At 38.1% G+C, this 144,179-nt stretch overlaps 1 long non-coding RNA gene across 1 annotated transcript; it reads left to right on the top strand.

Moving 5' to 3' along the window:
* Positions 1-77,936: 77,936 nt before the first annotated feature.
* On the top strand, positions 77,937-136,073 carry LOC124100589 (uncharacterized). Its single transcript, XR_006854356.2, has 3 exons — positions 77,937-78,095; positions 94,315-94,461; positions 135,624-136,073. It is a non-coding gene; the product is annotated as an uncharacterized LOC124100589 (long non-coding RNA).
* Positions 136,074-144,179: the final 8,106 nt, after the last annotated feature.

The raw sequence follows: 144,179 nt of genomic DNA, 5'->3' as shown, positions 1-144,179 counted from the left end.
TTGATGTTATTTTCTGCCATTTCTAATTTCTATAAACAGCACAGATCTTTGCTTCTTAATAATTGAAAATGACTTCTACTTAATGGATTCATGCATTCATATGGAATTTCAATCTTTGGCTTTGACATGAAGGGTTGGTACATGTTATCGGCTCCTTTTAAAATTATATTGTTTTCTAAACCCAGTAAGGCTGAATCTATATGATCTAATAGTCTGATGTTGTTCATCAGAGGAAAATTAGTCAATTAGGGATGCACAAAAAAGCTAAATAAACATTTTTATATGCAAAAATAAGAATACTACTGAAGGGTCTGAGGATCTGTTGTTGGCTTTTAGTAAGGGTTTCCTTTTCCCATTTGCAGTAGGGAATCTCTGTAGATAATGGGTAAGATGTGTGTTTTGCTTTGTATCAGGCACACTTTTTAAAATTTTTATTAAAAAATTTTTTTTGGTTGTTGATGGACACAATACCTCTATTTTTTTATGTGGTGCTAAGGATCAAACCCAATGACTCACATGTGCTAGGCAAGCACTCTACTACTGAGCCACAACTCCATCCCCAGCCCCAGGCACACTTTTAGGTCCTAAAGAGTTAAAAAATATTCAGCCCACCCTTATTAAACAGACTGTTATATTAGGAAGACTTGTATAAATACTCAGGAAAGAACTTGCGAGGGAATAACCTGCTGCACCCTATTTGTGTTATGGTCACCGTATGCATAAGCTAATTTTAAATGTTAAAACTCTAATTATAAAAGACCACTTCCCTGGGCAAGGCAGAAGGGTGAGGACCTTTGGGGTGAGTCACAGGGTCAGAGAGTAGGTGGGTGAAGGTGGTAAATAACCAGCCTGTGTAGGTTCATTTCTTGGGGTGCTCCTGGATCCTGAGGTAAATCTCAAATTGGGTTTGTTCTTTCTGTTGTAATTTAGAAGACAGTGCCAGGAAGAAGTGCTTCAATACACATCCCTCAAATTCTGAGAAATAGAAATAAGTTGTAATTTTGGCGCAGTGGTAGGGAAGGCAGAGAGTAGAACCCTAAATAATACGGGTGTGCATTGCACCAAAGAGTCTGTGGCTCAAGAGCAATTACTGGAGAGAAGATTTGGGGTTCAGTTCATTCTTTTACTGAAGTTATTGGGATCAGATTCCACTGTCGCTGTCTGGTCCTGAGCCTTTTTTATACTGTCTCCCTGCTGCCAGCCCCTAGCATTTTGGTTTTTAATAAATGCCACTTAAGCCAGCTGAACTATGGGGAAACAAAGACAGACTATTGGTTCTGGACTTGGACTCATGAAGGGACACATCAGGAGCCCAGGCATAAAGATGTGGGTCAGTGAGGCCAGGTCCAATTGGTCCATACCTGCCTTGTGTTCTGGAGACTCAGGGGCAAGGTTTTTTGTTTTTATTTTTAAAGAGAGCATATCACCAAGTTGCCCAGGCACTCACCCATATGGAGAGAGAATGGATGCTGAGAGAAGTCTCAGGATGGTTTGTAATACCAAGTGATGGCAAATCCTGGCTTTACTGAGACTGAGATTTTTGCCAGTACCTTAGGATGCACGCTCAGGCTTAGGTTTAAATAAAATGAAGATATTGGTATATTAGTACACCTGATTGTTTTTGAAATTCATACTTATAGGATGACTATTCCTTATCCCAAATGCTTGGGACCAGATGTATCTCATATTTTGAATATTTTCAGAATTGAGAATATTTGTATATATAATGAGATATTTAGGGACACATAAACATGGGATTTATTAATGTTTTATGTATACCTATACACATTGCACAAAAATAATTTTTTAAATTTTTTAGATGTTGATAGAAATTTAATTAATTAATTAATTAATTTTTTAAATTATTTTTTTATTATTAGTTGTTCAAAACATTACAAAGTTCTTGACATATCATACTTCATACATTTGATTCAAGTGGATTATGAACTCCCATTTTTACCCTATATACATATTGCAGATTCACATCGGTTACACATCTACTTTTTTACCTACTGCCATACTAGTGTCTGTTGTATTCTGCTGCCTTTCCTATCCTCTACTATCCCCCCTCCCCTCCCCTTCCCTCTCCTCCCCTCCCCTCCCCTCCCATCTTCTCTCCCTACCGCATCTACTGTAATTCATTTCTCTCTCTTGTTTTTTTCCCCTTTCCTCTCACTTCCTCTTATATGTAATTTTGTATAACAATGAGGGTCTCCTTCCTTTACCATGCAATTTCCCTTCTATCTCTCTTTCCCTCCCCCCTCTTGTTCTGTTTAGTGGTGATCTTCTTCTCATGCTCTTCCTCTCTATTCTGATCTTAGTTGTTCTCCTTATATCAAAGATGACATTTGGCATTTGTTTTTTAGGGATTGGCTAGCTTCACTTAGCATAATATGCTCTAGTGCCATCCATTTCCCTGCAAATTCCATGATTTTGTCATTTTTTAGTGCAGAGTAATACTCCATTGTGTATAAATGTCACATTTTTTTTTTATCCATTCATCTACTGAAGGGCATCTAGGTTGGTTCCACAGTCTAGCTATTGTGAATTGTGCTGCTATGAACATTGTTGTAGCAGTGTCCCTATAGTATGCTCTTTTAAGGTCTTTAGGGAATAGTCCAAGAAGGGGAATAGCTGGGTCAAATGGTGGTTCCATTCCCAGCTTTCTAAGGAATCTCCATACTGCTTTCCAGATTGGCTGCACCAATTTGCAGTCCCACCAGCAATGTACAAGTGTACTCTTTTCCCCACATCCTTGCCAGCACTTGTTGTTGTTTGACTTCATAATGGCTGCCAATCTTACTGGAGTGAGATGGTATCTTAGGGTGGTTTTGATTTGCATTTCTCTGACTGCTAGAGATGGTGAGCATTTTTTCATGTACTTGTTGATTGATTGTATGTCCTCCTCTGAGAAGTGTCTGTTCAGGTCCTTGGCCCATTTGTTGATTGGGTTATTTGTTATCTTATTGTTTAATTTTTTGAGTTCTTTGTATACTCTGGATATTAGGGCTCTATCTGAAGTGTGAGGAGTAAAAATTTGTTCCCAGGATGTAGGCTCCCTATTTACCTCTCTTATTGTTTCTCTTGCTGAGAAAAAACTTTTTAGTTTAAGTAAGTCCCATTTGTTTATTCTTGTATTTAACTCTTGGGCTATGGGCGTCCTATTAAGGAATTTGGAGCCCGACCCCACAATATGTAGATTGGAGCCAACTTTTTCTTCTATCAGGCGCAGAGTCTCTGATTTGATACCAAGCTCTTTGATCCATTTTGAATTAACTTTTGTGCATGGTGAGAGAAAGGGGTTCAGCTTCATTTTGTTGCATATGGATTTTCAGTTTTCCCAGCACCATTTGTTGAAGATGCTATCCTTCCTCCATTGCATGCTTTTATCCCCTTTATCAAATATAAGATAGTTGTAACTTTGTGGATTAGTCTCTGTGTCCTCTATTCTGTACCATTGGTCCACCTGCCTGTTTTGGTACCAGTACCATGCTTTTTTTGTTACTATTGCTCTGTAGTATAGTTTGAAATCTGGTATCGCTATACTGCCTGATTCACACTTCCTGCTTAGAGTTGCTTTTGCTATTCTGGGTCTTTTATTTTTCCATATGAATTTCATGATTGCTTTATCTATTTCTACAAGAAATGTCATTGGGATTTTGATTGGCATTGCATTGAACCTATAGAGAACTTTTGGAAAAAAAATTGCCATTTTGATGATGTTAGTTCTGCCTATCCATGAACAGGGTACATTTTTCCATCTTCTAAGATCTTCTTCTATTTCTCTCTTTAGGGTTCTGTAGTTTTCATTGTATAAATCTTTCACCTCTTTTGTTAGGTTGATTCCCAAGTATTTTATTTTTTTTGAGGATATTGTGAATGGGGTGTTTTTCCTCATTTCCATTTCAGAAGTTAATTTTTATGTGGTGCTGAGGATCGAACCCAAGGCCTCACATTTGCTTGGCAAGCGCTCTACCACTGAGCCACAACCATAGCCTGCACAACAATAGTTTTATACAATATTTTTAGTGTGCTAATTTTTGAATGTGACTTGTCACATTCGATCAGATGTAGAATTTTCCACTTGTGACATCATGGTACTCAAAAAGTTCTAGATTTTGGATTTTGAATTTTTGGGTTAAGGATGCTCAACCTGTATTACAGAGCTACACATAGATTTCAAGAGAACAGAAAAGCCAAACCCTTCCTGAGCAGGGTATAGTGAAAGGGTTCCTTAAGGAGCTGACAATGGAATGAATATTAAAAGATGACTGGGGGAGCTGGGTGTGGTGGTACACTCCTGTAATCCCAGAGGCTCGGGAGGCTGAGACAGGAGAATCATGAGTTCAAAGCCAGCCTTAGCAATGGTGACCCTGTCTCTAAATCAAATACAAAATAGGGCTGGGGATGTGGCTCAGTGGTCAAGTGCCCCTGAGTTCAATCCTTGGTACCAAAGTGGGGAAAAGAAAAGGATGACTAGGGGATATCAAAAGAAAGCAGTCGTGGAGAGACCCAGGCAGAAGGGAACAACATGAGATTGTTCAGTCTGTGTGGAGAATGGCAGGTACTTTAGAGTTGCTGCAGCAAGGGTATCCAGAGATTCTTCTAGAATAGATCTATCCCAATAGAGGTTTCTACACAATGGCATATTTATTTCCTATTACTGCAGTAACAGATTGCCACACAATTAGTGACCTACAAGAATAAAATTTATTATCTTATAATTTTGGAGGTCAGAAGTCCAAAATGGATCTCACTAAATGAGCTCAAATAAAGGTGCCAGGAGGGCTGCATTCCTTGTTGCAGGATCTATAGGAAAACCCATTTTATAAATTTTTTTCCAGGTTTCAAGAGGCTGGTAGTTCTTTGGCTTGTGTCCTTTTCTTCTACCTTCAAAGCCAGCAATGGCTGCCTGAGCCTCACATTTGTGTCACTTGGACACAGATTCTTTTGCCTCCCTCCTCCCATTTAAGGACCTAATTGGAATCCGGGATAATTGCCCTATTTTAAGGTCATCCATGTAACATGACATATTCCCATGTTGCAGAAATTAGGACATGCACATCTTTGGAAGGCCATTATCTTGCCTACCACAGATAGAAATGTTCTATATCTAACACTTCTCAAAAGAAGAAATATGAATGATTAACAAATATATGAAAAAATGTTCAACATCACTAGCAATTAGAGAAACGCAAATTAAAACTACATTGAGATTTCATCTCACTCCAGACAGAATGGCAACAATCAAGAATATAAGTAATAATAAATGTTTGTGATGTGGAGAAAAGGCTATGCTCATACATTTCTTATGGGACTGCAAAATTGGTACAACCACTCTGGAAATCAGTATGGAGATTCTCCAGGAAACTTAGACCCAGTTATCCCACTCCTCAGCATATACCCAAAGGACTTGATATCAGCATACTATAGTAATGCAGCCACATCAATGTTTATGGCAGCTCAATTTACCATAGCTAAGCTATGGAACCAACCTAGGTGCCCTTCAACAGAAGAATTAACAAAGAAAGTGTAGTGTGTATATACACAATGGAATATTACTCAACCATTAAGAAAATCACTTTATGATGTATACCAGTAAATGCATGGATCTGGAGACTCTCATGCTAAATGAAATAAGCCAATGACTCTCGAAACCAAAGGTCAAATGTTTTTTTTCTAATATGTGGAAGCTAATTCACAATAAGTGTGTGTGTGTGTGTGTGTGTGTGTGTGTGTGTGTGTGTGGGAGAGGGCAAGAATAGAAGTTCAGTAGATTAGACAAAGGGGAATGAAAGGAAGGGAGGGGAGATAGGAAAAGGAAAGACAGTGGAATGAGTCTGACATAATTTTCCTATGCACATATATGAATACACCATAGTGAGTCTCACCATATGTACATCCATAAGAATGGGATCCTAATTAGAATCAGATAAATTCCATGCTTGTATAATTATATCAAAATGGATTCTACTGTCATGTATAATTAAGAAGTATCAATAAAAAATGTTCTGAAAAAAATATTGTTTCTGTCCTGTTTCATCTATTAGCCACTAACCACATGTGGCTATTTAAATTTAAGCCAATTAAAATAAAAGAAATTAAACTATCTTAGTCACATTAGCTGCATTTCAAGAGCACAATAGCCATATGTGGTTGTTGGTGACCACACTGGACAGTTCTGCTCTGGACAGGTAGTGCTGGTTAGGTAGGCTTGGATACTTCTTAGTGTCTTTCATAAGGGTATCCTTATGAGCAGATTAGCCTGCAGCCATGGCATCAGGAGACGTGGGACAGCCAGCCCACTGAAACTCAATTCAAACACCAACTATCTTTAGAGACTTTACTAGTTTTTATTTTGTCCAAGAATACGTTCAAATTTATTTTATTAAAAATATATATTTCCCTAAATTTTCAAGGAAAAACTAGTATTCTGGAAAAGTTACCTGTTTATTCCAGGAATTTTCTGGCCCACTGCCACAGACTTCACTGGTGATGTGTGTAGGAACAGAAATCCTCTCAGGGAAATTTCTGGGTAGAGGAGGAATATGGCTAGATTTGAACAGGAACCCCAGAGAGTAATGGGAGGTGGGGAGGAAGCAGATTTGGATAAGGAGACCAGCTGGAGGCTGTAGGAGGATGATCACCTATACTTGCTCTCTTGAATTCAGGTGGTGTGTGACTTGATCTGACCAGTGAAATGTGAGCCAAAGCAACTCATGTCATTTTGGGGCAGAAACATTAAAAGTCAGTTTCTGCTTTGTGATTCTCCCTTTGTCATCTCTCTGCCCGCCCCCCATCATGTTTCAAATATGGGTTGCTCTGTTAACCTTGATCATGAATAAAGACTGTGTGAAATAGAGCTGTAACTGCCCAAGATAAGCCTGTAACCTGAGCAATAAATTGATTAAGTTTTTGTAAGCCACTGAGATTTTGGGGATCATTTGTCAACACAGCAGAACTGAGTCTATCCTGACTGATATAGAGATGGTGTAGGGTACTTGGGCAGAGGCCTTGACTTTGTATAAAATGTCTCTAAAGAGAAATGTTGACGTTTAAAAATGGTTACAGCTTATAGGTAATCCTAAATTTTAAGCTATATTTATACCGTTTGTTTGTCTTTATACCACAAAAATTCTTTCTTTCTCTCTTTTTCAAGTTAATGTTCTATTATTTAGTTTATGCTTTTAGACAAATCAAGTTATATAGTGCCATGAACATTTCATGAGAATACTCTGATTGGATTTGCATTGCAAGAATAGAGCACGGAAACATAATTTAACAGAGACAAGATTTTTTTCTGCTTGCTAGAATTATTAGAAATTGAGGAGATGAGTTTGGATGACTTTCCTCCCTGGTTTATTCCATTGAGTTGCCATTAGTTTGAGATTGCTCTTTCAGTCCCAAATGATAGAATTTTAGTAGCAATTTTCAGAAGGGGTTGAGTGCTACAAGTAAGTTAATGGTTGACTTGGATATTTTTCCCTTTCTCTATGCAGTAATAAGTGATACTATTTCTCAGAGCAATAAATAATAGTTTTATTGCATCTAAGACACAAAATATATCATATTCCAGGACCCAAAATGAGAATGTATATTCCAAATGTAATAGGTCTTCTGAAGATGGGGATTTTAATCATCAGAGAGACCCAATAACAGTATTGGCAATAAACTATGAATCACTCCTGTATTTGGGTCATTTTTTTGGGTTCAGTTTTGAGGGGTATATGTTATTATTCCTTGACCTGTTTGTGTGCATAAATGAAAGTTTGGAAAGAGGAGAGTTACTAGTGGAGAGGAGAGCAAGGGTGTTAAAATAGCTGGCACAAGCCAGAAGGTCCTATAATGACTTGACTGAAGTCCACTGTTCATGTGGATGGGCTCTGTTTCCTTTTTTTGTTTCTAGTAGTACAAAAATATCCTTTGTTGTTCTTTCTTGACCAAAAGTATGAGCCTTAAAAAACAGAGGAGCCACAACCCATGTGATTTCTATGGCCCCTTAAGTGGTGGTGGTGAGAGGAAGGTAAGGCCAAATAGGGTTGGTGTGTTACCTCACCAGGACTCAAAATGCTGTGGACTGCTTTTATGGACAGAATTCTTCTCTTGTCAAAGGAAAAATGTCAGGGAGGAAGATGTATCAGGTGATACTTTTATTCTCTTTTGACATTTGCAGGCTGTTTTTAGAAGGAATCAGGAGCTTGTTTATGTATTTCCTGATGCTATGTATATTCATGGTTGTATATCATATACATGTTTTTGGGGTGCATTATTATATAGCCCCTCTATGCTCAGCACCTAGATCAGAGCTGGTAATCCCCCCCGCCTCATGAAAAATAAAGAATTTTATCCATAGAAGCTTTTCTATGCAAGGAACAAAAACTATACACTAAAGCTGAACATCTTAAAGTAAATTATAAAGTGACTCACATTTCCTCCCAGGAGTGATACAAAAATGAAAGATTATTTTTTCTGATGGAAGAGTTGACAGTAGATAAATCACAGAAATACCAATATATCATAAAAGAGAGATACAAGTGTAATAATTTAGATGGTAAATTAATAGAGTAATAAAATTGGCATAAATCCATAAGGGGAAGCCCATGTAAGGTACATGTAGGAAACAAGAAAACTCATGCATCATGAAATTTGACCCAAAATTAATGATAGCTATAACAAACATTGATTAAACATTAAATTACCCGCAGTTTCACTTACCTCCTTAGGAGTGATTTAAATGCTCTGGGCCTTTAAAAGAGGCAATCCAATGAAGTTTCAGCCAATACTTTATTTTTCTCTTGCAGTAAATTTCCATGTAGAAGACAGGCACTATTGACCTTTATCACTGGTCTTAAAATAGCAGGTGTTTCATAAACGAATGTTACTGTTGATTATGGGCTTCTTCTTCCAAAAAGTATTTTCTAAAATGAGGTTGATTATTTTATCCATAATAGTACAAAAATATGAAATATCTGGGGATAATCTTAGCAAAAAATGTTTTGGTCTAATATGAAGAATCAGAGAGTTTACTAAGAGAAATGGGAAAGTATTTCATGTCCTTTGGTGAATATCTTAAAGATATGAATTATGTCATTTTTTTCAAAATAAATAATAGAACTCTAATTATTGTTTGTATAAGTATCTGGGGGTCCTACAATAATGACAAAATTGTTCTGCAAGAAAAAAATGGAGAGTGGCCAAAACAATTTTTTTTTTCAAATTTAAGAAAAATTTAATTGAAAAGCTATTAATATGTACATTTTGTAGATTTTTTTCCATAAAGAACTACACCATATTCTTGTTTTAATCACATTTTCTTTTCTTTTTTTTTATTGTTGGTTGTTCAAAACATTACATAGTTCTTGATATATCATCTTTCACACTTTGCTTCAAGTGGGTTATGAACTCCCATTTTTAGCCCATATACAAATTGCAGAATCACATCAATTACACATCCATTGATTTACATATTGCCATACTAGTGACTGTCGTGTTCTGCTACCTTTCCTATCCTCTACTATCCCCCCTCCCCTCCCCTCCCCTCCCCTCTTCTCTCTCTACCCCCTCTACTGACCTTCATTTCTCCCCCTTGTATTATTTTTCCCTTTCCCCTCATTTCCTCTTGTATGTTCTTTTGTATAACCCTGAGGGTCTCCTTCCATTTCCATGCATTTTCCCTTCTCTCTCCCTTTCCCTCCCACCTCTCATCCCTGTTTAATGTTAATCTTCTTCTCATGCTCTTCGTCCCTACTCTGTTCTTAGTTGCTCTCCTTATATCAAAGAAGACATTTGGCATTTGTTTTTTAGGGATTGGCTAGCTTCACTTAGCATAATCTGCTCTAGTGCCATCCATTTCCCTGCAAATTCCATGATTTTGTCATTTTTTAATGCAGAGTAATACTCCATTGTGTATAAATGCCACATTTTTTTAATCCATTCTTCTATTGAAGGGCATCTAGGTTGGTTCCACAGTCTTGCTATTGTGAATTGAGCTGCTATGAACATCGATGTAGCAGTGTCCCTGTAGCATGCTCTTTTGAGGTCTTTAGGGAATAGACCAAGAAGGGGAATAGCTGGGTCAAATGGTGGCTCCATTCCTAATGACAGAGCACTTGTACTATCATTTATTAAAATGTATCATGCCACACCTGGTAGTGTGGCTATTATATATATATATATATATATAAACCCAGACAACAACAAGTGTTGGAAAGGATCTGGAGAAAAATAAAACTCTTGTACACTGTTGGTGGGAATGTCAGGTGGTATAGCTGCTGAGGGAAACAGTATGGCAGTTCCTCCAAAAGAGTTTCTTTCCTTTACTTATTTATTCTAAATTTGCAACATAAATATTGTCATTTTTTGATAGTAGGAAGTTGAAGGTTAGATTGATGAAAAATAGTGTAGTGCTCAAAGAGAAAAACATTTTGCCAGAGATTTTCTTCCTCTCTTTATAAAAAATTGAACATAGAATACCATTTAATCTAGCAAGTCCACTACCCAAGTCTGGGTATACATACTAATTGAAAGCAGGGACTTTAACAGGTATGTGTACATCCACATTCATAGCAGAATTATGTATAATAACTCACAAAGGTATAAACAATCCAAATGTCCTTCTGCAGAGGAATAGGTTAATAAAAGGTGGTATATCCATATGATGAAATATTATTCAGCCTTCAAAAGGAAAGACATCTGGCACATGGTACAACATGGATGAACCCACACAAATATTTCATTATTACTCTTATATAAGGTACCTAGAAAAGTCAAACTCACAGCAACAGAGAGTAGAATGATAGTTTCTAGGGACTAAGGAGAGAATGGAGAATTAGTGTTTAATGACCACAGAATCTCAGTTTGGGAAGATAAAAACGTTAGAGATGGATATTTTTGATTGTTGCACAACAATGTGAATATACCCAATGCCACTGTGTACACATAAAAGTTGTTAAAATGGTAAATTTTGTGATGTTATATGTGTTTTAGTACAATTAAAAAAACAAACAACAACAACAACAACAAAAAAAAAACGTTATAGAGTTCTAGTAGATAGAGTAATTACTCAGGATTGGTGCTTAGTTCAACACAATCACATAGTCAAGAAAGAGACTCTATTATGTTAATGAGTGAAAAACTGGGAAAAATATTCATAGACAAAAGGTTAATTAATATTATTCTACAGATAGTTCATTAAAAACAGACAATTTAAAGAAGGAGAACAATAGGGTTAATGCTAATAATCAACCTATATAGAAATCTAACATCTGCAATATTTTGACCTATCTTTGAACAAAATTATTATTAAAAGTTAATTCTCAGGGGCATTGAAGTTTCAGGGAGGTGGTCTGTCAATCATAGCTGGTGGAGGAACAAGTCTGAACCATTCTTCTGGGAAGCTGTAGCAGGGCTTTGTAACAAAAACTGAGTTTAAAGTAGCTTAAGCAAGAAAGAGATTTTTTTCTTGTTTGTTTATGCAACTGACATTCAAGGACTGAGGGGCTTCATGCAAAGTTAGATCCAGTAGTTCAGATGATTCATTCTGTTTCTCTCTCTCTCTCTCTCTCTCTCTCTCTCTCTCTGCTTGCCTCTGTGTGACTTAATTCTCAAGTGGACTTTCTACAAAGTGAGGATAGCTCTTGGAAGACCCAGTTTACATTATCCCTATCTCTTATTGTCCTAGAGAAAGACAGAAAGTGAGAGCAAGTGGTTTTTTTTTTTTTTTTTGTAAACTAGTTGTTTGAGATGTGATTTGCAAACCATCAAGTTTCCCCACCCAAGGCCACACAATTAAGTGGTTTTTAGTATATTCACAGAGTTGTGCAACCATCACCACAATCAACTTTAGAACATCTTCATCACCCAAAAAGGAAACCTCATACCAATTAGCAGTGCTCTTTTTTCCCCCCCTGAACATCTCAACCATAAGCAAGCACTAGTCTACTTTCTGTCTCTATAAATTCGCCAACTTGCAAGCATCTTTTATGGCATCTCCGGCAAAAGTCCTGTAGACTCTACTTGGCCCGACTTGGGTTATGTGTTCACTTTGGCCCAGTTATTGGGTCAAGCAAATGGGTACTTTTACCTGCCATACCAGGCCACCATCTCAGCTCTGGGCCCAGGAAGTTGGACCTTCTATGCTATATGTTCTGGGTAGGATGATTACGTACATGTTTCCTTTTTCTTTGAAAGTCAATCAGGGGGTGGATACTTTGTTCAGGAGACACCTGTTTTGAGAGAGAGGAAGGGAGAAAGAGATAGATAGATAGATAGATAGATAGATAGATAGATATATTATATTTCTAAGAGTAAAACTAAGTCTATAAGTTTCAAGCCTAGTTTGAGTGCATAAAAAAAGCAAATGCAGAGTGAACCAACACCAGTTGCTGGTATCATCAGACCAGTCTGTATGTGTTTGGGGTTCAGGTTATTAGTCTGAATTGGATTGTTAATTGTTGGAGGTTGGGGCCTGGATGGGATTTCAGAAATACAATGGGAGTTGAAGGCAATTTTGGCATCATGAGGCCATCTTTTGTGATTAGAATGGGAAAGGTCGAGGTAAGCATGCCTGGCTCAGCGATGGCCTCTTAGCAGGAGTTCAGGAATTTGTTTCTACTACACTTCTCTGTGACTTTCCTGCTTGCTATGTGGCCCCTCGAAGCCTGCAGAAGGCTGGGGAGTCAGCATTTCTAGAAACCACCGTCAATCTTAGTTGGGCCACATAATTTAATTTTTTTCCCCCTAGGGATTGAACCCAGGAGTGCTTTACCACTGGGACACATGCCAGACCTTTTCTAAATTTTTTATTTTGAGACAGGTTCTCACTAAGTTACTTAGGGCCTTGCTAAATTGCTGAGGCTGGTCTTGAACTTGCAATCCCCCCTGTCCCAGCCTCCTGAGCTGCTGGGATTACAGGTTGTGCCACTGTGCCTTCCTAATTTGACTTTTTAAAATGAAGGAATTAGTAAAAGTTATATTTATTTGATTCCAGTTCCAGTTGGCACTGGTATAACATCCATGAATACTTAGAAATCAAATGAAGGGTGGAATGATAAAGTCAGGACAGATAAGAGTGGGATGTCGAAGGAATAGAATTTGGATTGGTAGAGAGATTTTCATGGGTGGGGGTGGGAATAAGCCCTCTTTGTAAGTCTCATGATTTTGTGATTTTATACTGAGAGAGAAATATCATTTGACAACATTTACATTCTCAGCTATGTAGTGGAAGATGATGGAGAGCAGTTGTATTTTTGCTTAACTGTTTGGCAAAGTTGTGGGATAAACATTACATGACATTGGGCCACAGTTTCTTCAGCATCACTTCCTAGGTCCTGTGCCGCAGTTGAGCATACCTTTGTGGTGTCATAGGAAGGTGAATAGCATTTGAATTTAGAGCATTGAAATTTTTGTTTTAGCTCAGCTATTTACCAGCATTGTGAAAATCCCCTACTCACTCTGAATCTGTAAAATGGGAAGAGAAAGGATGAGGATTGTCAGTGGTTAAAAGGATAAAGGTAACTCTACCTATTGCTAGTCTGCTCTGGGCTAGGTGAGGATGGGGCTGGGGGAGGTAGTGAGGGGTGGGGTGGGCAGAAATCTGGGGGTCTTTCCTGGGGCAAAAGCACTTGAAAAGTGCTTGTCCTGAAAAGCGCTTTTCCCTAGTCTGGTGATGGCTGTGAATGGTTCTCTTTGCTACCCAGGAGCATCACAATAGTATGCTGATTGTGAGTCCTTTGGGTATATGCCGAGGAGTGGGATATCTAGATTTAATTTGCATTTCTCTAATTGATAGAGATGTTGAACATTTTTTCATTTATTTGTTCACCATTCGTATTTCTTCTTCTGTAAGTTCCTTTTTCCATTTGTTGATTGAGTTAATTGTTTTTTTAGTGTCGGGTTTTTTGAGTTCTTTATCATTAATGCTTTATCTGAAGTGCTGGTAGCAAAGATTTTCTCCCATTCTGTAGGTTCTCTCTTCACATTCTTGATTGTTTCTGTTGCTGTGAAGAAGCTTTTTGGTTTGATACCATCCCATTTATTTATTCTTGATTTTACTTCTTGCGCTTTAGGGGTATTTTGAGAAAGTTGGTTCCTAAGCTGACATAATAGAAAGTTGGGCTTACATTTTCTTCTAGTAGGTGCAGGGTCTCTGGTCTTATGCTTAAGTCCTTGATCCACTTTGAATTGAGTGTTGTGTAGGGTGAGAGATAATTTCATTCTTCTATATATGGATTTCCAGTTTTCCCAGCACCATTTGTTGAAGAGGCTATCTTTTCTCCAATGTATGTTTATGGCACCTTTGTCTAGTACAAGAAAACTGTACTTATGTGGGTTTGTCTTCTATTCTCTACCATTGGTCTTCATGTCTATTTTGGTGCCAATACCATGCCATTTTTGTTAGTATAGTTCTATAGTATAACTATTTCCTTTTAGGACATATTTCTATTTACTTTTTCTATTTTCTATTAAATTAGTAAGGATTTCCTTTTTTTTCTATTTTTAAAAACATCCTAGAATTTTAATGAAAATTACATTAAATCTGTATAGTGCTTTTGGTGGTATGGCCATTTTGACAATATTAATTCTACTTAACCAAGAACATGGGAGATCTTTCCATTTTCTAATGTTAAAGAATGTTCTGTAGTTTTCATTGTAGAGGTCTTTCATCTCTTTTGTTAGATTGATTTCCAAATATTTTATTTTTTTAGGCTATTGTAAGTGGAATAGTTTTCCTAATTTCTTTCTGTTAAGAATACAATGGATTTATGAGTGTTAATTTAATTTAATTTTTGTTAATTTTATATCCCGCTTCTTTGCTGAATTTATTTATGAGTTCTAGAAATTTTCTGGTGGAGTTTTTTGGGTCTTCTAAATATAGAATCATGTCATGGACAAATAGGGATAATTTAAACTCTTCTTTTCATGTCCATTTAATTTCTTTCTTTCACCTACTTGCTCTGACTAGAGTTTCAAGAACTCTGTTAAGTAGAAGTGGTGAAACAGGGCATCCCTGTCTTGTTCCAGTGTTTAGAGGGAATGCTTTTAGTTTCTACATTTAGAATGATGTTGCCCTTGGGTTTAATCTATATAGCTTTTACAATGTTGAGGTGTATTCCTAATATCCCTACTTTTTGTAGTGTTTTTAACATGAATGAATGCTGTATTTTGTCAAATGCTTTTTCTGCTTCTATTGAGATAATCATGCGATTCTTGTCTTTAAGTGTATTGATGCAATGAGTTATGTTTATTGATTTTCTTATGTTGAACCAACCTGGCATCTCTGGTATGAACCCTACTTGATCTTGGTTCACTATCTTTTAAATTTGTTTTTGTATGCCATTAGCCAAGATTTTATTAAGAATTTTTGGGGGCTGGGGATGTGGCTCAAGCAGTACCGCACTCGCCTGGCATGCGTGCGGCCCGGGTTCGATCCTCAGCACCACATACAGACAAAGATGTTGTGTCCGCCGAAAACTAAAATAAATAAATAAATATTAAAAAGAATTTTTGCATCCTTGTTCATCAGGGATATTGATCTGAAGTTTTCTTTCCTTGATGTATCTGAGTTTGGAAGAATTCCCTCCTTTCCTATTTCATGGAATAATTTGAGGAGAATTAGTGTTAGTTCTTCTTTGAAGGTCTGGTCTAACTTGGCTGAGAATCTGTCTGGTCCTGGGCTTTTCTTTGTTGGTAGGGATTTGATGGCATCTTCAATTTCATTGCTTGCAATTTTGCAATGTCTTCAAGATCTTTTTTTTTTTTTTTACATTTCTGCATAGCCTCCATGCCTAGGAGAGGGCTTCTCCCAGTACGGGTGTGCAGTGGGAGAATGAATAGCGGCAGGCAAGTAGCTGCCTTGGACTTTCCTTAAACTCAGTCTCATGGACTTACGTGTGTCTCCTAGAAAGAGGGGTGTTTGAGTAAGTTTATAATTAGGAGAAAAGTTTATATGTCATGAAAGACTATCTTCATAAAATTAGGCCAAACCTGAGACCCATGGAGCACCTTGACAGAGCCTGGCTAACTCAAAGGCAGCCTTTTCTCCTTAGCTCTTTGGAACCTCCAAATTGCCCAGCTCGAGTCATCATTTGAGCTCCTGGCAATGTGTCCAGCTGTGGGAGACTGAGGCATTAAGGTCTGTTTATTCCTTTGAGGGGCATCAGAAATCTCTGACCAGGAGGTACTTAGGTCATGTGTAGGGCCTCAGGGGCCCTCTTCGCAATTCAGATTTTGACCAGAGAGTGTGATGTCATCTCCCTGTTGTTGTCTGTGGAATCTAATAGGGCAAAAGGATTATATCTCATGAGTCCATCCATGAGACCTATAAGGAGGTGGTAGGGAGTAGGGAAGACATTTGGCTTTGATGTTAGGTGGGTGGTGATTTGAGCCATTTCTTTCATTTGATAGTTTTGGAATGTACTCAAGGTATTTAGCTTTCTAAGCCCAATTTTATCTGCCTTTCCAATGGGGCTAATAGTACCTGTGGTAAATTTTGGATAATCCCTACCACTATGGTTTTGTCCATGGTCTTGCTCCCCCTGCTGTTACAGGGAATAGCAACTAGATAATAACTCCGGTAGCTCCCGCCTGGGAGGAGTGGCTCTGCCAGCTGGTGCAAATGAGGGCTAGAGTCCTCCAAGGGCCCCTCTGTTACCCTTTACTTTTTCTTTTTCTCCTTTAAATGTCATCTTCAGGATTATTCCATGTCAGAAGGGGGATGGAGTTTTAGTCACCTCTTTATCCTCAGCATATAGATAGTATGGGGCTTGATGTGAGGGGACACTGATGGTGAATTGATGGTCCTTGGCCCTCCCCAGCTCACCTTGAGGGCTGGGTCCTCATCCCATTGCCTGGTAGCCTGTCCTAGCCTCCTAGGTCTGACCTTGTGTGCCATCTAAATAAAGCGAAAGGTCTAGATGTCTTGATTCCATCTGCCCTCAGTGCCTTGCTAGCATTATTAGACACTTTGCTCTCCTTCTGACACATTTTATATAAGAAATGCATCTGAAATTTGAAAGCATTTTAAAGTAACCCCTCACCTTCTTTATTCATGCACCACATAGATTCCTTTTTAGAAGCTTCATAAGTTGATTGTCTACAAAGAAGAACTGAGTCTAGTCTTGTTTCCCCATTTGTAAACACTGGCTTGGGTCTTTAGTGTTTTGGGAGATTTATGCCTAAACTCTGTTTCAACATTTACTTGTGTTTAAGACTACAGGTAGTTTGCCTACTTTGAATCAATAGCAGTTAATTTCATGGAGGGGGATTCTGGCAAAATGAGGATAAGCCAGGTGTGGATTCAGTTGTGAGTTACAAGATTGCTTAAAAGGCATTATGCTACTGTGGGGTTGTGGGTAACCTGCCTCAGTGCACTGCTTTCAGACCAACAGTCTCAGGCAACAGGGTTGGACTGTTGGTTCATAGCTAAGCCAAATAATAATGATGTTTAACCTAAAGAGAAAATAAATGAATGAATGAAACGTTTTCTCAATTTCAAAATTTCTTGCATTTGAATACATTTTTTTTGTAGTGGGGGATAGCTGCAGAGTATTTGTAGTGGGGGCTAGCTGAAGAGTAAAGTATGCATTAAATGAAATAGAAAACACATCTCCAACAAGCGATTTCTGAAATTTTTAGTGTTTTAAAGAATTACTGAGCTATTTCTTGGATGAGAAATATACATCCTATGTCCATATTTTATTGCTGGAAGAATTATTATTTCTATGATGGAATTCAATATACATAGAATTACATATTCAACAATAAATAATATGAATTCACTATATCAATGTATTTTGTTATTTATTTATAAGTATGTGCATTTATAAATAGTTATGTATTTTGCTGTTACTCTACTAAAGTTCTCTCCCATGAATAAATTTGAGAGTCAGTGCAATCATAGTTGAGTGTTCAAGTTTAAACAAATTGACTGAAACAATGATCTGACTGCATACTGTATGGTGCACACTGACCTAGGTCTGGTGTATGTGCTGTGGTGTGACCGAGAAGTTCTTTAACAGCCTCATTGTATTGATTAGGTTTTCCTCAAAGCAGGTGACAAGAGTTAATCTACATTTCATGCTGTCTGTATCGGTGGGTGAAAGATCAAACAGTTCAAACCAATCAATTGCCACAAATATATTTAAAGACACCCATAGATGCTTCCAGGGGTGGGGTTTGGAGAACAGTGGTGAACTCAGCTGTCCTTGCCTCCTCTCCCCTAGCAGCCTGGTTCACTGGCCTGTACCCTCATTCTAAGTCCAGAACCTTAGGTTCAGTGAAGAGCTTACTCTCAGTGATGTGACGTTAGGAGAATTTGTTTCACTGCTACTGTAGTTTGGATTGGAAATATCTGAAGGTCTGTGTGTTAAGGCTTGATCTCCAGCCAGTGGTGCTGCTAAGGTGGTGGAAGTTCTAAGAGCCGTGGCCTAGTGGAGGTCACTGGGTGAGGGTGTGTGTGCCCTTGAAGTACATATTGGGACCTGGCCCTTACTGTCCCTCACTTTGCTTCCTGAATGCTAGGAGGTGAACAGCTTCTTTCATACTTCCTGCCTGATGTGCAGCCTCATGTGGGCCCCAAATCAAAAACCAACTGACCATGAACTGAAACCTGTAAAACTGTAAGCAAAAAGAAAACTTATATTTATAAATTTATTATCTTAGGTATTTGTTTCAGTGTCAGAAAGCTAACACAATGCCTTAATCTGTAACCAAGTGATAGATCTCAAATTCCTCTTCCATCTCTTAAGCCATATAGAATGACTTTTACGTCTGTCTAGAAGGCTGTGGAATAGTTTTAGGAAGTTAGATGTGCAGTTTTGGTTGATTATTTATAGTTGTCAGGCCTGAGAACCCAGGAATATCTACATCCTCTTACCAATCTCTCCTCAGTTTTCAGCTGAGGGAGCTCTTGTAAGAACAATAACTTAATGGACATTAGAGCCCTGCTGTATTAATAATTGGCTAACGAATAGTGACCTCCAAAGACATGGTTTTGGTAGAAGCTGAGGAGGAGTCCAGCTAAGCCCTGAGGATTTACATAATCCTTTTTGAATTTAAGATGGCTATCATCTATGTGGAGCAGGCCCTGCCCTAACTTCATTGCAGATTAAAAGTAGGCCAAACAGAAAATTTGGTAAGGCTGATATCCTCAGACAGGCCTAGCTCAGCAACAGAGAGAGAGTTTAGATGCCCTGGGAATAGGACACAGGTTTGAGTGATTTATTAAGAAGAGCCCCCAGAAACCTGTGAGGGAGTAGAGGAGGAGAATAGGCAAGGTGAGGAAGCAAGGCAAGGGTACAGTTCAGGTGAACTCAACAGGCTTGATGTCGTTTTTGAGCTGGGGTTATGATTGACATCTCAGAACTGGTTTCATCTGAGGTGAGGGTGTTGGGCTTTTGTGCTTCTGCACATTCTGTTACCAGTTAAGGGCCACCTGGGGCACTCATGGCTCTAAGTACATCTGGGTGCCGCGTCTTCAGGCTAATCCTCTGAAGAAGCTGACTGCTCAATCATTAGGAGCAAAGCACAGAGAAGGTAGAAGGTGGGGCACAGAACTGGTACAAGGGGTGCCCAGAAACCTGGAGGAGAGGATACACATGAGAGAAGGGGATGCATTAGATGGGTTTGTCACACAGGGCCAGCAGGTGGGGAGAATTCCCATATGGCACTCACCTATAACCAGCTCTGATTATGATTGCTTCTCCTCTTTTAGGTGAGAGAGTTAGGCAGAGAGTGGAAGAACAGGGAAGAAGGAGGGAAATGTCTCTCTGTCCAATAACCATCTCTACCTTCCTCAGAGAATCATTGTTGGGGCCTAAAAACCATGAATGTGAGCATGCTCTGGAAAGTATAAAATCCTAGCTAATGTAAGCTATTGTTAAGTGATTTGCCCAAGTTACATGACTTTGGCAGAGCGGAGGTCAGATACTGTGAGTGGAAGTTTAAAGATGTTTTTCTTGGATTATGCGGTCTCCTAGTACTTAGCACAGTTCTTTGTAATCCAGGATAAGGAAAATAAACTTTGTAGTGGTTATTTTATGACTTAATTCTATGCCTACCCCACTCCTCTGAAGACTAAGTAGTCTCTAAAAAGGTTTAGTTTCATGGCTGATGGTGTAATAGCTCTGGCAGGATATAAATGACTTTTATTAGCCTTGACACCATGGGGCTTGGGCCCATTGTACATAAGAAGTGGCACTGCTGCAGGGACAGGTGACCAAGGCAGAAGATCTCTCTGGTTTACAGTTGGCAGCAAGGGTGGTATCATTAGTGATACTGCAATATTTAACACAGGAACTCCATTTTCTGAACCTCATATGACCTTATATGGCTAGAAGACGTAGGGACCACTGTATAGAATATTTGAAATTGGAACTAATCTAGGATATACAGCATATGCAATCCCCTTAAATTAGTATTTCTCTTTTTTAAAAAACTAAAACCTACAGCAAGAAAGATATTTAGGAGACAGTGGTGAAGTGCATAATCTACCTCAGATTGCCTGGGTCTGAATCCTGGCTCTGCCATTTGCTAGCTGGATGATCTTGGGTACATAAATTCCCTGTTCCTCAGCTTATTCAGCTGTGGAACTGGGTGAGAATAATTCCATCTCATGGGATGCTCTTGAATATTAAATGAGTTAATGTATATAAACACACTTGGCACAGTCCCTAGAGCTTATTAAGCATTGACTGTTTGCTAATAATATTTTTACATTTGATTCTGTACACATTTACTTCCACACACATAATTGAAATAGAAATTTATTATATATAATACATGCTAATATTTTCTATTTCATTATAAACAAATCATTTACCATTCTCTACTATTTTTAAAATTTTTTATCCTCTACAGGGTTTTGAACTACACTTTCAAAAACGACATTAGTGTCCTCTGAGCAGTAATGCTATGGACTAAGTACTTTGTTGGAGTGTTCATGGTGTCATTTACCAGCTCCTTGGTAAGTTACCTATTAATCAAATCCAGGTAGGAAAGGGGTAAAGCTCAAGGGCGTGGTTAGGGACATCAGGTATTTGAAAGCAGCAAAATGAAGGGATTTGGTTATTAGAACTTTGGGTTGGGGGAATTCAGAGGGACTGGAATGGAGAGAAAGAAAGGGAAACTTTCCAAGATTCCTGCTGTGTCCCTTGAACTGGGGATCTCAGAAAGTACAACCAACATTCTCACTTTCTAGCCCCTCTGTCTCATGTCTTTTCCTGAGGACATACGCTGCTGGCTGGACCTCAGCAAGTTGAAATGGCAGATATATGAAGACCTTGTTCCCACCCCCACCAGGTAAATAGTGTGTGTAAATAAATGCCTTTGTTTTTGTTAGGATTGGGTCATTTTTTTCCAAATGGGAAAGAGGTTATGCCGTCATTGTGGAATGCCTCTCTTCTTCCGATGATTGTGAGTGTAGAGATAAGGTGAGGCCTATAAATCTGTTTCATAAACAGTGTAAATCCACAATAAAATTATGTGCATCTTTAAAGTGATCTCCCTTTATGTGATTGCCCTGATACAATCCTAAAAATTTTTGAGATATTAAATGGGTGAGAGGGAAGCCACATCACACTCACTCAAATGTGTTAGACTGATTAAAAGTGAATTTCCAATGAGGCATGTCAGTAAAGATCATAATTGAAAATTGTGCTTCAAGTGATCAAGACTTGCTTTTATTTTATGTTTTGTGGCACAGTATTTCCCAGAAGGTTATGACAGCATATGGCAGAGATGGAAAATGGAGACATGAAAATGAGGTCATGTCCACGTGGGTAAGAGGCCATCGCTATGGGCAGCCAAGCCAAATCTGCTTCCTATGCAAATAATGGCCCTGGGGCTGGCAGAAGAGCCATTAAGGTCTTTGTTAAATCCTGACTCACCGCCATCTGTTCTCTCAAGTAATACTGTACTAAATGGGCAATGTTGTAACATCTGGGGTAAAATTTTCTTCACCTTCTGATTTGAGATGGTAAAACAGGTTTAGTCTGATTAAATATTGGTTTAAAGCTTTCTCATCCCTTGAACACTTTCCTCCTCTCATGCCTAATCTTTTTTTAAAAAAATTGCTTAAAACTTCTGTTTATTTGTCAGTGGAAAAGGAAGGTGGTTTAGATGATTGATGCTGTTCAGAACTGAGGTAGGATGAATATGCAGTTTATCTTCCTTTTTCTATCCTGAATTTAGAGAGTCCTGGGATTCCTTGTGCATTCATTCTTATTCAACAAATATTTATTGAGCAGCTCCTTATGTGCCAGAGATTGTGATAGGGCTGTGGAATCTCCTATGCAATGGAGAACAGGACTGAAGTGGCCCTGGTCCTCATATGGATACTCTAAGTGGTGATAATAGACAATAATAACCAAATATTTTTCATTTTCATTAAACTATGGAAGAAATAGACAAATCTTTTGGTAGAAATTTGGGTGGGGTTGAGGCCATGGGTACAATATTGGCTGACTTACCTTAAATGGGCTGGTCAGGAAGGCTGTAGGTCAGGTTGCTAAAAGTCAATTAATTGAAAGCCAATTTGCTGAAAGCTAAATTGTTGCATGGCCCAATCTAGTCAAGGACTAATTCACCAAACTTGTTTATATCATCTATGCTATTTAGTTCTGACTTTCATTTTGATTTTCTGATAGCATTCTGAGAAATTTTCATGAGTTTTTCCCCAGTCAGGCTCAAGAACTGAGTCACAGAAGCAGGAAAAATTGAGAGGTAAAGAGAGGGGCCCTGAGGCCAATGATAACAGGGAGCTGAAAGCTGCTTTTGCTAAGACCACTGACTCTTTGGGCCCACAGATGCCCAATGGGTAACTAAGAGCAGGATTAGTCTTGGCATCTCTGCCTTCATTTTGTGTCTGTCTTCAGATTCCTGCTCAGCTCTGCATATAGTCATGTTAATTATTTAAGAAGTGTTCATCTAAAATCTGTTAAGGTTTATTAGCATTAAACGTACCTATTTTGTCCTCCTTTAAGATGGGGGACACCAAGATAAGATTAACTATTTTCAAAATGTGTGGGGACATTCAACTGTCTGTTCTTGATCCCTGGAGTAGTATCTAGAGGTCTTCACTCATTGCCCTAAACCTACGGTCACTTTGAATTCCAGACCCTCACAGACAGATTCCTCCATGATGAAATCACCCCGCTAAAGAGCAGCAACTGCCCTGGGATAGGAACTGAGGCTGTCTCCATTAAGCAGGAGCATTCATCTCATGGGAACCAAATTGCCCCCTTCCAGGATCATAGATCAGATAAACATCCTGCATAGCAAACTGAGATAGCCCCCTCAAGTGATAAAGACTCCTTCAGAGCCATCTTGCAGAACCAGAACTGAGATAATGGTCAACCAGACCACTGTTTCACCCAAACCACTTAATCATGTATACCTCTCACCCCATGCCCTCATTCTTCCTTTATTTAATCCTAAAGCTCCTGTTAGTGCCCTGAAGATGGAGCTGAGATGCTTGATCTTACTTTATCTTCTTAATATAGCCATATGGATTCATGTTCCTTTCCTGCTGTTCAGTGTTACTTTTTCCATTTGTTTTTTGGGGTGAGTGGCTCTACCTGATTTGTTGGGACTCCTGGAGTCTGGCCTCTGGCCCAGGAATTCAATGAAACCATGATAAAAATACATTCATAAGGATATGTTCATGAGTAGGGAGAATGGTTAGAAATATATTTTTCATAAGGATAATACATTCATATGAACTCTTCACATTTAAGAATATATGTAAGAAGGCACTATTTATAAAGAATATATTCATAAAAAGAATATTATCATTGAATATATTCATAAAACAATCTATTCATGAGGAGAATATATTCATAAGAAGAACATGTTCAATTTTTCTCTGCTCCAGCTCCCTGCTGTGGCTACTGGAGGATGAGGAATAGAATCAAATTTGGAGGGGGGAAACTGAGGCACATATAGACCAAAAGCCTTCAGTTTCTAGCTCAAGTGTTATAGACCTGGAGAGAGGCTGTTTAAATGTTTCTCGGTGATGTTATGAAAGCAAAATGAAGCCAATTAACTAAACTAGAAAGTTAAAGGATGTAATGAAATTAAGCAAATTGGTCACTTGGGGAATGGGTCATTCAAGAAATTGGTTATTTGGGCAATTTGTCATTTGGGGGAATTAGTACATTGATTTGATGATTTATTATCTAAACTGGGATGATTTTGAGAGTGAAAGGGGTGCCATTATGCAGGGACAGTAAATATAAATGAGAACTGTCTGGGGCAAACTGAGATATAAGGTCATCTGTTTCCTGGACTTCTGGTCAAACTCACCTCTAGTGTCTGTGTTTGTGTGGGGTTGGATGTGCACAAACCTGAAGAACTGGCTGGATCTGCTTGCTTTGCAATATGGCTACTCAGCTAGATTTGAGAGTGAATGTATGGAATGTTTCTCAGCGTGAATACCATCTTCTGTCTGAAAGATCTGAAGCTGTAGGGTATTAGGCTAAGTTTTAAGGAGAACTGTGATTTCTTGGATGGCATCCATAACAGTTCTTTTATGTGGATGAATTCCAATTCTAGATCTCTAGGCCAAGATCCAAACTCAGATTTCCAAAGGCATGCTAGACATCTGCAGGCACCTGAAACCCAATGCGTCCCCAATCCAACTGTGTGGACAGAGTGAATCTCTGGGACAGGCTTCTGATTGCTTTATGCTTAATAGCCTCAGAGTACTCTTCTTCTTTCTTATTTAAACCTACTTGTCCTTTAGAGCCCAGCTCAAACCTCATCTTTTTGGAATGTCATCTTTCTGATGTAGATATGTTTCTCTCTCTCTTATCTAAATCATCAATTGTTTATTAATAACAACATAGATTAGATGTAAATAATGCTGGTGACCTGTACCATTGAGTTTGGAATTGCATTGTTTTCTAAACATTTGTAAATATTTTACCATAGCACTTAACACATTGCTAAGCAGATGACAGGGGTTCATCTGTGCATTAATTTATTTGATAAGTACATATTATGCACAAGGTACTATTCTAGGTTCCAAGATAGAGCAATTAATGAAAAGGTCTCAATATGCAGGAGCTTACATTTTAGTGGAGAACGGACTGAATATGGACTGAACAAATAAGAAGTAGACATAAAATATACACACTGATAAATGCCATGAAGAAAAGTAAATGAGTTCAGGTGTCATCTTGGGATAATTATTTAATAGCATTTCTTTTTACTTACCAAAGTGTCTGAGTTTGGAAATTATTTCATAAGCAGCCAGAGAGCCTTAGGAATGCAGTTTCACTAGTATAGCGAGGAAGGCCTCTGTTGCACAGGAATAGTCATTTGGCTGTTTGGAAGAAGTGTGTCCCAGGCAGCAGGAACAATATGTGCAAAGGTCTTGAGGCAGGAGTCATTCACTAAATGACAATGGCTGCTTGCAGAGTTTAGTCCAGAGTCTAGTGTGGCCAGAGCATGGCTATGTGTGTGGGAGAAAGTGGTAGGACAGCAGAAGATGAGGTAGAAGAGACATCTAAGGGTCAGATCAGACAAGGCATTTAGCTATTAGAAAGATTGGAAATCAGGACTGATGTAATTGATGTTTTAAAAGGATCACTCTGGCTTCTGTGTGGAGAAATGCTATAGGGAGAAAAAGGGCCACAGCAGGGAGACCAACAAGGAGCTTATTGCCATGGTCCACATGAAGGATGAGGGCTTAGTAAAGACCTGTATCTTTTTGTGGGCTTGTGGATAATTTTGAAGTCTCTGGAGAAAAAGAAAAGGAAAGAAAATCGATATGATAAAGTTACTTAACTTCTCCAAAACTTTATCTTATAAAATTGGGAAAGCACCAACTGTTTAGCCTCTCAGAGTCCTTATAAAGATGCCGTTTGGGAAACATATTGCTACTATCCTAGTTAGTGGCCATGCTGGATTCTCTCCTTCCCTGCTGGACAGCTCCCATTTTTGCTCTAGACTTGAGAGCTCCTTTCCCCCCCAGGGAAGGCATGAAACCAATGCTCTGGAACTTGATCAAGGGGAATGATGGAAGAAGTAATTTATTTGAAATTATCCCAAGTCTGTTGTCCTGGTCTTCCTCTAGTAAGAAACTTTTAATATCTGTGGCTGACGCATTTTCCAGGAGTTCAGGGGAGTGCCTGACCGCATTCCCATGTGTGTGAGAATACTGATGTGGGTGTATATCTGGTGGGTGGAAGGGCCTGCCCTGCACTGCCAGGCCTGGTGCTGCTGTGAATCTGATCCAACTGGGAGGAGGAGCTGAGCTGGGCCCAGCTAGCAGGGTGCTGGGAGGGGGTTTGTGCCTCAGTGTGCTGGTGTGCGCTCTTCACGGAATGGGCTGCACCGCGTTTTCCAAGGAGCAGATACAAGGAGACCTGCCCCTTGGCAGTGATGCTGAGTGCTTCTTTTATGAAACTAAAACTGGGCTCCCTGTTGGAGGGTATACCAGAGTACCTCCTTCCCTCCCCATTTAAGCAGGTTTCTGGTGCTTTCTTAGGCTTGAAGGAGAGGGTTCTACCTAACTCATTTTAGAGGAAAATTAGGTCTTGCAAAGTGAAGAGATGTGTCCAAGGATGCACAGGAATCTAGGGAAGGAGCCAGGACTTGAATCCTGATGTGCTTCCTAGGCCAGCAGTATTTCTAGCACAATACTCTGAGCCTTCCGTAGAACATTCTGATGGATGTTTCAGGTGCTGACACTGTGGGAATGTTTTCCTGCCCTGTAACAGCTGTATTTCCAGGTAGGCAGGAGGGACTGACTCCAGGAGAGAAGATGCTTCCTTGGCTTTCCAGGGCTCCCTTAGCAGGAGCAGAGAGCAAGCCCAAGAGCTGGAAGTGTTGAGAGCCACAGCCGAAAGGGCCCCAGCAAACTTCCAGCTGCCAGCAAACTTCCAGCTGCCGGCTGATGATTGGCTCACAGCCGCCCCAGCAACATCTAGCTGATTGGCTCCTCTGCGGTGATGCTCATTGGGCTGTTTCCCTGCCCTTTCAGACCACAGAGCTGCTCATTGGGGGACTTTTTTGGCTCCGCCCACGTGACCTAGCCAATCGGCCTCAAGAGCAGGAGGATTGTGGGAGATGGAGAGAAGCTTGTGTGGGAGAGAGAGGCTTGTGGAAAGCTGGTGGTGGCAGTTGAGGCTCTGAGGGTTTTTCCTGAGAGGCTGTTTTGTTTGGCGTGTGTGGTTCTAAAAATAAAGTTAGTTTCTTTTGACAAGTGGCTCCTGATTGTGCCCAGCCAGACTGCGGCATGGAAGGGCATCCCACACAGCAGGAGCAAGGGGTCCTGGAATTATGTTCCTTCCTAGAAACCTCCCTGCCAACTTTCCAATTTCTTTCCTGACACTCAGAGCCTCACTACTTTTTTACCTTGAGACTCTCAGGACTTAATCTCATTATGACTTGATCATAGTTTCCAGTAGTCACAAGAAGCTCAGAACCCAGCAAATTCTGATCCCACTTCTGTGAGGGCCTCAGAGCATTCAGATTCGTAGAGACAGGAGGTCAAATGGTGGTTGCCAGGGGCTGGGTGGAGATAGAGATGGGGAGTTGTGTAACTGGTACAGAACTTCAATGTTGCAAGGCAAAGAGTTTAGGACAGTGGTGTTGCACAGCCATGCGATTGTACTTGACACTACTGTGACTGCAGTGTGACTGTACTTGTATACTTAAAAATGCTTACAATGATAATTTTTGTGTTATATGTATTTTATTACAATTAAAAAATAAAAAAAGCCCAGGACCCTATATCATCTGTTAGCCCCCCAGTTGCTCAACCCCATTCATATGTAACTACAAGGCAAATCTTCACTACAACAATCTGACTCCTCCTGACCTGGCTCTGCCTTTCTCTTTAGCATTTAAGACCATCTGACCCCTTACATATATAATTTGTTTATTTGCTTCTGTCTTTTCAGCTAGTACATTCATCCCATAAGAACAGAGGGTTTTGCTTTGCTTTGCTTGTAGTAATCCCAGCACCTAGGAGTGCCTGCCACATAGCAAGTGTTCACTATGTGTGTGTTGATTGACTGCTGGATAGCAATTTTGTGTGGATCTATGTAGGGGAACTTGCAGTGAACTAAGGACACAGCAAAAGAAAGCAAAAAATAGTTCTAGTCCCACCAGAGTCTCCTGAGCTTACACATCAGAAAATATCTTTGCGTAAATCGTCTCATTTTTTAAAAAGTGGAATTAATAATTTTAAAGTGTTTGCTCTGAAACATAGCTGGGAAGGAGTGGGGGAGGGCTTTTCTTAGGAACCAGCCTCTTTTTGCTGTCTGGATGTGTTTCCTTTTGGGCTGCAGGGTGCTCCTTCTGCTACCCCATTTTTTATTTAGTGACGTTCTCATGGCTGGCTTCTGCCTTCATTTTTCATTAAAAATATCTTATAAACTCTTTTTCTTCATTCACCCTCTTGAACCCATCATTCGCTTGTCTTTTGTACATTCTAATGCTTTGAAAATTGCTGCAATCATAGATAATCCGAAAAATTCTACCTTATTAGCAGCACAGCTGGGAACTAATCAGAAGTCTTCATTTGTCCAATATAATTTATAGCCTTCAAGGAGTGATCGCCCCAACATTTGCTGTCTTCTTTTTTTCTCTGCATTTTTTTTTCAGCCTGAATTAATTTGATTTTGTGCTACCTTAAGTATCTGTTTCTTATGAGACAACTTCTGTATCTACACACATCTGCTTGGACTATTTTGTCGCGCTGAGCTATCCATTCAATTAATTATCAGGTCGGTTCCATCAAACACATTAAGTTTTGTTTTGTTCAGATGACATTGAGCTGTGGGATCAATTTGATTAATGAAGCCATCAGTGTTGACTTGCCCTGCATTCTGCCTCAAGGAGGTTTACCTTTTCTTCTACCTTCCCTCATTTCCTTCCCCTTTCTTTTGTGTCAAACTGATTTCTTCATAGGTAGCCAGGCCCTTTGAAGTGGGTACTTTTAATACTGGAACCATTTAGATGCCCCAGATTATATTATAAACTCCTGGGCTGGTGGGGGCAGTTAGGGTTTTCTTGTTTCTAGCCCTTTTGCCTAGTAAAATTAATTGAACATGATAAGATGAAAAATATTATGCATGTGTAAATATGTATGCTATGCACACATAATTTCATAAAAAAGTATTTTACCCTTGAATACCAGTTGTTTTGGCTTAATCAAGTTGAGGTTGATGGTCCAGTTAGTCTTATATAATTTATTGTGGGTAAACATTTTTTTTTCGCTCTTTTAAAAACTGAACATGAATTGTGTTATGGTTTGCATGGGAGGTGTCCCCCAAAAGCTCACATGTGAGAAAATGTGACAGGGTTCAGAGGGGGAAATGATTGGGTTGTGAGAATCTTAACCCAAACAGTGAATTAATCCCCTGATGGGGTTAGCTGAGTGGCAAGTGGAGGCAGGTGGGGTGTTGCTGGAGGGGGTGGGTCACTGGGGGCATGGCTTTGGCAATTGGAGATCTTTCTCTGCTTCCTGATCATCATGTGAGTTGCTTCCCTCCAACATGCTCTTTGTATGTTCTGCTTCACTTTGAGCCCCAAGGAATGGAGCTTGCTGTCTGTGGATTGTGAGCCACAAAATAAAGTTTTCCTCTTCTACAATTGTGCTGGTTGGGTCCTTGAGTCACAGAAGCAAAAAAGCTGAGTAAAACAGGTTGTAATAAGATATTCCATAATCTTTCTCTCAACCCCACCCGACTTTGTCTCTTAAATTAATTGCTAGTAATTACAAATTATTATATGCTATCATATTCCAGCCCTTTACAGGGCTGGAAACACCCAATCTTGAGGCTAAGCTTTCAGGAAAAAAGTACCACTACTGGAGTCACTGAGTACGGGATAGTACAGTTTTAAAAACTTTAATTTTCCCCAGTTATGTTAAAATATAATGGACAAATTAAAATTGCATATATTTATAGTATACAACATATTTTATATTTATGTGCATATATTATACATTGTGAAATAATTAAATCAAGTTATTTAACATATCCATCACTTCAGATACTTAATTTTTTTTTGCTGTGAGAACATTTAAGGTCTACTCTCCTAGCAATCTATTCTATACAGTTATTAACTTTAGCTGTTGTATTGTATAACAGATCTCCAGAACTTATTTACCCTCTGTGTCTAAACCTTTGTTCCTTTTGACCAACATCTCTTCATTCCTCCCTCAATCAACCCCTTGTGACCCCAGTGCCATGGCAACCATCATTCTACTCTGCTTTTATGAGTCTTTTAGATTCCACATATTACTGAGATCATGCAGTATCTATCTTTCTGTGCCTGGTTTATTTCACTTAGCATAATATCTTCCAGATTCAGGCATATTGTTGCAAATGACATAATTTCCTTCTTTTTGAAGGCTGAATAGTATTTCATTGTGTATATGTAAGTATCATATTTTGTCCACTCATTCATTGATTGTCATGGGGTTGTTTCCTTATCTTGGCTATTGTGAATAGTGCTACAGTAAACATGGAAGTGCAGATGTCTCATCAACATACTGATTTAATTTCTTTGGACATATCCAGAGGTAGGATTGCTAGATCATACCGTAGTTCTATTTTTAAATTTTGAAGAACTTCCGTAGATTTCCCATAATGGCTGTACTAATTTGCATTCCCACCAGCAGTGTACAAGGGCTCCCTTTCCTCTATATGTGTGCCAATGCTTGTTATCTTTCATCTGTTTGATAATAGCTATTCTAACAGATGTGAGGCAATAGCTCATGGTTTTGATTAGCATTTCCCTGATGATTAGCAATGGTAATAATTTTTTTCATATACCTTTTGGTCATTCATATGTCTGCTTTTGAGAAATATCTAATAAGGCCCTTTGCCATTTTTTTAATTGAAAGTTTGAGTTCCTTGTTTTGGATATTAATCCTTACCAGATATATAGTTTGCAAATATTTTCTTCTTGGTGGGGGATACAGTTTTAAATGTAGCTTCTGTCAGGAGCTTTGTAGCTACTACTGCTCCCTCTAGTATGAAAGGGAGAGGAAGAGAATGAGGAAAAGTAAGATTAAGAGCACTCAGGGGCAAGGGAGCTTTCTGTACCAAGTCTGGTGTGGTTTCCTGCTTGCCAGAATTTGCATCATGGATATATCCTCATGGCAAGGGAATATCCTAGTGTTTTCAGCTTCTTCAGGGAGAGATTGCCTGTATTTTCTCTTCACCAAAACTCAAGTTTTGAATTCCCCAAAGAAAGGAATTTATGTTGAAAAGTCAAGGTGAACATCAGATGACCACTTTAGGTTAAATATGTAAAATCCCAGGTCAAATGATGGCACTTATATTTTTGCACATGTCCTCATCTGTGCAAAAACTTTGGCTCTAAAACCAACTGTGTGAACTTGGGGAAGGTGATCAGATCCTCTGAACTCCAGTATCTTTCTTCATAAAGTGGGATAGTCATGCTTGTTTTGTATAGCCTTTGAAGAGGAAATTAAATAAATAAACTGCCAGTTAAATAAAACATTTTAATGAATGTCAGATCCAATCTCCTATGGAGATACACCAACCCTGTCCCCCTTGTGGTGACTTTAATATCTTTTAGTGTTGCTTTTGGAGGATGCCGTCAATCCACAGCTTGACAGCCTTTCACTCCGATGTAAGTCAAAAGCCATTTTTGAAATCATAATGAGCTTATCAACTTTGCTTTTTTTTGCATAACTTGATGGCGTTAGGGAATTATAACTCTTTTGGAAACATTCCAACATAGAAGCTATATACCAGAACAGATGAGATTCTGGCAAATTACCTCCTGCAAGGAATTAATTCTGCTTTTGGAGGGCTAGTACATATATTTTGCTTTATATTATTGTCCTAAATTGTATTTTTTCTTTATTTTGAAGTAATGCAATAATTTAAGAGAAAGCACCATCTTGGCTTTCTTTTTGTCCCAAAGGCCATAGCTTTCTTCATCAGGATGTCTCATTTAAAAAGTAGTGTTTGTGCATTCTCTGCCAACCTTCCAGAAAATTCACTACTGGGCAGAGGAAGAGGTTGATAAATAAAAAGTAATTTGTTCATAAAATTTAAAAGCTGCTGGAGACGAGGGCCCAGGAAGAAAGTGTCAAGTCAGCTTTAAGTAGGAGATAGTAATCAAAACAGCAAATGTACAAGTGCATTATAGTAAGAATAAATCAAATGGCACAGCTCGATGTGAACAATATGGAAAAACAACGAAGTGAAGAAATGTCAAATGAAGGATTATCTTTACTCTTGAAGTATCTACTCAAATCATAAATTCAGTTCAGGATTTCAGCTTCCCAAGACCTAAAGGTTTCTACTGAATAAAAATAATAGAAGCAACAACAAAAACAACAAACCTGTTTTGTTTCTCTACCATCTTCTACCAACCGTGTGTATAAAGGCCAGAATTTTTCAGTGGACTGTGTCTTTTATTACAGACTTACCCTGCAAGAAAGGGTCTGGCAAGTTCTGTTTAGGGCTGATGCTATACATTGCCAATTACATATGCACTTCTTCAAGCAGCCTTCTCATAGGGGGAGCATTTGCTGGCCATTGTAGTTTTGATTGCCTAAAGTAAATGTTTGATTGGACAAAAATAACTGTATTATATAAAGATAACTTTAATTTTTTTCTTCCATTGTCCCTTTATATTTATTCTATGGATCTACTTTCTTTCCTGCCTCTGAATGAAAGATGAAGTTTAGGGCAAATTGATACCTTTCTGCCCACTTTTAGTTAATGCTAGTCATCTTGTTAGCATGTCTAGGCTGGCATAATAATGGAATCCATATATTTCATTCAATATTGGTGGTTTTCTTTTTTCCCCAGCTTTGGCCTACTGAAGGCTGGCCATTTGCATTGGACAAAACAAGGCTTGGTTGGCTTCCAGTTTGTTTTTCTGATTTGCATCATCCCCCCTCCCTTATCTCAAAATGAGGCCATTATTTTGGATCATCGCCAAGGTGGCAGGTGGGAGGGGCAAGGTGGGAGAGAGGTGGCAGGTTGGAGAGAGGAATCAGCCAGGAGGGATCTCACATTGACTAGTGCTGTGGGCAGACCGCCACTCAAACTAGGTGGGGAGGCTTTTGAAGCTGACACTCTAGTGGGACACTTTTATGGATTCTCTGGGTACTCCCACCTCTGGGGAGCTCTCATTTGCAGTTTGTCACTGAATTTACTAATTCTTCCTCCCCCAAAACACCCTATATCTAACCATTTTGTATCTCTTCCATTACCCTCTATGCTCCAAGTCATTACCAGCTGCTTCCTAGATTCCTGCGAGGCCCTTTCCCAGCTGGCTTCCCTCTGCCCCTTCCCCGGGGTCTTTGCACATAGGGTAGAGGCATCCCTTCAGCACACAGTTCACAACATGCTATTCCTTTGTTCGGCCTGGTGATTTCTCACCTCTTCCAGTGCAGAACTCGTCTCTTGCTGGACTGCAGGCCGTGTACTCCACCTTTCCTAATCTTGCTGCTTGGACCTCATCTTTGGCTACTCACTGGACTTCGAACACCATGATGTGCCCCTTCCTCAAGCTCCACATTTGTTGTCCCTCTTCCTGGGGTGCTGTACTGCAGATGTCCACATGGCTCATTCCTTCACCTCCTTCAAGTTTTTGTGCAAATGTCTCTTTCTTGGTAAGCTTTCCCCTGGGATCATCCCGTTGAAAGAGCAAACCCACCTCTTCCCCAGGACTCCCCCTATTTTTTTATGCTTTTTCTCCATAATGTGTGTTATTTTTGACATACTATGTATTTTATACATGTTTTTAAATTTTTTTCTCCTTCTCTCTTTTTTCTTTCCTTCCTTCCTTCCTCCTTCCTTCCTTCCTTTCTTTCTTTCTTTCTTTCTTTTATTTTGAGTCAGGGTCTTGCTAAGTTGCTTAGGACCTTGCTAAGTTGCTGAGCTGGCTTTGAGCTTGCCATCCTTCTGCCTCAGCCTCCTGAGCCATTGGGATTTTAGGCATGCATCACCATACCCAACCATGTTTTTTTTTCTTTAGATTACATTTTTATAAATGTAGAATTATTAGTTTTGATCATTATTTTATCTTTAGCCCTTAGAATGTGCTTGACCTATAGTTGGTGCTCAAAAATCTTTCTGAATCAATGAATGATAACATTAATCATGTTTTCTTATAGCTCCCCTGTGCTCATCTCTCTCTTGACAGTGAGGTCTTGATCACTCTGTGTTCTCTGCATTTCTAGCTCAGTGATTGGCACAAAATAAGTTCTCAGTAAACATTTATTGAATACATTAAAGAATTAAGGAATCAAGATTGATTGTTGGAGAGGTAGAAAAAAGAAATGGAGTAAATGCTCATAGAAGATAGGGGAAGAGAGAATTTCAAGGCAAAACAAAGAAGTCAGATATTACAGGGAGAGGAAATCATGAGGTCTGGGATGGGGAAGGGGGCTCAGTGGAATAAAGGGTGGGACCCAAGTTGCAGTGGTGACTGCTGAGGTGGAGGTAACTGGAGATGGTGGGGTGTGGAGGACTCTGCTCAAAAGATGCTTTTGAATGAACAAAGTGGAATTTTGCCCAAGGGGAAGTTGATTGAAGAAATATTTATGTGTATATTAAGTGTATGGGAGAACTGAAGATGTGTGCAGCCTGGACATCTAATGGAAAAAGAAATTAAGGACTCAAGAGGTAGATGATAGAGCAGGATTTGGGAGAGGACAGTAAGAGGTAGATCAAGAGGACAAGAGAAGAGCCAGTCCTGGGATGAAGTATAGTTACCTCTTCTCTGAGGTGGGTGACAATCCTCGGTTCCTGTTTAGATGTACAGAAATGGAGAGAGGGAGTGAGGGAGGAATTACCCACCTACCTACCTTTTTGTTCATTTGTCTATGTCTTTCTACCTTGTTACTCATTCGTCTATTAATCCATACATCTTTTCACCCATGTATTTATTCAATATTCCATTTTTCTTACAACTCAGCCTCATTTTCTTGGTTCTTCTGATTGATGAGGAAGCACATGGCATTCTGAGGTAAGGCTGAAGTACAGTGAACTTTTTTTCAAGGCACTTGCAGCCCTCTATGCCAAGCTGGGAGTTTTGTGCCTTTTGAATTGCCCTGAACAGTGATTTCTCTAGCCCGATATTGCTTTGAGGTTAGTTATAAATGATGCAAGATGAAAAACAACAGCTTACAAATATTTAGAACTTTATATTATTTTCAGCGTACTTTAAAATCCAAAATCTCTCAGGTGATTGGTTACTTCTACATAGTTCGCTTGCAGATTGAGCAAGGTTTATTGTAGGTAAATAATTTCTACCTTTCTCTTGATATCCAGTAAAACTGAGGTATGCTTCACCCCCATCCTCCCCACGATTACCACTTCTATATGTGAACAGTGGATGGGAACAAAATAAAGAGTAAATGGAAGAAATGAAAATATAAATTCACCCTGATTTGACACTCTGTCCAGTTAATGAACCCTACAGAGGAACTGCATTAACACTGCCACTGTTTTTTATGATAGAATAACTCAATGTGTTCACTCACTTGGGACATTTATAGATTGTTAATTACCCCCATGTGGTATTCAAGCTATGAATGTAATTACCCAGAATCTGTCTTTTCCAGCTAGCCTAGCATCTTAGACCTGCATCCTGATTCACCCTGGGGTAGGCAAAGCCCTTGGGTATATAGCTCTGCACCACTTGGAATCATTTGGGCCAAGTCTCTGGCTGGGGTAGCCTGTGCTGAATGCCTGATTTTAGGTATCATACTCAGGGCAATGGTGATGGTTATGACACCCTAATCATGCTTGTGGTCACAGAGGGGACATGGGAAGCAGAATACAAGAACCGATTCATTTTGGAAACTTAGCATTCTTGCTGCCTTTGCCTCTGAATCTGTGCTTAGAGACAACGAAAAATTGAAGGCCAATGGTGAGAGACCTGCTGAGCAGATGGGTTGTCAGAGGCTAAGCTGATGGTAAACCAGGGTGCAGATTTGGAAACAAGGACTTCTTTGGGGGAAATGTACTCTTGTTCCCAGATGTGGCATAGTTACTGCAGTAGCAATAAGGGTGGCCTTGAAGGGGAGACAGTCTCTGACATGACTCAAGGCTTGGATGTGTGGCCCTTTACAAAACAAGATTTCCACAATGCTGATTGAGTATTTGTCCCTAGACCATTATTGGCTTTACCTGGAGGATACCTTGACATGGAACATGAACTTGGTTTTTACTAGCGGGGAAGAGAGTACAGAATATACCTTTTCTCCATAAGGTACTCTTATTATTTTTTTCTGACTTTTTTTTTACTGATTATAAAATACAAAAAAAATTAGACAAAATAAAGTAAAAGTCCCCTTAATTCTATCTCATAGTTGAGATAGATAATTTGTCATATGCTTTTCCAGAAGTTTTTCTATACATCTATAAACATGAGTAATGGACATAATGTATCTTTTAGATAAAGTCATGCCATACTTACTTGTCTATAAAAATTTTCTAACTTAAAATTTTCCCCAGATATCTTTCTGTGTCATATATATAAAGTTTTTTTCCAAATGCTTAAGAGTATGTATGGCTATGGCACAATTTATTAAACTAATCATTTACTTCAAAAAATTATAAATAATTCTGCAATAAGAAATGTACATTAATTATTGCCCACTTGCTTAATATTTTCCTTTGCATAGATTCTGGATATCTGATAGTTAGGATGAAAGAAATATTAACATAAAATTAAAATGTTTTGGAATATATTATCTAATTCATTATCTCTAAAAAAGCTGAACTAATTTTTAATTCACTAGTATTTATACCTTCACCAACTTTGCATGCTATTATTCTGTTCAATCTTTGCTAATCTGAAAGTGGAAAATAATATTATTCTATTTTATTTTATTGTATTTTATAAGAGTCTACCCATTGTTTTTTGCGATTGTCTTTCTTTTTAATATAGAATGGTTCCTCAAAAAATTTTTTTTTCTCCAGATAGTATTGATCTTTTAAAGAAATTATTAGTGATTTTTTTGGGGTAGAAAAAAGGTTCTGTTTTATATTAGAGAACTTTCATTATGTTCCTACTTTACCCCTGAAAACTTAGAAAGGATTTATAATATTATCAACTGTGTTTATTAAAAATTGTCATGTTGTATTTTATTTTAATCTTTGAATCTAGGGTTTTACAGTAATAGTTTTCCCTAATGTTGATCCACCCTTGAATTCCTGAATTAAATCTTAGTTATAGATGCCATGTTGTTCTTTTACTGTGTTGTTCTATTTGTTAATATTTTATTTAGTATATTTGCATATATACATTTATAAGCAAAGTGGATTATAGGTTACTCTTTTCATTGTCTTGGTCAGTTTCTGATACTAGGGTTATATGCTAGCACTATGAAACAATTCTTGAGAGCTTTATAAAGCTTTCTTATAAAGCCAACAACTGGAATTTTTTAAAAGTGTTGATTTCATTAACTTAATTTCTTTTTAAAATTCAAGTAGTTTATTTGAAAAATTGCTTTTCTTGTAGACTTCCCATTATTGGTATAAACTTATAAGTTATTAAAATAGTGTCTTCCCTATCTGTAGTTAAAATTTTCATTGCTGATGTTCTCAATCTTTCCCTCTTTTGTCAGATTTGTTAAACATCTCTTAATCTGTTTTCAAAGAACTAGCTCTTGGTTTCACTCAACAGTTCTAGATATTTTAAATTACATAATTCATTGCTTTCTTTTACTTCTTTAATTGTTCTTTTTCTAGATCCTGAGTCTAATATTCCCAAAATATTTCTTTTAGACATTTCTTGATTTAGGAAAAACTTATTTGAGCATATGATTTTATTTTTCTGAGTTAAACTTCTACTATATCCTGTAGAACTTTCCACTTAGTATTTCAGTATACAACATATGTACTCCACATAATTTGTAAATTAAGTTTTTATTTTATCTCTGACACAAGAGTTATTTAGAAGAGTGAGGTTTTAGATTTAATTCCATTTTAACCAGTGAGTAGATCCTGTAAGAGTTCTACTTTTAGAAACTTACTAAAACTTTTTTTGTGGCCTATTAAATAATTTTTCTCTATATAAATTTTTTTTTTAAATTTTTTATTGTTGGCTGTTCAAAACATTACATAGTTCTTGATATATCATATTTCACAATTTGATTCAAGTGGGTTATGAGCTCCCATTTTTACCCCATATACAGATTGCAGAATCACATCAGTTACACATCCATTGATTTACATATTGCCATACTAGTGTCTGTTGTATTCTGCTGCCTTTCCTATCTTCTACTATCCCCCCTCCCCTCCCCTCCCCTCCCCTCCCCTCTTCTCTCTCTGCTCCCTCTACTGACATTCGTTTGTCCCCCTTATATTATTTTTCCCCTTCCCCTCACTTCCTCTTGTATGTACTTTTGTATAACTCTGAGGGTCTCCTTCCATTTCCATGCATTTTCCCTTCTCTCTCCCTTTCCCTCCCACCTCTCATCCCTGTTTAATGTTAATCTTCTTCTCATGCTCTTCGACCCTACTCTGTTCTTAGTTACTCTCCTTATATCAAAGAAGACATTTGGCATTTGTTTTTTAGGGATTGGCTAGCTTCACTTAGCATAATCTGCTCTAATGCCATCCATTTCCCTGCAAATTCCATGATTTCGTCATTTTTTAATGCAGAGTAATACTCCATTGTGTATAAATGCCACATTTTTTTTATCCATTCATCCATTGAAGGGCATCTAGGTTGGTTCCACAGTCTAGCTATTGTGAATTGTGCTGCTATGAACATCGATGTAGCAGTGTCCCTGTAGCATGCTCTTTTTAGGTCTTTAGGGAATAGACCGAGAAGGGGAATAGCTGGGTCAAATGGTGGCTACCTTGCAGGCGCGGGGGGGGTGCGGCTCTACCCTTCCTCAGGCCACTGGGCCTGTTCTGTCTCTCGGTTGCAGGTCTGGCCTGTTCTGATGGTGGTCACAGTTCCGTCTACCTTGCAGGCGCGGGGGGTGGGGGGCGGCTCTGCCCCCCAGCAGGCCGCTGGGCCTGCTCTGTGCGTGGTCACAGTTCCCTCTACCTTGCCGGTGCAGGGGGAGGGGGCGGCTCAGCCTCTCAGCAGGCCGATGCTCCTCTTCTGCCGGTGGGTCGCAGGCCCGCCTACCTTGCAGGAGTGATTGGAAGCTCTGTCCCGCTGCGGGCCACTGGGCCTTTTCTGTCCGTGGTCACAGTTCCACCTACCTGGGAGGCGCGGGGGGGGGGGGGGCGGCTCTGCTCTGTGCGTGGTCACAGTTCCCTCTACCTTGCTGGTGCAGGGGGAGGGGGCGGCTCTGCCTCTCAGCAGGCCGCTGCTCCTCTTCTGTTGGAGGGTCGCAGGCCCGCGTACCTTGCAGGAGTGATTGGAAGGTCTGTCCCGCCGCGGGCCACTGGGCCTTTTCTGTCGGTGGTCACCTCTCTATATAAATTTTAAATAAATGTTCTACAGACATTTGAGAAGAATATGACCTCTCTCCTTTTTAGAGAGATCATGATTTGCTATGAAGTCAAGTTTATAATGTTTGTTAATTACATATTTTATATGTTTATTTTTTGTCACCTTGACATAGTGCATTTTGGAAATTATTTGTTAACCTATTTCCCTACACCTATTGATTTGACAATTGTTTTTTCTTCTACTTCTAATACTTGTCTTTACTTTTTGGAGAGAGGACAGCAAAAAAGTTAAGAGCACTGATACTGGCCCCATTCTGCTTGGTTTGAATATGGGCTCCACCCTTGGAGCTGACAGACCTTGGATAAGTTTCTCCCACTGTAAAATCACATCATCTACTTTATGGGGTTCTTGGGAGGATTACATGAGTTAATGCAGAACTGTGTCTGACACATGGTGAGTACTTTATTACTCTTTATGTATCTGCTGCCATGATATGCAAAGTGAAAGGGCTCATGGTTGCCATATATTTTGATGAAATCTACTGTTTGTGAATATAAAACATCTTTCTTTGTTCCATTTAGAGCTTTTTTCCCCTTAGTTTTTTATTTGTTCTTTTTAGTTATACAGGACAGTAGAATGTATCCATATAGAGCTTTTTGCCTTGAATTCTTTATATTAATATGGCTACATTGCTTTCTTTTTATTTGTATTTGCCATGTCTTAGTCCATTTGGGCTGCTATAATAAAATATATTCAACCCTCGATATCTATGGGGAATTGGTTCCAAGACCCTACAGGGTATAAAAAGCTGTGGATGCTCAAATCTCTTACATAAAAAGATATAGTATTTACATGTAATCTACATTCATTCTTCCATAAACTTTAAATCATTTTATAAGAAATTACCTATAAAAATAAATACTCTGTAAATAATTGTTATATTGTATTGTTTAAGAAATAATGACAAGAAAAAGCCATACATGTTCACTATAGATACAATTTTTTTCCAAGAAATTTCAGTTCTTGTTTGAGCTGTGAGAGTGTCCTCTGTGGGTGGTGTGCTTAACTCTTATGAGAAAAATCTAGTCTTCTCTTACTTTTTCTTACAGATGAGGAACTCATGAATATGGAGGCCCAATTATACTATAAACTGGGTGGCTTATATTTGATTTTTATTATAATTTGATAAGGAAATTCTTATGTATTGTGTACAATGAGGTTTTGAAATATGAATACACTATGGAATGGCTAAATTGAGATAATTGACAGATTTATCACTTCACATACTTATCATTTTTGTGTGTGCTGAGGATACTGGGTGGTTTATAAACAATGGAAATTTGTTTTCATGGTTTTGGAGGTTAGGAAGTCCACGATCAAGATATTGGTAGACTTGGTGTCTGGCAAGCGCCTATTAACTATTCATGGACAATTATATTTTTATTGGGTCCTCACATGACAGAAGGGGCAAAATGAGCTCCTGCAGGCCTCTTATAAGGCACTCATCCCATTCATGAGAGCTTCATCATCAAGCTCCAATCATCTCCCCATAGCCCTTCCTATTACTGTTATCACCTTGGAAGGGATGCAGACTCTTAGACCTGGTCTATCTTTAGACATTTGGCAGTTTCCAACCTTTCTGTATTATCTCTTGTAAATAATATATCTCTTATAAATAGCATATAAGATAGTTCACTTTATAAAAAATTAGTCAAAAAATTCTAATCTTTTAGTGAGGTAACATAGCCTGTTCATAGTTGTTGGGATTACTGATATTCCTATCCTTTGTGTGCTTTTTTTTTGTTAGATAGGTTTCTAGATCTCTTGTCAAATTTGTTCCAGTATCTTCTAGTATTAGTAGCTAAGCTTAGATCTTTATTGGCTGATTCTTCTGCATTAGGGCAAGAAAAACCAAAAATTAGCCAGGGACATGCATGATGTCTGTGGTCATACACTTTTCAGTATCCTAGAACTGAGTATTCTTAAAGGTGTTGTTCAGTGTGGGCCTAATATAAGCCAGGTGTTTAAATTTTTAAAAATAAAAAACCCATATGTCTTTCTAGACACTTTTAAAATATATTACTTCCTTTAACCCTCACAACACCTCTAGGAGGGAGGTAGCATACTTACAGATAGATAGGGAGACTAACTAAAGGCATGGTGGGGGTCACTGCATGGAGTTGAAGACAGTTTGTGATGTGTAAACTCATCTCCTTTTTCACATACATGGGTATGGAATAGTCTTAGAATTGAGTTTCTAATTGTGAATACATTACCAGTGCTGCTGGGAACAGTGAATCTTCTTAATCTTGTTCACCCAATTTTTCATACTAGTTTGAATTTTTACTCTAGGTTGATTGTTGTGGACTGGATAATCTAGAGTCTAGTAGATTTTTTTTTTCTCCCCACTGCTAGAGGCAAAAAAAGAGTTTGCTCAGTGGTGTGTGCTACATCCTGTTTCATCCTATTAATCTATCTTCAGGGATTGAGTTAGGAGTTGGGGGCATCTGTGCTTGCTGGTGGCCCAAATGCTACAGAAGGGTAGGCTCACACCTTACCCATCCTTGTATCTCTAGGCTGACCCATTGTAGGTGCTATTTCTTAAATGAACTGAGTTCAGAGAGGAAAAATTGCCTTGCATTAACATTTGAGTTATGAGGCTTTAGAAAAAGGCTTATAGATGAGAAAGGCATTATCTTAAAATTAAGCTCTCTCTAACCCCTACAGTTCTATGTATAAGCAATAAAAATAAAATGTGTTTATTACTCTTTGAAGAGCTTACTCTGGACTAAGAGCATGTGCTTTCAGTGAGAGAAGGTCCTCATCTCCATAGGAGGGTAGAATAACACTGATGTATGAATGACTCTTAGCACTGGTAATGCCAGTGTAGGCCATCCAGCCAATAAAAGTGCTCCTAAGCCAACTGCTGGGGAGACATATAGCCCTGATCTCACTGGGATTCCATATTTGAAAAAAGAGGAAGAAGGAGGGGGGTTAAAAAAAAAAACAACCAAATGAAAACTCCCAGCTTACATCAGGGAAATACTGTTGCAGCACTTTAATGAGGTCCCTAGGTGAATCAGTTTTTTTTTATATGGGCCTGTTTGACTTCCACGAATATCTGACTAGACCTTGATTGATTGTCAGGCTTTTTAAGTAGCATTGATTTTTCACAACTGCAACTTTGGGATGATGAGGTCATTGTATTTTGCCATGTTATTGAAATTCTTGTTAAAGCACCCTGAAGGTTGCAAGCACATGTAGGCACTGGCTTCTTGTTTGTGCTAAGTTTGAGGGTTTAAGAGGCAGGAAAGTTGAGAGGAGTAAGATGATAAAGGTAAAAAAAAAAACCCAAACAAAACCCAACTTTGGTCATGAGGGGGTATTTCTAAGTTTTAAAAATTATAATAATAATTGGTGGCTTCTAATTATAGCTTATCTCTTTTCATTAATAGCTATTATTAATTAGCACGTGGATAGGTCCATATTGATCAGGACTATCATAAGCCTATACACACATGAACACTCTTTATCCTCATTACAACTGTATGAGGTTGTTGGTGTTTATCCCCACTTTATAAGTGAGGAAACTGAATCTGAGAGATGGGTAGCTTGTTTAAGATTGTTTAACTAGGCAATGAAAGAGCCAAGCTGTACATCAGGCTGTGCCAGACTCCAAAGCCCACCATCATAACTGCTAGTTACCATGTGATGGTTATGTGAGCAGTTTGAAGTTCCATTGGGGAAAGATCAGAGAGCAATATTTGAGGCTGCAGTATAAGTGATGATCCTTCTCTCCCATGTGGATCCAAGACCTGCAGAGAGTAACAAATAATAGTGCCTTTGGGACACATCTTGACTTCCCCACCTGCAGAAAGTGGCCACCTGAGTGGTGGGCCACTTGAGTGAGGCTATGTCCATCTAGGGACAGAGAGGGATGTGAGCATTTTGGGATTCCTCCAGCTACCACCTATTGATCAGTGTCTGCCAGAAGCTTTAATCTGATTAGAGTCTGCAAAACTGGTTTCCATCTCTGGCGCCTGACTCAGGTTTCAGAGCAAGGGGAAAAAGTATGACATCACTCCTCTTGCATCTGTGCTGGGTGGCTAATGAAATTACGTGATGGGTTTAAAGACCATTAAAGTCAATGTTGATCCTTATTATTATTAAGAGTACTTTCAAATTTACTGCACCATGAGGCAGTTTCGAAAGCATCATTTTTCATAGGTGTGTTCATTGCTCTGGATTTTAAGCACACCACTCCGTGGGATAAAGGGAATACTAGCAGCACAGATAATTCTGAAATCTGCAGGGTAAAAGTGTCTATAGCTTTTTGGCTGCAAGGAGGAAGTTCAAAGTTTTCCATAATGAAGCATCACGATGACCTCGGACTGAAAAAGCCTAAAATGAAACAAAACAAATTTATCAAAGACGCATGAAGCACCACTGTGGCCATGAACAGCAGCAATAGTCTTTTTTTTTTTAAAGTTTAAATGGTGACTGTGAAAAAGGAGGGCTCAATTCAGGTCACCAGATACAGATACAGATACAGAGCTGGCACTGGGAACTTGCTGACCTGCAGGGAAGGACCATGCTCATCTTTTTCATCAATATATCTCCAGGGCCTGTATAGAGGTCAAGTAGACAGACATGATTCTCTCTTTAAATATATGTATAAATGTACACTTAATATACTGTTAAGTGCATGAAACCTAACTGTGCAGCCCAATGGGTGTAGATACAAACACACAGTAACATATATGTGCATGGGTGAACTGCCATCCAAATCAAAGATTGAGACCATTTCCCACAACTCAAGAGGCCACTTCAGGCCCCCTCACATTCTCCCAACAAAGGGAACCATTATTTTGACTGTTATATCTGGAAATTAATTTTTTCTATAACTAATAGATTTCATAGAAATTCACATAAGTTGAATATTCATATAAATAGAATCATATACTATTACCTTTTATATTTGCTGCCTTTTGCTCAACATCCATGTTATTTCAAGTAAAACCATACAAAAAGAGTTTCCCAGTGCTGCAAAAAAGTAGTTCTTTTTCACTGCTGTGTTAATAGTTCCTTCAATAAGCTGTCATTTATTTATTCTTATGATGGATATTTGGGTTCTTTCTAATTTTTAGCTAAAATAAATAAGCTGTTATGATTATTCTTCTTTTGGCTTATTACTTTGGTTAAATGAACTATTTTTTATTAGTGCATTATAGTTATTGGGGTTCATTTTGACATGATTTTACAAGCGTGGACTATAATTTGCTCCAATTCAGTCCTCAGTACTTCCCTTTTTCCCTCTCCTTCTCCCTCTCATTCCCTTTCCTTTACTCTACTGGTCTTCCTTCTATTATCTTTTTTTTTTTAAATTAGTGATGAACATTCTTGTATATGCCTTTTGATGGACTTTTCTCCTTATTCCTTTTGGGTATATTATGCAGAACTCAAACTGCTGGGTCATTTCAAATACTTTTGAATTTTCAATTATTTGCTAATACTGAGTTACTTTCTACTGAGAACATAGTGTCTCTACTATTTTTGAATAGAGCAGTAGAAAATCATGACCAACTGAAGAAAGCATCAATGATATACTATTTAGAAGTTTTCTTTCCCGAAAGCAATATTACCATTGTTTGTGATTCAGCTGGCAGTGGGGAACTCTGTGCTGAGACAGACACATGCACCCAGGCACAGGCAGGTCTCCCAGTGTGGTGGAGTGTGGCCCTTACAGCATGGTAGAACAGGAGGGAAATGTGTTCTGTGTGGGCAGTTTGCTGCAATGATGAGAGAAGGAGCTAGCCTATTCCAGGTTGCTCTTTCTCCCATGGGGAGGAGTAAGTGGCTGTGGAGAAAGGCCAGTGGTTATGATTGCAAAATGATATCCACGTGGAATGAGACACAAGGCTTTGGGGAGAAGCCTTTCCCACCTCTACAAATTATATCTCATATCTGTGATATGGGATAACAAAGAAAGGGTGCCTTTACCTAGGGATGAGAGTGAACCCCCTTGAGAAGAGAAAGGCTGAGTCTTATAGGAAACTGGGGGAGCCAGCTAGAGATTGGAAGGGAGGATGCTTTGGACCAGGGGTTGGCAAATGATGGCCCATGGGCCAATTCTGGTCTGTGGCCTGTTTTTGGAAATAAAGCTTTATTGGAAAACAGCCATATTCATTTATTTATGTATCATTTATGGTTGTGATTGTGTTACAGTAGTGGAATTGGGTAGTTGGGATACATGGCCCATGAAGCCTGGAACATTGTTATCTAGTCTTTAACAGAAAGTCTGCTGATCTCTGCTTTATGTGGAGGGTAACACAGGAACATGAAAGAGGGTGGTATGCTGGTAATGTGAGGGTGTGGACTGTAAGTGGTTTGATCATATTGAAGCATGAAGCTGGTATGTGCAGAGAACATGTGGGAGGAGTGAGTAGAGCAGTGAAAAGTCATGGCATGTCCAGCAAGCCTGGCCACCATGCTAAGGGGTCTGGAACATGTGATGGAACAGCTGGATCCCTGCCATCTAGGACTTCATAGTTGTCAGGCAAACAGGTTTATTATATTAATTTTCTGCAGGCAAATGGATGAACATTTAACAAATAGATTATAAATTCATGAAGCATTTGCCTCATCTGTAAGCCAAAAAGATACTTGTGAAAGAGAGTTACTTAAAAGGACAAAATTGACCATTTCTCTTCTGGTGGCTTGGGATAGGGGTTCAGAGAGGAGGCACAGTGACAGGGAAAGCAAAGGGTGAATTAGGAAGGAGATATATTTCAGGCACAGGGATGCATTTAGAGTCAAAATCGAAAAATTGGAGTAGACGCAAGTCTCCATCTAAGAGAAAGAATGAGGAGAAATGTGAGGAGAGAGGGGAGAGGAACTCTAGAGGGACCAGGCTCTGGGATCAGTCTGTCTTTTAAAAATAAGACATTTGTCTCTACTACCCAGCTGTTAGAGTTAAAAACTATCTAGAGTTAAAAAATTAAATGTCTGAGCATTCCTCACTACCCCTATTCATTGTGCTTGCTAGGAAGATTAATTTTACATTTTTGGTTTCTGGGGTTTCTGTTATGCTGCTTAAGATAATGGATGGGAAAATGCTGAGTTAGGGGTAGAAGATTGAAATTGAGAAGAAATGGGAGTACTAGGCTAGTGGGGGCGGCAGAGTGGCTGGAGAAGACATCCAGAAAGGCTGGGGAAGAGGGGAACAGGACCACAGTTTCTTGGGTAGGGCTGAGGAAGAGAGGACTTGGGGAAATTTAGAAGAGAGTCCTTGGGGCAGCTCTGGGCATCTGTGGAAGGTAAGTAAAAAGGGGATGGCTCCTTGCTATGGTAATGAATTAGGTTGTGTTTGATGTTATTCGACAGCCTCACTAAAGATTATTGTCATTTAATTCTTGGTTGTCAAATAGTTGCCTCCTGTGCAAATACTAGACAAAATATGACAAACTCTCCTCAAATACTTATGTTTACCTTTGTTGTATTTGAGCAGCTTTATCAAAGTATAACTTGATGTACAACATACTGCACACATTTAAAGTGTACTCTTTGATGCATTTTGACAAATACACATCTGTGAAGCCATCATCCCAGAGAAGATGGGCAGTGGATCTAGCATTCTCAAAGGCTGACTCTTTTTTTCAATCCCTTCATTTCACTGTCCCCAGGAAGCTACCAATCTGCTCTGTCATTATAGATTAGTTAATATTTTCTAGCTTTTTATGTAAATGGAATCACATGGCATATACTCTTCTTTTTTTGGGAGGGATCTCTCTCCTTTTATTCAGAATAATTGTGGAATTGTCATGTACTTTTGTGTATCAATAGTTTATCCATTTTTTACTGCTAAGTAGTATTCCACTTTACAGACATTCCACAGAGTGTTTATTTATCTGTTGGTATTTGAATTGTTTACAGTTTTTGACTGTTACAAAAAGGTATATGAACGTTCATTATCATGGTTTTAGTTATGTTGAATAAATATTGGGGAATCTAATGAATGGATCATATGTAGGTATATGTTTAACTATTTAAGAATTGCCAAACTATTTTCCAAAGTGATTGTACCATTTCACACTCACACTTGAAGTATGTAAATGTTATATTCACTCCATATCCTCACCAGTTTGTTATGCTCAGTGTTTTAGTATTAAATATTTGAATAGGTAGGTAGTAGCATCTCATTTTTATTTCCATAATAATTAGTGATATTAAATATGTGCTTATTAGCCACTCGTATGTTTTCTTTGGTGAAGTGTCTGATTTTTCTGTCCACATTTTGTTGAGGAACTTATATTTTTATTGGGTTTGAGCTCTTTATGTATTTGGAATACAAGTCCTTTAACAAAAAATTGTAATATATTTTTTTAGTTGTAGTTTGACACAATACCTTTATTTTGTTTATTTATTTTTGTGTGGTGCTGAGGACTGAACCCATTGCCTCACACATGCGAGGCAAGTGCTATGCCTCTGAGACACAACCCCAACACCCCCGTAACAAATTTTAAAATATTTTTTCCAGTCTATGGTTTGTTCTTTTTTTTTTTCTGTAGTTGTATTAGTAAGGAACTGACTTTATTTTATTTTATTTTTTTTTTATTGGTTGTTCAAAACATTATAAAGCTATTGACAGTCTTTCAAAGAGTAGATGTTTTTAATGTTAATGGTGTACAATTTATTGACTTTTATCTTTTATGGATTGTGCTTTTGGTGTCATATCCAAGTCTTTGTATAACCCAACATTGTGTGATTTTTGTCATATACTATAAGTTTTTTTTAACTTTATTTTCTTGGAGTTTTAGGTGTATGGACCATTTTGAATTATTGTCTATAGCATGAAGTATGATTAAAGATCTTCGATTCTCACTCCTCCTTGTATATGGTTATTAATTTGTTCCAGCATCATTTATTGAAAAGATTCCTTTTTCCACTGAATTGCTTTCTCACATTTGGAAAAAATCCATATGTTTATGAGTCCATTCCTGGAATCTTTATTATGTTCCATTGATCCGTTTGTCTTTCTTTACACCAATACTACAATGCTTGATTATCATAGCTTTATAATAAGTCCTTAAATTAGGTGCTGTTTCCAACTTTTCTTTTTGTCAGATTGTTTTGGCTGTTCTGTTCCTGAAATGTTCATGTACACTTTAGAACCAGTTTGCTAATTACTGGTCTTTTGATTGGCATTGCATTGACTTGCTAGATCAATCTGGAGAGCATTAGCATCTTAACATTATTGACTCCTCCAGCTCATGAATATGGTTTTTATTTAGGTCTTTTAAAATTGGTCTCAGTAGTGTTTTATCGTTTTCTGTGCAGGTCTTGCATAATGTTTTGTCAGAATTATCCTTAAGTATTTTGTTTTGAATGGCATTCCATGTGGTACTTTATTTTTCAATTTGTGATTCTTTGTGCTAGTATATATAAATGCAATTGATTTTTGCATATTGATCTTGAATCCTGTGACCTTCCTAAACTCACTTATTAGTTTTAGTAGAATAACTCTTCTTTTAGAGGTGGGATTGTACCCAGGGTCTTGGGCATGCTGACTAAGCATGTGCTGTAATTACTGAGCTACGTTCCTAGCCCACCATGAATAACTTTTCATGAGCAAATTGAACAGGATCATGATCATAGGTGAAAGATAGTCTTCCATTGCAGTGGTCTAAAGTTTTTTTTTTTTTTTTTAAGCTGGTCAAGATGCCCTCCATATGCTCTGGGAATTAGTCTATGGTGCCTCTTCCAAAATAAAAGTTCTTTCATGGAGAACTTGTTAGGGCAAAATCATAGTGATGATTCCCAGACAAGAGCCATGGAGAAGCATGTTAAAGATACCCTATGGTGGACAAGAAGTACAAGGATTTGAGTTAACGTATAAATTATGTCCAAGGACACCTCACATGCCAGATGGAGTTATGACAGCAGGAGATGGCAAGGTTGTCCTTACAAACAGTCATTGAAATGGGGCGAGAAAAAAATACTCTTGTGTCACAGCATTCATTCTTGTCCCCAGTGGTGAGAACATCTTCTGAACCGCCAGAGAGAAAAGGCTGAAGGGGGAAGTATTTACTCTCACATGGTGATATCCAGATGATATATCTAGATCTCACATATCTAGATGATAACTGAAAAATTTAGACAAAGAATCTGGAAGTTTATTTCAATTCTTGGATTATTGTGCTTTTGTAGGTGAGCAGTTGGGGTGACTTTGTCTGCTTATTTTACCTCACAGAGACACAGTGGTAAAATAAAATATAGCAGGCTGTGGCGGGAGATTGGGAACAGTAAAAGAAGAACTGAAATGAGTCAAAGAGACCTCCATGGTTTCTTTCATGGGAGTTGGATGATATTGTGTGCAGTGAGAAGAAAGCCTGGTGTGGATAAGGAGAAGAATGGAACACATCACATTGATCTGGGAAGCCAGTTTTAGGGAAGAATTGGTGTGGGTGATTAATGATTTATGTCTTTCTGTAGAATCCTTTTGTTCCAAGTAGATCCTCTGGGAGCACTACCAAGGGCAAAAATGATAGAAAAACCAATGGGCAGAAAAACAAACTCTCTGTCTTCTTCCACTCTACTCTTTACTTCTTCATTCAACCAAAGGACATTTCTCTTTGTGAAAAACAACCTCTGCACTATATATTAGGATTCTACATCAGAATTTGTTCCCTAAAGGACTTTGTGTATGTGTTTGAAAACCACTGGTGTAGATCAATGAAAGTGATCAATGATGAGTGCCTTCCTTAGAAACGAGGGACCAAATGTCAATCAGAACTTGTGCTCTTTGACAAGTTAAAAGAGTACCTTCCTTCCTAGCATCAGGTCCTGCTAAAGTGAAAATGACTTTTGCCAAATACTGCATGGGACATATACTAAAAATTATTGTTTATCTGAAATTTAAATTTAACTTGATATACTGTATTTGTTATTGCTGAATCTGCCAATACCATTCAATGCATAATTTATAACAAAATGGTGAATGGATTCTCCAATATAATGATTTTGATAAACATTGAGCAAAGTATTCTCATGTCTGGGCTACATGCATCATAGTACATAAATCCATTTGCTGGCCATGCATGACATTCCCCCGTCAGCAGAAAAGGAAACAGGTGCCACCAGGGCTTATTTGGGCCAGAAGGGCCTCACACTCCCCTAGGGCATTGAAGACAAATTATTTGAACTACTGCTGTTAAACTCAGTTTTCCAATTCTTCTTTTTCATTTTTTATTATCATCTCATCTTTGAAAATTCAACTTGCAATCTTTAATTACAAAATCAATTTCATTAGCTTCACAGTGACCTACTTGAGAAAGAACTATGGAAAGGCTGAAGGTGTTGGTTACCTTCAGTCTGTGGGGAGTCTGGGGAGGCTGGATACCCCAGCCTGTAACCTCCACTCAGGACTTGCTGCATCTCTTTTTCCTAATGTGGTAAGTAGACATTATTACTTCATGTGAAGGGAAGATAATATCAGGAAATCCTGCTCCATCCCAATCTCCCTTACAAAATTTTTTTACCACCCCTGACTTTCATATTCATTCATTCTCTACTCAAATAGAAAGAGCTCTGAGGGCAACTACATTGTCTATTTCATATCAGCATCTCCACAATCTCAAAGAATGCTCCTAAAAGGCTCCCAATAAATAACGATGAAGAAATGAATGAATCCTATGAGCAGCAGAGGGCTGGCATCTAAAAGAGACAATAAGATTCTACAAAGGTGCATCTAAACAACTTTCAAAACCAATTGAGTTCATGTCTTGGATTTTATGTGGTTTCTGATGAAGATTTCCAGAGCCCTACAAAGAACTCTGTCACCAATTATGTTTTGGCTCAAGTTAGTTAAAAAAAAAAAAAAGATTATCAATAGTGTCTTAGAATATTTCATTGAGATGAGGAATACTCAATGAGTCCAAAATACTTAAGACCAGATAAGTTTCAGATTTTGGAGTTCTTGGATTTTTGAATATTTGCATAGACTTTACCAGTTGAACATCTCTAATCTGAAAATCTGAAATTTGCTAAAAATGCTTTAGATAAAAGTTACTGAAGATTTTGGATTTCTGGAGTAGAGATATTCAACCTGTACTAATTTGTTTCAAAGAGGTAATTTAAAAATTGTTTTTTGTTGTCTTTATCACTTTTTCCTTACAAATATCAACTCATTTTTTTTTTTGTTTTTCTAAGCACTAGGTTAATGCTCCTACAAACAGCTTGCTCTGGTTACATATCCTTTGCTGCTTTTATAAATGTCTGTTAGAAACCTGAACTTACTGGAGAGACTGTGGGTAGCTGCATTGATTTTTGGCATCTCTCTTTTTTAAAAACATATTTTAAAATTTTTAAAGTTTTTTTTTTAGGTGGACACATTATCTTTATTTTATTTTTATGTGGTGCTGAGGATCGAATTCAGTGCCCCTTGTGTGCTAGGTGAGCGCTCTTCCACTTGAGCCACAACCCCAGCCTCTTGGCATCTCTTGATTGTCTTTATCATTTTAATCCAATCATAATAAGTATCATTGGAAGAAAGCTTCCTAGACACCAACATTAAATCCATGTTTTGGACAGTTTAATGTGAGTATTCACAGTTAACAGTTACCTTTAGGTATGTGCTCAGTGTTTTACATGTATCAACACATTCAATCCTCATAACCGTAAGAGATAGGAGTTAGCTTCATTTCATAAAAAAGAAAACCAGAGGAACAGAGGGGCAAAGTAACTTGCACAAGGTGACACAGCTGGAAATTTGTAGAGCTGGGATATGGACCTATATCTCTGTCTCATTCCAAAATTATTGCTTAGAGTCATTGTGTTATACTCTGAACAGGGCTGTGTTGGTCTGGCTTCAGTCAATTATGTGCAATAATAATTTGGTAGAATGATTGCCCATATTACAGTCACTCCAATAATAAAAAGAAATTGATTGTGTGCTTCCAGTGTTGTGGGTAAGAGAAGATAGCTGACTGTTCCTATTAGGTTTGCTTTCCTAATAGAAGTGGTTTTCCTTCTGTAACTCTTATTCTTCACCTAGAAGAACTAACCATCTAATTTTGTGTCATCTCATATTTCAACTAATTAATTAAACAAAACCCCACGTACTCCAAAGCCTGGCATCTAATCAGAGGTAGGGTAGAATATGTGTGTTTGTATATCCATGAAGTTTCTTTCCTCCTGCTGGGCTCAGTTCCTTTGCTTGTGGATTTATGAAGCACAAGCTGGAAGTGGGTGCTCTTTCTCCTCCAGTTCTCTCGTCCTAAAACCTGTTTTTTTTTTTTTTTTTTTGTAATGTGTTAATTTTAGCACTGTTTGACTTCATTAAAATAATTGGCAAAAAAAAAAATTGGCAACTTCCTCGAGTTCATCACAATGGGAGTTTACCTATTTTTTAACTGTCTAAAACTTGATGTGGTGGTGCTATTTTTACTTGGAAAATAATTCCCCATAAGTTATTTCTGAAAACCTATCCCTGTAAAGGTGATTCCTTTCATCATTTCCAACTCATAGTGGAGAGAAAGCCAAGTCTCCTAGAAGTCAGATAACCTTAAAGGGGTTTTCCAGCACCTGGCCCCTGCTCTCTCAGCCCAGTATCAGCCCTCCTGTCCCCACTCTCTTCTTGGCCACAAAGAATGATTCAACCCTGCAATGTCTGTAAACTCTGAGCCCTGCATTCTGCTCAAAGCCAGTAACTGTTCATTTTTTTTTAAATACCTTTATTTTATTTGTTTATTTTAATGTGATGCTGAGGATGGAACCCAGTGCCTCAAGCATGCTAGGCAAGTGCTCTGCCTCTGAGCTATAACCCCAGTCCCAGTCACTGTTCTTTAGAGCATCAAGGACATAATTGCCACCTGGGCACTGACCCACCTCCCTCGTTAAAGTGTGCTTCATTGTTGACTTGGTTTGTTTCTGCTTCTCTCTCTGCCCATTCTGTTTTGGGATTTGCTTGTGAGCCACCCCTGGCTCTCTTCTTCTCACCACCCAAGAGCTTAGCATTCTGTGTTTTCCTCTCCTGCGTTTTAACCTACCCCCACTTCTCTGGCCCCTTTACCATACACTGTGTGTGCAGCTTCAGTGAACTGGCTGTTTCTGAGGGTGATGAACAGCCCACAAGTGCAGTTTCCCTGAATAGGAATGTGAGGCTCATTGATATTCTAGCAGCGAACTGTCCTTCTGCTGATGTGGAAGGAGAAAAAGAGGCACCATTTGCAGAAAGTCCAAGTTAAACTGCAAATATGCAGTCTGGGAGGGATAGCACAGGATGTTATTCAATCTTGGGTTTAGTCCTGAGCCCACTTCTCTGAGGGACCCCATATCTTGTTCTGTGTCTCAAAAATACTGATGACTCCTAGCCTTTCTTTTGAACTTCACACTGTGTGTCCAGTGGCCTGCTGGACGTCCCACTTAGACTCCACACCATGTCCTAGAAATCTGCTGGATGTCCCTCTTAAATTTGCTGGAGGCAGATGTAACTTAGCATGTTCAAAATAGATTCTTGACCTTCCTTTCCAGAGCTGCTCTTCTCTTATTCTCTTCTTTCTTGCTAAGTGTCTACTTCAATCTTTCAATTGTCCAGGTCAAAACCCTAGGCCTCATCTGTCATTCTTTTCTTTCTCTCATGGGCTCACGTCTAATCAATACTCAAATTCTGTTAGTGGTATGTTCAGAATCTGACTTCTCTTTACTGCCTCCTGCCTGTCATCCTAGTCCAAACTGCCTGCATGTCTCCTAGATAGCTGCAGTACTTTCCTTCTCTCTTCTTCCTTTGCTTTCCTAGTCTCAGCTCCACATACTAATAGGGTGATATTATAAGAGCATGGTCCTTTTGCTGAAAACCATTAAATGGTTTCTCATTTCATATGGCATAAAATTCAAGGCCCTCCATGATCTGGTTTCCCTCCCAAACTTGTGATCTCACCTCCAGCCCTCTCCTCTTATTCCCCTCCAATCCAGCTCCCATGGCCTCCTCACCTGTAGCCAATCTCATGCTGCTCTGGTTCCTGCATCTGCCTGGAATGCTACCCTCCATGACTCCCTTCTTCATTTTATCTCTGTGCTCTAATGTCACCTTACCAGAAAGTCTTCCCTGACATAGAATAGTACCCCCACCTGAAAGCAGGCCATATTTTGTCTTTGTTTACTGTGTATCCCCATTATCTAGAAAAGTATCATTCACATTCAGTGAATATGAATGAATTTATTAGTTCCAGGTGAGAAAATATTTTTTTTTCCTGCATGTTGCTTTTCCTTGAATTCTTTTGATTTAGTTCTGGGTGGTGTTGACACCATGTTGATTAGTATTTTGTATGATCATAGGCAGATCACATATCCCAATTACTTTATCTGTAAAATTCAGGGTTGGATTAAGTGTGTAAGTCAAGTTGGTCCTGCTGCTATAAATGTAAACTCTTTTTTGAAATCCAACAATTGCGCGCTGGGGATTGGGCCTCTTCTGTAGCCCTACACCTGTGTCTACAGTAATGGAGGCTGCTTTTCTTTAATACTTCCTATCTGTGAATCCTCCTTCCTTCTCGCCATCAGGCACTTTATGTACTTGTGCCGTTATGCAGGAGTGGTTGTGAGATGTGTTGCCAGACACTAGTTAGTAATAACAGAACATAAAGTTGTTATTGCAATTTACATTGAAACTACAGAACTATTCAAGATTATATGTGTTATGCTCTCTTGAGAGGAGCAAAACAAAGGAGCATGATGGACATTATGAATAACCCAGTGAATGTCTTTGGGCATGTCACTGGTTTTATGTATTGGGGTGGGAAAATAAATGTTTAAACCACTGGTGTTGTGCCAGGCACAGTCATGCATACCTGTAATCTCAGTGACTCAGGAGGCTGAGGCAGGAGGATTGCAAGTTCAAATCCAGCCTCAGCAAGTTGGTGAGGCCCTAAGCAACTTAATGAGACCTTGTCTCAAAGTAAAAAAATAAAAATGGCTGGGGATGTTGCTCAGTGGTTAAGTGCCCCTGGGTTCAATCCCCAGTACCCCAAATACACAAACCAAACCAAACACTGGTGTTGTGTGTTGTGATGCTTGAGCTGTAGAGGTAAGAAACATGGTCTCTGCCTTCATAGAGTTTATGGTCTGGGTCAAAGATAGTGCTGTGGGAGGGGGTGCAAGACACAAGTTTGCATGCATGAGTGGCAGGTGCATGGTGCAGTCTGTACTTGAGCTTCAGGGTGGAATTCTTGTGGTCTGATGGTTTGAGGGTTTAGTTCAAAAAGGAGGGAGACCTGAGCTATATCATGAGGGGTGTTTTTCCTCTCAAGAAGCCAACCCTAGAATAATCTTTTGCTTTCTTCCTCCCTTTGAAGTAGTGTGGTAACAGCTTGGTCAACACTAAGCATCAGGTTTTTGGACTATTCCTTATGGTCCTCCCTATTAAACATGAACCCTCTTTGAATTATCCTAATTTGGGTGGGCTATCTCTTTCCTCTTGGGATCCTGACTGATAGTCATATAATGAATTTTCCTTTTAATGGGAACAGATGGGACTTAAAGATTATGGCTATTTTTCTCCAGCAAGATATTCAAGGTTGCTGTACCCTTTAGCAAAAGATAAACTTGATATCTGATGAAAGGAGAATGAGAAACATTTCTTAATCTCCACTGTTCTGTTTAAAGCCCCTTGACTTGGAACATATGCTTCCTTGCATGGAGCTAAAGAGGAACCTTGCCCTTGGTATTCTAAATAAGTGGCTAACAGTTATAATTTATATTCCAAAGTGGCACACTTTGAGAATGCAAAGGTGCACTGCAAGTAAATAATTCAGGGACAGAAGATATAAGCCAAGATTGTGGGAGGCAAACATGACTTAATGGTCATTCTATAGATAATGTAAAGGTTGTTCTTAGATTGTCTCTCCTTATTTGGGATTGGGAATTGGTTCCAGAACTCTCTCCAGCCTCCTGTAGGTACCAAAATCTGCAGATGCTCAAATCCCTCATATAAAATGGCATAGTATTTGCAGATAACCTACACTCATCTTCCCATATACTTTAAATCATTTTTCAATACTTTCAATATCTAATATAATGTAAATGTTGTGTAAATAGCTGTCATACTGTATTTAAGGAATAACAACAAGAAAAAATTCTGTACATGTTTCAGTGCAGATATAGCACCCCCTCCATCTCATCTGAGATTGGTTGAGTCCATGGATGTGGAGCCTTTGGATATTGAGAGCCCACTGCAATGGGTTTTCATTAATTCTGTCTCAGAGAAAATAAAGGGCATCCCTTCAGTTTGCTGGGTCTGATCTCTTGGGTTCTCTTCAGTGGTCTTGTTCTGGGATGCAGGGAAGCTCTTGTTGTTGTCCACCTCCATCACTGAGTGAAGAAGGCTAACTCCAGGCCTCCGGACCATTTAGATGATTGAACTGCTCACTGCTGAGCAGAGGCTGGGTGGCAATATGGTTAGTACTTAAGATTTTCCTAAAGCATCCTTTGGTAGGAAATTAGGGTCCTAGGAAAGATCATAGACCTTTGAGAGGTCTCTTAACATCTTCAAATTCTGTCTCATTGTCATCAAAAGAATTAAAGTATGGGGGCTATGGTTATAGCTCAGTGGTAGAGTGCTTGCCTAGCAGGTGTGAGGCACTGGGTTCAATTCTCAGCACCACATAAAAATAAATAAAGGTATAAAAATATAATAACATTAAAAAAGAATTAAAGTATGATCAGGCTCCAGGAAGAGAGTGATGCTAAGCCTGATACCAACCCTTGGAAAGGGGGAGCACTTCAGGCAGGACTAGGCTTGTGAGCAAAGGCCACACATCTGGGTGCCCGATGCTAACAAGGCAAATGAAGGATGTGAGCCACATTGCCACTGTGACTCGTGTGTTTGTGGGGTTAGAGAGATAAATGTTCCTTATAAACCTTTCATCAACTAAAAATGTGAAGAGGTGCTTCAAATCATCAGACCACCCAGAAGTCTGGGTTCTATGTGGAAGCTGCAGCTCCTCATTTGCCCTCGTGCCTTTAGCTCAGATGCAGTGTTTGGGATCATCTAGCCAATTACTGCCCTGAATCTCTATATCTCTATCTGCCTCTCCAGAGATTTCCCTTTAGGCTCTCTAATAGATACCCACCCCACCCCCAAGAACAGTTTGGTCAGCCCTTGGGGAACCATCTTTTGTAATCTGTGCCAGAGTTTGGATTGATTTCCACAGTGTGGACATACCTTTTTTCCTTTTTGACCAGGTACATGCTGTTCTTGCTGGTAATTTATGTGATGTGCTTCACATCATGCTCTCCAGTCTGGTGATTGTCATTTCTGTGTTTGAAAACAAAGGTGTTTCTTACAGTGGAAAACTCTTCATGCACGTTCATAAATTTGTGCATGTGTGTTTTAATTTTGTGAAGGGCAGGGAGCTACTGTGGTTTATTAGAAAACCTCTCTCAGGATTAAGTGATATTCTTTTGACACTAGTCAAAAGCTTCTAGCACACGGGTCCTATTTTTTATGACTCAGATTGACACTTAGTGGAGTTGGAATTTCAAGTACGTAACATAGATCATAGCGGGTTCCCTCAGTGATAAATTATGCCTACAAGCCTAATAGCTGCCATAGGTGAGTGGCTGTGGTTGAGATTTTAGGCCTAGTGGCTTGGCTCTTCTTAAGGTTAATTAAGTGAGCACATGCTCTCAATTCAATTGTGCAGGATTCCTGAGGTCCACGTATGGAGGTATTTTAAAAAAATTTAAATGTTTTTTTAGCTCTCTTACTAGATTAAGAAAGTTTCATGAGCTGCCTTGTTTTTTTTTCCCCCGTGCTTCTGGACCCTTCACTGAAATGCTCCTACCTGCGAATCTCTGACTGCTTGTTCTCATCCAATAAAAGCATTAGCTTTCTAATCCACTCAAAAGTGCAGCAACAGCTTTTTGCTTCTTTCCTGGTCAGAATGGAAAAGGCTCCCTGTGTAGTTTCTATCTTAGCTCAAAGCAAAAGAGGAAGTCAGAGAACACACACCACAATTCACTCAGGACAATCCTGCACTAATCAGGAACATGTTCCCTTTGGCCATTATACATATTCATTTTCCTTTATGAGATTTGGAAAGTTCTGTGGTTTTGATCAAAGAAATGACTGTGGCAATTATGTACAACCACAAGAATGGGAAGTTATATTCCATATATGTATGATATGTCAAAATACATCTTACTGTCATGTATGACTAACAAGAACAAATAAAAAATTAAAAAAAAATTGACTGTAGCATTCAAAAGTAAGATCAGGAATTCACTTGAATACACTGGTGTGGTAGTGCATGCCTATTGTCCCAGCTACCTGGGAGGCTGAGTCAGGAGGATCATTAGAGCCCAGGAGTTTGAGGTCAGCCTGAGTAATATTGAGAGACCCTGTCTTAAAAAAAAGAAAAAACATATAAAATACCTTTTTAAATTATAAAATATTTATAAATTTAATAAGAAATGTTAAGGATCTCTTTGAAGAAATATGAACTAAATCTGAACAAATGGGAGAGTGTACCACATTCTTAGAGGTAGAGACATTGTATCATAAGAATATCAAACCACCCCAAATTATTAAATTTAGTATAATGCTCATAGAGCCTCAATCCATTTTTAATTGAGTAAAACCATGTCAAATTTTATATAGTAAAATAAATACCTTCTTGAAATGATAAGAAAAATAAAAAGTATAAAATAGTTGGTAGATACTTTTCTTGCTAGATATAATATACTCAACAAAGCCACTATAATAAAAATTGATACAGGGGAGGATGGGAATAGGAAAGATAGTAGAATGAATTGGACATAAATCTCCTATGTTCATATACAAATACACAACCATTGAAACTCCTTATCATATACAACCACAAGAATGGGAGTTATACACCATGTATGTATAATATGTCAAAATACATTCTATTATCATGTATATATAAAAAGAACAAGTTCAAAAAACCCAATATGGTATTGGTACAGAATAAACAACCCATAAAAGACGATATGGAATCAAGGCAATATCTTAGCATATATGAAAAACTACCATGTAATAAAAGTGGCACCACAGTACAGTAGAAAACGAATGATATGTTTAATAAATAATGTCAACATAATTACCTTTAAAATTGGACAATTTCACATAAAATATGAAAATATAAATTCCACATGAAATATAGAGGATCTGTAAAAAGATATTTGCCATAGTGTGGCAGAAGGTAATTATTCATTATCTATGGCATGGTTAAGAATCAATAAAACAAATGACCTTCTACAATTTGGTAAGAATGCATGGGCAACTCATAGAAGAATAACATCTCAGACTTACTAGTAGTCAGAGAAATGACAATTAATGTAACTGTGATGTGTCATATTATGCTGTTTAGATTTGCAAAGATTGAAAAGATCAGTAATACCTATTCCTGCAAAGTAGGCAAGGAGAAGTTTCACATTTCACTTTTCTGGTTGAAATGTGAATTGCTATTATTTCTCTTTCTTTCTTTCTTGTGCTGGGGATAGAACCCAGGGCCTCATACATGCTAAGGAATATTTCTATCACTAAGCTATATCCCCAGTCCTACCCTTTTTGGAAGCATCTTGACCATATCTTTTTAAAATTAAACAAACAAACTAAAAAAACGCTCATCTTCTAAACCACCAGTCCAGTAGATGTAATAGCATGGAGATATAGGTGAAAGAATGCTCATTGAAGTATTGTTCATGCTGCAACAAAGAAAACAAAACAGGAAACAATTGAATGGACAAAGGGGAAATGATTGAATCCATAATGAAATAGCTGTGACACGAAATGTTATATGGCCATTAAATCATTAGTGCTACTGGATTGAATTCTATGAAGTATGACATAGGAAAAACAAGATTCAGAGAAGTAGACATAATACAGGAAATCTGGAGTACTCACTAGGGGATGAGGATGACGGGGCAAAGAAGAAGCAGATGAAAAAGAATACAGTGCACTGGAATGATTCAGTGTGTGTGTGTGTGTGTGTGTGTGTGTGTGTTTGTGTGTGTTGTATGCAGGTATGTGTGAAAAGGAAACTGGAAAAATGAACAGTTTGATTTAGACAGTCTTTGGAGATGGATTCCACATGAGGACAAGGAACAAGGACAAGGACAGTGTGGCTGTGGTTAGGAGTGACAACGGGGAACCAGAAAGGAAAGCCCTTTGGTCCCTGGAGGTGAAGAATGGCTGTGAGGCCAGGGATCTGTGAGGATGTCAGATGCTGCTCAGGCAGGAAGCCTGACTTCAGACTAAGCCATGAGGTTGTGACTCAGCTGGAGGTGTGGTGCAGGAGCCTGAAGCGTAGACAGTTCTTAAGTGAATCAAAATCATGAATACTAGATTAGTTATAAAAGAACATTTGTTTAGAATGGGAAAAGAATTGCAACCAATTACTAATTTGAGAAGCTGACAAGTATCGCATACATGAAAATGTCTTTGACTTCGATTGCCTTTTCATATGATAACATTTTTGTAATATCCTATATACAGAGAACAGAAAGACAACTTGGCTATTCTAGTATGGTTGACTGAAAATTTTTAAAAAATTATTGATAGTTTAGAAAAGTTTTGAAGGGTTAAAACTTGTTAGGTTAATATCACATGTACTTTTAGAATTATGGATAATCTGGAAAAACTTCTACTGAGGAGAAAATTTATGTTTTGTTGAAGCATCAGTGGAATCCAAATTCTTTGCTTATCTTTTAGTAGATCTGATAACTAGAATAATTTCCTATAGATAAGTTCCCAACTCTGTATATTTCAAGACTTTCCTCTCTACTATCCAATGGACTCCTGGTGTTAGGCACCAGAGTTCATGCTCATGCTGAGATGTGATCTCTTGCTTTGCACTTCTGTACTGCTTGGGAGCCTTAGAAATAATCCTAGAAGCCACTGCTCTCCAAGAACACTAACATACCAATCACATGCCTAACATAGAAGTGATGCGAACCACCTAAATATATTCTACTTTTCTATCAAACCCAAATGAGCTATATCCCCAGCTCAACCTTCTCTTAGCTGGATCCCCCAAGTACTCACAGCTTGTCTAATGCCACTCAATACAGAATGGAAATTGGAATAAAGAGAGACAGCAATCCTAAGCATTTCGGTTAAAATAGCTTATTTTTTGCAAATTTTACAAAAAACTTGTGATCGTTGATTAGGTCATTGCTAGGTCCCCACCCAGAGCCTTGGAACTTAAGCTTCAGTAGTTTACTATTGTATTCTTTCTTTTGTTGGCAACCTGCTTCATACTATATTGGGTAGAGTATTAAGTGCACTATAAGTCAGTCAGTCTCGTATTCACACTCTCTCTGGCATTTCTTATTTCCTTGCAAATTTTTTTGTCACACTACAGCATGGGTCCAAATAAGTCAGCCTTGCTTTTCTGGCTTCAAATCATTTTTTTTAAAACCCTGGAATCCCAATACAGGAACATTAAACACTACAACTGCAGTAATTTTAGAGTCAATGTCCTGAAAATGAGAAATTCCAATGAAATGATGTACCGTGCATCGTTTCCAGCCCCCTGATCCACCACTGAAGCTTTGCATACATTTCCCTCCTTCATTTTCATATATATTATATTTACCATCAATCTTGTAGCAAGTTTCAGAGCAGGGAGATTGGGTGACATGGTTCTGTGATGAGAAGATCAATCTATAAACAGTCCTTTCCTGCTCTAGGTGAAAAAAAATGTGAGAAAACAGCATTGCTACTCATGGTTCTTTCTTTTAACTCTGGTAGAAACTTCAGGCCTGGTAACAGTAGCAAAACAGTCAGCCAAAGGTCTGGAGAGAAAAAACTAATCAAGAGGAAGGAAGAAAAACCACAAGAAGTGATTGTGTGGTCAGTTGGGGATAATTTTTGATGAGTTTAAATAGAAATGCAAGAATCTCAGAAATGTCAAAAGAAGGCCTTGGGTAAAGAACTTAAGGCTCAGTTTATCTGTGGGAAAAATGTTTTTATTTATTAATGGTGTATTTTAAAATTTTTTTGATGTTCCTCATAAGATTTTGGTCTCCTGCACATTAAGGTTTAGTGAAACCAGTTTTGAAATATTTCCCATTTTGAAATTAGATTGCTTATACCTCAGACCAAGGCATTCCCCCTCTGGTCTTCATTTCCAAGGGATATAATCCTATCTTTGTCCAAACTCTGTACTATCCAGAAGAGAAGTGTGTAAAAGCCCACTCTTATCAAACTCTGGAGTAGACTGTGTGGCAGACACACACGGTTTTGACATTACTAGCTTAACCATATTGCAATTGAAATAATGAAAAGCAGAATAGGCAGAAGCCCAAGGGTTTTGGGTGTGTTTTCCAGAATGGATTACAAAAATTGGTGGGTAATAAATAACTTCATGTACAGAGAAGAGTTTGGAAATAAGGGCATTGAGAGACTTCTGGGAACAAATGTAAACCAGATGGAGGAACACAGAATTAAGGAGGACGATGAAAGGAAAGAAGGAGCTGTTTCTGAGAAGCCGTGGGGGGAATGGGTGCATTCTCTATTACCTAGTTGTCAAGATGATAATACGGAAGGAAGTGTGGGGAAGTGCAAGCTGGATCAGTCTTGGGACTATGAGGTCCCAAGTTAATATGCCTCTCTGAATTGTCTGGCTTCTTCTGCCTCTGGCCTTGGCTACTTGCTCCACTGAGAACCTTTGGCTGCCATCTTTCCCTCATTACTTATCACTGTCAAATGTCCCAACCTCCCGCATGTTTGCAGGCACCACTCTGTCCACTGGTGGAACTGCAGCAATTTCACTTCTTGTCCTTTCTACCACATTAAGCTCAGAAGGTGGGAACTGTCGAGGGACCTGACACCTTTAGAGATTGAGTGGAAAGGCTGGGTAACTCTAACACATTCAGGGGTGCAGGGCATCCTTTGACCAGTGAGAGACAAGAGACAGAAAAGACCCTGCAAATAGATTCTGTTCCCTTTCGGCCCCCAAAGGACTATTCCAAGATGCCGGTGTTCCATGCAGCTCTCTGGAGACGTACTGCATGAGGAAGGAACCAGCTGTGTCTTCTCTTGGAGCTGTAGCCAGCTCAGATATGTGCCACCCTGTATTTGGTTTACCTGCTTTCATGCCTCCTTCCTCCCTCCCCTTACTCTTGCTGTTCTGGGACTGTGCCCCTGAGTCAACACCGGCATACCAGCTTCACATCAGTGGCTGTTTTCCAGAAAACTGGTGCTAAAGTAATACTATTTTCCAGTTCAGTATCTATCACAAAGCTAACCTTGCTTTTTCATCTATGAGAATGGGTGTATCTTGAATGAGCAATGCCATATGATATCTCAAGCTACAATATGACACCAATAACAGATTTCAGCCTTAATACTGTGGAGATTGCTGATTGTTTTAAATATTGTCCCATTAATTTAGGCATCAGTACCTATATGATAATTTAAAAGGACTACCATAGGAAATTAAGTTGGTTCTAAAACAGTTATGATTTGAGGAAAGAGATCATTATGAATTTTGAGCAATTGCATTGTACAGCAATTGATATAATTTATGAAACACTTGAATGTGTTCGTTTAGTAGTACAAGACAAACATGAGAATAAAACTTTTGTAATTAGTTTATTAAGCATTCTGAACTTGGTGAAGGCAAAAACAAGGGTTTACTTTTCTGTAATTACTACTATCAAATGTGTGCTGTTAGATCCCCTTGTATTAGTTTTTTTTTTTTTTGTTGTTGTTGTTGCTGCTGCTTTACAAATTGCCACACGTTTATTTGCTTAAAACAAATAATGACTTCTCTAGGCTAGCATCTGGCCTGGCTTAACTGTGTTCTCTGCTGAGAGTCTCACACTCTGAGAGTCGGTTAACTAAGTGTTTGATCTGGAAGATCTTGGGAGAGTCTACTTTAATCCAGGCTGTTGGCACAGTAACCCTGCCGTTGTAGGACTGGGTTCTGTTTCCTGCTGTCATCTCCTAGAGCTGCTCACAGGTCCTTGCCAGGAGCCTCCTCATAGGTTGTCCAAGGCCCTTTCACATCAGTGATGCTGGCAGCAAGGTCCCTTACTGTGAACCCCCACCAGGCCTCAAATCTGACTTTGTCTACTGATACCGGGCAGAGATTATGCTCTGCTTTTTAAAGGGCTTATGAGGAATGAATTAGGTCTACCCAGATGACCCAGGATAGTCTTCTTATTTTAGGTTCAACTGATTAGTGGCTTTAATTGCAACGACAAAATCCCTGCCAGATGTGAGAGATCACATTTAAGGGTGTGATATCTCATCACAGGTTCCACACATGTTCAAGGAGAGTAGATTACACAATGTTGGTAGTTGTTGGGGTTGTTCTTAGAATTCTCCCTTTTCACACTCTTTCCATCACACTCCCTTTCCTGTTTTCTGTGATATCTCAGGATGATCCTATAGTTTATCTGGTTACTTTCAGGTACTAAAGTAATCTGGTGTATTCTAGGCTGATCATTCTAGATTAACTCTTAGTCTTATAGTCAGCCTTGATCCATGGACTGATTGACCTACAGGGGGAAGAAGAGGCAGAAAACCTCTTTCAGTCTATTCTCTCCCTTTCCTGAGTCTCTTTTTACTCTGGCCTATTGGGGGTTTTAGGGTTTGTTTTAGTCAGCTTTTTCACCACTATGACAAAGAGACCTTATAAGAACTATTTTTAGATGAGGAAAAGTTTATTTGGGGCTTAAGGTTTCAAAGGTCTCAGTCATAGATGGCTGACTCCATTCCTCAGGGCCTGAGGTAAGGCAGAATGTTGTGGTGGAAGAGTGTGGTGGAAGAAAACAGCTGAGGACATGACAACTAGGAAGCAGAGAGAGGGAGGGAGGGAGGGAGAGAGAGAGAGAGAGAGAGAGAGAGAGACTCTGAGATTCTAATCTGGGTTCCCCAGAAACAAAACATACCCAAAGGTGTGCCCCCACTGACCTACCTCCTCCCGACCTGCCAACAGTTACCATCCAGTTAATCCATTCAAGTGGATTAATGCACTGATTAATTGAGGCTGTCATGACCCAATCATTTCACCTCTAAACTCTCTTGTATTGTCTCACACATAAGCTTTATGGGGACACCTCATATCTAAACCAGAAAGGGGTAAACATTTTAGACAAAAAGGGAAAAAGCCACTTTTCTTCTCTGGCTGTGGTTGTGTTGCTTTTGAATCAGCTTATTCTGTGGCTCACACCTGTGTGTCAGGTGTTCATATGCTGGCTTTCCTAAGGGGCACTAGTGGAGTTCAGGATGGTCTCAGGCAGGGTTCTTGATTTGTGAAATCTGGCTTGACCTATCCTAACCTTGCCTTGGCTCCCCCTCGGGCATTGTACCCCACAGCAGCCTTCAGAGTTCCATGAGTGCTCTGCCTCTGTTGGATGGGTACAAGCAATGCCTTTCAAATCCATCTATTTTTTCACTATCTATTTGGCTCATGGGACACTCATACCAACTAGTGGGAGAGTAGATTGTTTCATAGCTCCCCATTTTTTCTGGTCTCCTAATACTTTGCATTTCTTCTTTTCCTGAAGCCAAATGAGGTAGTGAAGCCCATTCAGGAAGTCTGCTGCATAAAGCAGATGTCCAGCTGGAGAATGAAATGCCAATTTACTCTTTTGTTATTGGCCCCAATCTCTGGATGGTTGAATGGTTCTCAGGTTGGGTTTCATAGTAGGTAAATGGAGTTGTCCCTGTATTAGTCTAGGTCCTCAGAAAAGCAGATTCCAAAATGAGATTAAGAGTGAAAGAGATTTAATAGGGAAAAATGATTTCATAGGAGAAGGGATGAGAGTTGGAGAGCTGCCAGACTGTGATGCTAGTATGATCTATATCAAGGAGAAAGGGAAGAAAAGAAGGAAGGCATTTGACTATAATGCAGTTCCTAAAAAGTTCCATCAAGGCTCTCAGAAATGAGCTGTCTTGGTATTCCTGCTATGCTCAGTCATTGGTCTGGCAAGCATGCTTTTAGCTCAAGTGCAGTGGTCAGTTTGTTGTGCAGCAGCTGGATCTCTGAGTAGGAGATGTGAGAGGCACATTTTCAAGGCTGGCACAACATAAACTGTGGCACTCTTCTGTTGGGCTAGACAAATGGCTCACAATTACGTAGATTCTCCTTAATTTCCCTACATCCAACAGTTGTCTGTGTGTATAGACTGAAGAGAGGTGATCACACTAGAGGAGCAAATTAAATCTTCTCTCTTAAGAGGCTGCCCCCTCACTCCATTGCTTGGCTTTATTTAAAATGTTCTGTTTTATATAGGCATAGGCAATGAGTTTCTCAAGAGGACACTTAAAGCCCGGGAAAGAATGCCAAGGGGATGGCATCAAATTAAAAAGCTTCTGTACAGCAAAGGAAACAAGGTGAAGAGAGAACCTACAGAATGGGAGAAAATCTTTGCCAGCTACTCTTCTGACAGAGGATTACACATATAACCCAATTAATAAATGGGCAAATGAATTAAGTAGATACTTCTCAATAGGAAAAATACAAATGGCCAACAAATATATGAAAAATGTTTGACATCATTGGTAATTAGCGAAATTGAAGTCAAAAAGTACACTGAGATTTCATCTCACACCAGTCAGAATGGCAGTCATCAAGAATACAAATAATAAATGCTGGGGAGAATGTGGAGAAAAAAGAACAGTTTTACACTGTTGGTGAGACTGTAAATTAATACAACTGTTATGGAAATCAGTATGGAGATTTCCTTAAAAAAACTAGAAATGGAACCACCATATGATCTAGCTATATCACTCTTCAGTATCCTAAAGAATTAAAATCATCATACTATAATGATACTTGCATACCCATGTTTATAGCAGCACAATTCACAATAGCTAAACTATGAAGCCAGCCTAGGTATCCATCAATGGATGAATGGAAAAGGAAATTATGTGTGTGTGTGTGTGTGTGTGTACATACACACCTACACACAATGGAGTTTTATTCAGCCATAAAGGACAATGAAATTGTCATTTGCAGGAAATTGGATGGAAATGGAAACCATTATGTTAAGCAAAATAAGCCAAACTCAGAAGGTCAAGGTTCACATGTTTTCTCTCATATGTGGAAGCTTGAGAGGAAAAAGGAAAAGAAAGGTGGGGGCAATTTAATGAAAATCAAAGGGAGATCAGTAGAGGAAAAGAACCAGGAGGTGGGAGGAGAGGAGGGAGGGGAGACGTAGGCCAGATTATATTGTTTTATTGTTTGCATGTAAAATATGTAACAAATCTCACCATTTTGTACCACTATAATAATGCACCAATAAAAGTAGGAAAAAATAAAAACAAAACAGTTTTAAAAAATGTGCTGTCTTTATGTTTTCTTGCCACTAGCTTTGGGTTTGGGAGACAATTTTGGGAACAACAAGAAAAATCTCTCTTTTACTACTATATATTTTTATGAAAGAAGTCCCATATGTACTTCTTAGATGGTTTTGTTCTTTTTTAATGAGGTTCTCTATCATGCTTTTTTCTTCAAAACATTTCTTCCTGTATAAAAGGGATACTTTCATTTAATGAAAGATGTAAAAATTCCAAAGAATAAAAAGCAAAAAGTTACACAGTGATCTGTAATTCTAAAATAACAAACATTAATATTTTAACATTTAAAGTGTTTCCTTTTAGCTATGTTTATTTTCCCTATGGGATTTTGTAGTCTATCTCCTATTACCCTAAAAATTCAGTAGAAAAAACTTTTAAATTCCTTTAAAACTAACTGGTGATTACAAGAGTAATAGTTATTTGATGTAGTAAATTTGGTAATATTAACTCTGTATACTATTTAGTGGTAACCACTAATAATATTAAATATCCTTACAAAATGTATATAAACAAACCTAATGTAATTCTACTTGTGTTATTTTGCATCTATTCTTTTTTTTCCAATGAACATATCATGAACAAGTCCTTGTATTACTGATGAATCTTCAGGGTGGCAATTTAAATATTGCACACTTTTCTATAACATATATTCTTTAAAAAAATTTTTTTTGGTAGATGGACACAAAAACCTTTATTTATTTATTTTAATGTGGTGCTGAAGGTTAAACCCAGGGCCTCACACATGTTAGGTAAGTGCTCTACCACTGAGCTACACCCTTAGCCCCCACATAGCTTCTTTTATTGTATATTTCAAAGCCTAATTTTTCCCCATCATGAATAATTCTGTGACATGCATATTTCTCTACCTTTCTCATTATTTTCTCAGTTTAGATGCCCAGAAGTGGAGATGCTAAATCAAATGTGATATACATCTTGAAGAATTTTAATAAATATGTTGTCAAACTGCTTTCTGGAAGAGTACCAATTTACAGTTCCATCATCAGTGAATAAGATAATTTGTTATTCTTAAAGTGTCTCCTCCTCAACTTTGGATGAGGCATATGGGAGGGTGGGGAGGAGCATGGGAGTAGGAAAGATGGTGGAATGAGACTTCATTACCCTAGCTACATGTATGATTGCATGAATGGTGTGACTTTACTTTGTGTACAACCAGAGAAGTGAAAAATTGTGCTCTATTTGTGTACAAGGAATTGAAATGAATTCTGCTGTCATGTATAACTGATTAGAACAGCTAAAAAAATGTCTCCTCCTCATCTGGGTTTCAGCTTATCAGCAGTTTCTCCCAGACACCTCACTTCCTTGATCAGCGTGAGCATGTTCTGAACTTGTTGTAAGGCCAGTGGACCAGGACGGCAAGACAGGAGGCTGAGCTTCTCTCCCCAATCTTTCCATCAGTGCCACCTCCAGCCAGCACCTTTGATAATTCTCTAATCCAGTTTCTCATCCTTAAATTTAGAAGTCACCAACAAGCACATGCATTTTCCTTTACATCTGTAGAATGGAGACTTGAATATATCTGTATCTGGTTTGCCCTGATCACAGTTTTTTTTTTCTTTTTATTTTCTTTACTATTTTGTTGTTGTTCTTTCTGATTTCATTACTTTTATTTTTCTATTTTCTCTGAAAGAATGCTTTTCCATTTGGTCTTCATATGTAGCCCCTGGCTACTTTTTTTCAGCAACTGTCTTCTTTAGAAACTGTTTCTGATACTGTATTTAAAATGACAGTGTCCTTTCTAACACAGTAGAAAATTGAACAAAAAATTAACTGGCGTCACTATGTTCATAGTTGCAAAATGTCTGGCTGGGCTTATAGGGTTAGTCTCTGATTATGGAGTAGGATTTTCCCCTCTGGGAAACTGTCTCATACATTGCTCATTCTTGGCCTTGTTGGCATCTGCTGTAACCAAAAGGAAGTGCTACAACCAGGAAGTGCTAGCTTTGCCTGGCAGAGACTTAGGAATACAGTCATGGCTTTCTATGAGATTTAATCCTGTACCTGGGATTTCCAGACTTGGGTCAGTGAATGATGCTGTGACTAGGAGACAGAATTCATGCACAACAATTTAATCCAACTTCCACCAAAGTCTGCCCACGAAGATGGGAAGATGTGTTTTCCAATAAGGGCTCTCAGTGGACCATGCCAGGTACACAGTTTGAAAGCTTTTTCTTTGGACCTAAATTCTCTTTATGTCAATCTCCAGAGGCCTTCATATGCTTCTACAAGATATGAATGAAAAGTTTCCTGGAGATTTTAATCCCAAATTTGCTAGTCTGGTAGCTAAAGCAGAGAATTTATTTTACTGCCTTTATAATTATGTTGGGAGGGGCGTAACACTTCAGTCTCTATAATTGAAGTCATATATCTTCTTTTGCGAGGTAGTAATTTCATCATAGCTGTACTCATGTGAACCTTACATCTGGGGTGTAGCCCAGAAGATCATGGTCTCTACTCGAAGACCCATCCTGATATTCCAGGGCATGAGCTTTCTTACCCATCTGTTTTTGTGTGAGCACAAAACCTTCACAGCTGGTCTTAGATGTGATTGCATCCATGTAGATGTAATAATGTGCTCAAATAAGCAGTCTATAGTTTGGAGATATAACTAACCCAAACATCTATGCTTGGTTCTCTGTATCATGTTTTTTTTTTTTTTTCCAATGAGTTAAATATGTGAAGAGCTTGTATTTGTGACATGACAATCATGTCAAAAAATATCCTATGTTTGTATCAACTAAATTGGAGCAGAAGAATGTAAAGAAAACAACTTTTTTTTTTTCCTGCTCAAAGAATAAGGTAAATTTGGACCCACTGTTTACTAAATGACAGTTAGGGAGAAGGATTGGAGCAAGGCGTTCGAATTGGGATTCTTAGGTTTTCTATACCTATTTTGAGCCCACGATTTGTATAAGTCAATACAGGCAAAGCACTGGTAAGAGTAAATAAGGGCCCAGGGAATCCAAGCACTGTGCATAGCCAATAAGGACTATTTAGTTCCAAGACTGAAATAATGATTATTTTCAATTTCTCTATTCCTTTCCTCTTTCCTTTTTCCTAGTAAATATAGGATAAAACTCACTTCAAAACCACCTAAATAAACACCAGTGTCATGGTCTCTGGTGAAACAAGCCTGTGGGTATGAGCTGGATTATAACAGGAAAAAAATGAGTCAAATAGGAAGGTATAGAAGAAAAAGTTGAAATTTGGAATTGGGCAGAGTTCGAATCAGAGTACAATGCTTTGGTGTATATCAGATTGACTAATACAGAGAAGCAGACAGGAGAAAAGAAAGAAAATGTTTAAAAATAAATTAATTGCAGCCACAAACAGATCTTTCAGCAAAATTAGAACCAGCCTGAATTAACACAGTATACAATATTAAATTAATAGACGGTATTCGACTTAATAGCTGTGCAAACCAGGGAAGTAATACAATGGTGAGTTATTTAAAATTAAACAGTGAGTAAGAAAGAGAACAAAGAAAGGAGAACAAAAGGACTGAAATACTGAAGTGAAGATAAAATATTTAAATATATAGATCCAAAGGCCTGAGGAGCCTGGTAGCATTGCAAAGCAAGACACAATGAATAGTGAGAAATGAAACGATTGTATTTTTAACAAAGAAATAGTTTTTGTTTGTTTTATTTTAGGCCTCACAAAGAAACATAAAGACAAGTACCAGGAAAAAGATGTGATTTCATGGAAGGAAAAAAAAACATGGAAACCAATGTGATGCAGATGAAAATAAATCCAGATCATTTCTCAAATACTATCTTCACATCATGGCTTGGAGACATGGAAAGACACAGGAAAGAGGTAATTATTGACTTAAAACATGTTTAGGTAGTAACTCTTTAAAAATTTTCAAGTACATCACAAATACATTTCTGTTTTAACAATTGAAATAGTACAGCCAAAGAAAAGATCCCTCTTCGGCCCCACCCAATCCTACTTTCCAAAGAGTTTATTAAAAAAAAATAGAAATAACAAATCTAAATGGTCTTCATTTCAATTAAAACATATATGTTAGCTACTGCTTGCTGCTGTTAGGCTCACTTTGAGTATAAAATTTCTAGTATTGCTATTTCCCTTTTGATTTTTGTGGTGCTAAAATGTTCTTGAAATTAAAACATTTCACCCCTCCTACTCTTCAAATTCCCATCTGTTCTCTGGTGAGCACAAGACCCACACAGCTGGTCCTAGACAAGGTCACATCCATGTTGATGAAGAACATGTTCAAATAAGCAATCTGTAAATGGAAATTTAATTAATTCTACAAAACATCTAAAAGGTGCCAGGTAATATTTCTAGGAGCTGGAGGGACATGGATAAATAAGATAGAATCCCAGCATTTAAGTAAATCCTGACATAACAATGGGGAAAAACCTGCATGTTTTGATTCAGCAGGAGCTGAAGTTGAAGTGGTTGGTGTCCAGGCTTTGGAGTCCTGCGTATCTGAGTTTGAATCCCAGCTCTGCCATCTGTCATTTGTGTGGTCTTTAGGAGATAGTGGTATTGATACTTCTCAAGGTTCATGTTATGCTTTGCTCTTTCACGCACTTCTGTAGCACCCCACAATTTGTGGCAACAGATCCTGTCCCTGTGGCTACAGAGATGGACACAGGATAGACCAATCATTGTGTTTACTACTCCTGACCACAGTGATTAACCAATCAGGGATGGACACAGGCTACCATCTAGGCCATCTAGGTCTTCCCTGAGATTTTTTTTTCTATATGGGTCTAAAAGGGAAGAACTATTTTTTTCTTTTTGATGATGATGTGTAAATATATAATTTTAAGAGTGCCTACAGCCATTGATCAGTGTTGAATAGGATCAGAGTTTAAGGCAATTTAAAAATATTTATTATATGTTCTATGAAGTGATAAAAATATCTATATCTATATCTATATCTATATCTATATCTATATCTATATATATAAACATAATAATCCTATTTATTTGCCCCACTTTTGAGGTAATTACAGTCCTCAATTTTGTGCTTAGCATTCTCTTCCTTTAAATATAGTTATATAATAAGTGTAGGTACATCAAAACAATTTTTGTTCAGTGTTTTTTTTTTTCAAACATTATAAAAAAGGTCTCCTTGATTATACTATATAGGCAAAAGTTAAAAATTTTGAAAATTTAAAGTTGTTGAAGTTTTAAGTAATGGAACTTGTGTATCTTCTCCTGAATAAATAATCTGACATTATCTCATGGAACTGAGCATGAATGTAGTAGTCTAAGAACCTGCGGTTCTACTTCCATTACACACCCTAGAAGAACCTTTGAACACACACTGTATCAGACCTGAATGATTTATAAATCATCTCTTCATAAGAGAAAAAAAAAAGAAAAAGAAGAAACTGTTTTAAAGGATCACTGCACTCTGGACAATTTTGTATGCTGTTTTCTTAGTCCTTAGTTCAACAACTGGTTCCTTGAGTTGTAGTTAAAAAAAATAATCCCCTATTGCTTGGCCCTAGCAATTTTCTATTTCCAATAACAAAAGGATCTGCAATTAAGATAAGTACTACATACTCTATCCAACATTTAGTGAGATCTCTGTTTTCAGACAATGATACAAGCAGGGAGCAGAGATGGGCAGAGGTAAATGTCTGCAGCACCAGGCACACTGGTCACCTATAGGAGGGAGACCACTGTTGAGAAAATGTCCACCTGGGTCATGAGATTGAGAGTCACCTGTGCCTAAACATCTGGATTCCTGAGTTAAATTGATTTGGGTATGGGGAAGGAGACTGTGAGGAATCTATTTTCTGCTTTGGGACCAGGAACCCATAATTAACTATTTTCTGTCCACATCTGGGTAGTCCTCATTGGACAAGACCCAAAAGACTTTTAATTACTGATTTATTATCACTGATGCCATATTTAAGATGATTTGGTATAATTTTCAATAGCTTCTGATAAGAGCACTGGCCTTTGGGTTCTCCATTTGGGGTCTATATTGTACTAAACAGGTCATTTTGGATTTTTCCTTTTTTTTGAGATCTTAGGTGCTGTACAAAGCCAATGTTAAAATTTATTTTGACTACATGATATTTTATCAAGAATCACATTGTTTTACATTTTAATATCTCTAATAATGATATGTCTTACAACTGACAGTTTCTTAATAATCCATGTTAGCATTTTATTCTTTCTTGATGGTATCTAAAATAGAGGTGGGTCTTATAGTCAATGAAGTCTTAGACTTGTTAAATAGGTATATATACCTAGTACAAATAATCTAGTTTTACTTCTTTGCCAATATTAATTTTATCTGTAATAATCTGCACCTACAAACAATATTCACATAATACTCTTAATAGAAGCTGAGCATAGTTTTGTAGTGGGGAGGGGAGACCTTCACAACTGCTTCCACTCTACTACCCTTCTGCAACCACGAAAAGGCATTGCTGCAAGAGAGCAGGAGAGAGGGTGGGGAGGAGGACAAGAGAGAGAGAAGAGTGCTTCTTTGGTTTCTGATCACTTCCCACTCTCTTGGGAAGCCTGATAATATATCGTGCCCTGGGTTCCTTGAGTTGTAGTTAAAAAAAATAACCCCCTATTGCTTGGTCCTAGCAATCTTTTATTTCCAATAACAAAAGGATCTGCAATTAAGATAAGCACTTCTCATACTCTATCCAACATTTAGTGAGATCTCTGTAATTGCTTGTGTTTTGTTACTGTGCTAAGGGATGATTTGAGATTCACCAAAAGTCCTAGACAATAGAAAAGAGAAAGAAGTTAATAATTTAATTCCCAGCTGGGGCAGTTGGGAAGGGTCTGAAAGGATGGGTATTTGGATAAGTGGAGGTGGTAAGCCAAAGGCTCTATACAGAAGAGATGGTCAGCAAAGGCAAGGGGGTGGGGTTGTTTGAGGAGGGAAGAACTTGGGGCTAGGATGACGTGAGTGAGTCTTGTATGGGTGGTTGGGCCTGGTTTGGAAGACCTGATTGATATGCCATGTGATGGGATTTATACTGTATTCCAAAAGGCTTGCAGAGGAAGCAACAGGGAGAAAGTGATAGCATTCTTTTTTTTTTTTTTTAAATCAGAAAAATGACAACATGAGAACTTTGTTTAAACATATCACTCTGACACTGATGTGTAAGATGAAGTGGAGAGGAATGGGAGCTGTATCGGGAGTCTGTGACAGTTTGGATGAGAAGAAGTGAAGGGGAAGTGAGATATCAATATTCCTTTCCTGTGTGACATTGAAGGTTGTGTGCCAAAGAATGAACATGAGAATGGTCTGCGTGGGCAGACTCAGAATGACAACCAGAAAGGCTCACAGCTGTACAGCGGCTTCACCTCCACATGGGAGCAGTGGTGTCTGAACACTTGACCTGCAGCTGAGCTGTGTCCTTGGAATCCTCCTCCCAGCTCTCTGCATATTTTTTTTTCTCTGCATATTTGTCTTCTTTCCTCCCCACTCCTAGGCTCTTTTATTTAGATACAAACAGGAACGCTGCACTGATTAGGCCATTCCAGAATTCCGTGTGTGTATGTGAATACACGCACACATGTCCCCCCACAGTAGTAATTTGGGAAGAGCCTAAAACTAACAATTTACACAGGTTGAGTTGGGACCTTTTCCCCCTTTGCTATGGCATTTTGACAGCAAGAAAAATGATGTGAGGATAGCACTTATTGATTCACAAAAGGCCTTCCTTGTGAATTTGGATACAGATCTATCTGCGCAGTCTAGACAAATCTATGTCTATTTGGGAGGCAAAAAGCAATAGTATTATAGATGTTGTCATGGAAATTGACCTTAAAGAGACATTCTGCTTTCCCAATGGAGTGTAGAAGTAATCCATAGACATAGTTGGCTCAATAAATATTCTTATAACTAATATTGAGGATGATATTTTACATCTGGGGGAATAATTCTTACACAGTGGAAGTTAGGAAAAATAAATTGGGCATATACTGCTCAATTCTGGCCATGTGGCCACTTTAATGATGCAGTAAAAATAGAGATGGAGCAAACGAGTGCTGCTTTATGAGGATAGGCAGACTACTTAATGCCCTCAATCTGGAAAGATGAAAGTGGAGCTGGTTGTGATAAAAAAATTTATAGTGTCATGAGGGAATGAATCAGGTGAGTAACAGCTCTGAAAAGTAAGAGCGTCAAGAGAAATAAAAGACAGTGCGGCTTTACATATTTACAAATCATGAAACTTGTTATTCCAGGAGATAAGTCAAAATATGATAGATTTTTCAGAGCAGCTTAGAAAAATTAAAGGCTATAAGGTCTATTAAAGTTATGTTTAAGAAATACATCCATACTTCTTATTTTATTTATTTAATTTTAAAAACTCTTTTAATTTTTTAATTTAATATATATTTTTATTTGTTCTAATTAGTTATATGTGACAGTAGAAAGCATTTTGACACATCACACATAAATGGAGTACAACTTCTCATTTGTCTGGTTGTACATGGTGTAGTTATATATGCACATAGAGTAATAATGTCTGATTCATTCTATTTTCATTCCTACCCCCAGTCCCCCTCCCCTCTTTTCACTCCCCTCTGTCTAGTCCAAAATACCTCTATTCTCCCTGCCCCTTTATTGTGAATTAGCATCCGCATATGAGAGAAAACATTTGGCCTTTGGTTCTTTGGGATTGGCTCATTTGCTTAGCCTTATATTCTCCAGTTCTATCCTTTTACTGGGAAATGCCATAATTTCATTCTTCTTTAAGGTTGAGTAATATTATATTGTATATATACCCATTTTCTTTATCTGCTCATCTGTTGAAGGGCACCTAGGTTGGTTCCATAGGTTAGCTATTGACATTGATATGGCTGCATCTCTATAGTATGCTGATATTCTTTTTAGATATATATGACAATAGAGTGTACTTTGATATATTATGCATATATACATACAGTATAACTTATTTTAATTAGGATCCCCTTCTTGTTGTTGTACATGATTTGGAGTTTCACTGTGGTGTATTCATATATGAACGTATAGAAAAGTTATATCTGATTCATTCCACTGTCTTTCCAATTCCCATCTTCCTCCCTTCTCTTAATTCCCCTTTGCATATTTCTTATTTTAAATCATAGAAATAATACGTTTATTTATTGTAGAAAAATTAGAAAAAAAGGGCTTGTGGTATATAGCTCAATGGTAGAGCACCTGCCTAGCATGCATGAGTCTTTGGAATTCTATCCCTAGCACGGCAAAAACAAAAACAAAAATTAGAAAAAAGCATAGGGAAAATTTAAAAAGTCTATAATCTTTGGTACTTTGGTATATAGTTTCAAAACTTTTTTATTTATATATTTAATTTACCAAATGGATTCAAGCTAAGCATACTATTTTATAATTTGTTCTTTCAACTTAATATTTTATGATCATCTTTCCATGTCAGTAAACTTAGAGGTACATAAACATTTCAAATGATTGCATTGTTTTCTATTGATGTATTATAATTTTCTTCACAAAATTCATATTATTACAAATATCTTGGGATTTCTTACCTGTTTACTAGGTTTATGATACATTTAGTAACTTAAAAAATGTCTCATTGGGTTTTAATAAAACTTGCATTAAGTTTGCAGATTAATTTGGAAGAAAGCTTTAAAATATTGAGTAATTTTATCTAGAAACATTTTTTTTCATTTATTCAAGTCTTCTTTTATGTCACTAATTAAAATTTTACAATTTTCTTTAATTGTCCTGTTGATTCTCATTAACTTGATTCTTAGGTCCATAGCATTATTACTGTTATTATGTTTTGCTCCTATTATGAATGTTTTTCTCCCATTATTCTGTTCATTTAGTATATATAAGAAAATTATTGCTTTTAAAATATATTATTGTTTCAAGTGGCCTTCCTATCAAATGATCTTATTAGTTCTAGCTGTTTTTCAGTTGTTTCTCTTAGGTTTTCTAGGTTAACCAAACAAATCAACAACAAATAATAATTTTGCTTCTTCCTTTTCAATAATTACAGTTTTATTTTTTTGTGAATCTGGATACAAAACCATACTTGCCACACACTTGTAGCATGATATTAAACAGTAGGTGTATGCATGTCTTATTTCTCATTATAATGGAGATGACTTTATTATTATGACTTAAAGCATAATGCTGTGCTTGGCTAGGTATCCCCCAGAGGCCATGTGTTTAAGGCCTGGTAGTTAGTTAGCCTTTGGTACTTTGAGAGGTAGTGGATCCTTTAAGAGGTAGGGCCTAGTGGGTTTCAACAGAAGGTAATATTTTATATTCAGAGGCACTTGAGAGTGCAACATAGCAACATAGCAATCAGATGCACAATTTGGGAACGTAAGTGCAAAGGGCAAAATCAAGAGAAGAATGTCTGGCCACTCTCTATATAAACCTGTAAGTCTGAGCTAAATTTATCTTAGTTTACTCTGGTGACTGTTTGCACCTTTAATGACATGAAAAGCATTTCCACAAAATGGTTTGGGGGGTATTTCAGTTAAACAAAGCTTATGGTATAAAACAGAAGAATATAAGGAGATCTGATCAGGTTTGATAGTTGTTTCATAATATAAAGACAGATTCGTTTCTCTTTTTGGTTGCTCCAGTGTTCTTTGCAGATTCAGTCTCCCGGTTTAATAACTTTCAAGTTGAGAACCTCTGAATTTTGAACTTAATTGCAATAATTTAAGCCCAAGCATGTGTTGAACCTTATCAGCTCTTCTTGGAGCAGCCTGACTTCACCTTGGAGGAAGTAGCTGCTTCTAAGAAGTAAGCTGACCACATGGTCCTTTCTGCTTTTTCTATTTTTGAAGTTTTTCATTATTAAAAGTTGGATAAAAAATTGAGGGAAGTACTGATATTTCTGCGATTCAATCAATGAAAAAGGAAAATGCTACTCAATACATACATGAGCTACCATGAAAACTGTCACCCTCTCTCCCAGAATAAACTCACTCAGGGAGTCAGGAAATTTGGGTGAAAAATATCACTGTCATGAAGATCTGGATAAGCAATAGTCAAAAGGAAAAAATCTACCTTTTCTTTCCTTTCCCCTCTTCCTTGTCCCCCCTGGTCCTTTTCTCCTATCCTAATTGTCCTTTAAAAGACTCATTTTTGACATTTGTATTAAGTTTCAAAATGTTTTGCATTAATGATAAATTAATGGAAATTGGTTTCATTGCCCATTGTCACAATTTTTATATAGGAACACACCTATATCTGAGTTCTGTTTATGAATTAATTAATTAATTAATTAATTTGAGAGAGAGAGAGAGAGAGAATTTTTTAAATATTTATTTTTTAGTTTTTGGTGGACACAACATCTTTATTTTACTTTTATGTGGTGCTGAGGATGGAACCCAGTGCCCCGAGCATGCCAGGGGAGCACGTTACCGCTTGAGCCACATCCCCAGCCCATGAATTTATTTTTTTAACATGCTGAAAATATTCTACCAAAGGGTTTTTTTAAGAGGGGCAGGTGGTTAACTTTCTGAGTCCTTATATGTTTGCTTAGCTAGCTGCCTATATAATATTAGGATTTCAATATTTAAATTATCCTCAAAATTCTATAGATATTATTTCATTATCTTTTGCATTTAAGTTATCTGTAAAGTTGGTTGGAAAAATGATTTTTCTCCCCCTGCTTGTGTGGTTGTCTTCTTACCCTCTATTGCTGGTGTGGTGGTGGGTTTTACTTTCATTCTGATGGGTACATACCCTACATTCCATCCAGAGCTCTTCCTTGCCTGGCTCTTCTGGCACTTCATGTGTGTCTGCATTCCTGTAGGGTAACATCTTCAACCCCATGCATTTCCCTCTTTCCCATTTGTATGTTTTTTCTCAGTTTCTGTTCCAACCCTCCCTGCAGCTACATGTGTTTTCAAATCTTCTCTGTATTTTTAAATTATCTTGGTATTCTTAGCCTTTGGGCTTTTAGGACTTATTTAAACTCTCTCATCTTTCCTCTGCCGCCTTTCCAATTACTGCTGGGTCTCATTTTGCGTGGCCTACCCAAAGCTGCTGCTTAAGTAAAATTTACTTTCTAAACAGTGAAAAGTTTTACCAGGATAGATGGTTTCTGTAACCTCTCCTTACAGCACAAATTTACTCTTCAGCAGGAGTGATCCACCCATCTGTTTGCTTCCAGCCTCACTTGTTCAGAGTTCTGGTTTCTCCTCTTCTTCGACTAGAAAATGCCCCCAAAACTGGGAAACATGCTATAGTGTGACAATGTCAATGGCAAATGACTTGTATGTCTTCTCCTAGCATCCTACACTGCTTACCTTCCCCAGGATCTCCTTGTCCCTCCCAAAGGACTTTCTTAACCTAGCGCCAGGCATATACTCATACCACACGTACTGTGAAATCACAAATTTAGGATTCATCTTCCTTCTGACTTTGTGGGCTGACACATCTTGATGAAGGCCCTCATTTAGAAGAGACATTCTGTACATCTCTAGGAGTATATATGGTAGAAGATCATATTTAGCTCTTCCATTTAGTTTTCTTCAAAACACAATTTTTAAATGTTGCAAAAATCAGATGTTTGGATCATTCAGCCTAAGGCTCTGTTGATAATAATGAACTATAGTGAACTATAGACATATTCCAAGGCATTCCTACTTAAAAAAAATAAACTATTGTGTAGGAACGTTCATTGTAAGATACCAATTTGAACTCACAGATTAACTTGCCTTCTAATATTCCTGCTGAAATGTCCAAAGAAAATTAAATCAAGGGAGGAAACATTTTTATCAGCCATAGGTACCAGGGAAAGTTACAAATCCAGAAACAAAAAGGATACATTTCAGGAAATAGCACAGGTAGCCTGGATTTGAATAATAGTATATAATAGCATATAATGAAGTATTCTGGGTGGATATTGATATTATGACCATGTGGGAGAGTGTCCTTAGGAGATAGACTTAAGTAGTAGTGTTATTGTCAGAATGGGATATTTAGAGATGAAGGGTCATGATGTCATCAATGTGCTTTCTAATAGTTCAGGGTGAGAGAACACATATGCAAAGCTACATAAAACAAGGAGGACAAATGGTGAGTTCTGAAATTTGGAGTGAGTATATGTATTTAACAACTAATTCACTCTATTTTTTGTGTATTTGAACACAATTTATACCATGAAATATTTATTAAATATTTATTTAAAATTTATTTAATTGCTAAGAGCATAACTTTCCATCTTCCTTTCCCACCTCTTCTTACTTCTTTACCTTCTAGAGAATTGCTTTTTCCTTTTTGACAGTTGTTACAAAATCAGTATTTTAATTTATGAGTTCCCCTAACTTAAAGATATTTTTCTTGGAGGCTGGGGTTGTGGCTCAGTGGTAGAGTGCTTACCTAGCATGTGTGAGGCACTGGGTTTAATTCTCAGCACCACATATAAATAAGTAAATAAAGTTCCATCAATAACTAATAAAAATATTTTTTTAAAAAAGAGAGATATTTTTCTTTCTTTGGGTTAGTTTTGACCCTCTTACCATGTTAAGTGGTGAGTTTTCTTTTATTGCATTTTAAAAAGACTACTTCAATAAGAGGATGGGATGGAGACAAAAAGAGAGCTTAAAGAGTTCTTGTTATGGGTTTCTGATTATTTAAGGTGGCATCTCATCTTCCAGGGCCCAGAGGAGGAGTACATACTCCTCCTATAGCAAAGTCTGACCACATCGGGACAAAAAAGCAAATGCCATATGCTGCTAAAATCAAATCTTTTCAGTCATGTTTTTGGCCCCTTGAATAGAGCAAAACTTTGCTTAGAAAAGGAATTATGCCCTTGTAGCTTTGATAAGATCAGCCACAAAGTCAAATAGCTAAATTCAAAGGAGTCTTATTAATCTTGATTCTCTTTAACTTCTCCATAGCATCAGACTATGTGGAAAGACTTTCTTTTTAGATATCGTCTTTTCATCTTTTTACTAATACCATTGCTCTAGTTGGGTCTGGATGAACATTCTGTCATCTGGAGTCACTCCCTGCAGTCTTGTCTTCCACCCCTCCTTTTTCACCTTTCATATTGCCATCAAAGTTACCTTTGATTAATTCACAGCCCAGCTTAAACACCTGTGAGTGCTTTCCATCACCTAAAGGAAAGGTTAAAAAATCCTTGGCCTCATCTCTAGTCACTAACCTAGTGGATGGAGGATGATCAATTCTCCCCCTCTCAGTAGGGTCCTGGCTTATTTCTCCTTCCTGAAACCTATTCTGTAGCCACACGAGACAACAGGTGGCTCTCCAAGTGCCTTCTGGTACTGACTTGGGTCTTGGAAGACTGTGGCTCGGAAGACCTGCACATCAATTGTAGTAGAGAACAAATGAAAGATTGGAAACCAAAGGGTCATTCTGAGCAATGTGGCCTCAGCTGTCTGGGAAAAGTGGTTTGCCATTCTGAAAATAACACTGCTGCTTGTGTATAGCGACCACAGTGGAGAAATTCGAGAGCAAAGTGGAGCATCTTGGTTTATGCTCCTGGCATTTGTTGTGTTGTTTTGGGGGTGGGAGGGGAGTGGTTGTTAGCCATGAGAGGCGAAGGGTGAAAGTGCAAGGATAGTGACAAACGCCTCCATCTGTCTGAACTTACTCCAAACCACTGCAATCACAAGAGTCAAGTTTCCTGGAGAACAGGTTCATGGGTAAAGGAAAGGCTTTAGTGAGGCTATTTGTGGTTATTATTGTAGATGCTGTTACCCCTGGTGTGCCTCTGTATGTATCGTCACCATGGTGACCATATATTTTTCAGGTTAGCATGGGTCAAGGTGGTAAATTTTAATATTTACTTGGGAAAATATTTAATGTTTACTTGAGAAAATATTTACATGGTCACCATAGCTATGGAGTACAAAGAAGAATGATTCTCAGATGACCAGTGGATGGGCTGCCTTATTAAGCAAATAGGAAAAATCTAATATACTGAATAAAAACAGTGCAAAGCATGGAGACATTTAATTAGTTCTACTACCCCAAGTACTCTTCTTTTGAACGCTTTGGTAAATTTTGTATTCTTTTGAATAACTTCACAGTGGGACAATTTTAGAGTTGAGCTGATGAAGTGTAGATCTCTGCACTGATTTTGGAATTCAAAACATGAAATTTTGAATTTTTATGAATAAACTGCAGTAAAGATTGGGCCATCAGATTTGCATGTGGGCTAGAATTTATTTAAAAAGTGATACTTCCCACTATAGCCATTAGGATTTGGTTAGATTGTCTTTTTTGAGTCATATGTTGCACTAACTTTTCATGTTCCTTATAATATAAATGGAAGCCAAAAGATAGAATGTGTGACAGTCTCTTAAATCATATTAGATGGGTGTTGTCATTATTGCTTCCCCGCCTCCACCATCACACAAAGGCAGCAGAAGAGCATCTCATGGTCACCTCACCTGTCCCTCTGTACATTGGGTTTCAAATATCTGTACTCTAACTCATCTTACTATTTTTCCTTAGGCACGTACTTTCAATAATTGAGTATTGTCTTGACAGACTCTTCAAGCACATTGTTTTTAAAGCTGAATGTCCTCAGCACAAATGATGCCACACTGCAGAATAAGAGGGCTTCCCTTTCCAGTTGCCTTTCCACAGAGGTAACCAGCAGAATGTTCTTATGAAGTGGGCAGATCATGTGACCGGATGCATTGTGGATGATTTCCTCCTGAGCAGGAGAAGTAATGTGACTCATGGCTGTGATATACCATTGAATCAAGGCTAGGATGCTTGTGTCTCTGTTCTCAGTATCACCTGTGTTCTTGAGTAAATAAGGCTTCCAGTTATTTTCTCCATGGTTGAACATTTTGCAAGCTCTCTTGGGTTGTCTTGGGATTTGCTAGCATGTGGGAGGGCTGTGGAAATGGTGCAATAAACATGTTCCTGGTCATGAGATATCTTCAGTGTGTGAGAGAGGGAGTTGGATGTCTTTATCCACCTCCCCACATCCCTCTCCCACTTCTTCATCTTATTTTGTGCCCCCAGTGCACAATCTCTATGGATGCATCTTTGAGCTGCCCTCTGGGTGGGTTTGGCAATGTAATATCCTGGCAGCAGATGGGGAAGATGGAGAAGAATGAGGGCCAGATATTTATTTCTTTGCTCCCTTTCTCCCTGTGTGGTCATGGTGAGCTGGCTGTCGCCTTCAAATGAAGGTCTCAGTTTTGTTGGCTCCAGACAGCTGTGTCCCTAAATTCTGCTATTCTGGTCTAGGCTGGGAGCAGTTTCTTGCTATTACTAGATCTGAAGTAATATACCATCTCTCCTTTTTCCTACACTCTGCCCATACCTTTGTATAGTCCCTTAATTAAACTCACTTTCAATTCCCCAATTTGAAAGTGCCATCTGGTTCCTATTGAAACCCTAACTGACAGAGGGGTGAAACATTGTTGAATGAATGTTAGTAGAAGGGTTCTGAAGGACTTTACCAGTGACCCCTAGAACCAGGCTGTAAGCAGTGCAATAGATATGCATGTATGTAAGTTGCAACCAGACTTTGGGGTGGGAGGGGAACTCTGGCTGTGTGTGGCTTCTGTTGCTGCATTCCAAGATGCTGCTTGGGTCATAGGTCCCCTAGCCTGGGGCTGATGTACCACAGCTCTGGCTTTGATTTGGAGCCTGGAAGAGAGGAGGAAGCAAGTCCTTTCCATTAGTGCTGCTGGCTTAGAAGGAGGCTCTGAGTCAGCAGCTGAGAACAATTTCAAAGCATCACCCTGTCTCTGGTGCCTCTGTCTCTCCTCTTCTGCTGGCGGCCCCAGGTCCATCCTGGCGTCAGGCAGCTGCAAAGAGAACCATCCTGAAGCTTCGGCCTGGTGCCTCCCTCCTGCTGTCTTCTTTGGCATCCCTGTCCCCTTGCAAAGCAGAGCTCTATTAGCAAGTGAAATGTCATAGTTTCAAACAAACAAGCCCTAAAGTCTGCCAAGTTGTCTGGGTGGAATCAAAGAAATCTCAGTATCCTCTGCCTCCTTTTGGCCTCCTCTCTGGGGATTCAGTATCATTTCATGGTTGGAGTAGGGCTCACTTTCTTCCCATCTACTGGGGGGTGACTGTCTCCAAAGCCATGATGCTGCTTGTGAAGCCAGTAGGGTCCCTGGGAGCTGAGCTATCTTTTGTCTTCTGTTGATTGAGGTCAGTTGGTCACTGTCTGGGATTTAATCAGTTCCCTTCCTTACAATCTTTCCCAGCCACTCTCCTTCCTCTCCACTTTTTTTTTTTTTTGACCAGCTCAGAAAAAAAATCAAATACCAAAAACCAAACAAACAAAAAAACCCAAAACTCAGGTTGCCTCATATTGAAAAAAGTGGTCTAGGACATCATCTCTGCCCAACTCTAAGCACTTTTTATCAACTCTGGATAGTGCAGAAGTAAGGAAGAGGCAACTAACTGGAGATGAGTTCCCTGGCAAAGAAATAGTAAACAGCAAAACAGTGATTTCAGAGGGAAAACTGTTTCCCTCACTAATAAAGCATGGCTCATGATGGAAAATAACTCCGAAGAAAGTAGGGAGCAAATGGATTGAGTTGCTATGGGAACGCAGTTGGAAAAAAAACATGAAATATGTAAATACTGTAATTTGGTATTTTAATGTACTTCTTTTCCATGAAGAAAATTCCCTGACAACTAAACTAACAACTCATTCCTCTGCAACACATAGCCCTGATTGACAGAGGTTGGGCAAGTAGGTTTATGAATTCAATTTTGCCTCCAGGAGCAAATATCTTTATTCTCAAGCATAAAAATCAAACATCTGGAGCAATGTCTCTCAACTCTGGCTGCACATTAGACTCAGGGGACTTTCAAAAAATTGGCTATACCCTAGGCCAATTAAATCAGATTCTCTAGGGGTGGAGATTGGACTTTGGTATTTTTTGAAAGGTCCTCAGCCTTTTTCTAGGGCAGCCACTGGCTGTGAACTATGTTGTAAACCACTGGTCCAGAATCCTGATTTGACAGAATTGGTGAATAGAGATTATTTATTGGCCATATTCCTTTCCTAGGTTTTATTTCACCTATTTTTTGATGATTTAGATATTGTAATACAAATAGTGGGATATGATTAGCAATTATCATTCTTCCATTAGCAGTGTTATTATCTTCACCAATAATAGATTAGTGCTTCTCTTATTTGGAGAAAACATATGATACTATATTACAAATCATTATCATTTAACCATAATAATAATTATGATAAATTCTTATTATTTTTAAGGTTATAGATTGATGATCATAATTTGGGAAGTTTAGATAGTGCTCTAAATGTTGATATCAGTCTATATTTTAATAATTACCACCATCAATTACTATTAGTTAGGTAATAAATCAATAATAAGCATTTATGTAGATATTATTATTCAACTTGCTTAATAAGGCTGCACTAGAGTTGGTAAATGGTATAATTTCTGTCTTCCTGATGGAAAAAATATTGCAAATGTTGCACAGAAAAATTATGCAACTTGCATGAATTTATATATTGAAATTATGGCATACTGAGTGCAGAACTCTACAATTTCAATTTTTTTTTCTCACTGCTTGTCTCCTGTTTCTTTTGTTCTGTCCAATGTGAGTCTCAATCTTTCTCCTATGCTATCACTCCAGGAAACAAAACTATGAGTTTGTCCAGACTTTACTGGTACCCGAAGAGAATTTGAATGGGTAAGGAAGAAGGGTTTATGAAAAAAGGTCAATATTATAGAAAGTAAGAATGATTTGTGAAAAATCCCACTTAATTGTACAACCTAAATTCATGTGGTTGAGGGATTTAAGAGGTTATTGGAGATTACAACCTAGGAAGACTTGCTTGCTTTTGAAACATTCTTACTCTTCTTTAACATCATTGGTATTATGTGCAACTATTTTAGTCAGCTTTTTTTTTTTGCTCCTGTAACTAAAAGGACTCAACCAGAACAATTGTAGAGGAGGAAAAGTTTATCTGAGTTCTCATGGTTTTAGAGGTCTTAGTCCATAGACAACTGGCTCTATTCCTGGGGGCTTGAGGTGAGGCAGAACATCATGGTGGAAAAAGTATGGCAGAAGGAAGCAGCTCACATGGTGATCAGAAAGCAGAGGTCTCTACTTGCCAGATACAAATATATACCCCAAAGCCAGCCCCCAATTTCCACCTCCTCCAGCCACATCCTACCACTTTAGTTACCACTCAGTTAATCCTTATCAGGGGATTAATTCATTGATTGGGTTAAGATGCTCGCAACCCAATCATTTCTCCTCTCAACCTTTTTTTGCATTGTCTCACACATGAAATTTTGGGGGATGCCTCATATCCAAACCATAACAGCAACTTTTGGAGGCTATCCCCTGGGTAACCAGTCTAATGAAATTCAGGTCACTGATTCAGGTTGTGGGCCTGCTAGAAATATGTGCAACTGCCTTCTGTACCTGTCCTTTGGTAGTCTTTGAGATGACCTCTGAACTTCCACACCAGATCCAATTCTCTTCTCTGTTATCTGTTCCCACAGGGCCATTCTTGTGTCCTTTGTAGCCCTTAACATAAGGAATTAGGTAAAAATTATTTAATGTGAGTCCTTCCTCAAACACAGACAACTCCAGGAGGGCAGGAAATAGTATTATTAATTCTTGCATCCAAATTATCTTTGTCCCTTATGTATACTAGCTAGTAAATATCATTAAATAATTTTTTCTTTGCCTTTCCTGTTATTTAAAGTTACCATATTTTAGATATTTAAGAGTGATTTTTATTAAAGCTAACTTATTTATTATGGAAAATTTCAAATATTCCTAAAAGTAGATACTTTATGAAGAACATGTATGAATATATCATTTAGCTTTAACAATTATAATTTGTCAATCTTTAAAAGTTTTCTAATGAAAAAACTTAATTTTTGTTTTGTTTTAATTCTGAAAACTCTTTTAGGTTGGAAATCATTCCTATTCTTGCAACAACAACAACAACAACAGCAACAACCAAAACCCCTAAAATCAATGACTTTTCTCAGATTCATCAGATAAATTAATTTGCAGGGAAAATCATCACCCTGAAATCTAGAGAGACAGATGAATCCAAAGAGCCACAACTTAGATCTGCTTACCCAAAGAAGAAAACACTGGTCATTTTGGTAATTAAGTGATAATTCTGAGGAATTGCTGGGGATGCAGTGTGGGCTAGCCTGAGAGTGAGAAACTCCTGAGGCTGCAGTCTTACAGAGACCCTGACACTTTTGTGGATTTTACTTCCAGGAATCTTGCCAAATTTTTGTGGTGAAGATCCAAAAAAGATCCTTCATGGCCTTGGTAGCAGGAGGGAAGAACACTCCCTCTGATATATGCTGAGAGCTGTCTCCTAAACAAGGGCCTACTGTCCAGAGAAAATGCTTCCCCAGAGCCTTACCTCACCAGGGAAAGGGGCTTCCACCCACTCTGGCCTCTTGTAGCCTTACTTTCTTCCCTAAGCTGGCTGGGGGGTACGTGGGGGAGCTACACCACTGGAGAAGCATGTATGAAGCTCACAACCTGAAGACAGGCCCACCAAAAGACTGAGATTTAGTCATATGATTGTCTTGTGGATCTTATAGCTATTTCCTCTATAACCAATGGATTATAGACAAAATAGCTATAAGATCCACATAGTCTCTGAGGAGGTACTTAGGGAAGCCTCATGTTGAGAGGGTAGACAAAGGCAAGGTCACTGGAGGAATTTGAAGCCTCAGGCTCCTGCAGCTATAGAAAATTTTAGATCAACTAACTCCTAATCATATTAATACAAATTCTCACCCTAAAAGCCTATTACTTGATATAATATATACAGCTTTAAACAAAATATTATAAAATATTGTAATATTATAAAATATTATAAGGCTTGCCAAAGGCAAGAATGCAATAGTTGGAAGAGATAAAGCAAGCATCAGGACCAGACGTAGGCATGACACAGATGTTGGAATTACTAGTTACAGATATATACCTGTGGGGGGATACCTCACATCCAAATTATATATATAATATAATATTATAGAATTTGTGATGTTAGGGATTGAACCCAGGGCCTTATGCATGCTAGGCAGTTCTCTACTACAAAGATACACCCCCAAAACTTTTTTGTTTATTTTCAGACAGAGTCTACTAAGTTGCCCATGCTGGCCTCAAACTTGTGGTCTTCCTGCCTCAGCCTCCTGAGTAGCTGGGCTTACAGGCACATGCCACTGTGTTCCTCAGTTATAGAATTTAGCAGAATGATTTATGAGTGAGGGAAAGTAACAGCAGGTGTTTTAGTCAGCCTTCTTGCTGCTGTGGCTAAAGGATCTGACCAGCACAACTGTAGGGAAGGAAAAGTTTATTTGAGGGCTCACGGGTTTCAGAGGTCTTAGTCCAGAGAAGGCCAGCTCCATTCTTTAGGGCTTGTGGTGAGGCTGAATATCATGGTGGGAGAGGGTGGCAGAGGAAAGCAGCTCACATCATGGTGATCAAGAAGCAGAAAAATAGACTCCAGCTTCAGATACAAAGTATATACCTCATAGCCACGCTCCCCAATTAACCACTTCCTCCAACCACACCCCACCTGCATCTAGTTACCACTCAGTTAATCCCATCATTAACTTAATTGTGGGTTAAGATTCTTACAATCCAATCATTATTCCTCTGAACCCTCTTGTATTTTCTCACATGTAAGCTTTGGGGGGATACCTCACATCCAAACCACAACAGCATGCAAAAACATGAGTAATTAAGAAGAGAAATGAAATTTCGAAAAAAGAATAAAAGAAAATGCTATAAACAATGATTGAAACAAAATTGAAGAATGCCTTTGATGGGCTCATCAGTGGTAATGTGAACAAGGAAAATGTCATTGAGCTTGAAGATAAGTCAGTGAATGGAAACCTAACCTCCCACAAAACCCAGAACAAATCAGTCCAATACCTGTAGATATAATTTCAAGAGGTATATCATATGTATAATTGGAATACCATGAAGACAAGAAAGAGAAAACAGCAGAAAAAGTGATGATGGCCAGGAATTTCCAAATTTAATGACAGATATCAAAGAACAGATCCAGGAAGTCCAGAAAACACCAAATGGAATGAATCCTTGCTTGGCCTATCATATTTAAATTATTTAATTTTTAAATTTTTTTGGTCTTCTTTCTTTATCTTTATTTTTTAAATTTGTTTTACTTAGTTACACATGACAGTACAGTGATCTTGACATATCATACATTTGAATCAGATGGGATATAATTTCTCATTTTTCTGAGTATACAGGTTGCAGAATCACATTGGTCATGCAGTCACATATATACGCACAGTAATAATAATATCTGTGGCCTATCATATTTAAATTGTAGACTATAAAAGATAATGATAAAGTCTTAAAAGAAGCCAACAGATAAAAACGTCTTACCTATGGAGGAACAAAGATAAGAATTATAGGATACTTACTTTTCTTCAGAAACAATGCAAATAAAGAGTGGAATAAAATATCTCCAGGTTCTGAAAGGACCCCTCCACCAATCTAAAATTCTATAAACACTGAAAATTTCCTTTCAGGTAAAAAATAAAGACACTATCTGATAAACAAAAACAATTTATGATCACCAGAATTTCTCTGTGAGAATTGTTGAAAGACTTTCCTTCAGAAAGAAAATGATGTAGGTCAAAATTTCAAATCTACATAAGGAAAAAGAGTTGGAAAAGAACAATAATGCCTTTTATTTTTCTTAATTGATCTAAAAGAAAGATACCCACTTTAATAGTAAAAGTGAACTGGAAAATTATAGTTTGGGTAAATGAAATGAGTGATAGTGAAATGATGACATAAAGACCAAGAGGGAGGAATTGAAAACACTTTTTTTTGTCTTTTTAAATTTTTTTATTGATTTTTTAAAATAAATGACAGCAGAATGCATTATAATTCTTATTACACATATAGAGCACAATTTTTCATATCTCTGGTTATATATAAAGTATGTTCACACCAATTTGTGTCTTCATACATGTACTTTGGTTAATGAAACACTTTTATAATGTACCTAAATTTGTGTGTGCATATGAATGATATGAGTTTGAAATTTAAAAATTAACTTTCCACAGCACAAAAATAAATACTTATGCATAAATTTAACTAAATACAAATAGGAGCTATATTCAGAAAACTATAAAACTCTGTCTTTTATGGAAGAATATTCTGTTTGATGGATTAAAATATTCAGTATTGTTAACACATCAGTTTTTCCCAACTTGATCTACAGGCTCAAAGTAGTCCCAATCAAAATCCCAGCAAGCTATTTTGTAGATATTGACGAACTGATTCTAAAGTTTATATAGAAGAGCCAACTGGATATTGAATAGTCACAAAGATCAATGGAACAGATTAGAACTCAGAAATAGAGCAACATAAACGTAGTCAACTGATCTTTAACAAAGGAGCAAAGGCAATTTAATGGAAAAAGGGTCATCTTTTCAACAAATGTTGCAGGGACAACTGGATCTCTATGTAAAAACATGAATGTAGACACAGACCCTAGATATTTCACAATAATTAGTTCAAAGTGGACTATATACCCATGTTCATAGTGCAAAACCACAAAACTTCTAGAAGAAAAATAGGAAATATAGATGACCTTGTGTTTGGCTATGAGTCTTTTGATACAACATCAAAAGTGTAATCCATGAAAAAATCCAATGAATGGAACTTCTAAAAGAAATAATTCGTCTCTATGAGAGATGGTAGTAAGGATGAAAAGGCAAGCCAGAGACTGGCAGACTACACATATGATAAAACGTATCTTTCAAAGCAAATCAGATAAAAGACTATTATCCAAAATGTACAAAAACCTATTAAAATTCAGTAGTAAGGAAAAAAGAGATTTGAACAGATACTTTACTAAGAAAGACATATAGATCCTCAAAAAAGCATATAAAAATGTTAAATATCATTTATCATTAGGAAATAGCAAGTTAAAACATCAATAAAATACCATTCTACACTTATAAGATGGGCAAAATCCAAAAATATCAACACTATCCATTGCTTGCAAAGATGAAGCACAAGAGGACCTTTATTCAGTTTGATACAGGTACTTTGGAAAGATAAATGACACAATGATGTAGGTACTTGAGAAGATAGATAATTTCTTGCAAATCCTGTCTTATTCTTACCATAAGACCTAATGAGCATGTATTTACTCAACTGATTTGAAAATGGAAAAATCTGAATGAGTATTTCTAATAGCTGTATACATATCAGTCCAAACTAAAACTAACCAAGATGTCCTTCAATAGGTGAATGGATAAACACTTTGGTATATCCATAGGATGAAATATCAGTGATAAAAGAGCTATTCAGTAACCCAAGTCATTCATCAATCTTAAATGTATATTGCTAAATGAAAGCAGTCAGTATGAAAAGGTTATATACTGTATGCTCTTGATTTTGTGATCTTTTAGAAAAGGAAAAACTATAGAGATGGTTAAAATGATCAATGTTTGCTAGAGATTCAGTGGTGGGGAGGAATGGGTAATGGGTGAATAACAGAAGATTTTTTTTGGGTGTTCAGACTATTCTGTAGGATGCTGTAATGGTGAGTACTTAACAATATGCACTTGTAAAAACTCAGAACTTAAGCAGGCAAGGAGTGAACAGTAGAGTATTCAAATTGAAGAATTATTTTGGAAGACAGGGATTCCAGATGGAATGCAGAATGTGACAAAACCATCTAGTTGTATTACAAAAGTGTGAAGCAACCTCATTGAATGGGCTGGGGAAAAGTGTGGACCTACATAACTCTGGAAATGAGTGGAGTCTGTAGAACTAAAGGCCAAAAAAAAAAAAAAAAAAAAAAAAAAGATACATACTGGTTAAGTAGTATATGCTAGTCAGTTTTTCCCTTGGGAGCATGGGTTAACAATTATCAAACCATGTGTATGCTGAAGTGGAATCATCAGAAAATGGATGGTGGTTGGTGGGAGCCTCATTTCTCACCATTGGAGTGGGATGTGGAGGCTAGAATAAGTCTTGTAGTGGCTCATCAGGATTGGGCATATCAGTATGAATTCATATTCAGTCCAATATGGATGTAGATGAATACATGTGGAAATATTTATTGATGTGTTTGTACACCTAAGTTAGTATATATATGTACATTTGCTATTTTTATCAAAGATCCTAGAAGCAAGAATATTCCTGCAGCAGCAAGCATAACTCACACCCAGATCTTGGTTTCTAGCATCATTTTACAATATAAAAAATGAAGAAATAGCTGGTTTTAGGACTGGGGAGGATATAGACAAGATGCTCCTTGGGTATCATGTAGTACCAAAAAGTAAGGAAGTGCTCTCAAAACAACAACACCCCTCAAACCAAACCAAAACCCCACAAAAAGAACAACAAAACCAGATCCCATATCCAGACAAGCCCACAATGATGGGAAAATTTCAAAGAAACACAGAGAGCTCCCAGTGACTAAACTGGAAACAATTTGAGGAACAAGATAAAATAGTATCGGCTTATAACCCCAGATATAAATGAATAGTCCATACTGATACAAACAATGAAATAAATAAGAGGGGAGTAGGGGGAAAGCACAGTATGTAAAAGGGAATAATTGTAATTTTTCAGTGGGAAAACCTGACAAATACTACCTCAGCTAGGTGCTGAAGGTTAACAACAATGATAAGTCATGTTGAGAATGTGTACCCTTGACCCATGTGATGATGATGGCACCTCTCCTCTGGTGTCTTCCAAGAACAGGTAAGTCCATTCTGATTATCACAAAATTCCCAAGGGAGAGATTTGGTATCAAATACCTGGCCAGGACTACAAAACTATAGGTCATCAAAAATAAGAAAACCTGGCTGGGGATGGTGGTGTATGTGTGTAGTCCTGGCTACTCAGGAGGCCAAAGTAGGAGGTTTGGGAGTTCGAGGCCAGCCTGGGCAACTTAGCAAGGCCCTATCTCAGAAGCAACAACAACAAAACAACCAATCCCAAAATAAACGAATATGTATGTTCCGTGTTAAACAAGGAACATTTGAGAAACTCATAGCCAATAGGAGCCCAAGGAAACACTACCATTAAATGTAATGTGGAGTCCTAGAGGGGATAAGGAACTATGAATAAATTATGGGCTTCTGTTAATATTGTGTCAATACTGGCCTCAAACTCCCAAACCTTCTACCTTGGCCATCTGAGTAGCTGGGACTACAGACACACACCACCATCCCCAGCCAGATTTCCCTTATTTTTGATGACCTTATTAGTTTTGTAGTACTGGCCAGGTATTTGATACCAAATCCCTCCACTGGGAGTTTTCTGATAATCAGACTGGACTTGACTGTTCTTGGAAGACACCAGAGGAACAGTGGCCATTTTAAGGCAAGTACCAATCTAATGTGAGGTTCATAACAGGGAAAACTGAGTGTGATGTATATGAGAACTCTCTGTATGCTTTTATAATTTTTTTCTGTCAATCTAAAACTATTCTAAAATAGTGTTTTTTTTTTTTTTGAGAAGATAATTTTTGAAAGTGCTTTCTAGGGTAGGGATATGGTAAATCAGGCCTATAGCCACTGTCTAACTTATTTTTTGATATTTGAAGTTTACTGGTGTGAAAAAAAATTATGCGGTTCAGAGCTCATGATATGCTGTTATTCAGGTTCCTGATGTTCATCTATAATATGAAATGGCCTCCTAATAGCTCTGCCATTGGCATCCAGTGGTTCTGAACTGGGCTGAAGCCACCAGGTATGAGGTGTTTTGATTTTGTCCAGTAACTGGAGGATACACTACTGGCCTTTATCAGGTAAGCAGCAGTAAATGCTTAATGTTCTGTGATGCATAGGACAGCTTCCTACAGTGATGAATTTTTCCTCATTCCGAATGACTTGCTAAATTGTCTTGGTACTTTTTCCAGGGGGAAAACCTGTTTAAAATAATCTAAGTTCAGACTCAAATTTTACTTTTATATGTGATATACACTAAGTTTTTTTTTTTTTTTTTGCATGACTTTAATTATGTGAATTTTCCAGGAATGTCAGTATCATATAAATCCAAAGGAAAATTGTAGTTTACTTGTTTGGAAATACTGCATCACATGGCTTTTGGTATTTAAGTCACCAATACAGAACACTTGTAAAAAAAAATTTTTTTTTTTTTTGCAAAAGGGATAAGATAGAGATATAATGGATTATTTTGGCACTTTTGAAGATAAATGGGAGTGCTTTAAAAATCATGCTTGGAAACTGGGCATAGAGTGGATTGTCCCAGGAAAATTGAGTTATTCAAAAGAGTCCGGAAAGTGTAGTTTTTAGCTTTCCAGCCCCCCAGTACAGGAAGACAGCAGAGGTCAGAATAGATATTGTGAGAAAATCTACATATCCTTAGTAATATCTTTGTTTGATCTATCAGCTGCAGTGAGAAAGTGTGTTAAAATTTCTCTCTATAATACTGAATGGGCATTTTTTCTTTTTCTTCCTTTAAACTTTCACATTATATTTGTAAACCCTACTTTTTAGTGGCATACAGGTTCATAATATCTTCCTAGTGAATAGAAACTTGTATCAAATATGCAATGACCATTTACATTTCTAAATAATACTTTTTTTTGCTTTGAAATGTATTTTGTACGTATATGACAATCTGGGCTTTATTTTAATTTTGCTTGACATCTTTCATCTTTTCATATTTAATGTTTCTGCATCCTTATGTTTTTTGTTTCTGATAGTTAGCATGTAGCTGGATTAAAAATGATACTCTAGAGGCTGGGGTTGTGGCTCAGTGGTGGAGCGCTTGCCTAGGATGTGTGAGGCACTGTGTTCGATCCTTAGCACCACATAAAAATAAAATAAAATAAAATAAATAAAATAAAGGTATTGTGTCCATCTACAACCCCCCCAAAATTAAAAAAACAAAAAAAATGATATTCTAGTGCTTTATAGATGCACATAAAGGTGAAATGCACTGTGAAATATGCACATATGTATCTAGCATAATTTTGTCATTTTCATTCCACTGTTTCCCATCCTTCTTCTCTCCCCTTCAGTTCCCTTCCTCTCTCTGCTCCACTGATCTCCCTTACGTTTTCATGGGATTTCTGTCTCCCAACTTTTTTTCTTATTTTGAACTAGCTTCTGCCTATGAGAGAATGTTCAATCCTTGGCTTTTGAGTCTGGTTATTTCACATAGCATGGTGTTTTCCAGTTTCATTTATCAGCAAATGCCATATTTTGTTCTTCTTTATGACTGAGTAAAACTCTATTGTGTATATATACAGCACATTTTCTTTACTTATTCATGTATAAATAAGTGGAAAAAAGACCAGTAGAGAAAGGAAAATGGGAGGGAAGAGGGAATGGGAAGGGGAAACACTGGGGCTTGAAGTGAAGCAAATCATATTCCATGCTTATATGATTAGGTCAAAATGAGCCCCAGGATTATGTGAGACTACAATGCACTAAGACATAAAAATATCAGTCTAGGTTTTTATCTGGCAAATGTAATCTGTTTATGTTAAACCACAATCACTGCTTGATTTGAATCCATTTTTATCTTATTTTCTAACCCCCCCTTTCAATATTTCCCATTTAATTGTCTTTCATTTTGTATTAACACCAGTTGTCAATTTTTTCTACACTAGTTTTGAAAATAACATACTACTTTATTTCATTTATTTTAAGAGATAGAAATTTTAACAGATACACTTAATAACATATAAAGGAAATTAATATCTTTATTCTCTTTCTGTAAGAAATTAAATGTCTTAACATCAATCCTTTACTCTCCTTGAATAATTATCATTGCCAGGAATTTAGCTTTACATTGATGTTTTGACCCTTCAAATCACCATACTTGTTATCATATATAGTCCATATTTGTTTGTTTACCAATTTCTTTGTTTATTATTCCCTTTTACACCTAAAACCTACTTTCTAGGATCATTTTCTTTAAGTACTTTTTTTATAAAAATTTTTGTAGTGAGTTTCTATATATTCTATCTTAGTTTTGCCTTTTTTTTTGGAAAATATATTGATTTCAAAGTAAATTTCCTTTGGTAGAGAATACTAGACTGACATTTGTTTTCTTTCACTATTTAAGCCCATATCATTTTACAGGTGTCAGAGAAACCAACCAATAGTTACTGAGAAATCAGCTATTGGTTAATGTAAATTATTTGTAGGTAATCTAATCCCAGCCCTTCATTGTTTTAAAGGTCTCTTTGCTTTTTGTATTCTGCAGTTTCACTATACTCAGTTGAGATTATTTGTCCTCTCAACCCCAACCTTTTTTTTTTCCTTATTTTCCTTTGTGTTTACTGGGTTTCTTGAGTCAGTGGATTTCTTGGAAAAATTCTTGATCTATTATTCTACCTCATAATTTGTGTTAAACCTTAATAATAGATTTTGAATTGGACATAAGTTGGGCCTTCTCATTTATACATATCTCTGGATGTCTTTTGCATTTTTTTCTTTTCTGTATTACTGTTCTGTTTTGTATAGTTTTTCAAACCAATCTTCCAATACTCTCCAGCTGTATAGTTTAACTCGCCAACTGAGTTTATGCTTTCAACTCTTATGTCTTTTTATTTCTAGAAGTTCTATTTTTTTATTTCTCTAAAGTTATTTGTTAATTTTTATAAATGGTTTTTTTTCTTTTGTCATACTCTCAAAACTTATAAACACCAGAAAGATGTTGAACACATTTATGTTCAATGTTGATAATTATATAATCTGAACTGTACATGATTCTAATTACACCACTTTTTGTTCTGACTCAAAATCATGGTAGCATGCTTCCTTGTATATTTAGTGATTTTTAAAATTTTGAGCTGATGTTATTAGAAACTTTAATAATTCTTGGAGGCTTGAGTTTAAAGTATGTTACTCCAAAGAGGATTTGCTTTATTTGTGTGAATAACTTTGGACCATTTAAAATGAAGATTTTAAACTGAGATTATCATGTTAAATTTTGGTGTGAGTACTTGGTTCAAAGAATATGAACTTGTGTTTAAAAAGGTTTTAGGGCTGTATGCTTATGTGTGTTCACACTTGTGCATTTTTTTCCATCTAGAATCTAAATTGAATCAGGTATTATCTTTACTAACTTTTGTATGTGGCTATTTTTTCTTTCCTCTGAGAACTGCCTTTTGGGAATCCTGGTTTTACACAGTGGTCTCAGATTTGATCTCCAACCCTGTTCAAGTTCACATTTAGTCCCTTGTCTCCAGGACTTGTTAAAAGCCAGGCTTTAAGCTTCTAGATATTGCCAAAATCCCTGAGGATTCCCATGCTTATTTACCCCTATTGATCTGTTCTATGTGCCTAACACAGAAATATATGTTGAATTGAATTGCCCACGAGAGTTGAGTTCATTCTATGTGACATTCTGAAGTGTAATGAGGGGAGCCAGGGCCCTAACAAGAGCTTTAGCTCTATTTGAGGAATAATGTTCCCAAATTAGTTGATCATCCTGGTTACCAGAGGATTCATGAACAGGCCAAACAACTGCCTACTGGGGGTGTGATCAAGGGACTTAGGTGTGGAGTTTGTTTGGACTGAAACGCTGCCATCTTCTGATCCTTGCTTGTTGCTGACCCGAATGGCAAAAATGAACACCATGATAGACTCAGGAAGAAGTCTCCATTTCCTTGGCTATGCTGAGAGTTTAGAAGATTGTCTTGCCAGATCTGTACTCTTCCCGCAAATGGCTCCTTGACACCTGGCAGCAGAGTTCTGTGGCTCAGTAGGCTGTGCCAGAGCATGCGATCCCTGGGCTGCCTGGATCTGCTGTTCATGTGGCCACGTCTTCAGGCCCTGTCAGGTGGCCATGGTTTGTGTTGGCTGCATTGCTGCTAAGGGGGAGGTGGACTGGGGCACGATGAGTGAGCAACAGGTGTTACCAGGAGTCTAGACAGAAAAGGATCCTTATACCCACAGGAGCCTTGGTTTAAAATAGCTCGTTCCCCAAACATTCTTCTAGTGGCGCTTGGCCGTCTGGGCTGTGGTTTAAGATCATTTGGCAATTCTCATTCTGGTAATCAGAGAACAGCTTCTGGGGCTATAAAATCATCAGCAAGTTAAGCCAATTAGCTCAGCCAGGAAAGGATTATGTACCCCAGCTTTGGTACCAGGCAACCATGCAAGTTGATTTTACAAAGTTTGTGTTCTTGCATACCGTTTTCCTCCAGGCCAGAAAAGTTGAACCTAGGGCTTGGCCTCAGCAGGTGACATCTTTGGGTCCTTTTTAAATTGTCCATGGAGAAACCGGGTGAAAAGTGTTCACACTCTCATGCATGGTGTATGTAGCAAGGAGAGGAGGAGTCCAACTGCAAACATGGGCAATCTATGTGAAGAGTAGTAAAATGTCCCTTTCCTGGTTGGGAGGAATTAGATGCTTTGCAATGCTCAGTCATGAGGGGCTAAGGTGGAACCCACGCTAATCACAAGGTTAAAGCCAGTGGGTCAATCCAGATGTAGGCTAACGGGACTCTGTACCATGTTAGTACAAATTAGTGCTTCAGGTTTACATGTGGGGTTATTGACAGATAATGTAATGTTATTCTGGCACACAAAAAGAAAGTAAATTCAGACATGCCTTTGGAAAGCAAGCACCAAGTTAGTAATGGGACATTTTCTTCCTCAAATGGTTTCTTTTGTGTTTTGGCCCTTGTTACAGTAGCACCTTCTACTGCTTACAGATGGGAATAAAAAAGACAAGACAAGGAAGAGTGTAAAAATAGTCCACCCAACCACAGAAAACTACTGCTAACATTTTGATGAATATCTTTCCAGCTCCTTCCTTCGTCTCTTTCCTTTTTCAGAAATGGTGCCAGTCTTGTCACATGCTTTCTCACTTCTTATATTAATTCAATCAACGGGTGTTTAATGAATGCCTTCGGTGTGACTGACACTGTTCTAGGTTCCAAGGGAACATTGATGAACAACACAGGGCCTTTGCCCTCACGGAACTATGTTCTAGTGAACTTTCTATAGCAAGCATATTTTCCTATCAATAGATCCGTTTATAAAAGAGTTTTTAGGAGTTACCTACTATCTCATTATATAGATGGGTTTTCATTTAATTGTATCCTATGGCTGGAAATTCAGATGAATTGTAAATTTTAACTATTGCAGAGAGTGATTTGATGAATATTTTTGTAGCTGATATTCACATGCATCTTTATTAAAGATAGAGGCTGTAATGAAAAATTCATAAAACTAAATATTTCCTAAGGTAGGGAGAATAAATGTGCTCTATTTGTGTTCTGCAGGCAATTAGTCCCAAAGACACTTGAGCCCAGAGGGTATCACTGACAGCCTTGGCTAACTGCACGGCTAGGGTTGGGGCAGACAGGCCACGTGTGGATGTGTTTCAGCTGACCCAGGTGGATGCCTGGCAGCACTTGACCTACAGATCAATTAAGGACATTTATGAGTTTTAGGAGTCTTAAGAAGCCCAGATGCTCTCATTGTGGTTTTTTAAAATAAAGGTGTGCTGCCCCATGATGACAACCACATGAAATTATATTTTAGGAATCTGAAGAAAATAATTCTGCACAAGCACACATGTGTGAGTTGAGCACAGCCTACGTTTGCACATTGAGGGTTGGCAAGGATGCAGTGTATATAGAAGGATCAGCTTTCAGCATGGTTTCCTATATACTAAGCCCTTGTGAAAAGTATGTGAGATGAAGCTATGAGATGGATCAGATCAAAGGAACTAAGGGTTTCTTTCACATGGCGCCCTAACCTTATAGATGGCATTCATGAGGCTTTAGATTTCTGTGTCTTGTGCTCACTGGAGGAAGCACATTCTTCATTTGCAGGAAAAATGAGCCCACAATACTGGGACCAATGTAAGGACTTTGCTCTTATGTCCTGCTCTTCACCAAATTCTGTCCAGTGTCCCTGACATAGTGTCTTGCATATGTTCTTGAAGCCCCATTCTTCCTCACCTGAACAACTGCAGAGGCTTTCATGGGTCACCTTGTTCCACTTCCTTCCAGTCCAGTTTCCACATAATGACTAAGTTGTCTTAGGGAAGTGGACATTTCATTGTGTTACCACTGGGTTAAAAGCCTTACATGGCTTCCTGTGACCACTGGGCAAAATCTACCCTTTAGAGCCTGGCAAGACCCTCTAAACTGCCATGGTCTACTGGACCAGTCCTGTTTCCTACCACAGACCTCACCTGTTTTTCAGCACAAACCACTTGCTATACCCTGGGAGTGACATCAATTTAGGTCTCTGCATCCTTGAAGATGCTCTTCTCTCCTGCTTGGAATTCCCCCACTTTGTCCCTTAGTGTGTTTCAACTCATATGGAGGCACCTCTTTTTTGCAATACCATTGCATGATGTCACTCTTGGTGTTATAACTTACCATGCTACTCATATACTTGTCAGCTTGCCTGGATCCTTTACCGGACTTTAAACTACTTGAGAATCAGGCCCGAACCTTAATTTTTTATCACCTATCCTATTGTGATGCCTAACATATATTTGTTGTTGAACAGATATTTATAGAATCATAAATATTGGAAGGGTGGATACAATTTGGATTGCAAAAATATTTTCTCTGATGCAAACCTAATCAGATATAATATATTCATAGTTTTTAGTTTTGTTTCACATTTTCAGATACATTCAAAAGTATTTTATCACATAGGATTTGTTCTTATACATGCATCCCTTGGACACATGATTTGATGTTGCAAACACACACACACAAACACACACACACACATTATTGAACTAGTAAATGGTAAATTCTAACACCAGATTATCTGACTCCAAACAATGATCTTGATTTCAATACTCTCCTATCTCAGGATTTTGGTATTTTGAATGCAAGAGAGGAAGTTGGAAATGAAGAGAAAGGGAAATGTGAAAATGTTAGAATAGCAACAACAACAAACCAACAACTCAAATATTATCCACGGGTTAGTATATAGATATTAACAAACAGGAAATTATTTTCTTCTTGGTATTTTTCCAAATAACATTCTCCCTTAGAAGGCAGTTAGATGGGACAATGTGTATAGTAAATGGTAAAAAATTAGCTATTACACTTACTTCCCCAAAGTTCTTGGCCTTTTTTCCCCCCTTCCTTATTCTCATGAATCTTTCAAGATCCCTAATAGAAATAAATCTTCATGAGGGGAAGCTCAAGGCTGCCTGTAATGATAAGTAGAAGGCCATTAAATATTCTTTCCAGAATTTCTTTAGACCTTCTTCCACCTCCTGTCCTACCACCTTTATTTACTCCCTGAAATCCCATGCTTAGGTTTTTCCTAAGGTCATATTCACAGATCAAATGTGAGTTAATATCTCTGCTGGAGTTGAAAGTTAAAACTTTATCTTTATGCCTCTGTGGTAATGAGTTTTGAGCTTCTTTCCTAAAAAATATATTTTTTTTTCTAGAGCAGGGTATCCAAGGCTACATTTAGAAAGAAATATCTGGTAAGGAAAAGTCTGAAGAAAGCCGTTAGTGGAATTAAGGGCTCTGCAGAAATCATCGCTGGGATAACACTGAGGGCTGCTACTCACCCTCCTTCTTGCCATCTTGTTCAGAATGGTCCCTGGAGTGTATCTTTAATATTCTGATACAGTCTTTTAATATAATTCTACAGGTCAATTCAGTCCCCTGATAGGTATGCGGTGAGGAGTTATGTTGGGGAAGAAGAAAGAAAGTCTGTTTATCTCAAACACACATTTTGGAGAAACTAGAACAGAGCCTGCTGGTAGAACTGGGTCAGAACACAGCCCAGTGGGTAGAACTAATGAAGGACAAGATAACTTCATAGATGGGGGGGGTGGAGTATGGTTGAAAATGTCACTTCCCCCAGACCTGTTTTTTAAAAAAATGATAAAATATACAATATGTCATTTTAACCAGCTTTAGATGGACAGTTCAGTATATTTACGTTGTTGTACAACTATCATTACCATCTGTTTCTGGGGTTTCTTTCACAGTGGAAACCCTGAGCCAATTAGATAACAACTCTCCTCCTCACAACCATCCCAGCCCTTGGCAATTACTATTTTATTTTTTGTCTATAAAATTGACCACTCCAGTTATCTGTCATGAAAGGAATCTCACAGTATTTATCCTTGTGTACTGGTTTATTTCACTTAGCTTAACCCTTTATCTTCTGTCATCCCATATGTAGGACACCTATACCTTCTTCTTGAGGGCCATTAAAATCCATTGCAGCAGGCTGTACCCACTGAAAGCCTCTGTAGGCTTGGCAGTGAGGCTAGACACTGTTGGTAGCCAGGGGAGATTCTGTTCTTGTTTAGGAACTAGGCCACGATTTACCATGTTTGATCCTAATTTGCATTTTGAAATAGCTGTCTCCTGCTTCTGGTGGTTCCTGCCACACCATACAGCATGTGGTTTCCGGGGTGGTCTTAGGAGGTGTTGTGCTGGTCATGTTGACAGCCATGTCGGGTGTTGGAAGAGCTGGCCAGTGATTGCCAGTCTCCTGGACGCTTGCCTTGTCCATTGCCTGGAAGCCTTGTCATGTCTGACATGGCAGGGTCCGGTTTCCAGGGGAAAGGTTCTTTTGGGATTTGTATGAAATCTTGGCTGTCCTGTCTCCCCAGAAAAATCTGAGCAAGCAGCAGTTGTAATTAATACTTGGTGGATCATGCCCAACGGAGAGTTAACTCCTGACAGTCCAGTGTTCTGAATGGGTGGAACACATGGTGTTGATTGGGTGCTAGCCATGCTTGCTAATGAAGAATCCACTTTACTTATTTTGGCCTTGGGGTTAGCCAAGGATAGGAGCCCAGAAATAAAGTAGTGCCCTAAAAGCTGCCTCCCACAGCTCTGATTGCTTTTCTTTCACTTCCTCCACAGGACTCGTTTCAATTCAAAGTTGCTTCTATATATTTTAGGTTCTGAGTAAGACAATTTTTTTTTTAAAAAAAGTTTTAATTGAAGTAAAACACATACAAAAATCGTACAAATCACAAAGAACAGATTGATGAATTCTCTAAAACTCATGTAACATGCAGACCAAGAAATAGAATATTCGTAGGGTCCAACAACCACCCTGCCTCCATCTACATTAAAAGGGGTGCAGTGTTCTGATTTCTAATATCCTAGATTAGTTTTGCCTGTTTTTGAACTTGATATAAATAGAATCACAGGTGCCTACAATTTTGAGGGTGGGTCCTTTTACTTAGCATCATATCTGTGAGATTCACCCATATTTTTGGGTGTAGTTGTAACTCATTCTCCTTGCTATAGGACATGCTACTGTATATCATAATTTATTTGCCTAGTCTATCCGTCCATGATGAACCACTGTGGGATCTGAAACAAACAGAAAAATTAGTAAAACTAAGTCTGCCATTATTAAGAATTTTGATGTTTCATTCATGGGTTTTTGTATTAATTTTTATTTTGAAATATGGCTTTCAATCTTATTTATCTTGACTTTGAGGATTTTTGGCATCCCCCTTAATTTTGCTCCTAAGGAGTTTTTTCACTTATTTCACTCTGTTCCCAGCCCTATCAACTATAGAGGAATATATGGGTTGTATACGGTTTTTTGGCAATTATGAATAGTATTGCTATTAACATTCCTGCACATGTCCCATGGTGACCGTGTGTATGCATTTCTGATAAATATACATATACATACCAATAGGTAAAATTTCTACCAGAAAGTTTATTTTTTTGGTGTTGGGGATTCATCCCAGGGGCATTTCATCACTGAGGCACATCTCCAGTCCCCACCCTGCCCTTGTTTTAAAAAAAATTTGAGACAGTTTCTCGTTATGTTGCTGAGGCTGGCCTCCAACTTGCGATTCTCTTGCCTCAGCCTCCCAAGTTTCTGGGATCACAGGTGTGCTCCACCATGCCTAGTTCTACCAGCAACTTTTTGATGAAAGGACTGAATACAGGGCCATGAGGCTTTTGTTTTCCTTTCCACGTGTCAGCCTCTCCTCTCCAGCCCTAACACACGAGGCTGAGTATGTCCTTCTGTTGGCAAGAGATGTGTGAGAAGCCAAAGCACTGGGCACATTGGCATTGAACATCAGGACTTGGGGAGGCCTAAAGAACCAATGATGAGCAGACGAGGTGCTCAGAGAGCACAGAGCAGGCCTCTACTAGACAGAGGCCTTCTGAAACAAGATTGTCTGAGCTAAACTATGGTTAATGTCGTAATGACATACACTTACATGATTTTTGTATATAGATGTAATCATTTAGATTATTTTACTTTATTCAGAGTCTCTAAATGTTCAAAAAAAATTTCAAATTGATCTGTTAAAAACAACAACAACAAAATTTGACCTTTGGTCTTTTGGTATTGACTTGGCATGGGGGGTGGAGAGAAGAATAGATGTTCAGTGGAGTGGACAAACGGGAATGAAGGGAAGGGAGAAGGACGGAAAAAGGAAAGACAGTGGAATGAATCCGACATCACTTTCCTATGTACATATATGAATATGCCACGGCGAATCTCACCATCCTGTACATCTACAAAAAGTTAATTAAAAAATCTAACTATTGGTAAATGGCAGAAAGACCAATAGAGAGAAGGGAGTAGGATGTGGGAGGAGAGAAGGGGAAGGAAAAGTACTGGGGACTGAATTAGAACAAGATATAGTCTATGCTTTAAAAAATATGTCAAAATAGATTTTGCTGTCTTGTGTAACTAAAAAGAACAATGACACAAAATGGAGATGTGTCAAAGTTTCCCACTAGTTTTGATTTTGTAATATCTTTAATTAATGAAATACTTTGGTCTCAATAACACATGACTATGAAGTGAAGTTCCCTTTGAAATTACTTATCCCTCTCTGAGGTTAGGAACAAAGAAAAATATCTTCTTTCATCACTCTCATTCAACATTATACCAAAGTTCTATCCAATGCAATAAGGCAGGTGAAAAAGAGGCATAAAGTTTGTAAAGGAAGACATAAAACTGTCTGTTTGCAGATGATAATGATTATTTATGTAGAAAATCGCAAAGAACTAACAAAAGACATTCCAGAACTTGTGAGTTTAGTAATGTCATAGGATACATGATCAATAATCAGAAGTCAATTGTATTCTATTTATTAGCACAAACGTTTGGAATTTGAAAACTACAAAATGATAATACTTTCAATAGCACAAGAATATTTAAATGTATATAAAACAAAACATGTAAAGGATCTGGATGTTTAAAATTATAAAACATTGATGAAAGAAATAAAAACCCAAGACCTAATTAGTGGAGAGAGATGCTGTGTTCATGAATTAGAAGTCTCAATGTTCAGACATCATCTTTCCCCAATTTGACCTGTACATCTAAAAACAGTCCTCATCAAAGTCCCAGTGAGATTTTTCTTAATGATAAGCTGATTCTAAAATTTGTATGGAAGACAAGTAAATTAGAATAGACAAACAAATTCTGAAAAATAAGAACTCACATTACCTGCTTTCAAAACACATTACAAAGTTATAGTTATAAAAATCCATAGAAATAGTGAGAGGATAGACTTACAGAGGAATGGAACAAAATATGTAGCCCCGAAACAAACTCACACACATATAATCAATCATCTCCAAGGGCCTAGGGGACAATGGCCATTCATGGAACAAAGATTGTTATTTTCTTTCCTTTTTTTATTGTCTTTTTTTTAGTTCTATATGACAATAGAATTTATATTGACATAATTATAAAAGCGTGGAATATAATTTGCTCGAGTTCAGTCCCAAGTACTTCCCCATCCCCTCTCTTTCTCCCACACTGTTCCCTTCCCTCTACTCTATGGATCTTTCTGCTATTATTTTTTAAAATTAATGTCCTGTGAATATATGTGGTGGTGAGATTAATTGTGGTATATTTATACATGTGCATAGAAATGTTACATCAGATTCATTCCACCATCTTTCCCTATCCTATCCTTCCTCCCTTCCCTTCATTCCCCTTTTGTCTACTCCACTTATCATTTTTTTCTATTTTTTTATCCCTCACCTTATTTTGGATTAACTTCTACATATCAGAGAAATCATTCGACCTTTGACTCTTTGGAACTGGCTTATTTCACTTATCATGATAGTCTCTAGTTCCATCTGTTTACTGGAAAATTCCATAAAGCCATTCTTTATGGCTGAGTAATACTCCATTGTATGTACATACCATATTTTCTTTATTCAGTGGCTGGTCTTTTCAACAAATGGTGCAGAAATAGTTGGATGTCCATATGAAAAGCAAAATAAAGCAGCTTGGCATGTATATCACACTTTATGAAAATATAAAACTTAAAACTATAAACTTGTAGAAGAAAATCTATGTGACTTGGGATTTGGCAAAGGTTTTAGATATGACATCAATGCATAAAATGAATACTCCTGAGTCTTTGCTGATGTAAATAAGTACATATGGGAGAATTCTATGAAGAATTCTATGAAGAAGAATTCCAGTGAATAAATATAGAAGGAATGAGGGAAATAGAAACATTGCCATTAGAACACCATAGTAACAATTGCTGCTGGCAAGATTGGAGTAGACCAAGGAGACAGCAGTGGGTGATCCTGGAGTATACCCTGGAGCAATCTGAATAAGGTCTGTAGTTTAGTTCAGTTGATAGTTTTGTTCCAATGCTAATTTCTTAGTTTTGATAATTGTACAATGGTTATGAAAGTGGTTTAGCTTCAAAGAAGCTGGGTGAAAAGCATATAGAAAATCCCTATCACACCTATAACTCTTCTGTTTGTTTAAAATTATTTCAATATAAAATAAAACCAAATCCCCTATACTCACCTTTCCCCCGAAAACAGAGAATTGTGGGAGCATCCTGTTAGTTTTATTTTTAAAAGCAGATTCCAGAAAACTTTCCTCTAGCTCTTTCTAAGAGTTTCTCCCATTTTCTCTCACGCGTCCTTGGCACTGTGTCTGACTTAATTGCAAATAAAATGATTCCCACTAAATCTTCACTTTGATGGACACAGCTGCCCTCCAGCATACTGGCCTTGAAGAAGGGAAGCTCTTCCTTTGGCTAGTCCATTTTAAGGATGTCTCTAGGTCCTCCCTCAATCTACCATGTCAAATTAGAGTATAGATTGTGTTTTTTAATAGTATTACTGGGTATAAGATATAATAGAATAGAAAGTTCAAAAAAGGTTCATATATTTAGGGCCCATCATTTTTTCACTAAGGTGTCTAGTCAATTCATTGGTGTGTGTGTGGGAGGAGAGTCTTTTCAAACAAATATTGCTGGAAATATTGGATACTGGTAAAACTGAAAGCAAATCCTTTCTCATTTCTTATATAAAAATATTTTTGATGTCTTATACACATATGTGGAAAACCCAGACCATAAATCTTATAGAAAAACATAAACAAATGTCTTCATGAACTTTGTGTAGGAAAGCCTCACTGGATAATGTTCAAAGAACTAAAGAAGAAAAACATTTGGTAAGTTGAATTTCACCAAAATTGAAAATTCCTGTTCATCAAAGTATACCATTGAAAAATGAATAGATAAATCATAGACTAATAAAAAAAATACAGCACATATATGTGACCAAGACCTTGTAATCAGAATGTTAAAAATAATCTACAAATCAACAATAAAAGATGTAAAACTCAATAAAAATTGGAAAAAGTCATGAATAAATATTTCATAAAAAAGATATATGGATGACTAATAAAGTGTTCAAGATCATTGGCTATCAGATAAATGCAAATTAAAATGCCATACATGAATCTGATTCAACCCCACTAGGATGACTAAAACACAATTTTTTATTATAACTATTAACACATATTGTACAAATGAATGGATTCTCTGTGATATTTCCATACATGCATTCATTATGTGTTGATCCTGCCCACCTTCCTCTTCATCCTCTGGGCCCCCTTCCAGTCCCTACAAATTCCATTTCTACTTTCAGATAATCTTTAAAATTTTTTTTCCATATATCTGAGAAAACATGCATTACATGTCATTCAGTGTCTGGCTTATTTCACTTGATATGATGGTCTCCAGTTTCATTCATTTTCTGGCAAATAACAGGATTTCATTCTTCATGGCTGAATAATACTTCATCGTGTATATATGGCATATTTTTAAATTCATTTATTTGTTGATAGGCACCTAGGCTGGCTACACATATTAGTTGTTGTGAATAGTGCCACAATAGACATATGCGCAGGTATCTCTTTTGTTGCTGACTTAATTTCCTTCTGGTACATACTCGGCAGTGAGATATCTGGGTCATATGATAATTCTATTTTGAGGAATACACATGTTTTCCCCCATAGTAACTGAACTAATTTATGTTCCAAATAGTTGTGTATAAGGGATTATTTTTCTTCATGTCCTTGCCAACACTTTTTTTTTTTTTTTGATAATGGACATTCTAACTGGGGTGAGATGGAGTCTTATTGTAGTTGTGATTTGTATTTCCCAGATGGCTAATGATACTGAGCATTTTTTCATACATTTATTAGCCATTTGTATCTTTGGAGATGTGTCTTTTCAGATGCTTTGCCTGTTTTCAAATTGGATTCCTTGTTTCAATTGTTAAGTTTTTTGAGTTCTTTATATTTTCCTGAATATTAATCCTCTGTCAGATGAATAGCTGGCAAAGATTCTCTCCCATTATGTAGGTTGTCTAATAATTGTTGATTGCTTTCTTTGTTGTAAAGAAGTTTATTTATTTATTCATTCTAATTAGGTATTCTAATTACGAATTTTGATTCATTGTACACAATTGCAGCACAACTTTTCATTTCTCTGGCTATACAGGATGTAGTGTCGCATCATATGTGCAGTCATACATGTACCTAGGGTAATGATGTCCATTTCATTCCACCATCTTTCCTGCACCCATGCTCCCTCCCTCCCCACCCTCCCTTTTTCCCAAAGTTCCTTCATTCTTCCCATGCTTCCCCCCTCCCTGTTACAGATCAGCATCCACTTATCAGAGAGAACATTTGGTCTTTGTGTTTTTGGGATTGGCTTACATTGCTTAGCATGATATTCTCCAATTCTATCCATTTACCTTCAAATGCCATAATTTCATTCTCTTTTGATGCTGAGTAATATTACATTGTGTAAATATACCACAGTTTCTTATCCATTAATCTATTAAAGGGCAACTAGTTTGTTTCCACAGTTTAGCTATTGTGAATTGAGCTGCTATAAACATTGATATGGCTGTGTCCCTGTATGCTGGTTTTAAGTCCTTGGGGTATAGACTGAGGAGTGGGATAGCTGGATCAAATGATGGTTCTATTCCAAGTTTTCCAAGGTATCTTCATAATGCTTTCCAGATTGGTTGCACCAATTTGCAGTCCCACCAGCACTGTATAAGTGTGCCTTTCCCCCACATCCTCGCCAACACTTACTATTGTTTGTATTCTTAATAGCTGCCATTCTGACTGGAGTGAGATGAAATCTTAGAGTTGTTTTGATTTGCATTTCTCTAATTGCTAGAGATGTTGAACATTTTTTCATAAGCTTGTTGATTGATTGTATATCCTCTTAGAAGTGTCTGTTCAGTTCGTTGGCTCATTTATTGATTGGGTTATTTGTTTTTTTGGTGTTAACGTTTTTGAGTGCTTTATAGATCCTAGAGATGAGTGCTCTATCTGATGTGCTTGTGGTAAAGATTTGCTCCCATTTTGTAGGCCCCCTATTCACTGATTGTTTCTTTTGCTGAGAAGAAGCTTTTTAGTTTGAATCCATCCCATTTATTATTCTTGGTTTTAATTATTGCACTATGGGAGTCTTATTAAGAAAGTTGGGGCCTAATCTGACATGATAGAGATTTGGGCTTACTTTTTCTTCCATTAGGCACAAGGTCTCTGGTTTAATTCCTAGGTCATTGATCCACTTTGAGTTGAGTTTTGTGCATGGTGAGAGATAGGGGTTTAGTTTCATTTTGCTGCATATGGATTTCCAGTTTTCCTAGCACTATTTATTGAAGAAGCTATATTTGCTCCAATATGTGTTTTTGGCGCCTTTGTCTAGTATGAGATAACTATTTATGTAGGTTTGTCTCTGTGTTTTCTATTCTGTTCCATTGGTCTATATGTCTGTTTTGGTGCCAATACCATGCCATTTTTGTTACTATAGCTTTGTTGTATAGGTTAAGTTCAGGTATTGTGATGCCTCCTGCTTTACTCTTCTTGCTAATGATTGCTTTGGCTATTCTGGATCTCTCATTTTTGCAAATAAATTTCATGATTGTTTTTTCTATTTCTTTAAGGAATGATGTTAGGATTTTAATTGGAATTGCATTGAATCTGTATATTGTTTTGGGTAATATGGGCATTTTTTATAATTTTAAAAATTTATTTAAATTAGGTATATATGAGTAGGAGGGCCATTTTGACAATATTAATTTTGCCTATCCAAGAGCATAAGAGATATTTCCATCTTCTGAGGTCTTCTTCAATTTCTTTCTTTAGTGTTCTGTAATTTTCATTGTAGAGGTCTTTGACCTCTTTTGTTAAATTGATTTCCAAGTAATTTTTTTGAGGCTATTTCCTAATTTCTCTTTCAGAGGATTCTTCATGGATGTATAGAAATACATTTGATTTATAGTTATTGATTTTACATCCTGCTACTTTGCTGAATTCATTTATTAATTCTAGAAGTTTTCTGGTAGAGTTTTTTAGATACTCTAAGTATATAATTATGTTATCAGCAAATAATGATAGTTTGAGTTCTTCTTTTCCTGTTTGTATCCCTTTAATTTCTTTCATCTAATTGCTGTGGCTAGAGTTTCAAGGACTATGTTGAATAGAATAGAAATGGTAAAAGAGAGAGCATCCCTATCTTGTTCTAGTTTTTAGAGGAAAAGCTTCCAATTTTTCTCCATTTAGAATGATGTTGGCCTGAGGCTTAGCATAGATAGCTTTTACAATGTTTATGTATTTTCCTACTATCCCTAGTTTTTCTAGTGTTTTGAACACAAAAGGGAGCTGTATTTTGTCAAATGCTTTCTCTGTATTAATTGATATAATCATATGATTCTTATCTTTAAGTCTATTGATGTAATGAATTACATTTATTGATTTTCATATGTTCACCAAACTTGCATCCCTGGAGTGAACCCCACTTGATCATGGTGCACTGTTTTTTAAATATGTTTCTGTATGCGATTTGCCAAAATTTTATTGAGAAGTTTTGCATCTATGTTCATCAGGGATATTGGTCTGAAATTTTCTTTCCTTGATGTGTCTCTGACTGGTTTTGGTATCAGGATTATACTAGCTTCATAGAATGAGTTTGGAAGATTATTCATGGAATAATTTGAGGAGTATTGCTATTAATTCTTCTTTGTGAATTTAACTCAGCTGTTAATTTGTCTGGCCCTGGGCTTTTCTTGGTTGGTAAGCTTTTGATGGCATCTTCTATTTCCTTGCTTGAAATTGATCTGTTTAAATTGTATATGAAAAAAAAAAGAAAAAAAAATAAAATAAATTGTATATGTCCTCTTGACTCAGTTTGGGTTGATCATATGCCTTTAGAAATTTGTTGGTATCTTCAAGGTTTTCTATTTTACTGGAGTATAAATTTTCAAAATAGTTTCTAATTTTCTTCTGTATTTCAATAGTGTCTGTTTTGATATTTCCTTTTTCATCATGAATTTTAGTAATTTGAGTTTTCTCTCTCATTCTTTTCATTAGGGTGACTAAGGGTTTGTCAATTTTTACTTTTCCATAAAATCAACATTTTGTTTTGTCAATTTTTTGAATTGTTTCTTTTGTTTCAATTTTATTGATTTCCATCCTATTTTTAATTATTTCCTGTCTTCTACTAATTTTGGGGTTGGTTTGTTCTTCTTTTTCCAGGACTTTGAGATTTTTATTTAGGCCATTCACATTCAGATCATTTATTTGTTGACTTTTTATCCTTTTAATGAATGAGTTTAATGCAAAGAATTTTCCTCTTAGCACTGCCTTCATAGTGTCGCAGAGATGTTGATAGGTTGTATCAGAATTCTCATTTACCTCTAAGAATTTTTGTATCTCCCCTGATGTCTTCTGTTATCCATTCATCATTCAGTAGCATATTATTCAGTTTTCAGGTGTTAGAGAGGCTTCTATTTTTTATTTTATCATTGATTTCTAATTTCATTCCATTATGGTCAGATAGAATGCAGAATAATCTCTCTCTCTCTCTTTTTTTGTATTTGCTAAGACTTGCATTGTGGCATAATATACGGTCTATTTTGGAGAATGATCCATGTGCTGCTGAGAAGAAAGTGTATTCACTTGTTGTCTGATGGGATATTCTATATATGTCTGTTAAGTCTACATTATTGATTGTTTTATTGAGTTCTATACTTTCTTTGTTTAGTTTTTGTTTGGAAGACCTATCCAGGGGTGAGAGAGGTATATTAAAGTCATCCAGTATTATTGTGTTGTGGTCTATTTGATTTCTTGCAGTTGAGAAGGATTTGTTTGATATACATAGATACTCCATTGTTTGGGGGCATAAATATATATGATTATTATTTCTTGTTGATGTGTGAATCCCTTAAGCAGTATGAAATGTCCTTCTTTATTGCTTTTCACTAACTTTAGTCTGAAGTCCACTTTATCTGTTATGAGATAACCTTTCACCTTCAGTCTGTGGATGTCTTTTCCTGTGAGACAGGTCTCTTGAAGGCAACATATTGTTGAGTCTTTTTTTTTAAAATCCAATCTGTTAGCCTATGTTTTTAATTGATTTTTATTTAAGCCATTCACATTCAGGGTTATTATTGAAATATGATCTGCATCTTGGGCATTTTGGTTTATTTTTGGTTTTTAACTTGACTTGGTTTTTCCTTTGATGGGCCTTTCCTTTAGTGTGTGAAGAAGCTTTTTAATTTGATGTAATTCCATTTGTCAATTCTCTATTTTATTTCCTATGCTTTTTGAATCCTATTCAGAAAATTTTCTGTGCCAACATCTTAAAGTATTTCCTCCAATAGTTTCAGTTTCAGGTCTTACATTAAAGTCTGTGGTCCCTTTTGTATGTTTTTTTTTTCTTTTTATACAGGGTGAGAGATGAGAGTCAAGTTTCAATATTCTGCAACTGGATATCCAGTTTTCCCAGTTGAAGAGACTGTTATTTCTCTAGTGTATGTCTTTGGTAGTGTTGGCTGAAGAGGCAGGATTTGTTTGATTCATTTATTCTGTTCCATTGGTCTCCCTGTTTTAACATCAACACCAAGCTCTTCTTGTTATTATGGCTCTGTAGTATGCCTTGAATTTGAGTATTGTAATGACTTTGGCTTTACTTTTCCTTGGGATTGCTTTAGCTATTTGGTGTCTTTCATATGAAATTTAGGACTTTTTTTTTTATAGTTTTATACACTGAATCTGTAGGTCACTTTGGATAGTTGGACATTTTAACAATATTATTAACTATTTCAATCAATGATCTTAGGAGGTCTTTCTACCTTTTAGTGTCTTAGATTTCCTTCTTTACTGTTTTGTAATTTTCATTGTAGAGATCTTTCACATCCTTAGTTAGATTTATTCCTAGGCATTTTATTTATTGGTTTATTTTTGTGGTTAGTGTGAATGGGATTACTTTCCTGATTTATTTCTCAGTGAATTTATTATTACTTTCTAGAAAAGTTACTGACTTTTGTATGTTGATCTTCTATCCTGCTACTTTATTGAATTTGTTTATCAGTTCTAATAGTCTGTTGGTGGAGTATTTAGGTTTTTATATGTATAGAATCATATCTGCAATCAGGAATAATTTGACTTCCTCCTTTCCTATTTGTATGCCTTTTCTTTCTCTTGCCTAATAACTTTGACTAAAATTTCTAGTACTGTGTTGCCTAAGAGTGGTGAGAGTGGGTACTCTTGTTCTTCTTACTTGCTTTCAAGAAAATGCTTCAGTTTTTAATAGGTTTGTCATATAAGCCTTTATCATTTTGAAATATGATCCTTCTATACCTTATTTGTTTAGGGCTTTTACCATAAAGAGATGTTAAATTTTATTAAATGCTTCATCTGCATCTATTGATATGATCATGTGTAATTTTTTTAACCCTTGATTCTGTTTATGTGCTATATTACACTCATTGATGTGCATACGTTGAACCCTCTGTACATCTTGGAAATGAAACCAATTTGATCATACTGTATGGTACTTTTAATGTGCTGTTGAATTTGATTTGCAGGTATTTTGTTGAGTATTTTTGTATCTATGTTCATTGGGGCTACTGGTGTACGGTGTACTTTATGTTGTGTGCATGTCCTTTCAGGTTTTCAGTATCAGAGTAATTAATGTTGCCCTTATAGAATGAGTTAGGAAGGGTTCCTTTCCTTTCAGTCTTATATAATAGTTTGAGAATCATTGGTGTTACTTCTTCAAAAGTCTGATATAATTCATCAATGAAGCCATCAAGTTCTGGACTTTTCTTTGTTGGGGAGACTTTTTATTACTGATTTAATTTTTTAGAATATAGTTTTTCAAAATAATTCATAATGATCCCTGGAATTTATCTTGGTATCAGTTGTAATGTCTCCTTTTTCACCTCAAATTTCATTTTATTTGAGTCTTATTCTTGGTTCATGAGTTAAATTTATAGTTTCAAAGAACCAACTGTTTGTTTCATTTATCCTTTCTGTTGTTTTTTTTTAATTAATTTTTTCTTTTCTTTCTTTCTTTTTTTCTTTTGTATTTCTGTTGATTTTTTAGCCTCTATTTTATTTGTTTCTACTCTGATCTTTATTGTTTTCTTCCTTCTACTAATTTTGAGTTTGGTTTGTTCTTGCTTTTATAAGACCTTAAGATACATCATTAGGTTATTTGCTTGAGATCTATCTATCTTTAAAAAATATACACGTTTTACACACACACACACACACACCTATATATGTATATGTGTATAGTTATATATATGTGTGTGTGTGCTCTAATATGTGCCTTAGTGATTATTTAGAAAAATCACCTAATTCATATTGATCTTAAGAAACTGAAAAATGTTTATTTAGTCAAAATTTAGTCAAAACAACACAATGATGTTAATATAGATGGGATCTGAACTCAGGGTTTTCATTTCTGAAAATAGTCCTTTTTCTTTTCGTTTAACAGTTGGAAGACTTGGGTGTAAAGGTATGAAAATTATGAGGCCAGATGAATGCTGCTTATTATTTTATCAAATGACAAATATTTGTTGTGTCATAGTCACAAGTTATACACTAATATGTGGGTGCTGGGAAGACAGAGATAGATAAAAGATCTGACTTCAGAGCATTTTTTCCATTTATATAGGGATCCAGGCAAGTGAATAAGTGCTAATATTTCAGTAGAGCACTGTGAGATCCCTGATCTGACTTCATAGGGATTAAAGAAATATTTTTGTCTGGGTTTTGGTTTTCCCCAATGCAGACTTTGAGATAGAGGTGAGAGGAAGTGAGATAGAGGTGAGAGGAGTTTACTTGAGAACAGATTTTAGGAAGGTGGATGAGAGAGTGGGAAAGCAAGAGAGGGGAGGGAGAGAGACCAAAACTAGGTGAGTTTCTGAGCAGGTTTCTGTTCTGGGTGGACAGGAGTCATTCACACTAGGGACCACCTAAGAGATGGACAGAGAATAGAGGTCTACTGAGGGGTGAGCAAGTCAGATGAGCAGGTTTCCCAGAAACTCACAGTCTTTGCTGGTCCAGGGCGGCCTGATAAGTGGGAGGAGCAGTGAGATTCAGGGAGCTGTTGGTGGGTATGGGGGACAGTCTGATGAAGGCTGAGGGGCCAAGTGCTTAGTGGTAGGGAAGTACCAGCAAGGTCTGCTAGGCTTCCCTGTGGACCTGAAATCTGAGTACCAGTTAACTCACTGCAATTTGCCACAAAAAAGTTTTGTACAAAGGTTCAGAGGTAAAAAGAGAATATGATACATTCAGTGAGTTATGATGAAGGTTTTTTTTTTGTTGTTGTTGTTGTGAGGGGGTATGTGCAAGGGAAGAGGGCAAAGAGGGAAATGGCTAGAGAGGGGTTAGGGAAGAGGTACAGACTGAAATACAAGGGTTGTGTGGTCTGTATTAGTGATTTTGAAAACTTTATCCTGATGGCAAAAGAGAATCTTTGGAAGTTTTACAGGGGCGTAAGATCCGGTTGCATTTTCAAATTATTCTGGTTATTGTGTGGAAAGCAGATTAGAGTGTGGTATGGTTAGAATCATGAAAACCACTGGGGAGACTGTTGCAGTGATCTAGGTGAGGGATGATGGCTGAAATAAATCATGCTAACCAGGGTAGAAAGAAGTGCTTGGTAGACACAGTTAATAGGATTTGGGTGGGGGGTGGGGAGGTGGAGAGCCGGAGAAGGTAGAGTACAAATGGGAGATGTTGAGAGAGGAAAATAAGGACCAGGACTTCCAGGTTTCTGACCTGGGTATTTGTCATTTCCTGAGACAGGAACACTTTAAATTTGAGCTGTCAGTAGGAGATCCAAGGAGGAGTTATTTAATAAGCCATAGGATATGAAGGTCCTTAATTCCTTTGGTAGATCTGATTTTCAGATTTAGATTTAGAGGTACTCAGCCTAAAGACAATGGTTGAAACTGTCAGATCAAATGAAGTGGCCCCCCAGGAGAAAAGACAGAGATTTATGGGAGGAATGGGTAAAAACCTATTGAAATGTGAATCCTACCGGAGCTGCCTCTCAAAGTGTGTTTTGCTATTTTAATCTGGCCACAAATGAACCTTCTGTCTCCTAACTTTCAGAAAGTGACATGCTAAAGGCAGGTTGAAGCTGCATGCACAACGCCTGGAGCCAGCTTTTCCTGATTAAAGCTCTCCTCTGGCTCATGGTGCTGTATCTGTGGCTGTCCTTGGCAGGGCCTTTTATTTTGTGAGAACCTTTTTGGAAAGACTGATTTTTCATCTTATTTCTCCTCTGGTTCGGCCTCATGCGGTAATATTTATGTTGGCCCCTTGCCTTTCTTTTACCAGTTGGGATGAGTTGTATTCCCATAGCCATTTCCCCCTCTGTTTTGGAGAAATAAAAAATGAAAATGCCATGTTTGGAGCAGATGGTTTGCCAAAGATGTGTCTTTCTTTTGCTGACATGAGGAAGAAGGCCCATTTGTTCCAGAGCAACCTATTTCCAAAAGTAAAAGCATATTGGCTATCCTGGCTGTGGGGAGTGAGGGTGGTTCCCCCTTTGTGGGAATCTACTTCCGTAATTCCAGTTTGCACTTCTCCTTGGTAAGTGAAATTCATTTTCCAACAGGATGTGCAAATTGTGAATCATTAATAGCCTCCCCAAGGCTTTCCACTGGCCTAATCCAGTCTTACATTCTGCAGATTGGTTTTGAGCTTTCATGTTTAAAAGACACTTCAGTTATCACTGAGACGCACCATTGCTTGTGCTCCTATATGGTTCTACCAACATATCCTAAGCAGTCTGTTTAATTTTGAGGGTATTTGTTTATTAAAACCCCCCTCTTTAAAAAAAGAAATTTCCTAGGCCTTTGTTTTACATTTCAAAGTCATGCAGAATTACTCCAATGTTTATTCTAGAAAACAGCCTTTACATATTTAAATTTAAAAATTTAAATTCCCCTATAGTAGTGGCCTCTTCGTTTCCTCTCCAAGTTTTCCTACTGTCTTCTCCTACAAGGTTTATAAAGGTTTATACATGTTTTATGTAACCTGGTCACTGTTTATTTTTTTATTTTTTGAGTGAAACCAAATCCAATTCTTTCAGTTTAGGGTCTACACTTTAAAACAGAATGTAATAAATTAAAATGGCCACAGTTGTGAAGTTACTTGAAACTCTTCTAGTACCATTTTTTTTTTTTTTTTTTGTATTAGGCACTCTGCCACTGAGCTACATCTCCACCTTTTAAAAACCTTATTTTACTTTTTAAAAATTTGTGTCAGGGTCAAACTAAGTTGCTTAGGGCCTTGCTAAATTGCTGAGGTTGTCCTCAAATTTTGATTTTCCTGCCTCAGCCTCCTGAGTTGCTGGGATTACAGTACTGTGTTACCATGCCTAGCCTTGGGATATCATGTTTCTTTATATATTTTAAAATTTTTTATTTGTTCTAATTATACATGACAATAGAATGCATTTTGATACATTGTACATAAATGGAGTATAACTTTTCATTTTTCTGGTTGTACATGATGTAGAATTGTACTGGTCATGTAATCATTTATGCGCATAGGGTAATAATGTTTGATTCATTCTACTATGCTTCCTACTCCCATGCCCCCTCCCCTCCCTTCACCCTCCTCTGTCTAATCCAAAATGCCTGTATTCTTCCTTAGCCACTTCTCCTTATTGGGAATTAGCATTCGCATATCAGAGAAAACATTCTGTCTTTGGTTTTTTGAATTGGCTTATTTCTCTTAGTGTGATATTCTCCAGTTCTATTCATTTTGCAGCAAATGCCATAATTTCATTCTTGTTTGTGGCTGAGTAATATTCTATTGTGCATATGTACCACATTTTATTTATCCATTCATCTGTTGAAGTATACCTAGGTTGGTGCCATAATTTAGCTATTGTGCATTGAGTTGCTATAAATATTGATGTGGCAGCTATAGTATGCTGATTTTAAGTCCATTGGGTATAAACCAAGAAGTGGGGATAATGAGATCAAATATTGGTTCCTTTCCAAGTTTTCTGAGGAATCTCTATACTGCTTCCCATAGTGGTTACACCAATTTGCAGTCTCACCAGCAATGTATGAGTGTGCCTTTTCCCCCACGTCCTCACCAACATTTATTTTTGCTTGTATTCTTGATAATTGCCATTCTAACTGGAATGAGATGGAATCTCAGAATAGTTTTTTTTTTCAGTTGTTGACCTTTATTTATTTATTTATTTATTTATTTATTTATATGCAGTGCTGAGAATTGAACCCATTGCCTCACACATGCCAGGCAAGTGTGCTACCGCTGAGCCCTGGCCCCAACCCTTCAATGTAGTATTAATTTGCATTTTTCTAATTGCTAGAGATGCTGAACATTTTTTCATATATTTGTTGATCGATTGTACATCTTCTGCAAAGTGTCTGTTTAGTTCCTTAGCCTATTTATTGGTTAGGTTTTTTGTGGTTTTGGTGTTAAGTTTTTTGAGTTACATAAATATAATCTGAAGGCCATTTTGGGGATAACCACTTTATCCTCTTGCCTTTTATTCTGTTGATTATTAAATAAAACTTCATATATTTTCACTAGAACTACCATCTTCCTTATCTTGCAATTATGTGGAAGAACTTATTTCTTCCAGTTAAGTGGCATATTCTCTTTTTGGGTGTTTATTCTGTTATATAGACTTTAGCTATTGACCTCAGGATCATGTCCTATGTACACTTAAGCATTGTTTCTACTTCAATAAATGATTGAAAGAAAAGTCATTTAGAAAGGTGTCAAGGAAGGAAAACTATATCACATTAATTTGCAGCACCTTTGTCTACAAAACATTCCAGTATTAATTCACTTTGGTTAATATTCTGCTTAGCAAAAGCTTACTTATGTTATACTGCAGTAACATACAATCACCAAATCTCAGCAGCTTCCAGTAAGCATTTATTACTTACGATTTGTACTGAACTCCAGAACTCCAATAGTTCTTGGAGCTTCTGCAAGTCAGAGGACCAGTCCCACCATCAATGGGCTGAGGATGTATGCCCCTATAGGAATGCTCTGAAAGAACCTGACAGTGAGTGGCAGTGAATAACTAGAAATAATTCAACGACTATTGGTAAAAATACTTAACATTTGCATATCAGTTCATAAAATGTTTTCACATTTCTCTGTGTTAATTCTCACAACCATTATAGAGACAAATGTTGCTTTCTCTCTTTATCAAATGAGGTCCTAAGAGAAGTATCTTGTTATCGCTAGTAAGAGGCAAGTTAGGACTTAATCTCTAATATTCTGAAGCCTAAATGTTCTTTCCGACAATGAGGATGATGATGACAATTATTAGTCACACTTCCAGACTATACATGGCTGGTGTTGTCCTCCCGCGCACATTTCAGTGTTCTCCTGTCCTGCTGGGTGAGGCATGTAGGTCTAGCTGCCTCAGTAGATGAACCTCAACAGCTTAATATGATGGACATTTATTTCTCGTTCACATCATACTCCAATGTGGGTTGAGTGACTCTCCAAGGCAGTGCTTTTCTGCAGGTGGGGACCTGGGAATCAAGGCTGCTTCCATCTTATAGGGGGACCATGTGGAATATGGGACTTCCAAGGCTGCCATTGCAGGGAGTCAGGGGAGGAAGAGAGAAAAGTGGAGAGAGATGGAGGAATTGGCTCACACAGCTTCTACATCATAAAAAAATCATAAGACCTCTGAAGTTATTCTGCTGAAATATTGATACACTGGACCAACTATGACCATAGTAAAAATGCAGTATAACTTTGTTTAGCAGGGTTAATTATCAATGTTTAGTGATTGTTTTTCCTTCTCGTAAGCTTTGCAATTTTGGACCCAAAGAGGCAATAAGCACAGGACAGTGGATTTCTCAGAGAAAATTAAGGAGCTGATTTTCCCCCTGACCCTGTGCTTTGCTCTACTTGCTTCTCACATTTTGGAGCAATCTTGGGAAGGACTGAGGTTATTATTATTTTTTTGTATTAGCTTGGAAATGGGGGCTCATACTGAGAAATAAAGTTGTGATAAAAAAAAAATCAAGAAAGCTACATCTCTTGTGCTCTTTAGTCTGTGGCCTGAGATGAATAGCTAGTCTATTAAGAAAGAACATCTAAACTAACTTGTGTGAGGATCAAATTCACCATTGTGTTGTTTGTGGATTCTGACCCTCCCCAACCCCCAACCCCGGGCAGCAACCCCTCTAGCAGTCTGTGGCACCTCTTGTGGTTTTCTGTGGCTCCTCACTGATGACTGAGCATGATCATTTCATCCAGATTTCATAAAAGGAGTCAGAGCCAGGGTATAGCACTGATTCTGAACAAATAGGTCATATCTTACGAACTCTTAAATTACTTTGTATTTTTAGTCCCTCTTAGTCAAATTCATCCTACAAGTTGCAAAAGATCTTTTTATGACAAAGAAACTGGAAGCAAATAGGAGCAGAGGAATCATGGAGTCCTTCATTAGTGTGGTAAGAATCTCAGCTTCAGCCTAAAGAGTAGTCATCCTGGAAGTTAGGTGTGAGGCTATCTGCCCAGAGCATTGTGTAGCCAGCTTGACAGTACTTGGGGTTTGAGGAACCTCCATGGACAGAATGACAGAAGGAGATAAGGAAAGGAGAGTGAAGACCAAGGAGCTGGCCCAAGGCAAATGGGCCAGTTATCACAGGGAGTGCTGATTGTGAGAACAGCCCAGCATGTGTCACCACAACTGTCCTCTAATCTAGATCTGGCACTAGGAGTGAGGGGGCTGTCATAAGAGCAGGTGAGTGCTGACAGGACTATTTGTTAGTAGATTTGTGGATCACTAAGAAGGCAAACTGTGAGCAGCGCTGGTGTTGGGCAATAGAGAGGTTGAAAGTGGTGGTGGATCTTTTAGCAATAGCAGCAACTGCCACCTTTGATGTTGGCCATAACTTCTACTGGGAGAGTTAGAAAAGGAAAAGAGAAAAATGGCAATCACAGCTATAAAACCCAATGGCTGGGCTGGGGATGTGGCTCAAGCAGTAGCACGCTCGCCTGGCATGCACGCAGTGCTGGGTTCAATCCTCAACACCACATACAAACAAAGATGTTGTGTCCGCCAGAAACTAAAAAATAAATATTAAAAAAATTCTCTCTCTCTCTCTCTCTAAAAAACAAACAAACAAACAAACAAAAAAACCCCAATGGTTTGGTATTGTTTTTACCCTTGGGGATTCCAAAAGACGTAGGAAAGGAAATTTGTGTGTGTGTGTGTGTGTGTGTGTGTGTCTAGTGAGTGTATATTAGAAGTCCTACAAAATGGCTGGGGTTGAAGCCAAGCAATATTATTTGTGTCTGTTATTATGCTATTTTTATTTCTATGTTTGTGTAGGCTAGGAAATATAAGTTATATATTACCTCATTTGACCCCCAAAGCTTGTACACCATTATTGTTCTTCTCAGCCTAACATAAGTAAACTATTCCTTTTATTTGTCATTTTACTTAGTATGCGCCTAATTTTGTTTTGGCTTTCAACTCCTGACCCTGTGTTTCAGCCTTTTCTATTTGTTCTGGGTGTTTCCCCTTCTCTCATCCTTTGAATTATTTTTAAAAAGGCCTAATGTATTAGCAAGATCCCTTAGTATCCATCTTGTCCTCTGGAAACATCTTTTCTCCCATTTCTTTTTTTTACCTAAGGCTGTGAACTTGTCTTTCTGCTCTTTCTTTTTAAAGAACCAACTTTAAAAATGTCTTCTTTTGAATACCAAAGTTATAATTTTACATTGTAGTAAACTTTTGAACTATCAAGAAGAAAAAAATTACCATAATTCTATGACCCAGAGATAATTAGTGTTAACACTTGACATCTTTCCAGTCATTTTCTATGTATATCTATGCAAATACTACATGTGTATATTATGTGTATAAATAGATGTATATAAACATAAACCTGTCATCATGAAATTGGGATCATACCACACGTGACATTTTGTAAACTTTTTTCACCTATAAATATTTTATGATTGTTTTCCATGTCATTCATTTTCCCAGAACAATATTCTTGATGAATCCAAAATATTTTAAAGCTTTGGACACATCTTGCTAATGCTTTCTGAATAGGAGATAGCAGTGCTCCCCCATCACCAATAGCATTTAAGAACACGGTTGCTGATTTCCTTGCATTCTTATCAGCACAATTTCAAAATTTCTGTCAATTGTCTAGATAAAAATGGTCTTATTGTTAATTTGCATTCCTTTGATTGCTAATAAGACTGAACATTTTTCACATTTATGGCTACTTGTATTTTTCTCATGAGTTGCTTGTTTGTGCGTTGACATGCATTTGCAATTGTATTGTTGGAATTTAGTTTTGCAGAAGTTTCCTAATTTTTCTCCCTTTTCTTTATCAAGAGTCTCAGACAAGTGATCGTTCTGATATCCTATCCAAGGATTTGAAAGTCTGCTTTCCTAAAGCCTACACAGCCATCACCTCCCTCACAATCAATTAATGTCCTGGTCACTTCTCTTTGATTTCATTTTGCCTCCAATACTTAATCGATCATGTCAGAATAGTTTGCTCTCATCCCTTCAACCCCATGATTGAAGTCTTTGCACCACTGATGCCAGAAGACTGAATAAAGTAGACAGAGGAAAAATCCTTGAAGAGGGTTCAACACGGAGCTGCATCTCAACAGGAAAAATGAATGTGTGTGGAATCATGCAGAGAGTCTTAAGGGTGCATACGTGGGGAGGCAGGCTGAAGAAGATTTCTGTTGGTTGGATGTTTTCTTAATCAGTTTTTCATCAATGTGACAAATCCCTGACAAAAACAATATAGAAGAGGAAAGATTTATACTGGCTCATGGTTCCAGTCACTGCTTCGGGCCTGTGGTGAAGCAGAACATCATGGTGGAAGGGCATGGCAAAGGAAAGCTGTTCAGCTCATGGCAGCCAGGAAACGAAAGAGAAGAGAAGAAGGGCCAGGTACAAGATAGAGTCCACAAGGGTCTGCCTAAGGACCTACTCCTTCAATTAGGTCCCACCTCCTACAGCTCCCATTAATGCCTTCAAATTATTAACCCACTGATGAGGTCAGAGCCCTTGATACCGCCCGGTTTCGTGATGAGTTCTGCTCCCTCAAATGTTGAAATTTGAACATTAGAGAAGCACAACTGAGGCAAGCCTATAAAGCCGGTTTAAGAAGGGGTAACACAGACTTCTCCTGGGAGGGAGAAGGGGGCCATAGTTGGTATCCTGGTATCCCAAGAAGCGAGGTATTCTGCTCTTTTTATATGTCCTAGGCTTCCTTTGTTCTTCTGCCTTTTCCCCATTATTTTTCTCCTTCTAGCTTATGTGACTAGGCCCAGGACTAGGCCCAGGAATGTTTGGTGGGACGGGCCAAAAGGTGGGAAACAGGTGGGCTGAAGGGGGAAGGGAAGGATGGTGCAGTCCTGGACACATTAATTAACAACTTTATAGCTCCCTGTAGAGAGGGGCAATTCCTGGGTCAGGTTACCTTAGCAACAGTTTGGAGCCATGGCAGGTTCTTGATAAGGGTGGAGGAAGGATTCTGAAGGAATTAACATTTCAATTCCTCAGGGGACAGTCTCCAACTTCTGGGGACTCACTCAAAATTGGCCTGACTCAATTTACTCAATTTACTATACTGACTGCCTAATTCTGGCTTCGCCCTCATCATCCAATCACTTCTCCAAAGCTCTACCTCTGAACATTGCTGCATCCAGGAGCAAGACTTCAACACATCCAGATCTGAACCATAAAAGATATGGTATCATGATCCAGGAAAATATGGTTAGAGGCCAAGATCAAATTCAGGGGAAGTGGACAGAACTGAGGTCTGGAACTTAAATTGTGATGGTGAACAAAGAACAGGACTCTCATCCTGAGACTGTTAGAAACAGGCCCCCTGTTGGGCAAAGGCTGGGCTGGGTCTACAGCACTATTACGGGTAGAAGAGAAGGCCTTCTCATCTAAGTTAGGAAGTCAAGGTGAGACATGTTGAAGTGCAATGGAGCCCATAAAACTGGGTATGGGAGGGGCACACCACAGGGTTGAAGTTGGCCAGGACTGAATGAATTGTGGACCAACAACAAGAATCTCTTTTGAACTTCTACCAGCTTCCTCATTGCCATGGACTCCCTCCTCACTGAGCCATCTCCCATTGCTTACTTCTGCCTTGTCCCTGTATGGAGGCTCATTTTATTTTAATTAATTTTCCTACATGCTAAACTTTTAAGATTACCTCTTGCTTTAACTGAAATTGATTCTTCAATGGCCCTGTTGAAGAAAGGAAAGTCATTCATTCTTGTACTGCCCATCATTGCCCAGGGAAGGTGTTTCCTCATGTCACACTAAAAGCTTTCTCTTGGATCGTCATGCCAGTCTCTTTTCCTTTGGGTTTTATGCAACCTAGCTATTCCACTCCCCCTCACCCTGTCATAAATGTCACTTTCAACATTTGTGATCACTTTGTATCCAACATTTATGGGGAGTTTGGAACCCTGCTAAAGGTTATGTTTTTGCTCCAATTTTTGATTGCCTTTAATTTCTATTTAATATTTCTAGTGAAAATTATTTAACCTTATGGGGTGTGGTGGCACACACCCGAAATCCCAGGTACTCAAGAAGCTGAGACTGGGAGATTGCAAGTTTGAGGGAAACTCAGTTATACCGTGTCTCAAAATAAAATTTTAGAAGGGCTGGGGATATAACTCATGACCATGTATTCCTTATAGCAGAAGAAAGGGAGCCTTTTTGTGCTGGGTTCAATGCCTAGGACTAGAAAAAAATTAACCTCTTTGTCTGCTGACCCTCCCTTCGGTTCTGTTTAAGCTAACCACTGAGATGACTTTCTCTGCAGCTATCACCAGGATGCCGAGTGCAGCTGGAGAAAATTATACATCCTTGTCTGATGGTTCCGCTAATAGTTCATGGTCTTAAACTTGATCAGGTCTCAACTGAGCTCATCAGTTCTTCCATTTTCCCATGATCAGCTTTCTTTCCCACAGAGTATGGTCAGAGCTATTTCAAGTCCTCAAATCATTTCTATTCTAATCCCATCACCTTCCATCCAGAGACATGCCCTTCTTTTATATCACCTAGGGGAAATTGAGGTCATTAGTTGTGACTTTATTCATTTCTCTCCTTTATTCTTCACCTGCTAACTTATCTGTATCTACTTTCCTATATCCTTTATCATAGTAAGACGTTCCTTTCCTGTTGAATGTGAGTCTTCCCTCTTTGCTTTATATAACATAACATATCCTTATTAAGGACTGATGTTTGTATTCCTCCAAAATTCATGTTTGGAATCCCTAACCCTCAATGTGAGGGTATTTTTGAGGTGGGGCTTTTAGAGGTGATTAGGTTTAATTAGGTCATGAGAGTGGGAGGCACCCCAATAGGTAGGGTTAGTGTCTTTATAAGAAGATGAAGAAACTGAAGCTCTTTATTTCTTGGCCATGTGAGAACACAGCAAGAAGGCAGCCACTGCAAGCCAGGAAGAGAAACCTCACCAGAAACAAACTCTTCCTACAAAGCCCAAGATCAGGGCTTTCTAGGTTCTGGAACTGTGAGAAATAAATGTTTGTTTGTTGAGCTGCTCAGTCTATAGAAGTTTGTTACAGTAGGTTGAGCAGACTAACATATCTTGGTTTACAAATTATTCTCACTACATTCTATATCTTTATTCTTTTCCCCTTACTGATTCTTTCCTTGATCCATAACTAAGCACCTGTCTATTCCTTCCTACAAATCCATTAATAGTGTGCCTTCTCTCCCAGCCAAACTTCCTTCAAGTATGGTCCCTGTTGGTTATCTTAACTTCTTCACCTGCTTGTGGATTCTCAATTCTCTGCAGTCTGGCCTTTGACCACAGCACTGTGTGAAAACATCTCTTACAGAGATTACCAGTCACCCAATTGCCAAGTTCACTAGGTGCACTTTGGATTTATATTGTGTGTGCTCTTTTGTACCTGACACTGTTGATCATGTCTTTTTCTGTATGTTTTCCCTTTTGTTTCTGTCACTTCAGTCTGTCAGCTACTCTTGCTCTTCCTGGGTCATCGTCACCCATTGCTTGACTCTGGAATTTTCTTTCTGATGTTTCCAAAGCTTTGGTGCTTGTTCTTCACTAGCCATCTCCCTTACCCTCTACAGTTTAAGCTTCTAGTATCACTTTTATGTTGTTAGTTTTAGATCTCCCCTTGAACCCAAGGCTAGGATATCTAGCTGCCCACAAGAAGACTATTTGATCACCCTGTACTGCTCAAACTGAAAATTATGCATGATAAACGATCATTCCAGAAATCAGTTTATCATTTCTCTATGTCTCCAAAGCTACATTCTTCCTGTTTATTCAATTTTACATATATGAGATGACCATGTATTCCTTATAGCAGAAGGAAGGGAGCCTTCTTGTGCTTGAGGAAACTATTTTTAATCGAAGAAAGAAGAGGAAGAGGTGAAATAAGGTGTCTAGATATAGATTTGATTATTCTACACAGATACTTTCCTTTCTGCTTTGCCAAAGAAGAAATTACCCTGCTGTTTGCTGTTGTCCACATCCTGCTCTATTATATGTGGCATGTGAGGAGCCCAGTTTCCTGGGCCTGGGCAGTTGCCCTCCTTTGAATAATCCAGTGATTCTGAAATTTAGAATGTAATATACTTACCTGGAAATGGTGTTTTGTTTTGCTTTTGCACCACAGAGATGGTTCTAGCCACAAAATTATAAGACTATGGTAGGAGCTTAGAAATCTGTGCTTCTAGATGCTTCCAGGTTATTTGTTATAAGGGTGGTTCACAAACAGTGTTTCAAAAACATCTTTGCAGTTACCACTTGCTATTTGTCATTTTTGTTAGCTATTAATCATCTCTGTCCCTGAAAGACCCATTTAAATGTGATGCTACTCTATTTTGTGGCTTGAATCTGTAAGATCTGTACTTGTAGATCCTACTGTTGGCCATATTTATACATGTGCACAAAATAGCATTCCATGAAGCTATGTTTATTTCTAAAGGAGATCAGTTTGACTTCTTTGGAGATAAAATTAAGTACAGATTTTTAAGAATCAGACACAGTCACAGCTCTTATTCACTGGGAACATGTAGTTTTTTTTTTAAGGTATTCAAATATGCTGTTTGGGTTTTGATTGCAAGCAAACTTCTATCTTATTCTACTGTAAAAGTAAAAAATTTCAAAGCTTTTTCTAGATAAATGCTTTCAAACCTAGGCTTCAACATGATCTTCTCCATAATGTGTGTGATTGATCACTAAGAGTTGCTATTCTGTGCTTTTCTTTTCTAAGGGCAATACTACCCATCTGTGGTGCCCTGGTCAAGGAAGTGTTCACATTTACTCCCTCCAAAACTCTGTCTAAAAGATTTTTCCTTCTTGACAATGATGGAATTTATATCTGAAAATGAAGAAATTATTTACAGGTACTTGTATTTTTGTGAGCATTATAACCAAGAACTTCACAAATGCTGAAGAGCTCAATTACAACAATAGCATTAAGGCAAGTTATGCTAATAAACTTTACATGACCTTCAAAATGACAGCATAGTAAGCCATTATTCAGCTTCAATATTTTTAATACTGCTTTTCAGTTGCTATTTCCTTCTCCATAAGTAATAAGACTTTCCATGTGACCTCTTCTGATGACTTTGGTGATACTCAAATGACAGCTTGTTACTTTTACTATTTGGTAATTGCAAACAATTCTGAGCTTCAACTGGGACCTTTAAAAGAGTTGTTGAATAGTGCAAGAATATCTTCTGTTTTTTGCCTTCAGCAAAGACCTTTAAAGGGTCAGTAGGAGGGGACTGCAGGAGATAAATGTGCGGTGGCATAAATGAGTGAGTCTTCCCATTAATTACAGTATCTTCCATTAGTGGTGTTTCAGGCAACATAGAATTGAAGGTTGAACATGATTGTTGTTTGAGGCTTGCAATTATGAGCAGGGCAGGAGTTGTAAGTATATAATTCCAGTCAAGGGAATTTTCTGTCCTAGATTAGTTTAGTGCTTGAGAGAATGGAGTTTGGAGTTAAAAAAAAATAGTTTCTCTCTTGGCTCTGCTACTTACTACTAGCTAGATAACTTTGGGCACATTGCTTAATGGCTCTGCACCTCTATAAAATGAGATTAGTAATACTCACAACCACTCAATGAGAGAGATTTCATTAGTCTCTGAGTCAGAGTTGTGAGGATCAACAGCAACTAGGAACTAACACTTTTATTCATTCAACAAATGGATATCAGCTAGCCACTGTGCTAGCGGCTAGAGACAGAGTGGTTTAGCACAAAAAATAGCATCGCTAATTGCGTGGAGTTTACATTCTAGATGAAGTGAGACATATCACAAATAAACTAATACTCAAGATAATTAAAAATTGTAATTCATACTGTGAAGGAATAAAACAAAGTGGCATTTAAGCAATCAATATTTAAACAATTTCCTGATATGAAAGTAACCAGGGCAGGGCGGTCATTTAGATCAGGTGATCAGGGAAGGTGACATGTGAACTAGGAATGAAGGTTGAGATCATCTGGGATTAGCCTACCAGATAGAGAGTACTCCTGTGTACGTGTTTTAGGGTAGTCTCCTGGTCAATTTCCACAAAAACTGTGTTTTCCAAATTAGGTAATTTAAGTTGAGGAGATTGAGTATATTGCCCAAGGTCACATAAGTAATAGGTCAGCAGAGCTCTGCTTAGAACCCCAAAATTCAAGTTAATGACCACAACATGCCAGGCTGCATGCATCCTGCAGGAGGAGAGGCAGCTGAGAGCCTGCCTAGCTCACACAGGATTCTGTGGATGAGAAGTGGGAGAGTGTTTGTCATGTGACTTGCTCAGTGTGGGAAGGACACCACCAGAAGCCAGCTCTTCTGCTCTTGGGTACTTTCTCACTGCACACATTGTCAAACTGGTTTTCAGTGGAAGTCTTAATGACCCAGTCAGCTGCACCATCCATTTCTAGATTCTAGTTAGCAGCTGATTCTTGAACTCTTAAAGTGTGTGATGGTTTGTTGAAAGCTCAATTAACTTGGTAGATTTTGTTCTAGAACACATTCTTGTTTTTGTTTTCTTTAAAGTACAAGGCATATTATGAAACCAAGTTGAATGGCATTTAAAGAAACCATTTTTCTCCCAGAGGTATCTCCTCATAGTCACTTTGATTTTTCTCCCAAAAAGAAACCATTGTTAGCACTTCTAGGAATGTTCTGTGAGTGGGCGAGAATATATGTGTACATATCCTTTTTACATAAGACAAAATGCCATATTGTACACAATATTTGTGCCTCACTTTTTTCACTTAACATTAGATGTTAAAACTCTGTCATCATATATTATAAATTGATTAATTCTTTTAATGGTTACATAGTAGTTCTTTGTATGAGCAAAACTAAATATATTTATCCCATTTTAATCAATTGACCTTTAAGTAATTTTCAGTCTTTTGTGATTGCCATCATGCTGCAGTAACATCTTTTATTCTTCCCCCTTGCAATACTGCGGTGTTTTAGTCAGCTTTTCACTTCTGTGACCAAACGGCCTGACAAGAACAACTTCAGAGGAGGAAAGGTTTATTTGGGGCTCACAGTTTCAGAGGTCTCAGTTCATAGAATGGCCAACTGCATAGCTCTGGGCCCAAGATGTCACACAAAATCATGGTGGAAATATGTGGAGGAGGAAATCAGCTCAGAACATGGCTTCAAGATGCAGAAAAAGACTGAGCTTTGCCCATCAGGGACAAAATATATACCCCAAAGGCATGCCCCCAATGACTTGTCTCCTCCAGCCACATTATACCTGCTTATAGTTACTACCCAGTTAATCCATCCAAGTGGATTAATGCAGTGATTGTTAAGACTCTCATAACCCAAACATTTTACCTCTAAACTCTCTTGCATTGTCTCACGTATGAGCTTTTGGGGAACACCTCATATCTAAAGTATAACAAGGGGATTGAATGCAAGGGTGATATACCTTTTATCTTTTGAGGCAGGTTTCTTTAAGTTGCCTATGCTGGGCAAGTGGGATCCTCTTTCCTTAGTCTTCTGAGTTGCTGTGATTCTAAGTGTGTACCTACCACACTCAGCCTCAGTGACATATTTGCAGAGATATTTTTTGCACATGTGCACAAAAGAATATCTTACAAGTACACTGTAAAATAATCTTGTAGAAGGTCTTTGTTAAATGGTATGCACTTTTAAAGTTTTGATGGGTATTACAAAATTGTCCTCTGAGGGGTTGGGCATGACCATCAACTGTGTTTAGTAAGATTATCACCTTCAAACTGGATGACTGATAGATGGCTCCTTTTCCTCTGAAGCTAACTGGGAGGGGGCTTTTTTGGTGGGGAGGGAGATCTTCAGCCTTCTTTGCTCTGGATTGTCCTGGGCTTTCCTCCTCTCTTCCCAGCACACTCACATCTGAGGTCATAGAAACCCCAAATCCAGAAAGCATCTGAGTTTCCTCCTGGCTTGTCCTCTGCACCTGGTCTAGAGGCTCTCAGAGGTCTACCTGGACATGTATTTTCCTTGGTTATATCCCATGAGATACTATGTCAGGCCTTTAGACCCTTGCTGGGCCTTGGTCCAGAGAGATTGAGGAAGATGGAAAAGGGGAGGGGGGAGAAGGGAAGAAGGAGGAAAAAGGGGAGGTGGGAGAGAGCGAGAGAGGGCTAACTTTCTTGTTCTTATTGCACGTCTGTTCTGGACTTATTTTCTTTAGATCTTGAATCTTAAAGGAAACTTTGAACCACCAGTTCCTTCCTTAGTCATTTTAATCTGCTGTTCATCAGCAGGGTCTTTAAGATCAGTCACATCACGGCCACCCAGGTTGTTTCTTTGCTTGCTGATGTTTAAGCCCACAAGCAACTAGAGTTGGAAAAGACCTGAGGGAGCAGGGAATCCAGTGTCTTTCAAAATCTTCTACTTGGAGAGGAATGATGTCCCATGAGATGCCTCAGGGATCCCTGAGGGAGACTGGAGGTTGGGATCTGCAGAGCAGAGTGTAGGTGGTCAAGGTTCTGGGCCACTCAGTTTTGCCTTAATCAGAAAGGTTACATTTTTATCTAGCTTATTGAACATCTGTGTAATATATTTTAAAAGGGACTCTGCTGCCTAAGAAAAAAAGTTAAAAATAAAATCCCACTGATTCAGTCTAATTATTTCTCTCTCTCTCTCTCTCTCTCTCTCTCTCTCTCTCTCTCTCTATATATATATATATATATATATATATATATATATATATATATTTGTCAAGAGAAGAGAGTTGACTTACTCAAGGTCACCTGGGTATTTATTTAAATGGAGGGATTTGGACTCTACAGACTTCCATCCAATTCAGTGCTTCCCTTAGAACACGGATGAAGTAAGGACTTATAATTGAAGCATAGAGCCCCTTGTAAACCCCTCATGTGACAGAGAGGCCTACACCTCTAGTTTAAATTCAGACCAAACCTTTGTTGAGATTTCTTCACTCCTTAAAAAAATAATTTTCGCTTTTACACTGAACCCATCTGGGACTAAATGTGTTGAAAGACTCTCAGCAAAGCTGTTCTCACCATACAGATTTCTTTTCGTCTGGAAATTCCAGAAGGACTTGCCATATAGTGTGTCTCAGGAGAAAACTGCTAAGATACATTCTCTGACTATGTTCATCTGACTCCATTCCTCTTCCCTCTGGAGAATTTGGAGAACTATCTAGGTCTGTCCCAAAATTTTAGATCCGCTTGAGGTATCAAAGCCACCAAAATGCAGGGATCCTTTGGTGTCTTATTTCTAAAGTCACCATTACTAATCCTATTTGTTCTAAAAAACTAATGTTCACCTGCTTCCATAGGTGCTACAACACCAGGCCATTGACACATTTATGCTGTTAGGGATTACCTGCAAAAAAGTACATAGAAAACAGAGACACAGGAGGAAACAAAATACATGCACAACATGCATAGAAAATAGACATGAGGTCAACTCTCAAACATATATTTCTAAGCCCAAACTAAGGCATCTGAGAAATGGATTGGAAATGAGAAAATCACAAAATTCTAGAGAGTAGAAGTTTTAACCTAGGGTCTATTGGCAGCAGCTCCCTCTGTAGTAGCCCTTGCCGAAGGCAGAATTTCCTTAATTCTCGGGTCAGAGTTTCCTCTCCTTTAGTCTTTCCCAGTTACAGCCACTTGAAGCATCTTTTTTAAAAAGTCATTTTTGTGGTGTTTAGTTACACCCTTCAAATGCTTGTGGGTATTTATATCCCCCTTCAGACATCGTTTGGCCAAGTTCTACATATTTAATTCTTTTACTTTTCCCTCATAAATGAATATTTCTGGCTCTTTGATCCTCCCCTCCCCATGTAGAAGCAAACTGAACCAAGCTATTGATGGGCTCAGCCCTCCTTCTCTCCCAACAACAGGGAGGAGGGCAGGTACTTAGTACGCTGCTTAGCCCAGTAGAAGTATACAGATGTTCTTAGTGCAAGGCACAGAGGAAGCTGTGGTTTTGAAAGTTATTTGGATGGAGTGATGAGAGATTTGCATGGGGAAGTGAGGAGCGACAGAAATTTATATCAAAGGCTTGGCTTCTCGTATGGGGCCTTCTGGAATTTCCTTGCCTTAGAATCCCTCCCTATGCCAAATCAGACTGAATAAATAGATCTGGAAAATCCCATAGCCTGACTTGTTTACCCTGGCTGCTTTTATTTGATAACCTGGATATTAGAAGTATGGTGGGATTTGGTTTTGTTCACTTCTTAGAACCTAGTTTGATCATCCTCCTTCATGGTGACATTAGGAAGCCCAGGCAATCTATTCTAGTGAAGGGCATTCATAGTCCTCCATGAGGATTGTCATTTGGATTTAGTCTTTGAGATGCATGTGTGTGCGTGAGTGTCTGCATTTCTCTCTTGTTGTGTGGCTGTGTGAGAGTGTTGATGGAAGCACCCTGTTTATTATGGGGTGTGATGGAGCACAGATACAGGCAGGGTCTGTGATTCAGGAACTGGTTCTGGAGCATTAAGAAAGATCATAAGGGCTGGGGATGTGGCTCAAGCGGTAGCACGCTCGCCTGGCATGCGTGCGGCCCGGGTTCGATCCTCAGCACCACATACAAACAAAGATGTTGTGTCTGCCAAAAGCTAAAAAAAATAAATATTAAAAAATTCTCTCTCTCTCCTCTCTCACTCTCTCTTAAAAAAAAAAAGAAAGATCATAAATGCAGGCCTTCATTAGAATGGAGGATTTGCACCAGGTTTGAGGAGCTGATGTGTGCAGACAAATGTTACTCAAATGCTGGGAACAGTGGTGGGCACATTTTTCTTGGGGCTTGGCCCTGGGATGCTACAGAAAATTCTCAGTATTGCTAATCAGAGAGGAAAGTGAGTCAATATCTCCTTTCTACTGCCAGATGCTATCGTTTAAAACTAGACTAAGGTGGAGGGGGAACAATTAGAAGTAGAAGAAAGAATGACAGGAAGAACAGAGGCAAATATATAAGGACTCATGAACTAGAATCTTTCCTTAACTAGATTCAGGTGACTTTTAGCTCCGGAGATTTGTTTATTTGTTTGTTTTCATCTTTAATGCTGCCTGTGTTTTCTCTGGTCTTCTCAAGGACTGACTTGAGGCCAGGACTCTTGAAAGAGGACATGAACATGCTGCAGTCCATTGTGGACTTTTCCATTAGACAAATCCTATCTAATATGGCAAAACTCTGTCCCATCAACATTGCCCTGGTTTTCTCACTGCATTCATTCATTCCATAAACTTTTGAGCAACAGTTTGTGGATATTCTGTCACTGTCATTACCTAACATGGTTGTCTTTTCTCTTTTTTTAAATATTTTTTTTAGTTGTAGTTGATCAAGATACCATTATTTTATTTTTTTACATTTTTATATGGTGCTGAGGATCAAACCCAGTGCCTTGCATGTGCTAGGAGCGCTCTACCACTGAGCTACAACCCCAGCCCCCTGTCTTTTCTTTTTGGTTCTACTCATAACTCTCACTTTTATAAATCATCATTCATTTTTCTCATCCAATCATCCAATTAATCATTTGCCAGATATTTGTTAGACATATAATATGTGCATGGGACGTATTTTGATAGGGAAGTCTAAGTTATAGACCAGTCTCTTAGGCCTTCAGACTCTAGGTAGTGCAGGCCAAGCTCTCAAATTATCTCTTTCTAGCCTCTTGCATAGGGTTTGGGTGGAGATGGGAACTGCACAGTACTCTGGCAACTCTCTTCAAAGAAATCCTCTCTCCTGACCCTCCAACTTGTATTTCTTATATGGGTTAAAGGTAGGTTCAGGGCCCTGTCTCTATCCTGTCACCCCTGACACTTGTAAGTCTTGAAAGGATGGTCTAGCATGATTTGAACTATGGTTTTATTTCTTCAGGGTCCTCTGCCCAAAGTTTGAGGGAACAGGAAGATAAAAAGAGCTGCATTTAACATCTGGCCACACATATATGCTCTGCTATGGGAAGATATCCCAGGGAGGCTCTCCAGGGGAGAAGCAGGGAGGAAGGAAGGAAGAAAGAAGAAGATAATCACAAGAAGGCAGAAAGGTGAGAAACTCAGACACAAGAGCAACCAAATTCTGAGTAAAACCAGGGGTCCTTTTATCACCCCCTGACCATCTGCTCTCCATATTCTTTATCTTGCCCCTTTCTTTACCCTATTCTATATGCTCAAGTAACTCCTCCCCTTTGCCATTCCACTTTACTTTTATTTCTTCTTTTTTTTTTATTTTTTAAAGTATTTTTTTTAGTTGTAGATGGACTCAATATCTTTATTTATTTATTTTTATGTGGTGCTGGGGACCGAACCCAGTGCCTCACACATACGAAGCAGGTGCTCTACCATTGAGCTACAGCCCCAGCCCTGCACTTGCTTTTCATTAGCCATTGTTATGGTTAGAATCTGGAACATCTCTCAAGTTTCATGTGTTGAAGGCTTGTGCACCAGGGGTCAGAGATGGGCCTTTGGGGAAGTTGATTGGATTATCAGAGTGCTGATCTCATGATCTTATCAGTGGATGAATCCATTAAGAGCTGAATGGATTCCTGAGAGGAGGTAGAAACTCTAGACAGGTGCCATGGGTAGAGAAATAGGTCACTGGGGACATGCCTACAGGAATTTAATTTTGTCCCAACCCCTTCTTCTCTGTCTCTCTTTCCCACTTTCTGACTGCCATGGGTGAAGTGGCTTTCCTTCGCCAAACTCTTCTACCATGACGTTCTGCCTTGCCTCGGGCCCAAAGCAACAGAGACAGCTGACCATGAACTGAGGCCTCTTACACCATGATCCGCAATAAACCTTTCCTCCTTTAAGTTGTTGGTGTCAGGTATTTTGGTTACGGCAATGAAAAACTGACTAACACAGGCTTTCTTCTGGAGTCTTCCACATTATTCTCAGGAATATGGAAGAGGACCCTCCTCTTCAGTCTTTTGATACCGTGTGCCAGTATCAGCATGGAAGAGTGGAAGATTTCATGTTAGGCTCAAATGTTGTCCCTTGTTCCCTGTGGATCCTCAAGCAAATTAGTATTTCTGACCCTATTTCCTCCTCTGTAAAAATGGAGGTGATAAAAAGACCTACTGAGCATGGTGACTAGGAGAATTAAATAAAATAATAAAAGTCAAGAGGATATTATAATGTTTTTCCCAATATAATTTATGTGCACTGCTATGGATTTACTTCATTTTTGGGGGTGGGTAAGTTATCATTATCTCTAAAATTTAATTTCCCTTTCATCTCCTCAAACCTCAGCTTTTTGTTTCTCTCACTTAGACTTGAATGCATTCATGTATGTCAGTGCTTCACCTATATGTTTGTAAGTTCCTGGGGCCATGCCTTTGCTATATTCTGCTGAGTGCTGTGACAGTTTTTGTGATTTCCTTCACCCATTAAAAATTACTGTTAGTTAACTGGGTACTACAGGACACTCATGTTAGTGAAACCTGACAGCAGGAGGGCCTCTAAGTTAGCGTTTGCCTCCCCTGACCTGTTGAATTTGACTTTTGCCTTCAGGCCCCTTCTGTTGTCAAGAGAATGTACATAAACAGAAAAAAGACATGTGAGAAGGTGCCAATGAAGGACATAGAACAGGAGGCAGGCTCTTCATTGGCACCAAAGCAAAATTGCAGCATGGCCCTCAGTCTTTTCAGGGCCACAACTGCTTGGATGAGGAACTTTCCATGTGTGCAATGGATAATGGCAACTCTTCCCTGCTTGCCTCCTGGAGAAAGAGAACACTCTGCCATGATATCTTAATAGACATCACTATCATCTCTGCCTGGATTCTAGAAATGCAAAAGAAGTCAACAAATTCAGGGATGACTGAATAAGGCCTTTAAGATGAGATTAATGCCGTATCACAGGCATATTTCAGTATTGTAGTGGAAAATGTCTGATGATTGCTTCTGATAGCAGGCTGTGTATATGTAAGAGTTGTTTAGCCATTTGAGTTTTTTTTTTTTTTTCCATTTTTAGTTGACTGTTCTTGCTAAGGGTGAGGTCTATGACTTTTGCTTTGGTGCTCTATCAGTCTAGACTGGTACCCAATTTGTAATAGTTGCTCAAAAAACATTTCTGCAATCAAGTAGAGAGAACAATATATTTTATATTTAATTTTATTAAATAGGCTTTTATTAAATAGGCTTAGGAAAGTCTGAAAAAATTCCCAATGTTAATTTTTTCATTTGCATTAGATAAGTGCTATTGGGGCAAATTTTATGGAAGTTCCTTTGGTCTTGGGACCTGAAAAATCAGATGAAATTTTATTAGAACAAAAGGAATGAATATTTTCTCTATGAAGTAGACTTGAGTAAACAGCTGAGAGGTGAGCTGCCTAGCCAACTGGGAGATAGGGGATGTTAGTTAGGCAAGATGAGGCCAGGAATGGAGCATTATTTTTGACCTGGTTGTGGCTTCAGAATGGTCTCCCAGGATCACTGATTTCCATGGGAGTGGCAAGCAAGAATTTCCTCTCAAGCTGCAGCTTGTGGTTTGTCTCTGCTCGGGAGCAGGTAGAAGGGAAAGACAATGCAGATTAAAATGAAGGAGGCAGGCAAATGCCAGGGGCCAAGGTCCCTGTGGTGCAGCCTCTTTGGACTTTCTTCTCCCCAGTGATATTTTGATGAATGATGAAATAGGAGAACACATCAACCAATACAGAAAACTCCCTTTCTTTTTCAAGGTTACAGATTGCAAGGAGTCTAAGAAGGCTCTCCTCCATTTACTGAGACCTGGCCTAGTCTTGAAGATCATTACAACCAAGTAACAACAGTTGTATATTGAAAATATTATAATCCTGAAGATAACAAACTTATACAAAAATGTATGAGAAAAGGGAGAAAAAAAATCAGCTTCCTTTGTGCTAATCTTCTGTTTCTACTTCTCTTGCTAATAAAATACACAGATTCCCACAAAATCCATGAGCTGAGAGCAAAAGGAAGATTCATGTAGAAATCTGACCCAGTTGGCATCAAATAAAGGGCTGAGAATATGTGAATTAACTTCTAGCCCTTGGCTTGCCTTCTTCTTCTTCTTTTTTTTTAATATTTATTTTTTAGTTTTAGGTGGACACAATACCTTTATTTTATTTATTTATTTTTATGTGGTGTTGAGGATTGAACCCAGTGCTTCCTGCATGCTAGGCAAGCGCTCTACCACTGAGCCACAACCCCAGCCCTGGCTTGCCTTCTTTGTGCATCTCCTAGTCCAGTTTTGATTTTCATTACAAAGTACACGAGTCTTTATATATCATATTTCATTGTTGAGATCCAAATGCCACATTTGAAATTTAGGCATATCTATTGAAATAATTAATGCTTCAGCTAGAGTAAGTAGAAGAAATCTGGGAAATTCATTGGGGAGTGCTTACTCTTTTCTTACTGAATAGCAAGCTAAAATTCTAGAAGACATCCTGCTAAGATTAGGAAGGGCATTCCTTGGCAGGGAGGGATTTATTAAAAAAGCATAATATTATGGAAAAGAATGTAGACTGTGGAGTCAGGCCTCAGATCAAATCCTAGCTCTCCCCTTACTTTGGGTGGGATCACAGGCAAATTATTCACCTTATAATGACTTGAATTCCTTTATCTGTAAAATGGGTAATAGCACAAAGGGAGTTGAATTTTTCCCCCTCCCTTTGAGAATTAATGGAAACAAGCATTTAGAACAGTGCCTGGAACACAATAAGTGTTGGACTTACTACACTCTTGCTATTGTGGTTGTTAAAAATAGAGTCATAAATGATAGAAAATCAAGGAGTGATTAGACCCTTTGCAGGTTTCAGCCTAGAGCAGAACTAGGAAGTAACTCAAGTGTATCTCTTGAGAGTCTTTTGAAGGTCCTTTGTCTACTTCTCTCTTATTCTCTTTCACCAAATATAAATTCTTCTTTTTCAGGCCCCCAGAGCCACAAATATGGCACCATCAGAGGAGTAATGGCCCAAGGGCTGCTGGCCTTGGCAGGGAGATGCTGGTGAATGGTTTTCCTATAATCCTGGGGTAGGGCCACTTAGGATGCCATTTGCTTTTTGGAGGCCAAAGAGATGTATATTGCTGTTCCTCCTCAGCCTGAGACATGGCCCTGGGATAGAATGCATCAGTCAACCTATTCTTCCTTCACCTACAGGGTCAAGAGAATGGAAGCCCAAGGTCGGCCTTCCAGTTGAGTCAAATGATCAGCCACTACACTGAGGATTCTGTGGTCTCTATCCTCTTTCCATTTTGTTAATTTGGTCTCCTATCATCTCTGTTTCACTGTTTTGCTCAACAGGAAATCTCTAAAAGGGAAGCAAATGACATAACCATTTTGGGGGGGCTACAAGAAAGAGATCTGGGGTGAATATTTCCCTTTTCAGTTGATCTTGGAGAAGGGGGAGAGGAAAAGCCAGAATCAGAATGAGTAGAGGTGGCCTCTGAGAGAAAATGAAAAGCTGAGCCTGAGGCTTTGGTCATGCTTCAAAGAACTAAAGCAAAGATGGGAGCTTGATGGAGTCTAAGATGACATGTGACATCTCAAATAGGAGTAATCAAAAACTTCCACTTCCAGGACATTATGCTAAGGGCATTCCATGTACTAGATTGTATCCTTGTAAAGGTCACCTCTATTTTGCCACTGAAGAAAATGAGGCTCGGAGGTGTTGAGTTACTTGCCTGAATAGTTTCTGGCTACAAAGTGGTAAATCCAGGATTTGTACATGCATTGAATGATTCTGCCCTACTAAGAGCTCCAGAATTAGTTTTTTTCATTTCTTTTCTTGAAACATTCTCACCTTTTCAAAACTCTTATCTCAGCTAGCAATCCTAAATAGAATTTAACTGATAGGCCAGTTTTCAGTTGAGTGGTAAAGACTGGATAACCTCCAATTAAGTTACCCCCTTACTGTATTCTCGAGGTGGACCTTGAAGAAAGAGAATAGAAGTAAACCAAAGAAGTGAATCTCAAAAGGTGGGATTGAATGGGTAGGCAGGAGTAATACTGGGCAGTAAGTTCTTCTTGGTGTCTGGTGTCCTTTTAATCACCTACTGATGGTGCCTATAACTTGCTTATTCCAAATTCCTGGAATTATTTAAAAATGATTGTTGTGTATTATCATAGGCTTATTTTCCAAGTATTTTAGAAAGAAATCTCCTTTATTGCTTTTACTTTAAAACAAGATTGACTGGGAAGTTTTCTCTTATTTGACCTTCCTGAGCCCTATTCCTTAAGAAAGTCAGTTTTGATTTTGTTCTTTGACATTGCTTCTAGCTCTTAGGGTATGATATTCTTGATGCCTTGCCTTCTTTTTTACTCCCATTCACTAACATTAACTACTACCTGGCCATACCCAGACAGTATGGTAGTTAGAAGATAAATGTTGTAGGAGCAAAATGATTAGGGTTGGAGGATCAGGCAGGGAACAGGGTACTGGTAAATCAGGGAGGACCCATCAGTACTGATCAGAAAAATAGAAGCCACTGTAGGCTTTTCAACAGAGAAGATTGAATACAGGGGATTGGTTAGACATATCTCAGCCAAAGCCAAAAGGGAACATCGAGGGAACACAGGTAAAACTGAAACAAAGTAGCTCCCACCTGCAGGGCTGGGGACACAGGGAATGGGGAAGAATGTGGGAGTCAAGAGGAGGCCCCCAAATCTGTGTTAGTCAGTCCTCTGAGGGTTGGGCAATACCCAGCTGGTGTAGATACACCTCAGGAGCTGGGGAGAGGTCAGTAGGGAATGGAGTGTGATGAGGCTGGTTCTGAAAGAACCAGAAAGAAGCAGGAGATTGGATCCAACTGTCATTTCACTGTTGGAATATCACTGTTGTAAGGATATTAACAGGAACAGGAAGCAAATAAGATAGAATGTTGCTGCTTCTGTTTTTTACCTCATCACATCCTTCTAGTATCCCCTGTTGGTAGAGTTAATACAGAGCCACTCAGCAAAGGCAAAATGTGGTTTGCAGAGCCTCAGTCCCAGGATCACGTAAGATAGAAGGCTGGGTTTGGGGGATGAGAGGCATTATTTTAAAAACTGGCACATTGAGCAAATAACTAAGTACTATGGCCAGTTGTCAGCAAATCACTCACTAAAAGAAATTTCAAGCTTGGTGTTTGAAAAGCAATAGACAGTCTTTAGTGAAGTGTTTCTTACCTCTACCTATCTGTTGTATTTTCACTCTTGTGAGTATTGACCTAGTATGTGTATGTGTGTGCACTTGTATGTGTGTATGTGTGTGTTTAAGGATTAGGATCAGGGCTTGCCCCTTTTCACATCTGTGGGAGTCCACTCTGTTACGCTGGAAATAAACACTATCACTCTCCTCGGGGTTGTTAATGAGACTCCAAAATAAATGTTTTCCTTTAGATTACACCTTGTAATTTATGATTCAGTCCCAGAAAAGAAACATTAGTGGACTGGGAAATGCGGAAAGCAGAGGGTATACTCAAAGAAACTTAATGGGGGCCAGTGCTAGAAGGATCTGGAATAAGGACAAACCTAATTGCCAGTAAACCTCAGTGAAGCTTCATTTCTCCATGTCTTAGGAGCAAGCTAATGGTTCAGTTTTCTCCTCTTGCTTACAGAGTTCCAGGAAGACAGGTCGTTCCCAGCCCAGAGAGCATAGCAACTGAACTTTACATAACACCTGGGAACATAAGAGATGATGTGTGGGGAAGTGCTGATGGGGCCATTTGCAGGTTGAAGTTAGCGCCTGGAAATTGTTCATCGTCTGCTCAGCATGCAGACCCACTGGCAATGAAATTGATGGTGATCATGCAGGAGAGGTAAATGGGAGCCGAATAAACAGCATGTGAAAGGCATCATGATTATTGAATGAATCAGAACGGAGTTGCAATTTTGTGTTCCTTGCCCCCCTTGTCCCACTCAGTTCTCCTCTGTCAAGCACTGGTTGAATTGAAGCTCACCCTAAGAACAAAGTGTAAAATTGCAAGTGCACTGTTTTGTACACTCCCACGTGGCACCAAAATAGATAAGTGCTGATCTCATAAACAACATTATCTTCTGGCAGCCTAGTTCTCTGGTACCACCAAGTATCAGTGGTACAGAGAAATCACAATAGCCAAAAATTCTTCCAAGGGCTTGAATGTTTACCTCTTCATGTCTGCAGGGTTCCTGTTAGCAGTATCAAGGGGTTAATATAATTGAATAAATAATTAATTCCATTCATCAGAAATGCAATGAGAGTTTGGGCTGTAGGGTCAGAAGGACCTGGATTTCAACCTCTTTTCTCCCATTTTATTATGTGTGTGACTTTGAGCAGAGTAATAATTTCAATCTTGGACCTTCAGCTTTAGGGTAGGAATAATTGTACTTCCTTTCTGGCAGTGCAGTCGTGAAGACTAAATGAGCTGATACAAATAAGATGCTCAACAAAGTTCTTGGTACAAAAAAAATGTGCAGGAAATGTTTGTTATTCTACCTTTATTATTACTATTGCTAGTGTTAATTTTTATTAAGCACTTACTATATACTAGTGTAAAGTCTATTGAAAGAAAGATAAATTAGATTCAGTTTCTGCCATCAAAGAATTCACAACCTACAGCATTTGAGAGACTTTATTTGAAAAAAAAAATGGGATAGTTTTGTGTGGACTCTTCCTGGGAGGTCTTAATTAGAGAGGAAAATAGCAGGTCCGGAGCTGAGGATAATAGAATTCCTAAATCAAGAAGGGAGCCTGGGGTGGTGGAGCTGCTGGCAGGAATGGAGGAAGCTGGGAGAGATGGGCTGAACTACTGCTTTCTGTATGTGCTGGTCAAAGTCTTAGGATCCCACTGGGCTAGATCAACAGACAGAACATACTGCCTCAAACTCCTGGTATTGAGTTAATGATAGGGGTTCTTTTAGATATCATTGATGAAATGTGAATTCATGTCAAATCAATTTGTTGCTGAGATAGCTTTTTGAGGATAAGATGTGAAATGTGTTGATTTCAAAATTGTTGGAAACACTAGGATGGACACAAACCCCTGGTCATCCTTGGATTAGGAACGGAGCAGGTGGGCCTCCTCTTGCTTGGCCTGTTGGCAGGACTTGAGAAGTCCCTCACTGCTCCTGACAAATAGGCTTTCAGTATCTCCTGTGAAGAGAAACAGGGTGGCCTGGTTATAAAAGGCCCCTTGAAAGACTTAAATGTGCTGCCTTGTAGAAGATGAAGGGTGGCAGGACCCTGGAGACCACAGAGGAAATAACTATGTGCTGCCAAGGTTTAATTCACCTCCAGGTTATTTGAGGGTCCATCTATACCTTGGTAAAAGGAAATAAAGAAGCTGTCAATTAAAGGAGTCATTAATTTTCTATGCTGTAACAGAATATTAAATCTCGGTGAACATATTTGTTTACCTGACTGGGTTTCTGTGTAATTGCTAGTCCTCAGCTGTCAGCATTTGCTTATCTTCTGTGAGTCCTTTGCAAATTTTGTAAGAATTTTTAGAGTTGA

The sequence above is a fragment of the Marmota monax genome, unplaced genomic scaffold (assembly GCF_021218885.2).
Source record: "Marmota monax isolate L192 unplaced genomic scaffold, Marmota_monax_Labrador192_F-V1.1 WCK01_AAM20220418_F8-fsc00130, whole genome shotgun sequence".
In the NCBI taxonomy this organism is placed as follows: domain Eukaryota; kingdom Metazoa; phylum Chordata; class Mammalia; order Rodentia; family Sciuridae; genus Marmota; species Marmota monax.
Note: the sequence above shows the minus strand (reverse complement) of the source record. Positions and strands in the feature narration are given on the sequence as shown.